General features: G+C 44.0%; 1 protein-coding gene across 2 annotated transcripts; it reads left to right on the top strand.

Moving 5' to 3' along the window:
* Positions 1–63,247: 63,247 nt before the first annotated feature.
* Positions 63,248–129,094, top strand: SCN8A (sodium voltage-gated channel alpha subunit 8). Of its 2 annotated transcripts, XM_088661346.1 has the most exons (26): positions 63,248–63,523; positions 72,260–72,378; positions 73,912–74,001; positions 74,573–74,701; positions 77,176–77,267; positions 83,511–83,732; positions 84,484–84,547; positions 86,847–86,988; positions 89,448–89,654; positions 89,949–90,236; positions 91,478–91,870; positions 94,335–94,470; positions 94,991–95,229; positions 96,206–96,379; positions 98,034–98,390; positions 99,042–99,512; positions 100,596–100,713; positions 101,746–101,900; positions 103,938–104,111; positions 113,141–113,263; positions 120,139–120,423; positions 121,804–121,857; positions 122,944–123,081; positions 123,710–123,814; positions 125,055–125,325; positions 127,116–129,094. In XM_088661346.1, exons 1-26 carry the CDS (start codon positions 63,248–63,250, stop codon positions 128,258–128,260), a joined length of 5,967 nt encoding a protein of 1,988 aa, XP_088517472.1. In that variant the 3' UTR covers positions 128,261–129,094. The 2 variants fall into 2 exon arrangements, with proteins under 2 accessions (XP_088517472.1, XP_060127996.2); XM_060272013.2 differs by lacking the exons at positions 63,248–63,523; positions 72,260–72,378; positions 73,912–74,001; positions 74,573–74,701 and having other exon boundaries at positions 77,157–77,267; positions 91,478–91,837.
* Positions 129,095–144,179: the final 15,085 nt, after the last annotated feature.

Below are 144,179 nucleotides of genomic sequence, written 5' to 3'. Positions count from 1 at the left end.
TAAAGCATTCCGTGTGATTCTGTTTCCATACTAGAAAAGACTGAACCTGTTGAATTTCTCCTTGGAATACCCAGTTGTAGCAAAAGAACCCTCCTTTTCCCACAAAGCCAGCCCTATACAAAATCCTGTACCCACCTGTCTGGGAGCAAGCCCCTTTAAACACAAATGAGGCAGACATGTGCTGTATACCATTGTACGGTAAGTTAACTATACAGTGAATTCTTTGCACATGCCTGATCTTTAGCTCCTGCAAAGTTTTCACCGTTTGCATTTGCCATTTGGGAGACTGGGGATTCATTAAGTTCCACCTGCACTTATTGTGTAGTAGCATTTGCAGAAAATAACTTCTAGGGAGTACCTGATCTCTGACAAACCCAGCACCAGAAAGATGCATCCTGGTTGCTAGGGGGGAAAGGAAGGTGAAGCCACGGGGATTCCCTGAACTAGAAAAGTGAGACAGAAGCAGGAAAGAAATGTCTGCTAAATAGGAGGGGAAAACAGCAGCTCTTTAGGAGCCCAGGGGTTCCTATATTCTGATTTCTTAACAACTCACTTGTCAGTCAGAGCTCTGACTCCCTGCTCAAAAAACACTGAAAGGTGGAAGCAGCCAGGTTAGTTCATCTCACATGCTTAGATGATACCAGAATATTTTGCTTCTTACCTCTTTTTCAAGGAGAGCTAGAAACTTCCTTTTGTTTTGAAAGACAATTCTGGCTGTGGGCACTGTACATCAGTACCTCCCAAACCTTCCTCTCGGCAACCCTCCCATCTGTGAACCGCCCTGAGACCTCCAGGTATAAGGCGGTGAAGAAGAAGAAGAAGAAGAAGAAGAAGAAGAAGAAGAAGAAGAAGAAGAAGAAGAAGAAGAAGAAGAAGAAGAAGAAGAAGAAGAAGAAGAAGAAGAAGAAGAAGAAGAAGAGGAGGAGGAGGAGGAGGAGTTTGGATTTGATATCCCGCTTTATCACTACCCAAAGGAGTCTCAAAGTGGCTAACAATCTCCTTTCCCCTCTTCCCCCACAACAAACACTCTGTGAGGTGGGTGGGGCTGAGAGACTTCAGAGAAGTGTGACTAGCCCAAGGTCACCCAGCAGCTGCATGTGGAGGAGCGGGGAAGCGAACCCGGTTCCCCAGATTATGAGTCTACCGCACTTAACCACTGCACCATACTGGCTCTCAATTCTAATAATAATAAGCCACACCAGTGACCATGCTGGCTAGCTGGCTAGATGATATGGCAGCTGTTCTCCAGCAACACCAGGAGGGTTAAAGGTTTCACAGAATAGCCTCTTCCTAATCTGAATTCAGATAACCAGAATTGTTCCGTGTGGGATTATAACTGTATGTAGACCAAAGTACCTAATCCTGCAAACTTACACAAAGCATCAGAGAACTCACATATGCCTGACTCCTTTATCCCAACATCAGATGCCTGGTGAACATATTCCTGGTGTCCGCTTCAGCTTTTTTTTTTCCTCACAAGGACTGAAGACCTCTTTTCTTCTCGGGCAAGAAGTCCTCTGCATCTTCTCTTCTTTTTCTCAATAGCTGGGAGAGATCATTACAAGGCAAAACTGTATCGATACAGAACGTAGCATTTTATGTTGAAATACAGGACAATCCTGTGTCATACAGGACAGGTGGCAAGACCTTAACAGTCGGCTGGCGGAGAGGGACGGGGACAGACCCTTTAGTGATGGTATTGTCCATTTCTTCACTTTATTTCAAAATGTGGCATGCATTTTGGGGGCCTCCTCATTCTGCCAAGTAGGACCAGGGCTGGATTTAGGTTTGATGAGGCCCTAAGCTACTGAAGGTAATGAGGCCCTTTAAATGTCCAGCTGTCCTTTGGCAACAACAAATTGTCACTGTTTTTTGTGTTGAATATATGCTATATGGTAATTTATGGACCAAATAGGTATCTGAAGCCATTTGCACACAACAGAATATGTATTTTATTAAAATAATTGCCGACAAAGGTCCGTATAGCTAAAGCTATAGTTTTCCCAGTAGTGATGTATGAAAGTGAGAGCTAGACCATAAAGAAGGCTGATTGCTGAAGAATTGATGCTTTTGAGTTATGGTGCTGGAGTAGACTCTTGTCTTGAGAGTCCCATGGACTGCAAGAAGATAAATCCTATCCATTCTTAAGGAAATCAGCCCTGAGTGCTCACTGGAAGGACAGATCCTGAAGCTGAGGCTCCAATACTTTGGCCACCTCATGAGAAGAGAAGACTCCCTGGAAAAGACCCTGGTGTTGGGAAAGGAGAAGGGGACAACAGAGGATGAGATGGTTGGACACTAGAAACTACCAACATAAGTCTGACCAAACTGCAGGAGGCAGTGGAAGACAGGAGTGCCTGGCGTGCTCTGGTCCATGGGGTCACAAAGTGTCGGACACGACTAAACGACTAAACAACAACAAATTGTTGAAAAGTCCATGAAGAATGCAAAGTCTATGCAGAATATAGGGACCCTATATATAGGAATGAGCAAACCAGTGATATTTTAGGGAGCAGGCCAGCAGGCGGGGCCCATTACTTACCTCATAGGAGCCTACACAACACAAAACAAAGTTGCTGTATGTAGGTTTCATTTTTTAAAAAATCTTTTGGAAATGTACATCCAGGTTTTTCTTCTTTAAATAATAAATAAATAAAAGTTATAGCTAGTTTAGCTTACAGTATGTGTAAATCCGGCACTGAGTAAGGCCCTGGCCTTCTTCCTTCAGAGGCCTGCCCTGACAGTACCTGTGGCCCAGCATTCAGTTTCCTGAGGGGGATCTGCTTGCTTGCTTGCTTTGTTTTGTTTTGTTTAAGCCATTTATACTTGCCCTGCGGCCTAGGATCCCCGGGTGAGTCATGAATAAAAGAACAAAGTCCTCACAGTTTAAAACATGTACCCTTGAGGAATAAAAAGCAAATTTAGCCATCAAATGACTGCTGCAAAGGGCGCCCAAAGGCCTGAACAAAAGAATGGGAAGATACAGAAGTCCCAGGAAAGGAAGAATGGATACAAAAACTTATGGAATATGCAGAAATGGCGAAACTTACCGGAGGAATAAGAAATCAAGATGACAATTTTTTTTAATAAAAGAATGGAAATGGTTCATTGAATATTTACAGATAAATGGTAAACAGATAAGAATATTGGCAGGATTATTGTAATACTGTATATTTAAAGATGAATAAATGAGCAAATCAATTTAATTTGGATATGCAGAAGATATTAAAAATAAATTTAAGGAACCGCAGAAAGAGGGGGAAGGAAGTCAAGTTTTGAAATGTTAAAACGATGGTAAAATTTGAGAAATGTATAAACCTAAAAATATTTATTTTAAAAAACAAGAACGCCTGAACAAAACAGCCAGGTTGTTGTTGTTTTTCAGCTGAAGGCCAGCGGTGTGGGTGTCCACTGAAATTTAGGCAGGAGGGCTTTCCAGAGCCAGGGATCCACCAAGCGTACAGTTCCCAACGGCAAGAATTCAGCGGAGATCTTCCTGGAAGATCTCCGCTGACAGGAAGGAATTGTGTACACACGCCATACCCTTAAAGCATATTTAAAGCGCAGGACTCCCCACCCTACCCCCCCAAAACCTTGGAAGTGTAATTTGCCGAGGGTGCTGGGAATTGTAGCTTTGAGGGATTTGGTGGAAGTCATCTGTTTAAAATGTATGGTGTGGACTCAGCCGCAGAGCAAGTCATTCTTCTCAGGTAGTTAGGTCTTTCTTTCTTCCCCTTTATGGCCTGGTAGGGATGCTCGGAAACATATGGGCAGCATATTTTCTCAGGTGCCAGACAGAATAAGATGTTGTGCATGGTTTCCACAGGAATGCCCTGTGCCAGAGTTGAGCCAAGAACCCCACTAGGATTGATAGCTGTCAGTCGAAAGGATAGAGGCGGACTTCCTGAGGGATGCTTTCAAAAGGACTGAACTCAGATGGGTTTGCTTACTAATCCATAACAACTCATTGGCCTGCTTCTACAGACAGATGAAGAATTACAGCAATTAATTTGCATTGTGAAAAATAATTCTATTAGCTGGAAACATCGGAGGGTTGTGTTTTATAGCAGCATGCAAGTGCATATTTTATGGACCATGTTCTTCATTAACCTGATGGATTGAGGGAGGCTAATGAGCTTCCATCTACGGTCTTTCCAGTTTCTACATATTGACATCATTATTATATATTTTTATGGCTTGTGCCAGATTTGTAATTTCTGACTCGGTTCTCTCACATGCCTGTCAAATGGCGATCATTGCAATTTGACTTGAGCCTACTTGTTAGCAGCGCTTCCTTCCCGTATGCAAAGCCTTTTGCTGTATGGTCCTGTTTCTGCTTTGCAGGAAGAATGACCCAAGTTCAATTCTTGCTATCTCCTGGTAGGTGCTGGGAAAGTCTCAGTGACTGATGCCACGGAGAAACATTGCCAGTCCGTGCTGAGGCTGAGCTAGTTGGACCAATGTTCTGATCAGGAACCAGGCAGCTTCCTATGTTCCTTTTGAAATCACCTGTATTTGTGTCCAACAGAAACAACCACAGTGACCCCTACAGAAAAAAATGATGGTTTCCCCCTCCCTCTTCAGGTGCTTCAAATCCATAAGAGGAAACAACACAGGGAAAAGAACAGACCCTCCAAGTGTCCCTTTTTTTCCAGGGACAGTCCCGGATTTACAGAAGCCATCCCAATTTCTTATTTGATTCCGGAATGTCCTGCTTTTCCTTAGAGAGCCAGTGTAGTGTAGTGGTTAAGAGAGGTAGATTCGTAATCTGGGCATAGCTGCCAAGTTATCCCTTTTTTAAAGGGATTTTCCATTATGCTGAATAGGCTTCCTCGCGAGAAAAGGGAAAACTTGGCAGCTATGAATCTGGGGAACCAGGTTCGCATCTCCACTCCTCCACATGCAGCTGCTGGGTGACCTTGGGCTAGTCACTCACACTTCTCTGAAGTCTCTCAGCCCCACTCACCTCACAGAGTGTTTGTTGTGGGGGAGGAAGGGAAAGGAGAATTCTAGCCACTTTGAGACACCTTCGGGTAGTGATAAAGCTACCTCTTCTTCTTCTTCTTCTTCTTCTTCTTCTTCTTCTTCTTCTTCTTCTTCTTCTTCTTCTTCTTCTTCTTCTAGGACGTCCCTATTTTCATTGGATAAATGTTGGAGGATATGGAGTTGAGCAACTCACAAGCCAACAAGGTAAGTAATTATACAACCTTTAGAAGACATCCGAAGGCGGCCCTGTATAGAGAAGTTATTTTTAATGTTTAATGTTTCATTATGGCTGGGGCAACCCAAGACTCGGCTTCACAGGTCAATTAAAAATGTGCTATGAAATGTGACACCAGGTGGCGCTGTAGAGCAGAAATGAAAGTCAATGGTAGATTGCCTTGGTAGCTTCCCCCCCCCCCACCTTAGCTTCTCCCAACCCTTGTCTGACCTGATCAGTCTCTTCCAGCTACTCTGACATGTCCTGTGCCCCCATCCCTGACAGCTCTGACCTCTCCTCTTGCCCTGGCTCCTGCCTCTGGGGTGGCACTGAAGCCCAAAATTTCTGGCTCTGGCTCTGGCTCTCGTCAGTCTCCAGCCCCCTTGCCTCCAGCACACATTTATCAGAGCCCTGCCAGTCCCTGACATCAAGTGAGTGGGCTGCCTTAAGGGAAAACTAGGGTGGGAACGGTTGCTAAGGCCATTGGTGGTTTCATCTGTGTGAATGTCTTACCTTGGTTTTTACCTAAGTGTTTTGTTAAATGGGAAAATCTTGGGGTGGGTTTTTTTTTTACATTCTAGATTTGCTTGTTTACTTTATGACAGAGTTGTCATTTCGTTGTTTCCTGGACCTGTTTATATGACATAGCTGCCAAGTTTTCCCTTTTCTCGCGAGGAAGCCTATTCAGCATAAGGGAAAATCCCTTAAAAAAGGGATAACTTGGCAGCTATGTTATATGATTTTGTCACTGTTTTATACTGTTCTTTTTTTCCTCTGCTTATTTTTTATTATTTTGTTCCCTGTTCTGAGATTGAAAATATTCAGTGAAGAGCAGGATAGAAATAATAATAATAATAATAATAATAATAATAATAATAATAATAATAATACAACATATAAAATACATATAAATAAATTAATAGTAATAGAAATAATAATACAAAAAATCAAACAAATAATTTCCTTGCCCACCAATTTTATCCTGCAATTCACACCTCCCATCAGAATTGGGGACAGTCACCTTATTCCACATTCCACATTCTGCAAACAAGAAACAGAAGGGAAGCTGTGGGGAGAAAATAATATTTCCCCAAAGCTCTGGAAATTCATGGGGCCTTTGTTAACAGTCTTGCATGGCACCTTAAGACTAAGCAACTCAAGCTGCAATCCTGTGTGCAACCTTATAAGGCAGCAATCCACATAGAATTCAGAGGGGCTTACTTCTTTGTAATGTATGGTGATTGTAGCATCAGCCCACACTATAAATTGTGACAGCAGGGACCACTCAAAGTGATGGAGAGGTGGTTAGTTTTGCCATGGAAATTCAAATACAGTACAGTATTTACTTGCCTACTCTCTCACACTATTGTGCAAAAAAACAACAACAACAACCAGTGATTGCCACTAGATGGCAATGTGTCTCAAGGAATAGAGAAACACAATACAGTAAAATTCAGAAAAGAGAGTAATTCAGAAAAAGCGTGCTCTGGGTTTGGTTCTAAACTGTGTTCTTTGAAATTATTAGTGTCCAGTGCTTTTTTCTGGGGGGACGCAGGGGTACGCATACCCCTAAACATTTTGTGAATCTAAGTTTGGCCTCATTAAGGGGCAGTATTTCAATATGAGTAGGAAAATGAGAGTACCCCTAAACATTTGTTTAGGGGGCAGGGAAGCACTGTTAGTGCCCCACATATGTTTGTGTTCCAGTTGCCCAGGAACATGATGAGCTTCTCTCTGAGGCACTTGCTATGTGTGTTAGTCAAACAAAACTTTATTGTGGAGGCAACCTGGAGGAGGGGAAAGGAGAATGTTAGCCGCTTTGAGACTCCTTCGGGTAGTGATAAAGCGGGATATCAAATCCAAACTCTTCTCCTCCTCCTCCTCCTCCTCCTCCTCCTCCTCCTCCTCCTCCTCCTTCTTCTTTGACAATTTAGAGCAGTAAAAGTGACCGTCAACCGAAACTGCCACTGTTACATTTCAAAGGGAAAATAAAAACAAATAAAACTTAACATTTACATAATCTGATGACGTTTTTTAAAAAATGAAAGGCACTACGTGATATGTATCTGCATCATAAAGAATAAAAAATGTGATGCCCAAATCACAGCAAATTATCTCCAAATTATCCTGTGTGTTGTACAGAAATTCCTAGCGGGTTTAATCTGCAAAACTTGCAAAAGAAGCTACTCTTCAAGTCACAGAGACAGACTTCCACTTAAAAGCAGTTGGATCTAATAGCAGAAGGCCACTGAGGAATATTTTAAAGAACTAGATCCAAAACCCAATTGTTATACATATTTTATACCAAAGATTCTCCTTAATGAGCACAGGATGTCTTCAGTAGAAATTACCAAATGTGTCCATTTTGGCTTCTTTCTCTTTTTCATTTTTCCAGTCTTCAGAGTTCCACATCACAACTCCTATGATCCCTAGCTAACAGGATCAGTGGAAGATGGGAATTGTAGTCCAAAACATCTGGAGGGCCGAAGTTTGGGGATGCCTGCCTTAAACAAACAAACACAAAAGTCCTTATGAAAATGTGAATTTACCCTAATATACGCATGTAGTATGCATTTTCCCTAATACACACAAGTCTGAGAAGCCATTTCCCCCAATATAATGCATGTTATTTTGACTAATACAGTGGTACCTCGGTTTACGAACACCTCGGGTTACGAACTTTTGGTTTACGAACCATCGAAACCCGGAAGTAAGTAACCCACGGAAGCGCTCCAATGCCTTCACGGAGGCAAACTGCGCAGAAAGGAGCCTTTCCCCGACGCAAGTGCCCTGCGCTGCGGCTGCGTCTCAGTCAAGGCGGCTGAGTAAAGCGCGGGAAACCGGGGGGGGGGGTTCCCTTTGGAAGCTCTTACCTCACACTTAGAAAAGGGCTCGCAGCAGCAGCAGCAGCAACAGCAGTGAGAGGCTTGGCGAGTCGTTTCGCTGCACGGCGGTGGCGGCGCTCGCAGCTCTCCTTCCCTCTTTCTCCGCGGTGCCAGCCGGGCGACCTTCCTCCTTTTCAGAGCAGCCGCCTCCACCACCAGACGCCAGGACTGGCCGGGGTGGCTCGCGGTGCGTCTGGCTCTGGTTGGAGCGGCGGCGGCGATGGCGGCTTCTCTAAACCCTGAGCCTCTCCACCCCGCAGGGGCGCAATGGTGAAGGCCGACCTCTTGCGCGCGCCTGCGACATCTCTCCACCTTCGCGCTCCTGCGGAGAGGCGTCGCAGGAGCACGAAGGCCCGCTTCTCTTCACCCCTCCGCGAGGCCGGGCCTTCACTGTCGCGCCCCTGCGACGGCCAGGATAGTGGCTCTCATATGGTTTCAGAAAGTATGGATTAGGCATAGGAGCCTAATGGTGTGCATGCACTACATCATGTGATCGATTATGCAGGGCGGGGCTTACCTGCCCCTGCCCCAATATTTTATTCAAGTTGGCACGCTTGGGATTAGGTAAGATTGCCTTTAAATAAATGAATAAAGCCTGAATGGAGTCCTCAGTCTCCTTATCCTTGTCAGTAGGAAGCTGCCTCGTATCAGGTTAAACTTTTTCATGTAACCCAGTATTGCTTAATTGTCAGCAGCTGTCAGGACCATGGCCCCCAGAGCTCAGGGGAAGAGTTAGACTCAGAAGTCGAACTAAGTGAACAAGGGACCGACTCTGCAGATGAGACCTGGCTGACAGAGTCAAAAAGGGGCAGTTCAACCCCCCTTCCCAGGGAAAACTCTGTTAGCTCTTATGAAGAGGAAGAGTTGGAAGGCAGTCAGAACATTGCTAGGCAATCAGCAGATAAGCAGAGTCTGTCGAGTGAAAGTGGGGAGGTCAGCCTCTCAGTCCCCGTTCTAGGCATCTGGATAAGATCAGATGGCAACGGAAGGGCAAGAGGGGAAAGGGAGGAGTTTGGCGTCCTTCCTGCTGTGGGAGGGGCAAAAATTCAGACTGACCAACTATTGTAAATGCGAGCAGGCGAGAAGCCATGCTCTGGATGTGTCTTTTTGTAAATAAATGTACATAAAACTGCTGGAGAGTCATTACGTCTTATCGGGCTTGCTTGCCTGCCAGAAATCATTACAGCAGCTATCCCTGGTTTCAGGCTCAGATCTTTCCCCTCACCTGATCCCTGATTCTTTGAACTGAAAATGCCAGGAAATTGGACCTAGGACCATTATTATGGACCATTTCACATTTTGCTAGTATGGGAATGCATTTCTTCCCAGGCTTTCTTTAAAAGAATCGTTTGCATGGGCTGTTGCATATTATATGCAAAATGCATATCTTATCTGTTTGTTCTTTGGGGAGCATAGGGTTAACCAGCTTGCAAATATCAAAGCACAAAACTTGGCAGTGTGGTAGTAAGAAAAGTCACAGCCCGTCTAGGATAGTCATTTCTTCCTGTGGCCTCCTGGGCGATGCTGATGATTGACATGGGACATTTATACCAACAGGTGGACATCCAGAATCTCATTCAGTTCAAGATTGTTTCCCTTTCTGCTTATCACGTCGAGCACAAAGAGCTGCAACTCAGGTGTAAGAATTTTCTGAGAGCCTGGTGAGTTAAGGGGCTGTTCAGTCCAGGGAAAGTGGATTGCATTTTAATTTGCTTTATTTTGCAGGAAAGCTTTTTCTTTATTTCGGCAGGCTTATGACTTGTATAATGATTGATTTATCTTTTAGTCTTTTCCTTCATTTTTTTAAAAAATTGTTATCCCTGCTGTGCTATTGTTATTGGTTTTCAAAAATTGCTATGCCTAACTCTTTTTTAGTTGTAAGCTACTTTGGGCTGCTTATACACACCGGTAAAGTGAGATATTAATGTGTTTTAAAGTTCAGATGGTAGAGTATGAGACTCTTAATCTCAGGGTCATGAGTTTGAGCCACACATTGGGCAAAAGATTCCTGCATTGTAAGGTCTTGATGGTCCCTTCAAACTCTACGATTCTAAAAATAAGTGCTCCACTTCATAGGAATCTCTGGGTGGATCTACACACGGGAGGGGGGAACACACGCACACTATAAATAAGTCAGAAATGGTTAAAACAAAAGAAAAAAACACTATGGAAAATCATGTCGAATTTCTTTTCATTCTCTGGTGCCATCTGGTGTTGCATGTTTATAACGCATTCAAAATGCAGTTTCCTTACTAATGTAGCTAAGTCCAGAGAAAGCTGCCATAACGAGTCAGTCGATTGTTCCATCTAGCTCCTTATTGTCACCACTGACTGGCAGTGGCTCTCCAGGATTTTAGATGGGAACCTTTCCCAGCTGTACTTGGAACCATCAGGGATTGAACCTTGGACCTTTGGTGTGAAAATACCATAGAGCCACAGCTATTTCCAAGGTATAGATATGTGGTAGGTATAGATGTGTTAGCTGTTGGCATTGCTCGGTTAATTCAGTCTTACTCATCTTCATGGCTCTTTCCCCTACCCCACCTTCCATTCTCTTAGGATGAAGAATGGGGGGGGGGAGTCACCAAACTGAGATCTAGTAACTTTAAATTTCAAATTCTGAGTAGATTGTAGATTTAGTTACAGATAGGTAGCCGTGTTGGTCTGAGTCGAAGCAAAATAAAAAAATTCCTTCAGTAGCACCTTAAAGACCAACTAAGTTTATATTTTGGTATGAGCTTTCGTGTGCATGCATGTGTGTATCTGAAGAAGTGTGCATGCACACGAAAGCTCATACCAAAATATAAACTTAGTTGGTCTTTAAGGTGCTACTGAAGGAATTTTTTTAGATTGTAGATTGTTTTCTTTTCTTTTCTTTTTTTCCTTTGGGTGGTTATGTTTGCATTTTTATGCTTATGCTTATGTTTATTTATTTAAATCATTGCTATGCTATACTTAAACTGTATCATGAATCATGCTGTGTGGGTGTGGGTGCCATGCAAAAATCACAACTGTGAAGCCAGCCAATGCTTCTCTCGATTCCTGCAGCCCCTGTGACTTCTGCCGGCTCATCTCTCCCCTGCCTCATGCAGGGGCAGCGAATCACAAGAGCAAGCGCCAGCAAAAATCACAAAGCAGGAAAAACCATGAAGCCAGCCAATGCCTCTAGTGTCGCACCTCTGCTTATGTATCCCTCTGGATACGTAAACTTTGGGTTATGAAAGCGGCAAACCCTGAAGCGCTCTGCGCGCCTCGCACATGCACAGAAGCGCTCTATGACGCCGCGTGCATGCACAGAACAGGCGCCTCTGGTTGCGGACACTTCAGGATGCGTCCGGAACTCCGGAACAGATCCCTTTCACAACTGGAGGTACCACTGTACATACCGGTAGTTCCATCCTTATTTCAGGCATCATGCTATATCGGTATATCGTGGTGTTTAGCTGGTGATATATTGCGATGTGGAAAACCAGATGGGATGGCTATTGTAGTTTTTAAATGTAGGTCTGTTCTTAGGAAAGTGGGGGAGAGGGTCACGTTTTTTTCTTAATGCAGCCCACTCCAGTGCATATTTATTCAGAAGCAGATCCTCTTGAGTTTGAGATTTATTCCCAAAAAATTGTAACCTTAATTCACATGTTCTAATCATCAGGATTTCGATGCGATGGGATTCAGGTTCGGGGCTTGTGTGTGCAGGCGTGCAAATGCACACTTGTCTGTCCTTCTCACCATTTTGCTGTGCCGCCGCCACAAACCCAGAGATGCATCAGCTAAAAGCAGCCTCTCCACCTGAAACACCTACTGGTAGCATCCTGGACAGTCTCCAGTGGCGACTGCCCACTTCCCATCAGAAAGAAAGCTGGCAGGAAAAAGAAAAGGTGTCTCAGCCTGATTTCTCATTAGAGGCAATAAATGCGAAACTCTGGAAGAGAAGAGGACTCCTTACCCCATAATGCACTTCCCTTTCCGCAGGAGCTCCACCTTAGGCGGATGCTGCACGTGTCTCTTTAGTATGTAGGTCTGTTTACATTTGTTTGGTGATTACTCAGAAGGCTCTCTGTGCTTTTGGTTCATTAGCACTTTCCCAGAATGCTGACTTCATCCTTTTGTGTTCCCAGAACCATAATGACTCTGGGTCCTCCTAGCAGCTGCGGATCGATTGTATTTCACCTTTTCCTTGGGCAGGCTAATGTGGCAGCTTTCTGCAGTAAGACTATAGCTTAACCCTCAAATAAGGAGTGGAAGATTTGATCTGAAGAGATCCATCCAGTTAAGCACCTAAGGATGGAATAATGGGCAATGCAAATGCTAAAACCAGTGCCATAAATAAAGAAACATTTGCATTTCAGTGCTGCCCCTTTCCGACAGTAGTTAATAGCAATGGGAAATAAAAAAAATCTATATTTTTAATTTTTTTTAAAAAAAACAACAACACACAGGGTATGGTTTGAGGAGCCATGAGGACCCACTTTGCTGAAGCAAGGCAGGGCTGGGGCTGGTCAGTGTCTGGATGGAATATTGCCTAGGAACCACACGCATGATGCCTTAGGTTCTCTGGTGGGGGGAAAGGCAGGAGATAAACGTAAGCTTTTTATTTTATTTTCACAAAACTGCAGCATATACAATAAAAAGAGAGGGCCAGTTAAATTGCAGTGATAAAAGGGGTACAGTGTGAGTTACAAGCAAATTTGGTGTCATTTCTACAGGAGAAAGGTTTTTACCTGTGTTCCTAACCTCTACTAGCCGTACAGAAGTCAATAAAGCAAAGTTTTGTCTTTGAAATGATAGCTTTAAAAAAGAAAAGTCAAATTGATTTCATAGAGATTGGAGTAAAATAAAAAAAATTCCTTCAGTAGCACCTTAAAGACCAACTAAGTTTTTATTTTGGTATGAGCTTTCGTCATAAGACTTTGCCACTAGATGGTGCTCAGTGCACAATTTTTGAGTTTGGAAGCTAGGTTTGGGTGCACAACAAGATTAGGGAAACTGTGGCCCTCCAGATGTTACCAGACTATGGCTCCCACCATCTCTGGTCATTGGCCATGCTCGCTGGGGCTGATGGGATTTGTAGTCCAACAGCACCTGAAGAACCATAGACCAAATCCCTGAAATAGAAGGAGAGGTGGTATTCCTGGATGGAGAGGATGAAGAATTACAGTTGATTGCCAGGGCAAAATGAGATTGATTGGTGATTCTACTTTCTGAGAGGGCAGGAATGCTTAGACCAGGGTTTTTAAAGAACCTGTCGCCTGGGCCTCCGTAAATCAAGGAAGCATTTCAGCCTCCCATGTGTACGTAGGCATACATCGCTCAACTTTTCTTCTCGGCCTTGGAACTGGGAGGGAGGGGGCAGGGGAAAATGCAGAAGACAACAGGTTTATTACAGTAATGAAATATCTACCTCTTCGTTTTGGTGGACTTGTTTGGGTTAAGCCTTGATTCTAAACCAGTGTCTTCAATTTCTTTGGTCACATTTGCTGTGTAATTTGTACCCCACCCCCTGAAAGCAGAGAATGCAACTTTAGCTCTTGTTCATTGGGATATTAGGAATGTCTAGACCAGGCATGTCAAACCTGCGGCCCTCCAGATGTTTTGGCCTACAACTCCCATGATCCCTAGCTAGCAGGACCAGTGGTTGGGGAAGATGGGAATTGTAGTCCAAAACATCTGGAGGGCCGCAGGTTTGACATGCCTGGTCTAGACTGTGCGTAGGCAACCTTGGCTCTCCAGATGTTTTGGAACTACAACTCCCATGATCCCTGACCACTGGCCCTGTTAGCTAGGGATCATGGGAGTTGTAGTTCCAAAACATCTGGAGAGCCAAGGTTGGCTATGCCTGGTCTAGACTATGATTCGAGACCTCAAGATGGGCACACATCAGGATCGGTGGCATCTCACTACCTCACACAATTGGTTTACCCTTGGATTTCGGTGATGTCTGAACCTTGGGCCATGTTCTCTTGCTCTATTTTTATGAAAGTGTAGATTGTACATTCACATATTGAGGAAAAAGGGGGTAGACTTCTCCACCTCCCATCACTTCTCTCTCATAACGCTAGAACCCAGGCTCATCCAATGATAGGCAGGGGAGCCCAGAGAACTGACAAAAGAAAGTGCTTTTGCACACAACAGATGACTAACTTATGGAACACAGCTACGAGATGTGGTGATGGTAACTGACGTAACATGAAGTGTTGCCAAAATCGCGGAGGAGAATTCTCTCAATGGCTACTAATCATGCTGGCCAGGAGTAGCATCTAGGACCGGAAGCTTTTCTTTTGGGAATTATAGGGACAGAACTATCTAAACGGTATAGAAACTTGTATACAGCGACAAGAATGTTACTTGCCCCAAAATGGAAAGAAGCAGAAGTCCCAGCAAAGGAAGAATGGGTACAAAAACTTATGGAATATGCAGAAATGGCAAAACTTACTGGGAAAATAAGAAATCAAGATGACAAAGTTTTTATAAAAGAATGGAAATAGTTTATTGAATATTTGCAGATAAATTGTTAACAGATAAGAACGCTGGCAGGATTATTGTAATAACCTGCAGTTCATAACAACATATATTTTAAAAAGATGAATAAATAGGCAAATTAAGTTAATTTGGATATGCAGAAGATATTAAAAATAAATTTAAGGACCTGCAGAAAGAGGGGGAAGTCAAGTTTTGAATTGTCAAATTGATTGTAAAATCAGTGAAATGTGTAAACATAAAAAGTATAAATAAAAATGTTTAATTTTTTTTAAAAAAAGTTGCATCTGAGTACCAGCTACTGAGGGAGTAACAGGGAAAGGTGTTGCCTTCCTTCCCTGCCGAGTAACATCCCAGAGACATATTGTCAGCCATTGTGGAAATTAAACTCTATTGTAATTCCCATTTGTGGAGTATGCGGAAGCCCTGGGTCATTTGACCCTTTAATTGATTCTCCTTTACCCTGCTATAAAAAACGATGCATGACAATTAAAAAAAAAAAGTTTTAAAGAGCATATAACTTTTACTTGGTGTATTTGCAGTTGTAGATTAAATATGCAATGCAGGTGGGTGTTTCCTAAATTGCTGAAACACCTTACACAGTTACAGACTAACGAACACAGCAGCATAATAGTTTATACCTGCCGCTCTAACTGTTAAGACTGTTCAACTGCCATAACTGTACCAACTGCCGTAACTGCCACAGGGTGTATGGTGTCACAGAGTCCTACAACTTTCACTTTCACTTTCACTTTCAATTTATATACCGCCTTTCTATCATACAATACTCAAAGCGGTTTACAAGCTGAAGAAACAGAATCTCATGAAATACAAAACAACCTTATAACTATCTAATGCAATACAAAAATATGATAATAAAACATAGCTTTAAAATAAGCAATCAAATAATGTAACGTTCAACAATCATTACAATGGTATAGAATAATATCAGCATATGAAAATTAAACAGAAACCCACTCTTAACGTTTACAATAAATAATTTCAAAACAATAATCAATAAAACAACAGCAAGCCACAGTGCATAAAACAATACAATACAAATTGAAAAATAGAGACTGGAGGGTGAGGCAAGGCAGGTGGAAGGAGGCCTTGCCTGATGGAGTCTCTCCCCTCACAGTTCTTCCTCCAGGCACAGCTTCCTTATGAGGAGTCCCAGGGCTGGACTCTTGCAATTAACCCTTTACCATATGCGTTTTGGATGCTAAAATCCCACAAAAGATGCTGGATTAGATGAAGGTTCTTCTTGCATTTCTTGTGGGTTGTGAAGAAAAGACGCTTCCAGGTGGCATCAATTAGGAGGTACAAAGTGTCCCTTTTTGCCTCTGAATCCCAGTTCAAAACATGCACACGCTGCAGATGAGTGCATCTGTGCAGTGGGATGATGCGGAGTAGCTTGAGCGAGGGCACATCAACTCACTATCTGGAGATGTGTTGAGAAACAACTGCATGGCAAAGTCAGCTCGCATTAGCTTCACCCTGCCATGAATGTGCAAAAAACCTCAGACTGCTCAGCTCCTGGTATAATTGTTTAGACAGCAAGAAATCCATACACCCAGAGTAACCCCCCGCCCCAAGCAAATAATTTAGTTCCATTGCAGTGGCTTTCAAACTGTGTTCCCAGGGACAATGGGGTTCCTCGTTGGCAGTGACAGGCAAGCTTCCCTGAAACAGCTTGTCCACTGCGACCGATCTTCCTTTTGCAATGTGCAACATCAGGAGAGTTTCTGTCACTTTCTAGGCCGGAGAGCGGGGAGGGACCCAGAGTGAACTGAGAAGTTGCCTTCGAATGCATCCCAGGATCCTTTGGAAAATGCAGGGATTCTCAGCATGGAAAAGGGGTTTCCTGAGAGCAAGGGATCTGATGCCTACTTTGTTATAAGATGGGTTCATTAAACATGACGTGATCTTCTAGGTACCAAAAAGACTCAGAGTGTAGTCCAGTGATGTATATTTGTTTAAATATAGGCACATGCTAATTTAAATGCAGATATGAAATTTTAGGACAGCTTCTGAAAAGTTAACTTCCTGCCAAGGATTTGCTTTGCTGCCCAGGCTCAAGTTTTTGGGGTGGGCTATCCCGTACTGTGGTTTTCAGCACATACAGCTGTGCTCCTTACATCTCGGGTGGCAAGAATAAAGACAGCAAGCAGGAAAATGTTGTTAATTTTCTTTTAATGGCTGCCAGAATTCTTGTGACTTCAACAGACGTAATTAAAGGGAGCTTTTCTGGGGGTCTGCTTTAGTCTGATTTCTGGAGTTTTAGGAAAAAATTGGCCCAAAAGGTGCAGATAAAAAAAGGACATATTCAATTCCACTTGGCAAGCTTTTATTAAACACACAGCAAAACAAGGTGCTATCCATGCAGTCTCAGGGTGTTTCCATCCTGCCGCTATTTTGGGGTGGGATTCAATCACATACCAAGAAATTCAGGTTGCACAATTACAATAGATGGGAAAGACTTGCACAGAGGTTTTGTGATAAGAGATGAGGAAATGTGCTAGAAAGTAACACTTGCCTTGATGCATCTAACATCCCTGCAAGCAAAATGGAATGAATATGCATTAAATAGCCATGTCAGCTAATCTCTCTGCAGAGAAATCGAGGTGAAAGCTCAATGAACAGGTCATCTGGAAGTTCCCCCCAGAAAGATGCTCTCCTATGGAGTGGTGGGGTCCTTCGTTGGTTATTTGTTGGCTATTTGTCTTTATAAAAAGAAGATTGATAATCTATACAAAATAAAGAGCTGTGGGGCTTGGTCTAAAATACCTGGGACTTGCCTTCCCCTCTCCCCACCTCTGCCAGGCCACCCACTAATAACATCCCTGCTAATTCGCTCAGTCAGCTCTGGCCAATTTCTTCTGGGGCATCTGGAGTAAACTACCTGAAATGACAACTCATTCACCTCAAGTTCAACCCACATAAAGACAGCCAGCAGATCCTTGCCTAGCACCATAAAACAAAGCCAATGAGATTTATGTATCAGCAACAAGGCAGGAATATAAACACATCCCTTGAAATGGGAGAGAAACTACTATAGGTGGATATCTGCTGGCACAGCCTCACGGCTGTGCACTCTTAAAAAAACATTGTGCCTCAGCCAGTTACCGCCAGATAAATAGTTACAGCTCTGCCTTGATTCTGAGCCTCCCTTAGAGATGAGGACTACTCGTATGCAGCTTTTGCTTAGAGGGAGGCATCCTTTGCAAAGAGGATGCTATTCTAGAGCTATTAAGAGCCGTTGCAGATTATCTTCTGCCTGTCTGTGCAATTACTTAGCAGTTATGTTACTTGTTTGCTCTGGGGGGATCCCAGCACCTTTATGCGAGGCATTGCTTCTGTGGCAAGCTTGTCGTATTCTCCCAGCACTCAAATCATGAATGTATTGGCGAGCAGGGCTGTGTGATTTTGCTTCTCTACCTAGCTAATGTGTCTGTCTGCAGTTAGGAATGCTGCATGGATTGTGGCTGCTTGAAGGATGGTCCCCTATTGGATGGTTCTCATCATGACATCACTGGCAGAGTGCTGTACTTTGAACTTGGAGACCAGGTTTCGATGTCCGGGTTGCTATTTTCAGCCTCAGTCTTCCCTTCTATAAAATGGGTGCAATAGCAGTGGCCTTGTAAGCATTTTCATAGGAGGGCATGGGAAAACATACACATATAGACCCTCTTTGTAGGCTAAATACAGCCTCAAGGCTCAGTTCCCAAAGCCATGCCAGTCCTGCTCGCATCTGCTTGTTTCCTGAGGTCATATGTAGGCACCCAAAGCTTTCCAGGGCATGATAAATGAGCCCTCAGGTGTAACATTCCCTCTGCCACAAAGTTGCCTGCTCAGCATTTGGCGCCTAGAATTCCTTAAAGCTGAGCTCAGAGGACGAGTCTTCAAAATCCCAAGAGACGGCGCTCAACCTACAAGATGTGCTATTATTTTTATGTAATATCATGACATTGCATTTTCCTGTCTCAGCTGAGACCCAGGATTCTCTGAGCAAGAGGTGGGGCTTGCTAGGGAAATATGGGGCACCTTCCTGGGAGGTACAGTAGATTGTTCTTCCCTAATGAGAGCTGGAATGTCAGTCAAGTACTGCCAATTGCCTGCTGTCAAACATTCTTTGAAGCCAATATCTCCGTTGCGTAAGCAGTAACCTTTTTATTCTATCATCTAGTAGTGGGCTTAGAAGTGCCTGGCCCACGTCAGACCTGCAGGAAGCAAGATATGAACATAACAATACACACTTCAATTAGGAGTGGGCATTTCTCTTCCGACCTGCTACGACTCTTGGCATTCCACATCATGTATAGCTGCAGGAGCAAACAAAACCAGTTGCCTAGGACAGTGCCATAGATGTGGGGCATGTGGGGGGGGGGGGACTAGCCAAGTTTTTTGCCCTGGGTGAAGCCTCCAGGGGGGCACCATTGATGCTCCCAGCCTGTGCTTGTGTGTGTACGCAAATGTGCATAGTGGGGGGTGCCAAACTGGATCTTTGACCTGGATGAATTAAAGCCTAGTTTTGCCCCTGCCCAAGGATACCTTCTGCTACATTCCTACCTGCTTAACAGTGGGCGGAAACTCAGGAGGGCAAAATTTGGAAATATATCTGGTCTTCAAAGCATCGGGATGAGAGGGACATAACAGCGGTCAAAAATAACTATGGTCGCCTCCAGACCATCAGTATTTTGCGAGAGGAATTCAAAGGCATGCTAAAAATTTAGCTTTCTGCAATTAAAGTAGATTAAGGGCACTCTGTCACTACAAATCCAACCCCCCTCCCCTTTTCTTTTCTAAAAAAGAAAAGCAGGGAAATTCACAGAAAAGTGTGGGATGAATGAATTACTAACAGGAAAATGTATAACCAGTGCTTTTCCCCCCTGGGGATATACTCAAGGGTACGCAGTTCCAGCACATTTCCCCCCACAATAAAATGTTAAAAGTGTGGCACTTACTGTAACAACTTCATGGTGAGTACCAGCCAATTTTTTTCCATGAAGGAAAAAAAAGCACTGTGTATAACCACCACATAAGCAAATTGGGATGAATTCAGGATGAACGCGCATTATTGTATAACCTCCCCGCAAACAAATCAGAATGAATCCTCAGTAAGGAATAGACATGGTCTAATCTTGGTGTAACCTTTGTGCAATAGGTGTAGAATAGGAATAGACATAGGCATTGAATTGTAGAGTTGGAAGGGACCACGTGGGTCATCTAGTCCAACCCCCTGCAATGCAGGTATCTTTTCCCCAGTGTTGGGCTCTAACCAGTACCGGATTTACGTGTAAGCTAAACAAGCTAAAGCTTAGGGCCCCACTCTCTTGGGGCCTCCCAAAAGAATTAACGGGGAGAACTGGATGTACATTTCCAAAATATAAGATAAAAAGCAAATAAAATAAAACCTACATACAGCAACAGTGTTTTGTGTTGTGTAAGCTCCTATTGTTATGTGCAAATGGCTTTAGATACCTATTAGGTCCATAAATTACCATATAGCATATATTCAACACAAAAAACAGCAACAATTTATTGTGGACAAAGACAGCTGGACATATAAAGGGCCCCATTACCTTCAGTAGCTTAGGGCCTCATCAAACCTAAATCCAGCCCTGGCTCTAACCCATGACCCTGAGATTAAGAGTCCTGCTGCTGCCTACCAGGGCCAACCTCTGACTCCTTTCTGTCTGAGTCTGCGCTCACACTGCAACTTTCAGCCTCTAACCCAGGCATCCCCAAACTGCGGCCCTCCAGATGTTTTGGCCTACAACTCCCATGATCCCTAGCTAACAGGACCAGTGGCCAGAGAAGATGGGAATTGTAGTCCAAAACATCTGGAGGGCCGAAGTTTGGAGATGCCTGCTCTAACCCATGGGTAGGCAAACTAAGGCCTGATGGCCGGATCCGGCCCAATCACCTTCTAAATCCGGCCTGTGGACGTTCCAGGAATCTGCGTGTTTTTACATGAGAAGAATGTGTGTATTTATTTAAAATGCTTCTCTGGGTTATTTGTGAGGCATAGGAATTCGTTCTCCTCCCCCACCCAAAAAATAGTTCTGAGGGACAGTGGACCGGTCCCCTGCTGAAAAAGTTTGCTGACCCCTAGAAGGCCCTCCTTCTGACCGGGCAGCCGTGGTCGCATACATAAATAGTCTTTTCTCAGAAAAGGTTTCTAGTTGTATTGGCAATTAAAAGGTATGGCAGTACACAAAGGGTGTTGAATCATATGTGGTCCCCTTGCCAGGGAAACTCTGCCTTTAAATGCAAATTGACAACGGGTGGCATTGCACATGTTTTTTTAACTGCGAAAAAAGGGAGACAGCTTCTGGTCCTAGGCCAATTATTTGTAAATGAAATTATGTAAAACTGAAAGAACTAGCATAGAGAAGTTCCTCAGAACCGAAGCATTTGGTTTCACGTGAAGTAGATAGGGTACATCATATGTCCCACCCGACCCAGTCCCCAAAATCAAGGGTGAACTCCCTGCTGCCCTTCTGGTGTTACTAAACTACAACTCCCATCAGCATGGCCAATGCTCAGGGATGATAGGAGTTACAGTTTAGCCACACCTGCAACGTAAAGCTCTCTGCTAACTTTCTGGACCTTACTTCTTAGCAAAGATGCTTAGGATGCAGCTGAACAGAGTTAAGTGATGCTCTTTACAACTGATGGAGATAAACTGTTGTGCTAGCATCACTACTGATCAAGCCTTAAGAGAGTTGCATAAATATTCCAAGCAAACAGCCCTTGTGGCTTTTGCTTTTTTAGCCAGAAACTCTCATTAGTCTCCCCCCTCCCCCCAAAAGGCATGTGTTTTAAACCTACTAAGTTGAATATATTTTTTGCAGATCATTTGTAGTTCACTTTTCTTGAGGAAACGAGGTTTTCAAACGTATAAAAGCTCCCCGAGGCTTTGCAGAATTCACTTTCTTTAATCTATTATTTATGTCTGCATGCAGCATGTGTTCTTTTCCACTGATTTAACCCCCTTTAATTTTTTTTAAAAAACCCTCCTTCTCCAGCTAGCTGGCCTTGTTCATGAGTGAGTGCGTCTGCGGGGGGGGGGACTTAAGAGAGTCAAATGATATTCCCCTCCCCAAGGGAAGTTCAGCAAATCAGCTTCATTTGGAAGAGAAGATGTTGGTGGCTTATGATTTCGTAAAATTCTTGGCAAATGTGCAGGTATGGGAGCAAAGCAGCAGGCTCACAGGCAGTGCTAATTCCAAGCTAGTGTTAGTGGAGGTTCCCCAGAAGGTCAAACTAAGACTCGGAGCATAAATCCTTCTCAGTTCTCTTTTTTAGGAAGCCAGCTGTTTTTACAGGTGAATCTGGACCAGGCATCCCCAAACTGCGGCCCTCCAGATGTTTTGGCCTACAACTCCCATGATCCCTAGCTAACAGGATCAGTGGTCAGGGATGATGGGGGATTGTAGTCCAAAACATCTGGAGGGCCGAAGTTTGGGGATGCCTGATCTGGACCTACAGGGCCAGCCCTACCATAAGGCAGAGTGAGGCAACTGCCTCAGACAGCAAATTCCAGGGACTGTTACTCCTGAGCCCCCCAGCCACTCCACTCTACAAGATCACAGAGCTGTATGTGCCACACGCAGTCTATCCGGGGGGAGGGGGGCTCTAGTGCAGTGGAGGATGCTATACCCTTTCCAGCGTTGAAGTAAGATTCGCCTGCCAGTCTTTTGTACATGGAATGAGGAGAAGGTGCCATCATCTACTTTGCCTCAGACAACAAAATATCGTGAACCAGCCTGTGAGCATGCCACAACCCTCCTGCCATAGGTTGGCCAGCCCTGACTAAGGGTGTTGTGACATCAAAAGGCTAACATACTTATTATATCTTCTTCTTCCTCCTCCTCCTCCTCCTATTATTATTATTATTATTATTATTATTATTATTATTATTAACCTTTATCCGTAGAACTCAGGGCACTTCACAGCATAAAATTACAATATAAAACACAAAAAATGCATAATAAAAATAAGAACAAAAACAAACCAAAAATCCCCCCTTCCGACAATGCATTTAAAAGTGCATTGGATGTTATAAGCACCCATGGACTAGAATCCACTTCATCAGATTATACATTAATAAATTTGTCAGTCCTTAATGTGCCACAAAGCTACCTCCACCCCAGGAAATCCTTTCTGTATGGAGTTTCCTCCTGTGAAAGTTCAAATGGCTAGATAGCTCAGTTGGTTAGACCGTGGTGCTGATAACGCCAAGGTCGCAGGTTCGATCCCCATATGGGACAACTGCATATTCCTGCATTGCAGGGGATTGGACTAGATAATCCTCAGGACCCCTTCCAATTTTACAATCCGATAATTCTATGACAGTAAGTACATCCGAGAAAAGTGTGTGCTTTAAATGTGCTTGGGGGGCTCAGAGAGGGCTACAACAACCATGGACCCAAGTACCATCATGAAGATGGTTGCTCCTACATACAGCTGCCCATATTGGGCAGGGGCAGCCAACATGACACTCTCCAGATATTGTTAAACTACAAGTCCCATCAGCCCCAGCTAGAATGGGCAGTGGTCAGGGATGGTCCAGAAGTTGTACTACTCCAAAACATCTGAAGGCCACCATGTCGCCTACCACAGCACCAGAGAGGGATGGAAGGGTAAGAACTCCATCTCTTGGACCAATGAAGATGCACACACAGAAACTGGGTCAAGAAGGAGCGTGCTATTCTCCCACACAACTGCCCACACCTCATTAGGGAAGCCTCTCTGAATATTTGAAACTCAAAAGCAAATACTTGGCATGGTATTCTTTTTTCCCCTCCCTCCATACTTATAAGAATTATTCAGCAATTCCAAGGGGAACGTCCTGCTTAAAGCAAGAGAAGACTTTATTCTTCTATTAATTAAGATGATTTGAGAGAGTCACATGTAAGAATGCATGAAATCTGGCATAGTTAGTCATCCAAAAGCAATCAACTTTTTTAAAAAATGAAAGTTTACTATTGGAAGAAGAATAGTAAACCTGATCAGTATGGTATGAGGGAGGATTGTTATGATTTGAGGGGAAATAATCATAATCCCTAAAGAAGCATGAGTGGATTTAGTTATTTGAAGTTGTGTGTGTGTGTGTGTGTGTGTGTGTGTGTACACAGCATCCCTAGCATTCCTTGCATTTTGATACTGGTTGTGTAGCAAAATTGCAGATTTCTGTGGAAGCTGTAGACCTGCCAAATGAATAGATGTGCTGTTTCAGCTCAGGTGAAGGGTTATGGCCATACAGTACAGGGCAATCTAATACATGTCTACTCAGAATAAACTCAATGGGACTTACCTCCAGGGATAGAAAGATGTAAGGATTGCATCCTTACTAGCTTAAACTGAGTCACACCATTGGCTTAGTATTGTCTACACCAGCCTTTGCTAACCTGCTGTCCTCCACCTGTTTTGGACTACAACCCCCATCCTTTTCTGTCATTGGCCATGCCAGCTAGGACCAATGAGAGTTGGATTCCAAGACATCTGGAGGTGCCAGGTTAGTATACAGAATATACCGGCTGGTAGTGGCTCTCCGGAGCTTCAGACAGGGGTCGTTCTCAGCCCTACTGGCGATTGAACCTGCAATGTTTTGCAAGCAAAGCATGCAGTTTCCCACTGAGCTAACCTGCCCTTTTGCCAGCTGAGCAAATTTATGTCCACCAATCTCTGATTTAGACTAACCTGGCAACGTCCCGTAAGCTCGAAGGTGAGCAGCCAGTCTGGGGTATCATTATTATTATTATTATTATTAAAGTATTTTCTGCCTGGAGTGACAATAGAATCTAGTGAAGAAATTTTGCTTTAAAGTCCTGTTCCCACCCACCCACCTCCCCCTCTCACAATCCAGCCTGCGTAGCTAGAAGTTGTTAAATTCCAGTTGGTGAGCAGATGTACTGACAGCTCCTTTGAGCATTCTTCATTTAGCAGTGCAGATTGCTGGGCTACAGACTGCAGTCCAGATGGTATCTGTGCTGTAGGTCCTACAAGCCGAAATCACCCTTCCGTCCGTCCACCACTCACAAGTTCTGCTCCTCACACTAACTGTGTGTGGCGAAACGTGACCATAACGCAAAGCGTGCCGGGCCTCTTAGTCAGCAGTTATGATGGATTACATAAACCCTAATGAGTATAGCAGTCAAGTAATACCCAGTGCCCAGGGTTGAGAAGGAATGACCCACCTATCAGTATGCTGATAGCTTCTTCTTCTTCCCTGCCCCCCAGCACACCTGCAGGAGTCAATATTGTGCCTCATTCGCTCAGCCCACCTCTCCTCCCTTATAAATCTTGCAGTAACCCAGTTTCCTAGCCTCAAAAGCTCCTGCCACCTGCCCCTTACCTGCACTGACTCAGCATATTGGCCAGACCACCTCATAAATTCACCTGGGCTGTCACACATCTCACTGTGTGCTCTCTTGGTCTCTCTCTCTCTCTCTCTCTCTCTCTCTCTCTCTCTCTCTCTCTCTCTCTCTCTCTCTCTCACACACACACACACACACACATACACACACACACACACACTTGCATTCTTTTTATAAGGTAAAAGCACTTAGCTTTTGCCCCTCCCCAATATTTTATTCAAGTTAGCACCCCTGTGGCTAAAATTCAAGCATCAACGCCAGCGATAAACAGCAATTCTCAATCGTATTGAAACAGCGGCTTTTTCCAGGTAGAATTCCCCCATAAAGTTTCCTCTCCCTCAAGCCGAGCATATGGCCAAATCCCCTTTACCTGGAAGCCACCGGTCCACTTAGATCATTGTGTCATTATATGGTTTCCAGTGCTTCTCAAAACCATCCTTCCATTTAGGAAAAAGACCGGCCATTTGGAAGAATTTGGCTGACACTAGGCAATCCCTGGTAAAAGTAGTGAGGCTATACATCAGGGGTTGGGAATTTGTGGCCTTCCAGATGTTGGTGGATTACAAACTCCCATCATCCCTTACCCACTGGCCATGCTGGCTGATGCAGATGTGAACTAGAATTCTACTACATCCCAGGGCCAGATTTAGGTTTGATGAGGCCCGAAGCTACTGAAGGTAATAGGGCCCTTTATATGTCCAGCTATCCTTTGTCAACAACAAGGTGTCGCTGTTTTGTGTTGAATATACAGTATCCTATATGGTAATTTATGGACCTAATATGTATTTAAAGCCATTTGCACATAACAAAATATGTATTTTATCAAAGTAATTGAATTATATTTTGGAAATGTACGTCCAGTTTTGTTTCCTTCACATTTTTGGAGGCCCCCCAAGAGAGTGGGGCCCTAAGCTATAGCTTGTTTAGCTTATACAGTACGTAAATCCGGCACTGCTACATCCGAAGGAGCACAGGTTTCCCACCCCTGCTGTACACAAGTATGCATCTCACTGGCCTTGATCGGGTGTTATCCTATACGAGGGGGTTCCGGTGGCTGTTCTTGTGCCTGACAAGTGCTAGGCATTTGCACGGAGAGTTCCACTCTTGCTCTGTCTTCTCTGACTCTCATTCCACCTTCCCAACTGCACATACATCTATTGCCGAAATTGGTTTTCATCCCACGCCGGGATGAAATCCTACACTTGCTCCATTTGTTGTGTAAGATGTGATTCTAATTTCTCAACCTTACATATGTACATCTCTGTGGCAGACTGCTCCTCCCCGCTCCCCATCCATGTATGAAACGATTTGGGATGGATTCAAATGACTTGATCCCCCCCCTACACACACACACCTTCTTTCAACATGGCAAACATCGCAGGCCTCAATGCCTGGGTTGTCTGAACAGGTTCCTCCTAAGACGGATGATACAAGCATTAAAACCATGTGATGTAAAATTCAATGCATACGCAGGCAAACAACTATGCAAACCTTTATATAAGGCTGTGATCGTAAACATACTTACCTGGAAATAAAATCCAGCAGAGCATTTATTAATGTTCTCATTTCCAAGTAAATGTGTGATAGAATCAAGCTTCTAGGATTCTGTTTGGAAGGTCAAAAACCGAGTCAATAATATATGTTAAAGGACCAAAATGCATATATTTAATGAATGTTTTAATTAAACTGAATGTGAACCTTATTTTACTTACAATATATGACGCCAAAACCTCTTAAATATCCACGTGAAAACAGGACTACATTTAAGTGCATTGTAAAGTATATAATCACAGTTGAGTTGATCCTATTGATTCCCATATTCATCAGCATTGGGGTGTGATGCATTTGGTGGGTAAAATACCAGTCCACACAAATGGAGGATTTGTGTTGTTATGGGGGGTGCATGTTCATGTATGCGTTTGCAGTGGAGGCTGATCCATTATGATGAATGGGGCACTGTCCCACCAACCTCAGTCTGTCCTCATTGCTCCCAACCTGCCTCCTTACTTGGAACTAGGGGGTGGTACTGCCTGTCAGCTTCCTACTCCTTAATCTTATGCCACATTCACAGCATACATTTAAAGCCCTTTTACAGTCGTGGCTTCTGCCAAAGAATTCTGGGAGCTGTAGTTTGCTACGAATGCTGAGAATTGTTAGGAGACCTGTATTCCCCCACACAGAGCTACAATTCCCAGAGTTCCCTGGGAAGAGGGAACATTAAACCACTCAGGGAACTGTAGGTCTTTGAAGAAACTCTTGATCTAAATTGCAGCAGAACAGGAGGAAAGAGAGAAACAAGAGTAATGAGAACAGCACATATAATACACAGAAATACATATAAATATTGCAGTACCAAAGCTGCAGTCATAAGCACACTTAATAGGGGATAAATCCCAATAAACTCAATGCAACTTCTGAGTTAAGATTGCACTGTTTGGCTTTGTTTCTCATGTGTTTGTGTACATACATGTATGTGTACATGCATGTGCTGTGATATCCATATAGGAACTGAATGATCCATATAGGATCCTTCCGTTTGAGGGGAAAGATGGAAACATTGCAAAAGCCCACACTATGAATCAAATTAACTAACCTAAAAGGTTGAGAATTAATTTAACAGATAACTAGGAGTTAGATCAACTCTCCTCCTCCCTTTTGCACAAGCTAATCTTCCTTAAAATAATGTCAATGTAAGATGACGCTTCTTCATTTGTCTGTGGACACATTTTGGAAACTGGGCCTCACTAGAAAGCCACATTTGTAAATAATGGATTGGATTGGTGTGGAGCTTGTTTGGAAGATGCACTGAATTATAGATAGCCAAATAAATTCCATAGCCTGCAAAAATGTGCTTTCCTTTGAATTGCCAGGCACATTGTGCTTTGCACTCAGTGGTTCATTTCCAAGAACGGAGATACAGGGGCTCAAGCATACCCAGACTCTGCATTATGTGCCTGCACCCTTTTCTCAGATGTGTCCATCCGTGGTAATTTTGAGTCAGTTCATATATGCATATTCACCACCTGGTGACTGTGCTATCCAGTGATGACTTAAATGTATGGCTGCACCATCTCAGAACTCACACCACAAATAGAACTTCCACATAATCTCAGATGCAATGCTATGCAGCAGAGCCAGTTCACACATACAGATGCCAGCATCAAGCATCCGGTAATCCAGTGCTGAGGGGTGGATTGTTACAAAAGCCTGGTGCCTGCCCATCTCTCTGCTAAGCAGTGGCAAGAGCGCATGGGGCCACAGGCACACACACACAGGGTCTGTGTCCCTTTGGAGAATGGATGACACGGCAGAGACTGTCGTGCTTTAAGAAATATGGTTTATTCACCTATTTACACCTTCAGTCTGCATGGAGGGGGTCCAGATCTTATGGCATAGTCATTCTAAGAGGCAGCAGCATAAGCTGCCTGCAGCCAGCACACTCCAAAGATAGATCTCAGCCTCACTTCCTACTTCTTTCTCCCAGAAAACCCTGCTTCCAAACTCCCTTTTCCTGTCCTCTCAAACATACACCCCATCACCTTGGTAACATCTCACCCCCTAGCCTAGGCTAAAGGATTCCTCTCCTCAATGGTCCATTGTTGTTCCCTTAATGGCCCTAGCTTGGCCAGGCTGGTTTGCATAAGCTAGCCCAGGAATTCCCTGAATTCCCTGTCTGGCACAGTTTTGCACTATAACCCATGTCCCAATTAATCAAAATCCTATTATTAATTTTACCTACACCTATAACACCATGCATGCATGAATCAGACCCAAGAGTAGCAAAAAGCGTAGAGTAACCCAGGCATTTACATACATGATTAGACTGAGAAGGAAGGAAAAATACATATAAAGTCTCTCTGACTGGTTACTATTTTGCACCTGCGGTTCAATTTTATATTGGCAAATTCAGGTTGCACAGTTAAAGTTGGTTTGATGCTCTTGTGCTCTTGCATATCAAACCTGCTTGCAAAAGAAAAAGAAAACCATGGCATTTTTTGTGGCAAGAAAAGCGATGGGACAGTACACCAGAATGTGTGAGATAAAAATGATGTTGAGCAATGTTCTATACTCTGTGCAAGCAAATCACAATGAATGTTCAGTGAACAATGACATAACCTCTGTGCAGGTTCCCTCCCTCTCTCTCTCCCTCTCCCTCCCTCCCTCCCTCTCTCATTTTATCACTGGTTGCTTCACATGTTCCAGGAATAAACAATAAGTCAACAAATCTTTTTTCAAGTGTATCTGAAGAAGTGTGCATGCACACGAAAGCTCATACCAAAATAAAAACTTAGTTGGTCTTTAAGGTGCTACTGAAGGAATTTTTTCATTTTACTTTGACTCAGACCAACACGGCTACCTACCTGTATCAACAAATCTAGTGATGTTGAGGGATCATTTAGCACAGGCAATTCTTGTCAAGTCTTAGCCTAGCCCAACAGTAGAAGCCCAGAGTTCATCTTAACGAAAATGTGTTTCTTCCTTGACAAGCATCAACAGTAGGGTGCTCCATAGCCCTCCATGCCCATTGCTCGTGGCACATGACAATCTGGATTTATTTTTAAGCCATCTTCTCTGCCTGGGCAAGGGTCACTCTGAATGTTCCTTCCCTGAAGCTTATGGCTGAGAACATGTATAATTCTTACATACCTTCCAGCCTTATGTTATTGGATGGCTGGTTGTGGGCAACGGTTCACAATTCCAATTGCATAATGATGCTGTCTAATTAAGTGCAATTTCAAAAAGAAAACACTTCCTCAGAGAGTTCGGCGTAGTTTGCTCAAGGTGATTTAAACAAAAAAACTTTGCCCACCAATATGCATTTTCAAAGCATGCTTAGATTATTGATTATTCCCTCTTCACTGTGGGCTGCATCTTCTTTTAGTGCTCATGCTGCAGAGAACCTCAAAGGACCACTTGCCGTGCACAGTGTGCCACATTTGTTTCTTTGAAATGTGGTAGGCATGACAGGAGACACAGTGAAAATAGTACCCAAATTCACTGACGGTGTTGTTACTCGGCATTATTGGCCGTATAGTTGTCACATTTGCATCCTAGATGTGGTTCACGCATGCATGCATAATGCTCAACAACTGCAGCATCTTTGAGGCACGACATGTGAGATTGGGAGAGGCTGTGGCTCAGTGGCAGAGCATGCATTTCTCATGAAAGCAATCCCTACCATCTCCAGATTTGGAAAATTTCTGATAGCCACGGGTTAGATAGACAAGAGATCCAGCTTAGCTTAAAGCAGTGTCATCTCTGCTGATTCCCAGCATGTACAAGAGAAGAAGGCTGGACCCCATGTAGTCAGTGGCATAGCATGGGATGCCAGTACCCGGGGCCACGCAGAGAGGGTGGGTGGGGAGGAAAGAAGCGGATGGAGTACGCATACGCATTCAACTGCCTAGCGGTGTCTGTGTCACCCAGGAGATTGGAGCCACAGAGATAAGACAAGAAGAGTCATTCCATTGTTGGAAGAGGTCACTTCCTAGTTTGCATGGAGAAGCCATACTGAGGCAGCACTGGGTGTGGAAATTTTGTGCCCCTAACAATTTTGCACCCAGGGCAACCACCCATGTGGCTCCCCCACACTTCACCAGCCCAGCCATGAAAAGGCTCGGTGCTTTACTTCATTTATTTATTGCATTTTATACTACCTTTTCCACTCAGGAACTCAAGGTCATGTAGATGGTTCTCCATGCCCATTGTGGCATAGGTGAGGTGGAGAAAAAGTGACTATCCTAGGGTCACCCAGTTAACTTCATGGCTGAGTGGGGAGCTGAACCCTGGTCTTCCAGATGCACACACGTTCACATGAATAAGTCACTAGAATATGAAGCTTGATAGATGCCATATTGTGCTTAGATGTTCGGGCTTAGTGAATAGTTTGAAGTATGAAAGGATACAGTGGATGGCTTTAGGCAAGTCACGTTCTCCTTGAAGGGTCCCCAGTGGGTGATGTCTAACGCAAGGCATCATCACAGAAATACACCTTATGAGCTGTGAACATAATGTGTGCCTTTATATGGCTGTATGCAGTGCTTTTTTCTATTAAAAAAATGTTTAGGGATACTCTCATTTTCCTACTCATATTGAAATACTGCCCCTCAAATGAGGCCAAACTTAGATTCACAAAATGTTTAAGGGTATGCATACCCCTGTGTGTTGTTGTTTAGTCGTTTAGTCGTGTCCGACTCTTCGTGACCCCATGGGTACTCCCAGAAAAAAAAGCACTGGCTGTATGTAATCATGGTTTGAGAATTCAGAAGGTTCAGATATAATATATGCAGATTTTGTGAGCATGTGAAAGTTTCAGTCAGTCTAATAGACACTCAGTCAGTGCTATAATGCTGCAAGCATGTTCCTGGGTTATGCTGAATGGCTTCATCGCTTGATGCACAGTAGGATCCAGACTAAGGGCCAAAGACTACTCTAGGCCCTGTTATTTGTGTCTCCCAGCTTGGATGAGGACCGAAAGAAGCACATCTTCAATCCAAATGTGGAAAAAGAAAAGATAATTAATATGGATTTGGAGGGATGCCAGAGTAAGTTGCCAAGAGGCTTCTGTTGTTTGTAAGATGTAGGGAGCTGAATGGATACTGATCAGGGGCCAGTGATGTGTGCATTCTTCCCATGTGCTCCACATATACATTTATAAACAAACAGCTATTACAAAAGGCACAAAAATATCCAGTACTGACCCTAGTCAGGCTGCTCTTGGAACAGGAATCAAAGTTAAAGCAATGCTTCAAAACAGGATTGCATAGATTACAATTAATATCGGGTCAAAAAACCCAAAAACTCTCCTGGGTGGAGAGTGAGACCTGAACTGAAGCAGTGGCAATGATTAGGCAATCAATCCAAACACTAGGAACTGTGCTGCAGCACAGTTTGAAGAAGAACAAAGTGAAGGGGGCAGCGGGAGCCGAGACCACTGGGAGGGGCTGCAAGACAGCTCACAGGAAGCAGGCTGAAGGTTGACTGCAGAAGGTTCAGCACTAAAGGTTCTTCTGACAGAAAATTTCTATAAGCCAATCAGAATGCCAGGCTGGGGACCAGTGAGAGCCTGAGAAATGCCTGCAGGGGTGTTGAAGGGCAAGGAGAGTCTGTTGCTTGCCAGATCTCCTGAAATGACTGAGAGGGTGAAGCATCTGCTCTTGGACCTTAAGGACCCAAATGCTGATCCCCTACATAACAAAAACCACCTGTTAGCTAAGAAGATAAATGTGTGGTTTACTACTGCTTTGCAACTTTAATTTAGCATCAGTGATGGTACTCAATGCACATTCCACAGAAATGACATGATCACAGCCTAAGAGACTGAGGGTACTGTACATGCTCATGTTTGCAAGACTGGGAGAAATCATAGCTGCCAAGTTATCCCTTTTTTTAAGGGATTTTCCCTTATGCTGAATAGGCTTCCTCGTGAGAAAAGGGAAAACTTGGCAGCTATGGGAGAAATCTCAGGTAGTGGGGCGGGTGGGAGGCTTAAAGGGTGATGAAGGGGCAATTAAGACCAGGCTAAGGTGGGCCAGAGTGAGCTTCATTGGCACAATGGGACTTGGAAGAGGAGTGGGAGGCATAGCTGTCAACTTTCGGATTTGAAAATAAGGGCTCAGCAGCCTCATCTGTCCCGGGGACAGTCTACGGTATATCTAACAATCCAGGATAGCAGCGGGAAACGGCACTGGAATAAGGGAATTTCCAGCAAAAGGGGGGGGGAGGTTGACAGTTACGGTGGGAGGCAGCTTGATGACCAGAGCAGGGTGGGAGGGGGGCTTTCCAAGTGCCATGAGCAGCAAGTCAGAAATTAGACGGAGGGGTTGATGGCAGAAGGTAGAGAGGAGACATGTTTAAAATTGAACCACTAAAAGCTTGATGTTGACATGAAATCATTGCAAAAAAAGAAGGCACATTACTCCATTTTAGGCTCACCTTAACGTTTGTATTCAGCTTAGGTTTGCAATGAAAAAACCCCTGTGATATGTATGAATTCAACACAAGTTTTTGGGCTCATGGGGCTCACCACCAACCCCCTTCTGGGGTTTCTTCCTGTCATAGCACACCAGAGGACTGAACTTCCATGGAATGGAACTTTATTGGGTTTTAAAACAAACCAGGAACTTCATTGGGTTTTAAAACAAACCAGGATAAAGGCGCTATGGAGATCATAAAGCAAATTCCTATTGGTAGCTCAGTGATGAATAAACAAATACTGTAAGTCCCACCAGAGATGGCTATATCTTTTTTTTTCAGAGGGGGTGGAATTATTTGGTGGAGGTGGGGAAGAGACTGGTGCTGAAACAATCCCTAGGACAGCAGAAATGGTAGAATAATGGTGTCTGTTAAGAGCTTCATACCATCATCACTTCTCCAGTTGTGCAGATTTTAACTACTACAGCGGGCCCCATTCATCTGTCTAACAGCAGGCAGTCAAAGGATGGAACTGAGCTAAAGGCAGGTGCAGTGTGGCCTTAAGTGGTTGGATATAACTAATCTTTGCAATTTCAAAATTACAGCCTGACCCTGTCTGATAATACAGATGCTGGAGTCATCCGCTAAAACTAAGGTTTTTGTTCTGTTTTCGAAAAGCACATTCTACGGAACTGAATTGCCACAGGATATTGTGTTAATACAAATGACCGTCCTAACTGCATTAATTCTGACACACCAAGTGAAACCTTCCTTTGCAGAAATTGCATATCTTGCACCATCACATGCCGGAGGTAAATGATACATCTTCCTAGCATGTGATACATCCATTCAGCTGACCCCATAAGGAGAAAGAATGCTGAGCAAAGACTGACTCACACATTGCCCACCCCCCAAAAAGCATATGTTGAATGTTCTCCTTTGTAGGCATTGGCATGAAACCCACACGCATATCATTTCTTGAACATTGAGAGGGGGTGATGATAGCATGCACAGGAAACAGTAGCCAGTCTCAGTTAATTTTCACATCCACATGCAGCTTGGAGAGTGGATGATCATCAGATGTGACAGGCGGCACATGTTAAATCCCACTAGGAAGTACCATCTGTGTCAGAATTTTGTAACTCTGAGAGGCAACATTTCATTTCGTTTCACAGTCTTCTGTGGCATTTCCTTGTTCTCTTTTCCTTTGGATCCGATTAGTGGTGAATTCTGTGTGTGCATATTTCATCTAAACAGGACCATGTTGCACAACTTGCTTGTCTGAGCTACCTGTCATTATTTGGGGGCATTCATTATCTGCCAGGCACCTCTGGCATCATAGCAAACTCATAGAATTATAAAGTTGGAAGGGACCATAAGGGCTATCTAGTCCAACCCCCTGCACAATGCAGAAATCTTTTGCCCAATGTGGGGCTTGAACCCACGAACCTGAGATTAAGGGTCTCATGATCTACCAACTCATACCACACCCTGCAAGTGGATGGTAAAGACTAATGCCTCAGATGTTTTGAGGAATATAGGCAATTTGGTCTTGGCAGACAATCGGGTCTGGAGTGCAGTAAATGTTACGTGTGTGTTAGAGGTATAGCAGGCAGGAGGGGGCCATGGCCCCACGAGCACATTTTTTAGGCACCCCAACAGGTAAGGAGCCCTGGCAGCTGAGTCATGGCAGCAGGCAGATTGGTCTAGTGGGCAGGTGGTTGGAAGCAGCAGGCGAGGAGCCTGTTGGAGGTGAACTCCATTCACCCTCTGTGCGCTACCCAAGCGTGCCCCCGTTGCGCATACCCCCACCCCAGCTGCCCAGTCCATCAGGGGGGTGCAACACTTGCCGTGCCCTGGGTGCTGGCTACCCATGCTACACCACTGGTGCCTGTAAGTCCCATTGAAATGAATGGAACTGAAGTAACCTCTTGATTTTTTTAAAAAAAAATCTGAACTGTAGCCTGTGTTTGATGTACTTTGAGGAAAGCATGATAAATATTGCTGAAGTGCTACACAAGCACTGCACACAATTTCTGCCCCTGCTTGTGACTGAAGGATGCACCCAAAAATCACATAAGGTTTAATGTGGATTAACTAGTTCATTTCCCTGCTCTATGACAGGATATCCTGTCCATAATGCCAGATAATTCCCACAAGTGGAGTCTGTCAAATCTATCTCTGGGGATTCCTTACCATCTTATGCCTTCCTATACTTTAAAATAATTGAGTCAATTCTGTCCTCAGTGGACAGGATGAGCAACTCTTACTCCTTGGTTTCCTCCAGACATTCTGCAAATATTTGAAAACCGTCGGCATATTCTAGCTAAACTATCTTCTCTCTAGATCCCTTTGTGTGTTCTTTATAACTAAATGTGGGAAACATAGGATTATTTTCCCTCCAGAGGACTAATTCTTGTTCAGTCAATTAAGATAGTCATGCTCAGATTATCCGTTGACTTTCATTCAGTTAATGATCTAGGATAAAACGGAATGAACTGTCCCAAACCAACCCAGTTCCTACATTTCCTTTTCTTAATTGCCATGTTCTCATTCCTACCTGAGAAACTATGTTGAGTGATTCAGCGGTGGCTGTTGTCTGCTGGAGCTGATGGGATGGAAGTCAGGGAGCTAAACCATAAGTGGAGACGAAACCACCAACAGGCAGAGCCAACTAATTCTCATTTTGTTCCCATCCTCTTCAGCAGGGAGTTGTAGAACTCCTTGCTGAGTTATACAAGGGCAGCAGTGAAATTAAGGAGGAGGAATCTGAATGGACCAGCCCCCACTGGTGTGATTCAGAAGCTTCCCACATTCCCAGTGGTACTTGCCTATCACAAGGTATCTTCTCTACCTTTTGGGATCTCATCAAATCTTAGGAGTTGGAGAGCACCTCAAAAGTCATCTAATCAAACCTCTGCTAATGCAGGAAACCCACCTGACAGGTAGCCATCCATCATCTTCTTTAATGTAATAATTATAATAATTATGATTTTGTATCCTGCTCATCTTGCTGAGTTTCCCCAGCCACTCTGGGTGGCTTACAACATATATAAAAACACAACAAAGCACCAAACATTTAAAAACAAAATATCCTATATGAGCAACAAACAAACCAATAAATCAATAGAAACCATTAATAACAACAATAATAAAGAGTTTACAGTTATACCCAAATTAAAATAACCACCAACCCCAACTAAACATTTAACTAACATCAACCCGACAAAAACAAAACAGAGGAACCAAAATTAGAACCACTTAAAACATTTTAAAACAGTTTAGCCAGTTGCCCCAACCCAAGAGTGCATGCATGAGAGTCAGAAGGTTGACAATTTGAATCCCCACAACAGTGAGCTCCCATTGCTCTGTTCCAGCTCCTGCCAACCTTGTAGTTCAAAAGTATGCCAGTGTAAGTAGATGAATAGGTACACCTGTGGCAGGAAGGTAAATGGAGTTTCTGTGTGCTCTGGTTTCTGTCACGGAGTCCCGTTGCGCCAGAAGCGGTTGTCATACTGGCCACATGACCCAGAAAGCTGTCTGTGGACAAACACTGACTCCTTCGGCCTGAAAGTGAGATGAACTCTGCAACCCCATAGTCACCTTTGACTGGACTTAACCATCCAGGGGTCCTTTACCTACCTTGCATGAGAAAGTAATGTGGGAGATTTCTAGATCTGAATAACGAATGACCTGACTGCAAGCTTTGATGAAGTTGCATCCTGATGGCACATGCTTTGGCGATCCTCTGATACATACCTGGTGCATATATCTTCCTCCCACTATGATATGCGCCTCTGATGTTATTTCCTTATTCTTTGATAACATTACAAGTAGCAACAGAACATATCAATGCTGGTTAATGCACAAACAATCATGTACTGCAGCAGAGGGGGGGAAGGGGGATTGGAACAGATGGCCTTTGGATCCCTTCTCATTTTGATGAATCTGTGATCCAGGGAGCCTTTGTAGAATCATAGACATGCTCTCCCTTTTTTTGGCATGAGCACAGCAACGAACCTTTTCATTAAAGCTCAGCCTTTCACTGTGAGAATCAGGAAGCAGAGGCTAGGTTATACCTCTAGCAGATAACCTATAGTTGAATAAACATGGTGGAACCAGAAGACCATGGGGCCCAGCTTCCTGGTGGCAGAGGTACACACAAGTTATTTGAACTGCTGCGTCTAGCACAGAGACCCTCCCTTCTTTTGCTATGTCATAATCACTTTGATAAATTTCAGGGTTCAGACTGGGTGACCCACCTGCTTGCATCGGAGATCTCTTGTGGTCATTCACACTGGAGTCAATCTTAAAAAGCGGGTCCCGCATGAATCAAAGAATATTTGAGGGAAACCGTAAGTTCATCCTTTTACATACATATATGTTATATAGTTCTGTAATCTTAATAATATTTTATGGTCATGTTGTTATTTTTGTTTTCCTCTGCCTTTTAAATGTTTTTTTTAAAATGTATTCATTCTCTCTCTCTCTCTCTCTCTCTCTCTCTCTTTACTTTAACTCTCTGTAACATTCTTAATGAAATAATTAACATTTTTTTTAAAAAAAGGTGGAAAGGGAAGTGTTGGCTCTTCCAGCATTTTGTCCATCTGAGAGGCAATAGGTGCTGTCCCTTGCTCCTCTCCTCCTTCGATATGACTTCAGCACCCCAAGCTGTGTGGGGAGCGTTCCAAACCAGGTGGACAAATTGTGATGGAAGCGTGCGCTTTTAAAACCAAAACCAAAACCAGGGCAGACTTTATCAACAGCTTCCCGCATCAGCTCTCTTGAATTTGTGCCGAACATATATACCTACGAATCCTCAGACACTGCTGCCCCAAGTGTACTTAGCACCGGGAAGAGATGGCAGGTCCTCCCTCCGCTGCACATGTGGGTGCCCCCACCCCCGGCTCCTTCGGCAATAGCTGACCTGCTTAGCAAGCGGAACTCACCGCCACCATCCGGCACATGGTGGGGCTTGCCCGAGTTTGGCCTGACATGGGCGAAGGGGGGAGATCCGGCCCACTCGCCCCCACCACCGTGCAGCTCGGCTTCCCCTGCCAGCGCGGACCCTGCCGCTGCGCCCTTCGTCGGTGCCGTCGGGCCTGCTGCTCTAACTCCCGATAACTTCTCCGAAGTGAGTGAGTTTCTCTTCTCGCAGCGGGGGGAGGGCGAGGGAGAGGTAGAGAGAGATAAGAGACGGGAAGAGAGACCCTTGCCTCCTTCCCGATGTCTCCCAACTTTTCTTCCCGCCAACTTTGCTTGGGGGCTGCGGCCCGGACCCTGGCTTAGGGAGCGGGGCTGCGTGGGAGGCGGGCAGGCGGGGGCGCGGAGTTTTGCCACGCTCCCTAAGCGTTCTGCTGAGAGTCATCAATTATGCAAGGGAACGGCGCGCTGCACTGGGGGGAAGGCAGGGGAGGCAGCGCACCAAGATGGCGACAACCGCAGTTTCTCCTGCAGCCTCCCCACCTCTGCAGTCCAGCAACGCCTTGCAGGAGTCGCGCTAGCGCCGAAGCCACAGTAAGTTGCACCGCCAGCCCGGGGGGGGGCACTCCAGCGTGATCGCAGGGACCGGGGGTGGGCGGTGGGGGGACGGGGACCCGCGGGAATCCCACTCCCAACAGATCTTCCTCCCCTTGGTTGGTATTTGAATTTAAAAAACAAACAAAAAACCCGAGCCTGCCTCTTCTCTCCCTCCCTCCCTCCTTCATTCACCCCACCTCACCCCACCCCGCCGCCCTCCACTTCCAGGCAGGGGCTTTGCCGCAGAGCGATTTCCCAGCCCCGGAATAGGGGCCGGTGCTTCTCTTCCAACCCCGCCTAAACAGACGCGCACACTTTCCCACCTCCCCACTCTTGGGGTAAGAAGTGTGGGGAAGGGGGGCTCATGGGCCCGAGCCTTGATGGCCCCAAGTCCAACAGTGGGAGATCGTTCTCTCTCTCTCTCTCTCTCTCCCTCCCTCCCTCCCTCCCCCCGCCCCAGCCTTTTCAAGCAATTCACCAGATCGCGGAGGTGGGGGAATGCTTCCTAGTGCTATTCCTTTTCCATCACCCCCTCCCCGCGCCATATAGCAGGCTTTTCCCCCGTTTTCTTGCTCCCCCACCCCGGATTTCAGAGCGGTGCTGCTCTTGCTCCCCACTTGGGAAGCCCTCCAAAGAGCGGGCTCCTCCTGGGTACTTGGAGGGTGGGTGGAGGGTCTGCTGCGCCCCCCTCGCCCTGCGCTCTCTTCTGCAGGGCTGCTGGGCAACTCCTACCTTTCCTGAGCCGAGGGAAGCCGATCCTTGCCTCCCCCCGCCTCCCCCATAGCCCAGCAGCAACCTCCCGAGCGTCTTTTTTTCTGCATTGGGAGAAGGAGCGCGGCGCCGACTTTCCGCTGCTGCAGGCAAGGCAAGGCAGGCCAGCATCTGGGGCGGGAGGCAGAGAGAGAGAGAGATAGGTGAAGGTGGCGGCGGCGGCGGCGGTGAGGGGGCTAGTGGAACTGGTGCATTTTCTCTTCCTCCGAATCTCCTTTCCTATCCTTTGCAGGCCACCTTTTTCTTGGCAAGGCTCCCTCATCCTTGAATCCGGGCCCTCTAGTCTGTATTGGCCTTCGCACGGGGCTCTTTTCAGCCCCAGATTTAAAAACAAATAACCCCAAACCTCTCCCTCCCTCCCAAATCCTCCGCAAAACTCCGGGTCTAGAGCCTCCTTCACCCCTCCCTCCCCCCATGCTCCCAGCCTCGATCTCTTCCCCCCTGATCTTTTTTCTTCTTCGTCCCAGGGAGGGGGAGAGGAACAGAGAACGAGGCTTCCTCCCATTAGGGGACTAACTTAGAGCTGTCATTATACACCCCCACACTTCTCTCTCCCCCCTCCCCCCGCATTCCCAGTGGAGGAAGTGAAAGGACGGCAAGTTTTATCCTGAGTTTGGAGGAGGAGGAACAGGGGGTTGTCTTATTTGGAAATCTCCTTGGCTGGAGCCGGGGTGGGGGAGGTGCTCTCTCTTCCCCCACCCTTACCCCCCCCCCCGCCGCCTCGCTGTGCCTCTTGTGTCCACTCAGCCGATGTGGGGAGGACATAGGGGGCGTGGAGGACTAGAGGAAGTTGGAAAGGCCGGTGGGGGAGAGAGAGGATCCACGTTGTTGGAGATCAAAGGTACATCGGTTTTGTTTTATTGTATTGTAAAGGGCTGGCTGGGCAGGGGGGTGATGAGAAGGAGCGCAGGCGGCGCAGCCCTTCTTGATGGAGGCAGAGACTGCAGGAGTCGGAGATCGCCCGCCTGCCTTCCCCATCTACATCTGCTCAGCGTGTTGCAAGAACCCATGGTGATGGGTACGGATACATCTGACTTTCTTAGGTGCGATAGGGAGGTGTGGGGCGGGGGGGTTGGGGGTGGACGGCCTGGAGATGGGGCCGTTTCGCGCTCTCGTCTCTTGCGCGCCGACTCCTAGGGAAGCGCTGCTTCCTCTTGTCACACTGCAGCGTTCTCCTCCGCCGTGCGAACTCATGACCCTGGCGTCCTGCGCTCCATCGGAGACACCTTACCGGGTGTGGGGATGGGAGGCGGAGAGGGAGGAGTTACAGCGGCTTCCCCAAAAGACTTTCCTTTTGAATGGGGTTGTGGGGGGGGGGAGGTGATTAGCTTTCGCTCTCTGCTGTCGCCGGCGTCTCCCCGTCATTGGAGGGGGGGAATGCTTGTCTACTGTGTTTTACAAGTGAAAGGGTTAAATCGAGGAGCGGTGGAAGAAAAGGAATGTTATTTAGGGTGTTTTATTTTTGAGATGTTCTCCCGGCCCCCATAAATTGGTCACCTCCCTCGGTATCCGCTTTTGGTTTAGGTTTTTATTCCCCCCCCCCCGTCTTTCTGCGGCGTTGGACTAAAGGGGAGAGCGGTTTAGGAATGTGGTGCTGAAACGGACAGCTCCCTAGACCCCGACGGGAAAGGGAAGAGATCTTCGTTAAAAAGCGCACAGATTTTTTTTTACAGGGCAGGTTTTCTTGCGGTGTGTGTGTGATAGTTTGGGTTGGGTTTTTTTTTTAATGGGCTGTGCGTTTTTTCTGTGTCGCTTGGGCCTATCCATTAGGACTTCACGCCAATCATCTAGGCTTTTGCTGATGGTGGTGAGGGAAGACGAGAAGCAATTCCCCTTAAGAAAGCCAGGCTTTATTTATTTATTTTGTAACGTGGTTGCGTGCAGTTGCTTTCGAAAAGCTTCCTCAAAGCGATCCCAGTGTCTTTATCAAATGAAAGAATTTCAAGGCTGTTTGATTCTAGCGTGGAGGTAGCAAAAGGAACCACCCGCATGTCCATAGGAATCTCCCCCTCCCCCCTTGTAAAAGACGGTTGCATGATTACATCACAGCAATGGGAAGAAGAAATATAATGAAGCCCAGTAAGCCCAGTAGAGATGAAAGGGGGGGGACTTGAAAAATGGTTTCAAAGGCCATGGGCCCATTGGGTGCCCTGCTGGAGCAGGTAACTCTCTCACTCTCTCTCTCTCTCTCTCTCTCTCTCTGCCTCAAGACTCCATCTGCAAAATGGAAATGATTCACTAACCCATTTCACAAAATTACTGTAAGGGCCAGTGAGATATGAAATCACATAGCAAAGCTAAAATTCCATATAAAGTATTAATAATAAATGGAAATTACAGATACCGTTGTTAGATGCACAATATACCTTGTGGGGACTCTTGAAGATGCCTCCAGGTAGCATTTACTTTGTATGGTGAGCTGTGCTATGTTTACTGGTTTGCCGCGTGGCTCAGGCCCCACTGTATAGTTTCTCTCCTTGTCGCTGCAAGTTGCCACCCCAGGAAATTGCAGTGCCAGCACAATTTCAGCCACAGTCAGGGCTGAATTATGTAGTGAGCAACCAGCATCACCTGGTTCTTAAAGTAAAAAATATGTACCACTTAAAGGTGTTTAGGCAAATACTCCTCAGTAATGAAATAAGGGGTAACTCTCTCACACACTCACTCTGACACATACGTATATTTTTTGCAACTTTGATTGTGCATTGATAAGACCTTCCTGAGTATAGTGGCTACTAAAGATTAATATGTAGTACACTGAAAGTTTTTGTTTGTTTTGTATCTCTGGGAATGACAAGGCTGCCCAGATCAAGAATAAGAACATAAGAGAACATCAGACCAGTGGTCTACCTAGTCCAGCATCCTGCTCTCACAGTGGCCCATTGGAAGCCTGTAAGCAGGACCTGACCACAATAGCGTTCTCACCTTCTGCAGTTTCCAGCAACTTATATTCAGAAGTACACTTTCTCTGACAATGGAGATAATATGCTGTAGAATCTGTGCTAAAATGAGGCTTTCATAGGGTAATGTTATCTTACATTTGTACCCTGTGGGATTCTAGTACCTTTCTCTAACCCAGTGGTTCCCAATTAGCTAATTACTGAGGACCCCCTATTTTTCAAAAGCCAAGCCAGGGACCCCCTACTTTTGAAAATGGTGATAACTCTATGGTAGTTACCTCTGCAAAGCAATTTTTTGAACAAAATGTGGGATAGCCCCTAATAAGCAAAGGATTTTATGTATACTGTACTATAAAAAAAACCACAGACCATAAAATTTGGGCTATTACCATGCAAAAATGACAAACAATAGTTGGGGGGGACCCGGGGGAGGACAAGGGATGGGGCTGTGAATCCCTGGGTGTGTTCTGTGGACCCCTAATTGGGAACCACTGGTCTAACCCTTACATCAGGCATCCCCAAACTTCGGCCCTCCAGATGTTTTGGACTACAATTCCCATCATCCCTGACCACTGGTCCTGTTAGCTAGGGATCATGGAAGTTGTAGGCCAAAACATCTGGAGGGCCGCAGTTTGGGGATGCCTGCCTTACATGATACCAGCGCCAGGGTCAAGAAACTCAGTTTGACGATCCAGTCTGGCATTCCTCATGGTTATGATTTTAAGGAAGCCAAGGGAAACTCATTTAGAGAGGAGATCATTTGTAAAGCAATTGGTATGTAGACCAGCCATCACCTGCTGCTGCCTCAATGGCCCTTTAGCAGAAAAACCTGTCCTGGGCCAGGACAGGAATGGGTAGAGGATGCAGGTGCTCATTCACAGCATTCTTCTCATCCAAATAATGTATCCAAACATACAAAATAAAGAAAAGTGCTAAGAATACGCAACATTGCCATAGCAGCTTAAGCAACACTCTGTTTAGCCCAGTATCCAGGAATAAAGAGCAACCGTTACCAAGTGTTTCAAAGGTTGTCTACAAGGAACAGGAGACAGTTTGGGCAACATCATATGTGCATAAAAGTATATTGTGGACTGTGTGCATTCACACGCCACAGTTCTCCAGAATCACAGCAAAAGTGTAGAATGTGAGACTGTGTTCAGAATCTAGCTTAATGACAGTGTCAGCTTTCACATCCTTAGGGTTTTGTTTTTGTTTTGTTTTGTTTTAAAAGATAGCCCTAACAGGTATCAAGATGTTGTGGGCAAAGCCTGGTAAAACCTCAGAAGCCAGAGGGAGGGCTGAATAATTTTCCTGATAAAACTCAATGCTCTGCACAGATCCTTGTCTCTGCCCTGTTGAACACTGGACCCAAACGAAAACAGTAATAATTTCAGAAAACTCTATGCAAAGTAAAAATAAATTATACGCATTTGCTCAAACTGCATAATATATAGAGGCTTTTTAAAGGTTGCCTTTAATAGGGATTTATGGATTGGTTGAGGAGGACATGCAGCCCTGGTAAAGAATAATTTCCCTGAGGAAGAATAATTATATTGGGCAATACCGGTAATATGCATTCATTCATTTTGAAAGAATTGTATGCCACTTTTCCTGCCATAATGGTATTCAAGGCTACCTAGCAAAGTTTCATAAAAAACATCACACACAAAAACTGCAACAAACGAGGGCATAGCAACAAATAAAAGCACCACCAAAAATTTACAAACTTTAGAAACCAATAGGTTGTGTCTGCAGTCCAGACTGAGCATGCAGCATGACTGAGACTAAAGCCAAACACCGCAGTAAATTAAGGATGCAGTTCTGTACCCACATATCTGGAAGTAAAGCCTTGTTGAGCTCAATAGGATTTGCTTTTGAATAAAGAAGGAGAGGATTCTGCTGTAAACTACCAAAATCAACCATCAGAAGCCCAAGTAAACGACAAGGTCTTATCCTGGTTCCTAACAGATAGTAAGAAAGGTGTGAGGTAGGTCTCTCTTGGGCAGAAAGTCAGGGTGCTGCAACAGAAAAGGGTCTCTACTTGATAGTGACCAAATGGTCCCATCATACCCAGTAAATATGTGGCAGAATTACCCAGCCCTAGCTGAGGTTGATTGGAATGAGGCCAGGCCAGGCCAGGCCAGTGACTCACCCAGAGATACAGTGAGCAGCCAAGGTGTTCTGAGGGCTCAGGAGCCTTGATTTAATTCATTTCTTTCTTACAGCATACAGTACTGTACTGGCATTTCTCTCAAGGCTCAACCCTGCACACCATTTCAGAATTGCTGCTTTAGGATGTGTATGTGCACGTTATAACTACTTCTACAGTGGCTATATTGATTTTACGGACAGCTGTGTACGCACAAAATGTGTCTGAGGGGACCAGTACAAATTCCAGGGTACGTTTGTGCCAGGTCTATTTCCTTCCCTGATTTGGCTTCAATTTAATTTATACTGGCTCGTGCTCTGAGCTACAGCTTTCGCCCCATTTGCCACCTTAATACTCATGTATGTGTCTGGACCTGTCCAAATATGTCTAGCCCAAATTAGTTTTAAAATACACAAACTCAACATCTCTCCCAATGAGAATCTCCCTCCCCACATTGCCCTCAATGAGGAGCTGCTGGTTGCTCGTGAGCAACTGGTGTGTTTTTTTCCATGTAGGAGCGGAAATAATTTGTTCTTCTTTTCATCATTTTTTTCAGCTTTGATACCCATTTGGGAGCAGATGAGCACCCTGGTGACATATGGAATTTGTGGGGGAGAAATCCAGAATAGCGCCCAGCACGTTAAAAGGCTTAAAGTGTGCTTTTTAAGCTGCTTGTTTGAAAGCCAGGTGCAGTGAACTCAATTGGGCTCCCTGCCAAAGTAAGAGAGCAAGATTCTAGATCTTATGGTTCTCATCACAGGCAACTTACAATGCATGAAAACAAATGGTGGCCTAGGACAGGGGATGTGCATTCCTTTAACCAAAGGTCAGGGGTGGCCTGGATGGCCAATACAGTACAATGCAGATGGGGAAACATGGGTCAGAAAGTTGCTTCTATATATGGATTTCCTTTGATAAGGGCAATTGTTTTTAAGATTGAGCTATTAGAAATGCTTTGCTTGCGGTTTTGTTGTTGAAGTGGTTGAATAGCCAACTGCTACAGGAGCTATTGCTAGATACCTCTCCAAGTATTCAGCTACTGTTGTTTTTCAGACTATGGGACATATTTTCATGATGTTCTTCCCTAAAAGTGAGATCTGTTTTTCCTTCTCGTGTTTGGGTCCCATTTTAGTACCGTATAACATACATACCATATTGGCCTAAATATAAACCACACCTGAATATAAGCTGCACCTTTAAAATTCAAGGGGGGGAGAGACAATACCCAAATATAAGCCCCTCCCTTAAAATTCCGCAGGTAATCACACCCATTCCGTTTTATCGTATGTCTGTTTCAGCAGCGATATCGTAAATGCCAGTTTTTGTAAGGTCGCAAATTTAAGCTGCTCTTTAACTTTTCATGGTCAGAATTTGGGAAAACGTGAGGCTTATATTCAGGCCAATACACTATATACAGTCCCCTGGGGGTTATGTCTTTTCAGGTTGCGTCCCGCGGCGACCTGGAAGTACCGGAAGGGGTTACTTCCGGGTTTCGCCACTAGCGCATGCGCAGTAGTGCTAAATCGTGCTTCGTGCATGCGCACAGGTGCCAGATCACGCCACGCACCTGTGCAGATACGGCGCTTCAGGTCGCGGGCTTTTCATGTTGCGAATGGGCCTCTGGAACAGATCCCGTTCGCAACCAGAGGTACCACTGTATACCCCAAGTTGGTGCAAGTAATAGGCCAAAAAGGTGATGCGCTCCCAACTTGTCTGAGTCACTGAGATATTCCGGGGGCAAATGCTATCCGGATTTTGGTTTCCTTTGGAACGAGAAATCACTGGAAACTTAGGCTGTTTTGTAGTATTTGGGTTATTTACAAATATACAAGCAGAGCATAGATGGAGGCAAGCAGCTTATTAAACACTCCTAGTAATGAGGCAACAGATCTGCTGCCTCACATCAAGCCCCCAGAGAGCGCGGGACACAGCACTACCACCCCCACCCCCAATCTGCTTTCACCTTCAACTTGCCCTTTCTCTGCCTCTGTTCCAAATGGCTTTCCCCTTCCCTTTACACATACATATCTTAAGTCAGCATACCCCCTCCCCCACTCCAGGAATAGAGAAGGATGAGTTGCCTTTCCCAGATAGCTGCCACATTTCACGTATTCCCTCTATGGCCTCCCATGAAAGAGACATCCTTGCACAACTTGGGCAATGCAATTTCCATCACAAAAGACATGAGGAAACATGCTAAAGGAGAGTTGGCTTAGCTTTTGCCAAGGAAAACTGGGCTTCACCAGTCTTTGCTGACAATTCCTTAGAATTCTCAATCTCATGGATAGTGGCAAGTTTGTGGTTTTTGATAGACAGACCTTTGCTGCATGGATTGTTGAAGAGCCTTTCAGAAAGAACCTCACCATCGGTCCCTAAGAACTGTAAACTGTTGTGGGACCTTATGTGGGACCATTGTCTGGCCAACAAAGATAGGAACCTAAAGGTAAGGGATAAGGCATTCCTAGCATGTACTTCTTATATATACCTGCTCACTGGCATGTTGCAGAAATACAGGGTTTCACACGGACTTTCCTCTCCTGTAGGACATACAAGAAGCCCAGTCTGGCAAGCATAGGGATGTTGAGGCAGTGGGAGGTGTCCTCTCACACTTCTCACTTGCCAGCTTCCATAGAATGCAGGGACTCAACAACACTAGTAAGTATGATGGGTTGGATCCAGGTTATTTAGAGTAGACTCACTGAAATAAGTGAGACCAAGACAATGACCTAATTCAGTTCTTTTGATTGCTAAGCCTTGATCCAACCCATTGATATTGTTTTCTATCTATAGAGAATGCATATATATATATATATATATATATATATATATATATATATACCTTTGAAGAACCATTGAGAACACATTCAGCTGCCTAAGACTAGGTCAGACCATCAGTTCATCTAGCCCAGGAATGTCCCACAGCTGCTCTTCAGATGGTCTTGGAAAGAGTTTTTGCTGATCTTCTCCTACGGTACCTGATTCTTTTGACTTGAGATACCAGATTTGCACACAGCACGTGTGTTGTAGATATGGCTCCTCCATGGAGATGCTGATAGGAGAAGATACATTTTACCAATGACTACTAAAGTCCAAGCACAACAGGTATGGAGCATCCTGGACAGAAGAAAGTTACACAAACCATTCTTTGTATAATGGAGCAGGCAGGGGAGTCTAGCGTAGTCAAGCAAGAGGAACAGATGTGATTCCTAGAAAATGCCTCTCCATGTGCTGTCCCCACCTCCCAAGTGTTCCTGATTAAACACCCCCATACATCCACCCCCATTCCTGGACACCAGTAGCTGCATCCACTTTTGTGAATGGAGGCCCATTGCCTCCCTTTCTCTTCCACAGGTGAGACTGTTTTCCCCCCCACCCAGCTTTGTACTGTCTGTTCTGAATGGCAGTAACACTCCAGGGGTATGAAGAACAGTTCTTTTGTGTCATCTGAGATCCTTTTAAGTGCAGACGAGAGGGAGTGAATCTGGAACATTCTGCATGTAAAGCAAGGGCTCTGCCACTGAGCCATGGCCCTCATTCTGCTTCCCCTAGCCAATTTGCATGGATTTGCTTAGGGAGAGAGCCCAGGACATCTCCCACCCAACATGAAAATAATTCTACTAGATTAGGGGTAGCCCTCCAGTTGTTTGGCTTCCCAACTCCACAGCCCTAGCCGACATTGCCAGTTGCTAGGAATGACAGGGACTGTAGCCTAATTGCACCCGCAGGGCCACCATTTCCCCCTGTTTGCATTTGGGGTGTGAAAGGCCCTGGGTTCACTTCCTAGACATGCTCACACAATTAGGGGAGAGAGTCTAAGCTCAGTGGGATTGGCAGAAGGTCCAAGCTTCACTCCCTCTCCTCCTCTCCATTTCAAGGGTAACAAGCCTGAGTTTGCAGAGTGCTTGTACCACACAAATTAGAGCTGGGCATAAACCCTCCCTGTAAACATCCATCCTGAAGGCACCAAGACCCTGATAATTGAGGCTTTGGGTATGTGTGTCCCCATTCAATCTAAAACCCAGTGCATGCATTCAGAGCACAGAAGCAAGTCTAGGTTTTAGTCACTCCTGTGCCTTGCAGTGCTCGAAATTAGCCAGGCGCCAGGCGCATTTTGCTCCTGGCTTTCAACCACTTACGACCAAATGAAGATGCCTGGGTTCCAGGCGCCTGCCACCTCCACCATCTGGGGATCATTGGATATGGACTGTTTTCACACACTAATGCCCCATCCTGTAGAATTCTATCTATTTTATGTGCACAATCAGGATGATTTTCTGGAACCAAATTGCTTTTTCTGTGCAGCCTGAGCAAGAGCAGACACCATTCAGAAAAAAGAGGTCGGAATAGGGCCATATATATGTGGACTGTCCCTGGATCAAGTGATGGTTCTTCTTTAAGTTCTCAAAGTTCTTAACCTAGCTCAAGGTTGTCGTCTGAACGAGCCAAACGTTTAACTGAGAATCCATCACAGTCAGTCCATCATTTGAAAAATAAGACTTGAGAGCTGCCTTGCCCCAAAATGGCAACTAGACATTCCGTTTTGGCAACTGCAACTTTGGTTTAAGGAGCCATGTGGCGCCTAGCTTATTTATCTGAGTTTCTAACATTGGCTGCCTTGTGTACCCCAAGATATGCCACTGCCTACTTCTGGGTGTGATGTCTCTGGGGAAGAGGAGAAGGTGGAAGGGAAAAAACCCCTCCCATTTTGCAAGAGTTCATTTTCTCATCCAACCAGCCCCTTCACTTGCCCTTGCTGCAGATGTTCTTTGAGGCACGGATGCAAGGCAGATCACAAAATCACTTGGCTAAGCAAGAATGTGTCCACTAATAGGCGATAACTGTGGGGGCGACATGAGGTGAACTTACGTGATAGGAAGCTGTGAGCACTGTGCTACTTCTAATTAGTGCATTAGGTATGCAGAGGCAGTATGCGAGGAATCACAGGTGGGGAGAGCGCTGTTGTGCTCATGTCTTGCTTGTGGGTTTCCAAGAGGCATCTGGTTGGCCACTGCGTGAACGGATACTGAGCTAGACGAGCCTTTGGTCTGAACCAACAGGGGTCATCTGTTCCTATGCAGGCGAGGACAAGAGGAGAACATTTGGGGTATCATATGCCTGCTTTTTCTAATGGGGGGAATACATGGCAGAAGGAGAGAAATAAGGAGGAAAAGAAAGTATAATTACATACTTGGAGGCTTAGGGTTGGAACAGGATCTAATTCCAGCATGTCTTTGTGGAATTCTCTGTCTTTGCATTGAAGAAATGTAATAAAATGGACTGCCCAACGCACAGAGAGGCTGCGAGAATGAATGAAATTGTCTGAGAATATGAATTGCTTTGCCCACTCAAAGGTGTCATAAAAACTACCTGTATTAATTTTGTTTAATGAGCATCTAATGTGACACACACACAAACACACAGCCAGCTTAGAGACATGAGTATTTGATCATTATTTATTCTGTGGTGAAATGTACATTACATATGTAAAATTCTCCCCAAGGGAGGATTGTAAAACACATACACAGACACTCACACGTGTGTCCTCACTGGAGCATGGGTCCGACCTCAAAATTTTCATCTGTTCATTTATTTCAAACAATGGACTTTTAATTATTGATGGTAATAACTTCATAATGCAGCACTAAATGGACTGTAGGGAACACTTGAAAAAATAATGTGATGTTGGTAATGGAAGGCCCTTGCTACTGTGCCTTTTGAAAATTAAATAATTGAAGCAGGCATATACGCAGATCTGTTCATGGATAGTGCTTTCCTGAACCCCACAATTCCATCATGGAGGCATCTAGGTAAGCTATCAAACCTCAATCAGTGGTTTTCTAATTCAGCTTCTTAACACATATCGGGTCCTCCCTAACAAGAGGGCACGTGTTGTAGTGGGACCTGGCAATCAGACCCTGTGTTGTGGGTGGGAATTTTGGAGCGGCCACAACACCCTATTGGTGGTCCCTTGAACCTGGGAGCAATTGGGCTAGCGGGACGCCAGTCAAAGCAGTTCGAGGGACCACTATATATCCAGATGCACGTGCCCTGAGCTTCCTCTTTCGGACTCTTTGCATCGGAACACCCACCCACCTCTCCCTATATTTAGGGCTTGCACTTGACCTTGCTATGCCATCGTGTGTCGTCTGTCATTGGGACAGGGGCACGGCACAAATTTTCCCCACTTGGCTGATTGGCTGGTGCCATTTGGGTTTTGCCTGCTGCGTAGCAAATCGTCACAACTTGTAAGGTTGCGGATAGGCTCTGGTTCAGGTGGATACCCTATGCTTTGGGTATTCCTTTAACAAGGAATCCACAGACTCATTGTTGGTCTTCCCTGTGAGGGGTTGTGCCCTGAGCCTGAGTCCAGGGGACATCTGGGTGGAGGCCTAGCAGGGCTCCTGCTTGCCACTGTCCCAAGTGTTCACCCAAGGCTGACTTATGGTTGGTGCCCAGGGTCAGCGCTGCCTGCAAGGGTGCAGGGAGCTAGTTGAACCAGAACCTATGCAACCACTCACTTGATTTGTAATCAATAAAGTTGTGGCCTAAATTCTGCCAAAAACCAAACCAAAATTTGAGTCTTGTCTGAATTTATTTATTTATTTACAACTCCTTTACTCCAGTCATACTGGGGTCCACGGCTTTCTACACTGGTTGTTGCCATAGACCCCAGAGGTGAGAAACCTGTGGCTCTGCAGTTCTTGCTGAACTCCAAATCCCATTAGCCTCAGCATGGCAAATGGTCATGGATGTTGGATCCTGTAGTCCAACAGCATGTGGTGGATCGCAGGTACCTCATCCCTGCCATAGACCTTTATACGGATTAGCCGCTAATAACTAAAAATCTGATTTCTCAAAATCAAATCAATAGGCCACATTTTAAAGCCAATAAGTTGTGGTCCTTGACAATACCCATATAGAAGTAAGTCTCTCTGAAATCAAGGGCACTTACTTCCCAGTATGCAGCTATAGGTACTCATACAGAATCCAAACTCTGGTACAAAGATTGCTGCAAATGGAACATTTTTACTAGCTTTGTCTGGGTTTAGGAACAGTCCTTTGGCAAATTCTGGATTGTGTATGGCGAGACTCAATTCTTGCTTAACATCCAGATTCTAAATTCATTTCAGTTGGATCCGAGTAACAGCTAATCTACTTACTTTATTTTTAAAAAAAATTGTTAGGGTTTATTGCAACTGTATCCTTGCAATCTGATCCCGTTTACTCAAAAGTAAACCCCACAGTCTTCAATGGGGGCATACTTGCAAGTAAATGTGCATAGGACTGCAGCTGGAAGCTCCTCTTGTCATAACGTCTTGGATCAGCTTCAGCCTGTAGTGCTTCGGTGTGGAGCCAGGATATTTGGAGACGTTCAGCCTCCCACATTCTTGCTCAGCACTTAAGGAGAGCCCTGCTGGATTAGACAAAAGCTCCATCAAATCCAGCATCCTGTTTTCCACAGTGGCCAACCAGATGCATCTGGGAAGACTTTAAGCAGGGCATGGAGGCAATAGCCTTCTTTTGCCATTGCTCCTCGAGCACTGAAAGGTATTGATGGACCTATCCTTTTCGGCCTTCTTGATTAATAACGTTCTGCAGATAAATAATGGCAATACCACTTTGACAAATGGCAGTGCCGTCTTTCCTAGAGGACACACAATTAGGCAAATAGGATAAACCTGTATGTGAAATGTGTCGCTCCTGATAAACCCAAGGAAGGCATCCGCCAGTTAAATACATGCAGCTACTGACACAATCAAAACCTAGAAACCATATGTCAAGCGTAACTGAGCTGTAGAAAAGACTTTACAACCTGGAAAAAGGACAATGCACATACTTTTGTAAACCATGAAACTCTTTAATAAAAATATATTTTTTAAAAAGTGTACAGTAGTTAGGAAGGTGAGGGCGGGCAGGTCTGCATTCTAACATAAACTCACCCAATTCACAGATCCTGGTTAAATGTATTTGAATGTGGTCTGCTTTGGAATCTGGTTGGAGAATTGTATTTTAGACTCTTCCACCCTGCCTCGGTTTTTTCAGGTCGTAGGCCGCTTGGAACAGCTGGAAAGGTGTTCTATGGGAGCAGACATCTTTTCCCCGCCTCGTACAGTTTACCTGGAAGGGATGACATGTCATCACAGGTATTTGGGGCCACGTTTTTACACATATATGACAGTTTCTGCACTTTCCAGCTAAAATGGGAAGGAGAGCGGGAAAGAGGCAGCCTCAGGCTAAAATGTTAGTATATTTTTTTCAAAGAATTTTGTGTGGATTTTATTTTTATTTTTATTTAGAGCTGCATGTGCAAGTGGTATATCAGTAGTGTGTGAAAATGTCATGGAGCGAATTTAGACCTGTCCTCGTCTAAGTTCAGAGGTCATTATTACAGGTATTTACCTGGTTGATCCTTAGATTAACTGGAATTATGTATGATCACTCTCACCCTTTTTCTCCCTTTGACACACACACACACTGCTTTTTATTTTATTTGGGTGAGGTTGTTGAGTATTCTTTGATGAATCTATAGTGTTGATATTTTAATGAGAGGGATTGTTACGTGTGCGCCTGTGTCTGCTTTTCTTGTAAGCTGTCCTGAATGCCCTTTTGGGGTTGAAAGGGAAAAGCAAACAGCACCTGCAGGTCTGACCCTACCATAGGGCAGAGTGGCGGATTTGCCTCAGGTGGCAGATGTCAGGGGAAATGGCAGAAGCCTCCTGCCTACAACCATTGCTGCTGAGCTTACCTGTATGTGCCACACAGCTTCTCATGCACCTCCTAAACTAGCCAGCTGACCCCAGTCCGCTACTGTATGTGGAATAGTGGAGGGGGATCTTACCCTTTGCCTTAGGCAGCAACATGTGTTGGGGACAGTCCTGAGCATTAATGTCACATGCTGCAGACACCCCTTTCCCGTCAGAGGGTGTGCGGTGGCACTTTTCACTAGGCACTTTTCACTTCTATATGGTTAACGGTGTTGGAAACTCAGATATAACATCTAGGCGCCACATGGCTCCTTAAGGCAAGGTTGCAGTTGCCAAAACGGAATCCTTAGTTGCCATTTTGGCGTAAGATGGCTCTCAAGTCTTATTTTTCAAATGATGGACTGACTGTGATGGGTTCTCAGTTAAATGTCTGGCTTGTTCAGATGACAACCTTGAACTAGGTTAGGAACTTTGAGAACTTAAAGAAGAAAAGTCCACACATATATATGGGGCTATTCCGACCTCTTTTTCTGAATGGTGACTGCTCGTGCTGCACAGTAAAAGCAATTTGGTTCCAGAAATTCATTGTGTGATTGTGCAGATAAAATATAACTGATAGAATTCTACAGGATGGGGCATTAGTGTTTGATAACAGTTCAGATCCAATGATCCACAGATGGTGGAGATGGCAGGTGCCATCCTGGCGCCCAGGCATCTTCATTTGGTCGTAAGTGGTTGAAAGTGGCTCCTGGCTGATTTCAAACACTGGATTAGAAGTTAACAACTAAAAAGGTCCCAAGGTATGAATGATAGTGGCAAATTCACAGGGCCGGACCAAGCCCCTTTGGTGCCTTAGGCAAGACGTGCCACCGACGCTTCTCCGCTGCCTCAGATCTAGGACCACACCCCGGTGGAGTGGGTGTAGCATGTCACTTGAGGTGGGTTAACTCAGGTCACCTTGGTGTGCCAGGCCAGCCATGCTAGTGCAGCAAGCTAGCTTAGGGCTGCAGGGCAGGCCCCATGGCACACCTTTCTAGCCCATGTTTGCTTCTCAGAATTTGCTGCCTGGGGCAGCTGCACACTCTGCCTCATGGGAGGGCTGGCCCTGCAAATCCGTGCTCACCAGGAGACATTGTAGTCGAGTGGGTGCTGGCCATTGGTAGTGTTTCGTTGATTTCAGCAATACCTGGGAAAGCCTGGCATTCTCAATATCATGTCGCAGAGTTGCTGCACTAGGGATGTATGCTGAAAACTGCTTTGTGTGCAGGAAGTCACAGGTCCAATCCCTGACATCCCCCAATCAGTGTAAGCAGCACTGAGACAGATGGACCGATGATCTGACTCACTATAAGGCAGCTTCCTATGATTCTTATAACTTTTCAAGTACAGCACAAAGGTATGCATCCAGATTGGAGTCGTATATAACTAGAAGGTTACGTGCTCTGTTGGTTTGTTGCACAAGGCCAGGTACAATCTGGCACAGAGATTAGGACCTCTAGAATCTTGGATGTCCAAGTTGCAAGTGCTTGTCATTGTAACTCCTCAAAGCATCCCCCCAAAAAAACCTGTCCCTTTTTATCTGCTTTCCCCCTGTTGACAGTTCCTGTGATATTTGAAAACCTGAATGATAGAAACAGATTATATTGTGAAGAACTGAGGAGATGTATGCAAATACCTTTAATCTGCATAATGTATCATGACCACACAGTACTGTGTATAACAAAAATGCAACAGGACAAAAGACAGATGGAAGGGAAGTCCTGAGCAATGATGCAGTAGATGAACATTTACTATTTTTGCCTAAGCGCTGTAACAGCCTCTGCTTTACTGGCCACAGCAAGGAATAAGGTAGCAGGAGTAAGAATAAAAGAACTGGATCAAGTTCTGAGAGAGACCATGCTCTGACAATCTTTTTGTTCAGATGCACTCTTTCAGACTCCTTTTTAATTTACCCAATGCTTTTCTGACCAATAATAATAATAATAGTCCACCAATCATTTTCTGTGACTGTTCTGTCATTTAAATACATTATTTCTGGTGCCTGTTGCATACAGTACTTATTTTTTGCTTTTTGTACATTGCTCAGATATTTTATAATGTGAGCAGTTTATAAATCTTCTGAAATAAATAAATAACATAAAGTGCCTTGTGGTACAGAGTCAAGGGGGGGGAAAGAGCACAAAAATGCTGATCCATTGGCAGGAACATCATAGTTCCACTTATAGGCATGCAAAGCTTTGCATAAGCACTCACACAATTAGAAGTGTGCACCATGATGTCCCTTGCACTAGCTGCTTGCACAAGGAGAATCACCCTTTGGGCAGTGAAATTTAAATGTCACATTCTACAATTCATAAATTGATTCGATAATCAATGCAAAATGAAACATTTGCCACAATCTGACTTTATCAACCAACGTTTCTTTGGCATTCCAGATATTATGTTTTCTGAGAAGTGTTTTTATTGGAATTTGCAGGGGACAGGGAGAAATCTTAAGGCATGAAGCAAATGATGTTGGTACTGATATCAGCAGGCAATTTCTCATGTGTGTGAGGAATGTAAAAAAAAAATCCAGGGAGCAAGGGATGAGAGGCTTCATCCTTGAGACCAAGGGGCAGGTGGTCACCAGAAAAAACGTTTTAGGATCACCACTGATGACCTGGCACCCATGCTGGTGGATGTTAGTGGATGTGTGAGTTTGGGTGGCCAGCTTTGCAGAAGGAAGCCCTCAGTTTGGAGGGCTTATCAGGGAACAGCCCTCTATGTGCTGCCTTTGAAAGGCTGCTTAGTTTGAGTCCAGTTTTAAGATAAAGAGCAATAGGAAGGGAGAGCAGGGAGGGCCTTAAATTTGCCCATCAACAGCCCCTGAACAGACAGCAGATTGAAGAGCCACACGGGGTGCCTGGTCAGGCTTCCGCACCATAGGAAGATGCATTGGATTTCTATTTTATACTAATTTTATGCAAATACACATACATACACATTCTCTTTTTGGGGTGATGTGTAAACAAGCACTAGTTAACTATCGAAGCTGTGCAGTGTGGTGGCCACTAGTTAAGACTGTTTGAAAAAAGAACAAAGACAAATTCATTGAATATAAAGCTAGCTGTGGCTACTACCGGTACCACACAACAATAGGAGAGGACCACCACCTTTGAGTCTTGCTGCTGGGCTTCCTGGAGGCAACTGGTTGATTACACTGCTGTTCAGCTCAGTTCCTGCTTTCAGGCATCCCATAGACATACTGCCTCTGACCGTGGAGTTAGAATATAGCCATTGAGTCTGATAGCTTTATCGTCCATGAATTGGTCTAATCTTTTAAAGGTCCCATGAGTCATTGAAACGTGTGCTTTTAGCCCAGATGTGAACCCCAGGGAATGGGGTTCCACATTCTTGTTCCATTGCTGGATAGCATTGCTGGCAAATTTCCTTTCCTCATTTCTTCTTAAAGCCCATCTTAAGCCTTTTTGAATCCATTGTTTTCTCTCTTTGGGAATAGTGAACAACTTGCTTTCCTCCTTCTTTCTGACATCCCTTGAAATATTTATGTATCGTCAGCATATGTCCTTCTTTCTGCCATTTTATTTTTGCAAGACTGAAACCTTAGATTCCCAGTTCCTTTAAGGTTGCTGTCACAGAACCTGCCTTCCAGACCTTGCCTCATAGCTCCCTCTCTTCTAGCCTTCCTGAAGTGCCCAGATGTTTGCTTTTTAATTAGATTCCCAGAGGTTTAAGCAGATTTTGCAGTCTTTGTTCATGGTGCGGACTCCTTCCTCTGGTCCCCCATTATCTGATTATTCAGTTTGTTTTATTTCCTTTCTAGGTGAACAGTTTGGTTGTTGGGGTAGTGACCAGGAGGAGATATGCAACACCTTACCATCGACTCAGGGCAAAGACAGCTGCGAGATAAATTAAAATGTGAGCAGCACATTTCAAAGCTGCTGTTTGGGTAGCAGGACCAGGAATGACACAGTTAGGAAAAGTTGCTAACCCGGGCATACACCATTGCTATGGGCCACTTCCCTATTTGGCTAGCATTCATCACCACCACCCAAATGGCTACATTTTACTTGGAATTAAGAAATGCTGTTCAAATGTCATTGGGACTGGACCAATAGGGGTAACGGGTCTTTATTTTAACATAGTAATGCAGGGGGTCCCAAACTGTGCCCCATAGACTGCCAGGGGCCTGCAAGCTTCCTTTATGCTATGTCTGTAAAAACTGAATTAAAGATCACACAGCACATTACAGTTGCTACAACAGGCAGAAAAATCTTTACGTGATCTGCCAAGTCCCTCAGCAATTTTCAAGTGGTCCATGGTGTTGGGAAGTTTTGGAAACCCTGAAGTTGGTGGGTTTATTTTCCTTGTGTCAAACCCCTTTGTTTTCCTTATGTCCAATGGATTGTTTGATCAGTTTACTCCAAGGAAAACTTGTAACCATGCATGCGGCCATAAACGATCCTCGCTGTGGGTTGAGCAGTGGTGTAACCCCCATTCCCCGCAACTTCCACTCATGATGAATGAACCAGATGCCCCATCTGAAAGGACGAGTCACCACAATCACACAAAGAACACTGTCATATAAGAGGCTTTCCCCCTTGCTTCACAGCAACCAAGAGACATTGTGGTTCAAGTATTTATAGCTCCTCCTTGTGTAGGTTCCACACTTAGGTAGCATGAGGGGTCTCCCCCTCCCCATCAAAGGCTACAGCAAGAATCTCTGTGTGTACTTGCGGTGGATCTTTGACCCATGGTTTAGGAATATTCCAGCTCTCCATTGAAGAAATGTTGTGGGTGTGCCCAAGGAGTTCCCCATGACCCTCGTGATTCTTCTCCGGTATTTACTTTATGCCTTTACTTGGTGTTTTCGTGAGTGAATCCCAAGAATTCCATCATCACTCCCCATTTCCTTTGTGCCAGTCAAAATAACCGTGGAGTAGATTGAAGACTCCTGCAGCTATAAGGCTCATAAAGTGGCCCTATGCAGTGCCATAATATCACACAAGATTTATTTTATGTTCTATACCATACTTCATCCATAGATCTCAGGGGCAGTTCACAACATAAAAATACAAGATAAAAACTTTGGTCAATGACTGGGACTGGGTTTTTTTTGCAGGGGGGTGTATTTAGATTACAGCAAGGGCAAAGGCCTCTTTAAACCTGTCCTTCCCCAGTGTCAAAAACAATCCACTGACTGGGAGTAAATAGGGACAGCAGATTTTGAGGGTGTGAGTAAGTCTCCATAGAATTTGATGGTTAGGCTACAATTGTTTTATTGGTTTGTGGTTGTTCTTAATTTTATTATTTAGTTTGTGGTTTTTATATTGCGATTTTATGTTGTGAATTGTCCTGAAAATCTATTGATGAAGGGTGATATTAAAATGGCTTGTCCCATTCATTTCCTTGCATTGTGTATCTGTGTAGTGTTGGAAATTGATTATAGGATTAAACCTCCCTATCTCCTGGGAGACATTGAGAATCTCAGGTGGCGGAATGGTCCTGCAGGGCATAGTTGACCTGATTAGAGTTCTGCTAGTGTGGCCTTGGGCAAAATCACTCTGCCTTTCTCAATAATTGCTTGCTCTGTTGGCTTTATAAGGTGGAAGGTGAGGTTTATCGGTGATGCTATAATTGCAGATGAACGTGCTTCAACTGACTGGTATTGCATGCTTGCTCTGGATAAACTGCAGAAGTAAATATTTCACTGTCTCATGCTTAGCACTATCAGCCAATTAAAGAAGTTTTGGTTGATTAATCATATGATGTTTAACTTATTGATCAATTAATAAGTCAGATTGAAACACATGGGCATATTACCAAAACCTCGTTATAGATGCCTTTTTAAATATGCCAAAGGAAGTAATGGAAAAAAGAAGAAAGCTGCCATTCTTTGTTGGACGGGACTGGTCATCTTTCCTTTTTTTTTTGTTATCTGTTAGTGTAACAAACCAGAGCTAAAATATCCTTAAAGCAAACAGGTAATGCCTTTGTAGCCTTATGAAATAAAATTACTCCCTCTGATGAATCAAGAAAAACTTTAGCCAGCTGATCTGCCAGTTAAAGGCTGCAGCCTTACTCGTTTTACAGTTGTGTGTCCTCAGACAGTCCAATATGCAGCACCTCTTCACACAACCATTTGATTATGGGGGTGTTGTATTGTTTCCACCCTTCCTCAGTGTGGTATCTCCTCACAACAACCCTGTGAGGTAGGTAAGGCTAGAACAGGCATTCCTAAACTTCGGCCCTCCAGATGTTTTGGACTACAATTCCCATCTTCTCCGGCCACTGGTCCTGTTAGCTAGGGATCATGGGAGTTGTAGGCCAAAACATCTGGAGGGCCGCAGTTTGGGGATGCCTGGGCTAGAAGATGGTGACTTGCCCAAGGTCATCAAGTGAGCTTCATGGCTGAGTGGTGATTTAAGCCTAGGTTTTCTCAGCAGTCTAGTCACTACACCACAGTAATAAACTCCCGTTAAGGTGGAGCTAAGAGATAGCTGCATCGTAATGATTTGGCCCCGTAGGGGATCGTCAGCTTCAAGGAATATGTTGAGTCATCATTCCTTATTCAAGGGGTCCTTGCTAGTCAGTTGTTTTCTGCTGTAAGAATTGTATGTGAAAAAGCATTTTGTGTTTGCATGTGCCTTTCTCTTATTTGCTGAATATATCTGTATCGTCTCTGTTTCTACAAGTTAGTCCCTCTGTGTCTGGTGCACGAAGCAACGGGATTATTTCTGCACCTTAAAAAACCCTCTGCCCATCCAGCAGTTAGACGGCTCCCTTAAGTGCCAAAGCTCGTGTGCTCTGTTGTATTTCAGTCTGCAGTGCTGCAGTGCCGTTGCATCAGTGCACAGCTTCTAGAATTCCACTCCCCTTCCTTCGGAGCGAAAAGCTCTGAATCGTCAGTCCTGAATCACGGTTTCATTCTCCTTCCTGTTTCTCCGGGAAAGGTGTCAAACTACAAAGAAAGGGGGGGGCTCTGCTTGTGCATTTCTGTGTGTTTGTTCTACATAGGAGCACCAGATGCAGACAAACTCTTGTTTTTCTGACTCACACTTACTGTTCGGTCTGACAGCACGTCATACCTGGTTGGTGGCCTCTTTGCTGGGGACACTGTGCAGTCCCTGCAGAATGCAAACTTATTTCTCTAGACTCATCCTTCAAATGAGTCTTTGTTTGCTTTTCATGATGCCTGCCAAAAAGAAAAAAATTTCTTAGTAGCATCTCTGTTTCTAAAATCTTACGTCTTTTCTTTACTGGCAATGGAATTTGGTCAGCTTGTGGGGGCGAGGAGGAGAAGGTTTGCATTAAATTCAGTTTGATTTTAAAAAGACATGCAATTTTGGCTTTGTATGCATAGGTCCCTATTGAGATCAGACACAGGGTTGCCAACTGATCAGTAAAAATCCTGAACTGCTCTTGTCCTTGGAGCAGAAGCCTTATCTGCAGAAATCGGCAGTAGATGAAGTTTTTTGCTGCATGAAGATAAGGGTTATCATCTTCTGCTCATGTCTGCAAGATCAGCCTGCTGTTAAGGCATAGAAACAAGCATTCTTTTTTAATGGCAACCCTAGAAAAGGTATTCAGCTAGCCACTTCCCCCACCCCATCCCCAGCAAATACTTGCATGTAATACATAATACAGGAGGTTTCACCCATGCAGGAGGTTGTTGCATTCATGTTTTGCCTCTTTCTGTATGGATGCTGAATAGTGAGTATTATTTGCCATCTATCTTTTTTGGCATGGCCCTTCTTTCCCTGATTTCCAAGGCTTGTAAACTCAGGATCCCTCTTGCACCCAAAGCAAGATGCAGGTCCCTAGACTAGAGCTGGGGAACCTGTGGCCTCTAGATGTTGTTGGACATTCTGGCCATTGGCAATGCTGGATGCAGTTGGTGGGAGTTGGACCCTTTAATGATGTTTGGAGGACCACAGTTTCCCCATGCCTGCCCTAGCCAACAAACTAAACCCATAACATTTTTAAAGGTTAAAAATCCAAGCATTACTGGTCCAAATTTTACCTGGGACACATGGTTTCTTTTACCTGTATAATCTGATCTTAACTCCAATACTTGTGGCTTCCAATAGCGTGAGTAATATGAAGAGATTGTGTGGCTTGATCCTGTATTGTACTGTTCAAGGGAGAAGTGAAAAAGAAGGCGCTGCGTTAGGATATAATCTGCTGGTTTAAAATGCTAGCTGAATCTGTGGATGGCAGAGATTGATTTCTTGCTTAGCGCCCTATAGGATTTCAGGCAGGCAGCTTGACGGAAAGGGAAGAGGAGAAATATACTAGAGCAAATCAGCCAACATTTGAAGATATTTCATATAGATATGGGCTCCTCCTCAGTCCCTATCTCCATCAAACTCACTAATCCCTGAAATGCATTTTAACATTGGCATTCAGAAAAGCTCCATGCATGCAGATGTTAGCATGTGGTGCATGTGCATTTGTGTCAGGGCCAATAAATGTACCGGTATTCTTCTGCCATTATTTCAACATAAAAGTAATAAGAATAATGTTTAAACCATTGACTCACATACGTTTGTGCCAAAATTATAGTGTTGGGGTGTTATTGTTGTAATGTTGTATTGACGATGTTCAAACATCATGGTAAGCTGTAAACCATGGTTTACCGTGTATGAGTTGATCCCACCCTGGTTTTTGCTGCCTGCTAGCACTGGAGGGAATCAAACCAAGGTCTTCGACTTAGAGTTACCTTTGAAAGAGGGATTGTGGTTTGTTTCATTTTCAGCAAACCATGATCTGAAGCCAAGGCTTGTTTTGGCTTACCGATTGTGCTTTGTTGGAGTGAAGCAAACCATGGTCATTGGTTTGAACATAACACTAAGCCATGGTTTGTTTCATCTGCGTACTAGCAGGGAGAAGCAAAACAACCCCTATAGGAGCATTCATATTGAATCATTAACTGTGGTTTACAGTGATGGGCCACTGGTGTTGTTGCTGAACTGTTGCATGGAAAGCTGAAGATGTCTACCTTAATATACTTTAAAAAGAGATGGGTTCATGTGTGGAGCTTTGGTCAAATCTGGCACAGTGGTCTCAGTCTTTCTGCTTTCAGGGAAGTATTTCCAAATCGACTTATCTGCCAAGGACCACACAGGCATTTGCCATGCAACTCCTGTGCATTGTGGTGAATTCTGGGGCATGCTTGATTCATGTGGGACTCTGGTTAAGCTTATTGGACCTCTGGAGGTCCTATGTAACTGGGACAACACAGAACATTACTAATACTACCCTGTAGCTAGACACTGTCCTGGAAAATCAGGGTAACTTGTCCATCATTAGGCATCTTCTTATTAAGGAACCTGCTCTTGCAGACTTTGCCATGTTTCTCTTCAGGCGGTTTTTAGAGAAACACCAGTGAACTTTTGGCATCACAAAATGAAGCTGCTCAGAAGGAAAATAGTAATAGGAGGACCATCGGATTTACAAGTTCTGGAGTGGTTGGCCAGCCTTAATATTAAAAAGCTGTCTCCAGAAGAGGTAGACTTGTCAGGGCAGTACTAAGTATCATAAAATACAGCAAGTAGTAGAGAGTTCATCCACATTACCTGCCATTTTACATGAGTTCTATAATGGACCAATGAACTTGACAACCTTAAGTAGTTTAAAACAGGGATGGGGAACCTGTGGCCCTCAGGATGGTCTTGAACTACAGCTCTTATAATCTCTGAGCATTAACCATGATCTCTGAACCATTAATCTCTGAGCATTAGCCATGGTGGCTGGGGCTGATGGGAGTTGGAGTCCCAGGACCGCACTAGGCCCCATGCCAGTCCCAGCAGTCACCTGGCCTTGTGTGACCTTCCAGGGGCAGCTTAGCCTCCCCTCGTGAGCAGGAGGGGAGGGAGGGAGGGAGGGAGGGGGAAGCAGGTGGGCAAGGATGGAGTTAGTGGGTGGGTGAGTGAAGGAGATGCAGGATGGTGGGGAAGGTACCCCGATGGTGGGGTGTCTGGGTTTTTGGTCTCCGAAATATGGCAACCCTAGACAACATCCAGAGGGTACCATGTTGGCTAGCTCTGCTTTAAGCGAGAGGCTAGGGGTGTGTGTTGAGCTCATTGTCTCAGGCAGCTTTGTTTAACGCTCCCCTCGAGAAGATGCAAATGGTGAATGGTAAAACCAATGCAACAGTTGGTGGTATCTCAGTGGGGATGTGGCTCAACACGACTCATTCATTCTTCCCTCCAAAAATGCTCAATTCACCCACCAGTATGTTGAGGATTTGACTTGTGACCGTCTGTTCTGTTCTCTCCTCTACAGAGCTGACCTATCCCGGGCGCATCATAACTAAATAAGTTTCTGCAGGATGAAAAAATGGCAGGGCGGCTGCTTGCACCACCAGGCCCTGATAGTTTTCGACCTTTCACTCCGGAATCTCTGGCTAACATCGAGAAGCGCATCGCAGAAGATAAGAAGAAGAAGCGCCCTAAGCAAGACAGCAGTCACAGAGATGATGACGAAGAGAGCAAACCAAAACCAAACAGTGACCTGGAGGCAGGGAAGAATTTGCCTTTCATCTATGGGGATATCCCAAAAGGCCTGGTTGCGGTGCCACTGGAGGACTTTGACCCTTTCTATTTGACGCAGAAAGTGAGTCACCAAGACCCAGCCTATTAAAAACTCAAGTCTTTTTTGTCCCCAGGAGGAATTACAGGTTTGGGGTGGCAAGATTCTCTTGCTGCATATGAAAGGGGACCTTTTTTTGTGGGCTTTTCAAATATAAATATTTTCTTCATTTTTTTCAGGGTTGGGGAAGAAATGTATCTGATCGTTTGTTGGGGTAGCTGATAGCTCTGCAAAATCTGCATACAGCTCAATGCATAGCTTAAGCAATTATGGAAGTCTAGTAGGGAGGAGGCAGTTAAATATGATGGGGAAGTGGCAACAGAGGCTGAGAAAAGGAGTGACAGTCCATCTCAGTCATGAAGGAGAAACACCATTGTATTTTAGGTCCAGTGTCTCCCAAGCCAATTTGCACCATTTGAAGACTTGTCTTCTATCCATAGTGACTTTTAAAAATTCATCTTGGACAGAGATGAAATGTATCTAGACCTGACAAAGAGATAGGTGTGGTGTGCCACCATATAATCCAGAACCTGACTTACTTAATTGCGTCAAATGCTCCCTAAAGGTTATTGGATCTGGGTTTGTGGTAGTGATGGGACATTTCCTCCATCCTTTCACTGCCTCAATGTACCATTTAGACTAATAAAAGACAATCACCACCATCACATATTGAGCATATGCCTCAAAGTGGTTGTGGGACTTGGCAGCCCTATTCCCTCTAAAGTGGAAGGGGGTGGGTCTTAAAACTTTGCCATAATGCTTTGCGTGGAAAATTAATGTTGCACATTGAAAGCCCTTCCATTTTACTTTATCTAATACACTCTTAACAGTTTTGTTATGCTCTCAGTCAATATAGCTAAAGAGCCCGTTTCACAACCAGCTCCTATGTTGTGCTTCCTTTAACTATACAGTATGTGCAACTTGGTACCATAAATGGAGGTGGTTGTGTGATAACCAATGGCCTGCTCAAAAGCATGAGTCTACTGCATTTTATCAAGCCCCTGCCAATGAACATAAGAAGAACTCTGCTAGGTCAGGCCAGGAGTCCATCTAGTCCCTCTTGACCTCTCATGGAGGGGGCACATGAAGAAGGGTCTCAGATGATTATTGCAGGCCAGGGAGCCAAGTGGGCTCCATGAAGCAGGAGAGGGCATTCAGATGATCACGTCAGCGGCCCAAGCCATCCAGGTGTTCCACAAGTTGGCCAGGGCTTCAACAGGAGCACAGTCATATCAGCAGGGAAATCCTCCAAGGTTGTCTGAAAAACAATTGGAGCCATCAGCTTCTGAGGGTAGACCATCCTCATAGGTCCCCTCCCTCTGCAAAGGGAGAAGGATGCTGAGAGCCTAAATGTCAACAGGAAGTGATCTGACCATGACAAGGGACTGATGCCAATAACCCGCACTTTCAGATCACCCTCTTCCTGCCCAGGTGAGAAAACAAGGTCCACATGTGTTGGGCCGATGACATGTTGGGACAGCCCCATGGTCATCATGGCAGCCGTGAAGTCCTTAGCCACGCCAGAGCTAATGGCTTTAGCATGGATGTTGAAGTCCCCCAACACCAGCAGTCCGGGAGTCCTCAACACTCCCTCCAAGACCAGCTCTGTCAGCTCAGGCAGGGAGACTCAGCCAGCAGAATCCCTAATATGTCCCAATTACCCAACACCAGGAACAAACTCTCTGGATCCCCACCCAACTGGCTAGAAAGTCTGGAGACAGAGATGGAGACAGCAACTCCTCATCCCCGACCCTCAAGTCTGCCCTGGAGCTGTACCAAGGAGCCAGCACCAGCTCCACCCTGCTTACCCATCCAGGTCTCAGTAATACAGACCAGATCAGCCTCCTTATGCACAATCACATCATGGGTGAGGCAGGACCAACCTGACATTGAACAGCCGCAGAGCCCAGCGCTGGCTGATAGGACAGCCACAATTCCCCAAGTTGAAGGGAGGTCTGGCACATGGCACAGTCACCAACTGCCTGTGCCACATGTCCTTTACCAGTCCTGTCCCACCCACTTTCCCAGAACCTCCCCCTTGCCCAGAACCACTGCAATTGGGGTGCCAACTGCTTTCCCCAGTTGCTCTCTTCCCAGGCCCATTTTACCTCCTTTATTTTGAAAACTCCAAATTAAAAACGTACAAGTTAAAAAGCACTTAAAACAATTCAGGGCAAGGCAATCTCCATAGAAGATGATGTTCTGGGGGTGGGCCTTGTCCTTGCTCCCCCCCCAAAGCTACTCCTCAAAAAGGGGGTGACCCTCTGCTGGCCAAAGGTGCAAAAAGGGCAATTCCAGCAGCTGTGAAGGGGAGCCAGGTGAACAGCTCACCTCCTCCACTGATGGTCTCTAGCTGCTACCTCTGAGAGTGAAGCATCCGTTCTCCCGGAACTGGAGGTAGTGCAGGAGGTATTGTGCAGACTTTAATTAGGTTATATTAGGCTGGGTGCAAAATAAATTTCATCGCGCACCAGCGGATTCTGGGACTCAGAAACGCCGTGGCCGTTCTCCCTTTGAAAATATGATTTATTTGGATCTGCCTTCGGCGGTAAGCAGAATGCCCAGGCCGCTGGCAAGGAAGAGAGCTTTTAAGACAGGCATCCCCAAACTTGGCCCTCCAGCTGTTTTGGGACTACAACTCCCATCATCCCTGACCTCTGGTCCTGTTAGCTAGGGATGGGTGGGAGTTGTAGTCCGAAAACGGCTGGAGGGCCGAGTTTGGGAATGCCTGTTTTAAGATGATGAGGCACCTTGTGTGGTAGCTAGCTGAGGACTGAGGTGAATTTGCAGGGTCCAGTCAGTGTAGAGGGGGGGAAGGAAGGAGAGGATCTTTTGCTGTGAGGATCTTTTGAGCGCCAATGTCTGGATTTGGTAGGCCGCTGTGACAAAAGGGTGCAAATAGATAGAGATGGGTTGTGGGTCTGTTGCAACGGGGCTCTTCTGATGCTTGTATGAGCTGGGTAAACAGTTTTTAGCCAGCCTTCTCTACCCACCAAGGGAGGTATTTCCAAACCTTCCAAGTGCCCCTGTTTTCCAGGGACAGTCCCGGATTTACAGAAGCCATCCCAGTTTCTGATTCAATCCAGAATGCCCCATTTTTCCTTAGGACGTCCCTATTTTCATTGGAGAAATGTTGGAGGGTATGGAGTTATCCAATCCCCCAGCCATCTAAAGGCAGCCCTGTATGGGGAAGGGTTTTTTTTATGTTTTATTGTGTTTTCATATATGTGGGGAGCTTCTCAGAGTGGCTGGGGCAACCCAGTCGGATTCATGGGTTTTAAACAGTAAAATAAGAATAAGAGTAATAAAGAATAGGACGTTCCTATTTTCATCGGAGAAATGTTGGAGGGCATGCATTTCCTTTTGCCCGCATGACAGTTTTACTGCACACAGCACAGCCACAACTTAGTACCACACCCTCTTGATGGTGGCTTTGATAGAAACCTTGGAGGCTGTTTCGGCAGGTGTGTGGGGGGGTCAACTGAGCTAAGAGGTGCTGTTTGCAAAGCCAAACACATACAAGGAAATGCAGGAAAAAAATTGTGTACAGCACTGGGCACCTTTAGGTGCCCCAGTGTGTGAAAGGCTGTACTGAAGAAAGCCCTTTATGTTTCCCAGAGAAGGCTTCCCATTTAGAAATATGTGGGAGGCCTCTGGCAGCGCATCTTGTGTGCTGTGCAGAGAACAACATGACTGCATAGAAGGTTTGGTCTTTTTCTTTTTCTTTTTAGAAATAGTGAGCTACAGACATCACTGGAAATGTTTTTGATGAACAGTTTCTCCCCCAGCTTCCTGTTCTGTATAGCGAGGCCTTGTGCATTCTCCCACAAACCCTGGAATGGCACATTTCCCGATTCCATTGTGTTTTACCAGAAAGGATGTGCATTACTTCTCCAAATAACCCGTGGTTCAAGATCATCCCACAAATCCATTACACACACACACACACACACACACACACACACACGTCTCTCTGAATCATCAAAAGCAGCAGTTCTGCTTGAACAACTGGGATGTTGCCATGTTTTCTTTATAATGTCAGATTCTAGCGTATGAAAACCAGTCCTGGCTCTTTCTTTTTAATGCCAGTCAGAGAGCTAAGTGCAGAGGCGTGGCCTGGCTGGCACCAGAATTGGAGGATGGCACCTGTCTCTACCTTATCCCCCAATACTTAGGGAAGATGGCAATTTTTCTATATTCCAATGAACCTTATCACAACTCTAAGACACAGTGTCATCAACTGAAGGCCAAAAGCTTAGTGGGAGACCTTCTTTATGAAAGCCCCAGGTTCAATCCCAAGCATTTCTAGATTATTATTATTATTATTATTATTATTATTATTATTATTAGTTATTGAATTTATATACCACCCTGTACTGGGAGGTCTCAGGGTGGTTCACAGAACAAAATCAAAATATAAAACCACTAAACATACCATAAAAATAAAAACAACAACCCAATAACACCCCCAATAGGCCTAAGAAAGCTCTCTTGCTGAAACCAGCCAGCTATCTTAGCCAGCAGTGCAGACTTTTCATCTAGATAGACCAATTGTCCTGACTTAGTATAATGCAGATCTGCATATTGGAGTGTTTCCCTACTGATGCAAAAAAACCCCACACAGCTACAACATCCTTGTTAGGTGGTCCCCCAGCTTTTGTTTAAAGGGGGGGGGAGTCCACTACCTTCCAAGGAATCCTGTTCCTCCCACCGCCTCCAGCCTTTTCCCTTTTCCTTTTGCTATGACTTCCATTTTACAGGTTGGGTAAGTGAGTTTAATTGGCATCTTGGTAAACCCAGGGGTTTTGCTTGGGCTGTTGCCCTATATGTTATTGGCATCCCCATTGGGAGCTCCTCAGCCCCTGGCCAAATACTTAATTAGAACTCACTGCATCAGTCTCTGCGCCTGCCAAGCAAATGCCCCCGATATGGACCACTGGCAGAGAAACTCACTACATGACAGCCCCAGCTCTAGACAGTGATCTGTACTAATTCAATATAACGTGGAACAGAGACACTTGCCGTGGAGATGTGAGTCTTAAATATAGACCAGCTCTTTGAGAACATTTACCCAGGTGTCCCCAGTCCAAGTTTCAATTTTTCTCTGGGGGGGGGGGTGATACTTGATTTTCAGATTGTCATTCTTTCCCTCAGTCTTGTTCAGAATAGTTCATCTAGTCAGCTTCCTTCCTGTTCTCACAGTAGTCAACCAGGTGCTTATGCGAAGCCCACAAACAGGAGCTGAGCACAACAGCCCTCTCTCCACTTGTGTGCAGCAACTGGAGCTTGAGCATAACCATCAACGCTTACCCAACTAGGAGAGAACTTAGAAACACCTTGCACCCTGCGCCAAGAGTAAATGGAATGGAAGCCAGTAAACTTGTTTTGTTTCAGAAATAAGCTAGCAAGGGGCCTGAGAATTTGAACAAAATGGCGGACGTTATTCTGGTGTTCCCTGTCGCTATTCTGAATGAGCATGAACAGTACGGAGTACAGTCTTCCTTGGATTGTATCATTTCACATCCCAAGTACTGAATTGCATATTTGAATGTTACCCCCATATAGCTAGCATTATATAGCCACGGAAAGTTAAGAGGTATTATAGGTGGGTGAGCTCAGTTTTGAAAATGGACTGAACTGTGTGCTTTAAACTTGTTTCGTCTTCATACTTTGAAGTCTCTTAAACGTTGTAGAAGAGATTCACAGTGCAATCCTATGCATGTTTATTTAGAAGTCAAGCTGCAATCCTATGTGTTGGTACTCCTATGTGTTTTGTTTGTTGGTTCTGTGGTCATGCAGCATCCCATGCTGCCCATGCCTGGTTGGTCTCAGAAGTATTATTATTATTATTATTATTATTATTATTATTATTTACACCCTACCCATCTGGCTGGGTTCCCCCAGCCTCTCTGGGCGGCTCCCAACAGAGTATTAAAAACACGATAAAACATAAAACATTAAAAACTTCCCTAAACAAGGCTACCTTCAGATGCATACCTGCCAAGTTCCTTCTTGAAAAATAAGGGACAGGACCGGAAGTAGCAGACCGGAAGTAGCGCTGCTGTCATTTTGGAACTGGGCGGAGCATGCTCAGAAGTGACTTTTGATGCTGCTTTGCCCTGTTCCAAAATTGCCGCCGCACCAGAAGTAACGCTGCAGCCATTTTGGAACTGGGCAGAGCAGCATCAAAAGTCGCTTCTGAGCATGCTCCGCCCAGTTCCAAAATGGCCGCTGCGCCAGAATAAACCGGGGGAAAACAAAAAAATCTGTTTTTTTCGGCTGCGGACAGCTGGAAAAACGGGGGTTTCCCGGGGAATACGGGAGACTTGGCAGCTATGCCTTCAGGTGTCATCTAAAAGTCAGGTAGTTGTTTATTTCCTCGACATCTGATGGGACGGCATTCCACAGGGCAGGTGCCACCACCGAGAAGGCCCTCCGCCTGGTTCCCTGTAACTTGGCTTCTCGCAGTGAGGGAACCACCAGAAGGTCCTCAGCACTGGACCTCAGTGTCTGGGCTGAAAGATGGGGGTGGAGACACTCATTCAGGTACACTGGGCTGAGGCTGTTTAGAGCTTTAAACATCAGCACCAACACTTTGGTTAACCTGTGGGCCCATCTAAGGAGCCTCTCTTCCTAGCACAGTAGTCTCCTCACTGGGATGGTAACTAGGAGGACCAGGGCCCTTTGAAGATTGCTGACTTTTTCTGGAATTCTCTCGATCTGGAAACCTTTTAGGCCCACTATCTGTTAGCTCTTAGGAGCCCATTTAAGACTTTTGCTTTTTCAATAGATGTTTTTAACAGCCGGTGGGAGTGCTTGCTACGCGCCATGTCTTTTGTTGGGTTTAGGTGTTTGATTTTATTGTGGAAGTTATTTTTTTTAATGTTCAGGACTTTCAGATGATCATTTAAATAAGTACAGATATCCGACAACTGGTCAAAATTAAAAATGAACCAACAAATGAGGGGAATGGAAGCACTGCGGCACCAGTCAACAACCCACATGGAAATTCCAAGAAGTTTCAAAATCTGGTTTCTTCCACTACATTCCTGCCTTCCTTATTTTACTGCAGGAGTTCAGGAAATGGGCGAGGGTTGGTGCCTGACCTGTTTTCCTTCCGAGGTTTCTATCTAAGCAGGCATTTGACATTATTCTAGTAATTGTTAATACAAACTATACTTGTTTTACAGTTGCCTGTTTTGAAATTGCTGAAATGAGTTGCCTTGATTTTATTTCCATCTTTATGCTGTTATGTACTTTGAGTTTCCTTTGGGAAAGAAAGGTAGTGGTCTATATAAAAAAGTGATGGATAGGGGAGGAGCCTGGAGTCACTGGTAGAACATGTGGTTTACATGCAGAAGGTCCCAGATGCAAATTACATCATTTCCCGATAGGGCTGGGGAAAGGCTCCTGTCTAAACTTATGGAGAATCACTTTCTTGTCAATGTAAACAGTTCTGGACTAATGGCCAGATGTGGTAAAAGACAGCTTCTTAGGTTTGTATGCTACATTTCATTGAGACATAAGCAAAAAGGCCTTTGCCAGGTGGTGCTGATTGCCACTAACATGTGTCCATCTTCCAGAGTTAGCATCATATTCATATTTTTAAATGGGGCTTTATCTGTTGAACATATTGTTGTTGTGTCACACATTTTTTCATGAAAGTCAAGTAGCACCACTTTGGACAACTCCTTAACGAAGGCTTGGGTTTTCATTCTTTCTTTCTTGACTTCATAAAAAGTCAAAACAGCATGAAAACACAACCCTTTATTAAGAAGTTTTCTCTTTGTTGATTTGATAAATATTTGGCTTTTATGTTAGGGGTGTGTGTGTGTGTAGTGTTTCAATGCTAGAAACAATAAATGACATGGTAATGTACGAAAAAGTTTTAAATAAGTTCTTTGGGTTGTGTACAATTTTGTCTACAAATTTAGATTTACTGTTTATACTTTATTTCCATTACTTACAATGATTTGTCACTTCTTTCTACCAGCTGATAATCAGGAACAATATCCCTCAATTCATCTAAGTGAAATATAGACATAAAATTAGACTTTAAATCTTCATCTTGATAAAGATTTTCCATCCAAATTTTATTCCTTTTTAGAACATTTTAAACCCACTCTTCAGCTGCAAGAGCCGCATACAATCAACTGAAATGAGACAAATATGAAAATAATTTAAAAGCAAAACTAGTGAAATGTGTCAAGCAACTTGCCTGCTTTTTTCCCCGCTGTTGTTTAAGACTTTTCCTTGTAAGGCATGTTGAATTGGAGCTTGCTGTATATAAACACACACAAAAATTATTGATGTGTGTTTGTGTGTGTGTGTGTGTGTGTGTGTGTGTGTGTGTTTGTATAAAAACATGGCTATAAAACCAAAACCAGTACAATTCTCTGCACATCTACTCAGAAGTAAGTCCCACTGAAATCAATGGGCCTGACTTCCAGGTAAGTGTGTACATGATTGCAAACTTCATTTATGTATTTATTCTTAAAGTACTAATAACTTTCTGTACTGTATTTATTTATCTGCCACATTTCAGCTCTAAAAGGGCCCACAAAGCTGCTTATGACAAACAATGAAACGCAACGATAGGAACATCAGACATATGAATGCAGTCTTAAAGCTAACCCAAAATACTGGATTCAAGTTATGGTTAGATTGTATATATATGTGTGTGTATGTGTGTGTGCGCGCGTTTTTCTACTGAGGTATATGTGCATAACTTTTTCTTTCTCTCTCTCTCTTTCTCTGCAGACCTTTGTAGTACTAAACAGAGGCAAAACACTCTTCCGATTTAGTGCCACGCCTGCCTTGTACATTTTAAGTCCTTTTAATCTGTTTAGGAGAATAGCTATTAAAATTTTGATACATTCATATCCTTTTTTATGGTAATATCGGTTGCCCATTCTGTAGTCACGTTTCCTGGTGTGTAGGGTTGCTGTGCTGACTAAAAATATATGGATTGGGTTTATGGCCCATGACACATCAATGTGGGGTTTTTTAAAAAACCCAAACAGTCAGGGGACACCCAAAAAATGTCTGGATACCTGGAAGATCAACTAAAGAAGGACACTTTATTTGGAATTACATTGTTACAGAATTAAATGGGGTGGCATATAAATGCATTTGTGACACAATAAGTTTGGGTTGCTAAGGGTTGTTTATTGTGTGCCAGGAGTTATGTGCCCACAGAGGTGTTTGCTGGCACCCAGAGGATTCCTGCCTTGCACTGAAATTAGCACATTTAGCTGATTCCCCACCCCTATTTCAACAAACCAATGCACTTTTTAGTGCCCCTGCCTTCACTTCCTTGGGATATTGGCCTGAAAGGTTGACTATAAAATATTAGGAAATATAAACCTAAAGGGCTCTTATTTATGCATCAGCTTTTCTCTGCTTGCATTACAGTTTTACAGCCTTGACATTAGGTGCTAAGTAGTGATGTGTGTCTAATGTTCAAAGGTGAAAGGGGATGTTTTCGTTTTAATGCTTTAATAGTAGATTCAGGCTGTATTCTCATGTGAAATTTAAATCAGCTTGGAATGTGAATGTGAAACCAAAATGGGCCAAAATTAAGTTCAATATCCCTCACATCTACATTCAATCATGCATTCACATTCAATAGAGACTCAAAATTATTTATTATTCCTCATGTATGCAAGCATTTTAAACGTATGCATATGTTTTACAATAAGCACACAGAGACTTGAATTACCGTATATTCCGGCGTATAAGATGACCCCCAACTATTCCAGTTAAAATGTAGAGTTTGGGATATACTCGCCGTATAAGAAATATGACCCAGCGTATAAGACGGCCCCCGACTTTTGAGAAGATTTTCCTGGGTTAAAAAGTAGTCTTATACGCAGGAATATACTTTCAGATCTTCTTTGCTGTAATCACTATTAATTAATATCAATTTCCTGTAACCACTGTGAGACTTTATGATTCAACACTTGAGAGTCTATAATATGCACCCAGTATTTGGAATGGGGTGGCTCTTGACTAGAGTTAGACCCAGTTCAGGAGCAACATCCAAGAAGAACGAGTTATATGCCAACTTTCTCCTTCCTCCCCTCTCTGCTTCCCTCTTTACCTCACATGCACAGCTTCAGCAAATCTCTTGTTTTCTTAAACCACAGTTTCCCATTATGTCCTAATTGAGAAACTGTGGTTTAAGAACTTCCTCCAAATCAGGATATGAAACCAGGTATATATACCGCTCATATTTAGATAAACAGTAGGACAGCCCACTGCAGCCGCAAGCACCTGCTGATAAACTGTTGCAGTAGTAATTGCTGATGATATTGTTTTCCGATTTAATTCAGTAAGGTTCAGCAGGAGTTTAATGGGATGAAATGAATATGTGATTTCTTACGTTTCATGCTTCCTTGACTTTATTCTACAGTATTTAGCATGATCATTATGTGCACTATTTTGACGAACTGTGTGTTCATGACTTTTAGTAACCCACCAGAGTGGTCGAAACAGGTGGAGTAAGTAGCAATTCATTTGTTTGTTTTGTGGGTGGTGGTATAAATCTTGCTTAATTCTTTAAAGTGATGGCAGCCTCTCTCTCTTTTGAAAGTATGCTATGCAGCAAATTCACAGTATGCTATAATTTGTTGCAAGTTGGCACCTCAGGTTTTTCCTTAAAAATTGAACTTGGGTAAATCAGACATTGAAATGTCTGTCAAAACCTGTGAAAACATTATGAAATAGAATGTTTAGAAATCATAATCTAATAGTCTATTCGAAAACCTATTTGCAGTCTGTGGTTGGCCAGAATATCTGTGACTGCATTTCCATATCACAGTAACTATAGTTTTAATGGTTTACTGTTTTGTTTCACTCCATGTAAGCCATGATGTGAGGCCACCAGCTATTAACTATGCATGACAATGAATTGTGTACTGAGCCACTGTGAGCAGAAATCCCACCAACTCTTAAATAAATCTGAATCCAATATTTTAATGTGCAACATTGGCCATCTCTCTTAATGAAGACATTGCTGCGCATTCTAAACTGTATTCTATTTTCCTCCACTGCTTTTCCTTGTTCTGATAGGTACACATTCACTGGTATATATACATTTGAATCACTTGTGAAAATTTTTGCAAGAGGCTTCTGCATAGATGGCTTCACTTTTCTCCGTGACCCATGGAACTGGCTAGACTTCAGTGTCATCATGATGGCGTAAGTTACATATTGTGTTCCTTTTATTGTCTAGAAACTGTATATGTTAGTGGAAGGAGGAACAAGCTGTAAAAGAAGTCCAGGAAGGTGACAAAGCTACTGTGCCCTTTGATAATTCCTGACTAATCACTGGTAAAACTCGTACATTGGATATGAAATTATTCAGGACCGAAAACCTTTCCTGCAAAACGGCTAAACGTTTTTGGCCTGATCTCCATTGATAATCATTTTTAATTGCTCTAAATTAGTCTTGAGCTGAAGGTTTCGGCACAAAATTGAAAGCTAGGAATATCCTTAGGAACTTGAATCCTGGCTCTGCCTCAGGGCACTGTTTTCCAACTGATCAGCAAGGAGGAATGAATGAGCAGGCTTGTCTACACAAGGCAGTTTGTTTGATCCCTCTTGTTCAGCCTATATTCACATCTTTCGACTGGGACAGTTTGCCTTTTCAGATCTGATAAACTATGAACAGTCCAGCTAGAGAGAGAATTCAGATATGCCTTTTCAATGTATAGATCACATTTGGCTGGTATATCTATTGTTTTTTCAAATGTTTTACTTAACCCAGTAGAAACATCCCCCCCCGGGGGGGGGGCAAAAAAAGCCCCACAGAAACCCTGGGCACGGTGCACTTATCAAAGTTACATCCATGATATTGGCTCAAAAAATTGAAAAGGAACTGGAGAGACAGATTTTGCAATATGTCCAGAGTGCCTAATTTCAGTAGTGATAGTCTACCCTTCTAAAACTCTGGCTGAATTCTTGGACATTGGGCATCACTTAAGTCTGAGATTTAATTCTTTCTTGGGCAATCTCCCCACCCCACACCCCACCCAGTGCTCCATGCTATTTACCAAAGGACAGCTCCCACAGCCAATCTGTTTATGGTCTGGCACAACTTTTCCCAGGTAGCCATAAACTCAAGCCACCATTCTGGCCATTGTTACAAGCCTTCCAGGTGTGGGTTGAGCAACATTCCAGCCTCTGCTGTGGCAAGTGTTTCAGACAATGTGTTTGCCTATAGTATGAAGCAGAAAGGAAAGGTAGCCATTCACAAGTAGATTGATTATGTGCACTTGTACAGGCAAACGGAGCAACAAATTGGGTTGTTCTGCAAATGATCTTTTGGTATACAAATATCATTTTTATACTAAATCTGTTGGAGCCCTGAAAATTCCAGTCATTTTCAGTCCTTGCACAGCCTGGGGATGAATTAACCAAGATGGCAAATGTCAACCTTGAAATTATGGCCAGGTCCTTTTTAACAATTTCAGCATTAAAACACTGTGAACTAACTTCTAATGTATCCTTTTCTGACTCTAGGAGGAAACAAGAAAGTAGAGGTTTGGGTTAGGCAACCTGTTTAGGATTAAGGGTCACATTGTTTTGTAGGGGAAGTGGGGGGCACATGTCAGTGGTGGCTGATAGAGCCAAAGTTCTGTAGAGGGAAATGGAGGGGGTTGCATGGGGCAGAGGGGACTGCATGGAGCCCACAGACCGCAGGTTGCTCACCTGTGTTAAAGGTAAATCACAGAGCTTAGCAGTACTTTTCCAGCAGACAGAGATGGCCTTCTTTGGCGATCACTCGTAGCCGAGTAAGATTATCTTCCATGAACATGGTCTTAACTGTGAGTCTGTAAGTGACTGTGGAGGCCAATTCTGGATCCACACATCTTTCACAGTGGGGACATAGATTTCCGGATGGGAGTTGATCATGGGGAGGGTTTGCCAAATGTGCCTTCCTCTTAGCATGTTTCTCCCTTTCGTCTTGAGTTCGAGTGTCTTCAAACTACATGACACCTTTGATAAAGGCTGTTTGCCAATTGGAGTGCTCACAGGCCAGTGTTTGGCCTAGGACATGTTGGTACTATTGAAACAGAAAGCTCAAGTGCCATCTCCCCCCAGTTGACAGTTTCCTGCCCTTTAATGGAACTCTAAAATGTGCCACTCTCAGGAAACCTCATCCCCCTTACCCTTGTTTTGCCACAAGAAAAATCACAAATGGGAACCATAGCTGAAGAAGAAGCCCTGTGATAATGGAGACGTCTAAAACTGTTTCATTTGGAATCTTAGATTTGTTTTTGTTTTTTCCGTTTTTTCATGCCACTTCCAAAGCAGTTTACATTGTGAATGCTGTTCCCCGCCCCCAACTGAACGTTACACTTTTATTTTATTTTTATTTTTGAAAGCTAGGTAACCCCAATCGGTGCCATTAACTCTGGTTTAATTCTGCAGGTATATAACAGAGTTTGTAAACCTAGGCAATGTTTCAGCTCTGCGCACCTTCAGGGTACTGAGAGCTTTGAAAACTATTTCTGTAATTCCAGGTAAGGCCGTTGGTGTTAGGTGTTGGGTCGCAGCTCCCTGTGAGTGATGTATTGCTGTCTGTAGTTGTTGTTTTATTTCCCCCATTCCTGTTTTTCGTGTGTGTTATTGTCATTGTGTCTCTTTGTGTGTGACCTCCCTCGTTGCAGATATGTCACAGAGTTTGTGGACCTTGGGAATGTGTCAGCCTTGAGAACTTTCAGAGTTCTCCGAGCTTTGAAAACTATCTCTGTCATTCCAGGTGAGAAATGCTTCTAAACCCGCGTTTTGCATTTCCCCTCCCTTGTCTTCCTGGTCACTTGCCTTTTCAAAAATGGCCCTGGCACGTTTTTGATAAGCCTTGCATTCTGCATGAAGTGTAGTGTTTACAACAGTGTAAACAGACAGACCAAATATACAGCGATAATGCACCTCAGTCAGTTCTCCTAAGTACTATAACTGGTGCAAAACAAAGAACTTAAATTTCTTTTTCAGAACTCCTATACATTGTAGTTTCAACTTTTAAGAACTTGGACATAGCCATTGAAATCTCAAACCCAGACCAGTTGAGGACTCTGCAACAATATTTCCCAACATCACCCACGCTGTGCAAATTGCATGATTATACTTATTTTTTTAAAAAAAAATAATAGAAGGGAAGTTTGTCTGTATACAATGAAAGTATCAGTTGTTGCCAGTTATGACACTAGGTGACATTGCAAAACTGCTCGTGTTTTTAGATACTGTATGTAAATTTGAAGTGTGGGAGCTTATCATGACAGCTCTCATAAGACGGTCCCAAGAAGAATCCTAAAAAATGCAGCTGTGTTGATCCATTTTACACATGCACACACACATAGCAGCAGTAGACAGCATAACCCAGTTTATTAGGATCAGTGTGACTATGGTTAGTTTCCTGGAAGTGAGCTCCACTAAACTCAGTGGTGCTTTACCTCTGACTGCATAGCTTCAAATTCTTAAAACTCATGCTTTTTTGTGTTTTCATTTTCAAAGCAAAAGAGCTTCAGTCAGCTGAAGGGCAACTTTTAATTACAAGTGCAAACAATCTTGCAAAGAAATGTTACCATTTAAACCAGGGGTAGGCAACCTAAGGCCCGGGGGCCGGATCCGGCCCAATCGCCTTCTAAATCCGGCCAATTTTATTTAAAATGCATCTCTGGGTTATTTGTGGGGCATAGGAATTTGTTTATTTATTTTTTCAAAATATAGCCCGCCCGCCCCACATGGTCTGAGGGACGGTGAACTGGCCCCCTTCCTGAAAAAGGTTGCTGACCCCTGATTTAAACCGTTAGTGTGAAGTTGGAACCCATTAAAAAATGAAATATCCAGCATCTTAGGCATTTTCTGACTTCCGCTAATCCAGAGGTCAGCAAACCTTTTCAGGAAGGGGGTCGGTCCAACCTTTCATGAAGATGATTGCCACAATGACTAGGATGTCTGCTTGGGATAGGATTGTTCCTTTCAGATGGCTGCTTTGCCCCAGATATTTTATGTGATTGTGGACTGTGTCACATGTTACATTGCGCCCCCCCCCAAAAAAAAGGCTTGTGCAACTCATCAATCAATGGGAACTCTGCAGATAACCCGCTGAACAGGCTAAAACCCTGCCTAACCCATTCTTTGCAGCAGCGGCTTCTGTGGTCCAAAACGCATTTTCGTGGATTAATGGAAATGGAAAGGCAGCCCAATGTAACATATGAAGCAGCTCTTTTCCTTTGTTTAAAAGTAATGAGCTTAATCCCTCTGCCTCATGTTTTACATAGTTTTGGGTAGGTAGGTGTATGCAGAAATATGTTAAATGCACTGTAACTTAATGTCTTGCTGAAATGGGTTAACCGAGGTCTAGAGCATGCAAACAAACCAGCAAAAGTGGGCCTTTCTGGTTATGTAATCATGATGTTCGCTTGAGGAAATGTTTGAAAACATTTGGGATAGAAGCATATGTGCTTTGCTTAGCCTTGGAATATGAATCCTGTGCATGATGTAACATTTCCAGCCTTTGCTTGGCCCTGGCTCACATAATCTAGCTTGCTTCACGTTGTCTAATGCCTGCTGAATACTTGTAAGATCAACCTTTCCCATTTCCCAGAAGTGAGTGTTTCATTCACAGTGAATAGTTCTATGATCACTTCACTGGAAAAAAAGCTTTTAGAAAGGTTATGTTCTCCTCTGTTCCAATGACGGTATTTATATTAGTCATATACTGCTGCTATAATCCAAGATAATTGTCCTCTAAGTTGTAGATTGCATTCAAAGCCAGTCCACATCGATTGACCTCTCCTAAAGGGACACAGTATAGATTTGGTTCTTTCAAAATGCCAGTGTAGAGTTTTGTGTGTCCTAAAATCCATAGTGATAACATGCAACATGTTCCCTGAAACCTAGGAATTGATAAGACAATGCTTTCTAAAGATGCGCCACACACAAGCCAAAAGGTTGCCATCGGGTATGTTTTTTCAGAACCAGGGTATATCCTCTGGAATGATTCTTCTGGCCAGGCATTACACTCTGGGGTTGTCAAACTCTTGGTGTGCTTCTAGCCCTTGTGGCAAACCTCCCCATGACATCTTCACAAATTCTTTTCCCCCATTTCTCTAGGTATCCCTAATGATATTCTCCCCCATACCACCAATGGTAGCAACTGGAGGGGCAGCCGTCTCTATTGGGATGCCTTGCTTATGGAATACTTTCCCCCAAGGAGGCTTGCCTGGCACTAACTTTGATGTATTGGATGCCAGACAAAGATAGGTTTTGAACTGGTTTAGTTTAGTTTAATTGTTGCTTTTCATCCAGCTGCTTACGCCTCCTCGTTATATATCAGCCTACCCCTAACCTGCTGCTGCCCTCCGAGTGCTGCTGCGCTCCAAATACCCTCAGCTAGCGTGGTCAGAGAGTGAATGGTCTGAGAGGGATTTTGGACCTGATTGATACCTAGGTCGTGGCTCACAAGGAGCTTTTTGCAAGCTGCTCTGAGCCGTCCAAAAAAATAGCATCCCATACATAGATTGCAATAAAATAAAGTATGGTGATCTTTGGGAATGATGACAGCTGGAGGGCCAAGTTAGATACCTCGTGTGTATTACAAGTGACAGGAATAGTGCATCAAGCACTTGACATAAATGTGCATCCATCACAGAACTGGAGTATTAAAACAGTGTGCTTGTAAAATACACTGCAACAAAAGCTATTTATTTGTATACCTTAATCCCACTGGATAGATCAGATGGTGCTCTTTATTGTCACTTGTGGGAATGCCTGAGGGTGGGGCGAGTCATGAGCTTGGAACAAAATGAACGAATGAGCACCCCTTCCAAAGCTTTATAAACTGGAGCCCTTTGGGAACGCTTGAAAGCAGCAGCGAGGGGAATGTTAATATCAATTACAGCTGCATGAAAGCACCAAGGGGCTGGAGAGGGGGAAAGACTCAGGGCTCTGAGTCAGGAAATGGATGAAATTTAAGAACTGGGAGTAATAAAATTGTCTGGAAATGCTTGGATCAAGTGGTAGATTGAAGGGAGCAAGAAATTAATAAGTCAGAACATTTAATGGCTCATTAGATGCCACTAATGGGCATAAATTAAAGGAAAGGAGAGTGAGTTAAAGGGGTTGGTGTATTAGCTGGGGAGAAAACAGTGCAGCTGGTTACTTTCATTAGAAGGTTCCTGGCTGTATCGCATTTTAGGGTTACTTTAAAAATCAGTGTTGTACAACCATTGAGTTAAGATTGGGGGGTGTTCATTGATGATGTTGACTAGGAGTAATGGATTGATTGAAAACATATAGAAGCATTTGAAACAAAATAAACTGAGAAGTCTGAGGGAGCGCAAGAATGCATTTGGACAAAAAAAATTATTCCTATGCTAACTTTTGATTCTACAGACAGTGTTTGCTTATGAGGATGCAAAAGTCCAGCCAAGCATCACACTTATTGCTTGATGTTGGAAAGGTACTTTCAGAACATATTTAGGTATTTGGCTCAGGAGTGCAGTCTGGGGTTGTGCCAAGTTTATCCCTCTTGCAACATGGTGGCAAGGTCTTTGCACAACACACTCTCTGATTCCTCTTGCTTCTCGCCCATTCATATTCCTTTATCTTCTGCAGCATTTGAAATAAACTGTTCTGTGTTTGGAAATACATCAAATTGAGAAATAAACCAGCATGAAAGGGCAAAGCATGCCTGTGGAACCTTTGGTTCTCCAGATGTTGCTGGTGTTCATTTTGCTGGTTTCCATCCCCCCCCCAAAAAAAATCCAGCTTTTTCTTCCCCTGGAGAGGGGAGGGGGGAAACCTGCTTTCCCCCATGGTTTCAGAATTTCCAGAAATTTTACATCTCTTCCAGGAACCACTGCTGATGGAATCCACCATGCATTACCGTAGATTAATTCAGGGGAATTTGTGTAAGCCTGGCCACAACAAAAAATAATGTGCATTCTTTGTATGAATTCATCCTTCTAGTACTATTACCAAATCACTCAGAAAGGTTATAGCAGGTATGTTGTTCCATGTGCTCTTCAGTGCTGTTTTTGGTCTAGTAGTTCATCCATTGGTAATTTATGGGGACTCCAAACATACAGGCACATGCCGGTGTCAGCACTTGTAATATACAACACTAAGTAGTTGTCTCATCAGCACAATGATTTTCACCTGAGCAACTGGACTCCCCCTTCTCTCTTCTCTCTGTGCACCGCTTAAATCTGTTCTGAGGGGTTCCCCCAAAGCTCTGGATGCTGTTGGGAAATCATGGAACAAAGCCTCATAATCTGAATTTCTGCGCATCCAAGCCAAGAAGGCTTTATTAACAGGATAAGTTACGAAACTATTGCCACATACTTTAGGAGAATGGCTGATCCCCCCCCCCCAGTACCTGAGATTGTGGAGTCATGTTATGTTGTTCTTTGAAACTTCCTCCTCATACTTCCGATGCTTGTTTGCTGCTATGGTATCTTTTGTGATACTTTCATCATTTAATCCTATTGGTATCCCCACGTTGAAAACATCAAAGTACCAAGCCTATTTGGGTAAATTCATGAACAATACAAAGCTTGCTTTCATCATAACTTGTGACCCACAATAGAAGACGCTCTACTTTTGAGTTATAATCTTCGAAGCTCTCATAGTAGATGATACATTTGGCGTGCTTTGCTGTATCTTGCAAAGATGTTGCTTGAAGCTTCACATAGATGAGGCAGAGCACGGAGTGTATTTCAAAGATTTTCCTTGTTCGTTATCATAAACTGATTTTATCTTTATGGAAGAATATGCTTTCCCCCCCCTTAATGGTTCACAGCAATGTTTGCTGGAAATAGAGCAGTGATAATGAATAAGTGAGAACTAGTTTGGTGTAGTGGTTAGAATGTTGGACTGGGACTTAAGAGACCAGGGTTCAAATCCCTGCTCAGCCATGAAGCTCACTGGGTGAATCCAATTTATCCTCCCCACAGCATTGTGTGATAGGTTACCCTGAGAGGCAGTGACTATCCCAAAGTCTTCCAGTGAACTTTGGTGGCCAAGTAAAGATTTGAATCAGGAGTCCAGGGTTAGGACTGGGAACAGCTGATTTTTATTTTTTTCTAAGATCTACCCTCCCTGTTTTTTAAGACACACACACACAAAATCAAAATGCCCCACCAGAGAATAGTTTAAAAGTTTCCACAACTGCAAAAAAGTATATGGTTTGTGTTGTTTTTAATTTCTCCACAGTGGTGGGGGGGGAGAAAGATTTTGAATCGGCTGTTCTTATCTGTACAGTGGTACCTCTGGTTACTAACTTAATTCGTTCCGGAGGTCCGTTCTTAACCTGAAACCATTCTTAACCTGAGGAACCACTTTAGGTAATGGGGCCTCCCGCTGCCGCCACAATTTCTGTTCTCATCCTGAGGTAAAGTTCTTAACCCGAGGTACTATTTCCGAGTTAGCAGAGTCTGTAACACGAAGTGTTTGTAACCTGAGGTGTTTGTAACCCGAGGTACCACTCTATATAATATTAGGAAAAGTCTGCAAGAAAGGGGGCACAGCAATGCAGGCTGAGTGTACGCAGCTCTACATTTTTTAAAAACTTAATTTCCCTTTCATGTGAGGGTACCATATGAAATCATTGAGTTGCACAAACTCTAGCTGCCTTCACTAGATGTTTGTGTTCAGGGACAGTGAATTAATTGTGGGCTATCCCCTTAACATAACCCAACCTTCAGCCTCACCTTAACCTAGGAACTTCCCCACAGACCAGGGAACTGCACATGTCCTTGCTTAATGAACCACTTACGTTCCTGATGCCTGTATATTGAGGAGTATGAATCTGGTAAATAAGGTTCAGAAGGCAAAACGCTGGGCTTGTTGTGGAATGGGTGGACAGAGGACCATAGCTATAGAGCAAAATAGACTTCCCTGTTGTCAAGAAAATTTAATAGGTGGCCCATGTTGCTCTGCCTAGGCTGCTTTTCCTAAGATTCCACAGGAATTCCACAACTGCTTTCCCTTTCCTCAGGCCTGAAGACCATCGTGGGAGCCCTGATCCAGTCTGTGAAGAAGCTGTCAGATGTGATGATTTTGACAGTGTTCTGCCTCAGCGTATTTGCTTTAATTGGGCTACAGCTGTTCATGGGGAATCTAAGGAACAAGTGTGTCGTCTGGCCCATTGATCTCAATGAGACCTACCTGGAAAATGGCACCAAGGGCTTTGACTGGGAAGAATACACCAACAATGTTTGTAAGTGTGTGTGTGTGTGTTTTGGTTTTTTCCTGGCACAATTCTCTCTAAATAATTATGGCTGTGAGATTCGCTGGGTTAATAATCATGACTTAAAACATTACTAAATCCAGAAATGATTCTTCTCTGGAGGAAAGGTGTTTTTTTTTACCAGTATTTCTCTTATGCACTGTATGTTTCCCTCTTTTCCTTTCATAGAAAAGCCCCTGTGCTTTTGCCACAGTCCTTAAAAACTGGTTCTGTGTAGAGTCCTTTTTTATAATCTGTTCAAAATCCTGCCCAGCGGACTGCTCCCCAATATTTATTATGAATTGGGCCTCATATTTATAATCTTCTGTTCAGTTTAGCAAAGTGTGATTGTTTGTTTGTTTAAAAAAATTAAAGTCTCAATAATGACTTTACAAAGTATTGGTCTGGGGGGGGGGGGGGATACTTAGGAATTCCATTAACCTGTAAATGAATAAATATGCCTCATGTAGCAATTGACATAAGAGGTTGTCATCGGGCTAGCATACAGAGTGTCAGAATTATACTCTGCATAGTGGGAGGATAATTCAATCATATGACAATTGCCCTCCCTACCCAAACACCTGCTCTGTGAAATGGTAAAGTCCCAAATGACCTTGCACTCATTGTACTGTGGTTGTGAAATGCTAATATCCCAGCTTGTGGATCACATTAAGTGACTGTGCTCTTATTTCTCCTCCTTCTTCTTGTCCTTCTCCTTCTCCCTCCCCTGTACCTTCTGTAGCCAATTTTTACACATTACCTGGGTTTCTTGATCCTTTGTTGTGCGGTAACAGCACTGACGCAGGGTAAGTTCTCAATTCAGATTATCTCTGTCTCTCTCAATTTGACAAACTACTTTTGAAAGAGAAAAAAGTCAATAGGCATGGATTACACTCCAAAAGTACTTAAACAAATTCATTTGAAAAGCAATTGGATTACCTGGTACCTTGTACAACCTTAAGTCTTCCTGAATATTTAACTTTTTTTAAATGGAGACGCCTACTGTATCTTACTTAAAGCATACATTAAGCAGAAATGCAGATGTGCACAGAGCCTATACATGATACAGGACTGGGACCCTACCTTCTTTTTTCACCCAAAGTCCAGTTAAGACCCACACATTGGACTTCAGTGTTTGGAACAGGGAACGACACGTGTTAGGCCCGATCCAAATTGTTTTAACCGCCCCAACTCAGGCAAAATGGTATAATTATTCCTACATATATTGATTTTAAAATGTGAGGATGTATTACAAGCTTGACGGAGGGGGTGTCTACAGTCCTAATTTCCCACCATGTGAGCATATCTGCATTGATAGATCAATGCTGATACCAGGAGTGGCTCAACCTGTAGGGCAGAGCTGCAGCAATAACCAACAGAAAGGAAGATGCACCGGCAGAGCCAGTCCTGACTGATGTATACATTCCTGTGCATCTTAAGCTGCAATATTCCACATATGAACCACACTGGTTGAATGCCTTGCTGTATGGTTGTTTGCTGGAGAATATACAGGTTAACACTTGCAGAACAATTATGCAGTATTTATGCAGAGGCACGTGCAATAATAACTGCTTCTATTGTGAACTCTTGATTTTTGCTGTGGAAGCTGCCAGTTCAATTCAAGTTCATGTTTTGTTTTAGCATTCCAGAAATTCACATTTGTGTGCTACATTAGTGTACTTGCCTATTAATTGCACAGACGGGACTGTATATGGGTGAATGAATCACTCTTGTAATAAAATTATCCCATGGATGTAAAGAAAATCCATGAAGTCATACAGAAAGTCTACTCTTCCATCACACATTTGTTTTACTTAATACAGTAGTACCTCTACTTACAAATAACTCTACTTACGAATTTTTCTACTTACAAATGGAGCTCCGTCTGCCATCTTGGATGCAGTTTAGATAGGATTTTTTCTACTTACAAATTTTTAGATAGGGTTGCTTTGACTTACGAATTTTTTCTCCCAATGCATTCCTATGGGATTCGACCTACAAATTTTTTCAACTTAGAAATGTGTGTTCGGAACGCATTAAATTCGTACGTAGAGGTACCACTGTATGGGATTTCTGAAATGCCCTTCACTGTAAGGTTTCCAGTGCAAGTTCCAACTACAATATACATTTAACGTCAGGTAAAAGAGTTTAAAATTAGCGCTAATACGCCCAGGAACCTCACCAAAATGCTGGAGAGGGTCACCTCCACAGGCACATACCTCCACATGTGGTGGGAATGCCCCCAAATCCAACTATTCTGGACAACAGCCATACGAGAAATATGTAAAATAACTCAGCAAGTATTAGAAATCACCCCAGAATTGGCCCTACTAAACATCTTCCAAGACAATAATGTCCACTCACATCACAAAGAACTCATAACCCACCTACTCTCAGCAGCCAGAAACATCACAACCAGACACTGGAGAGACCTGTCAGGAGTAAGCAGGGACCAATGTTACCAAATAGTATGGGAAACAGCCTTACTAGAAAAATTAACCAATAAACTGAAACTGACACTGGGACAAATACCTTCACCCCGGTATGGCTCCCCTTTATCACACAGCCGAACAAGATGACAAGAATCCACCAACAGTATATGAATCATTACAGCTAACCTGACTCAAAAACACCCGTCCACCCCACTCACACTTGAAAACAAAGTTCACCACAGCCAATCACAAACAAGCAAACACACCCTAGGCCAACCCCAACTTCTCTCGCCACTAAAGGGACACAAGCGAATAGCGACGCTGACACAAAACCCCACACATGTAACCCTAATGTCTCAACAAATGAAACTGGCCTGCAGAAAATGTAACTTGAAAATAGAGACACTGCACATACTTTTCTAAACCAAGAAATCTTTAATAACACACACACACACACACATCCCCCCAAAAAAGATGGAAGGTAAAAGAGTTTAAATGAGAAACTTTTACAATTCAAGTAAGGAACCAACACAATACAGTAGTAACATCAGGCTTGCTGAAAGCAGACTGTTGAATTGGGGGCAGCGAAAGCATTCACGGTGAGTCTTCCTCTTTCTGGTCTAATAGCTCCTACCATGCCAACTAGCTTAAATTTCTTCCATCTTGTCTGCAGCCAATGCCCCGAGGGCTTTACATGCATGAAAGCAGGGAGGAATCCAAACTATGGCTACACCAGCTTTGATACCTTCAGTTGGGCTTTCCTGGCCTTATTTCGCCTCATGACTCAGGATTTCTGGGAAAACTTGTATCAGTTAGTAAGTATGACATCTCCTATCCTTTACCTATGTGTGATGAGTCTCCTTCAGCCTGCACCAGGGGCCACCTAGCGGTCTGCAAAAATAACGAAAGGCGCAGTTGTATGTAATTATGCTTGTGAAAAATGACAAACATTTTCTGGCATCAAATGAATTCGCATCAAAACAGCAGCTGTGATTCAGCTGAGTACAAACCATTCATTGCACTGGCTCAGCTTGAATGTAACACTGAGCCAAACTATGGCTCAACACAAGTATGCAGGCCTCCCAGAGAGGAGACTGCTGCAGCTCTGCTTCTCCAGTCCCGCTGCTGGGAGCTAAACCATGGCTTGCATGTCATCCGAATCTGGGTTTGTGGTTTGTCACCTTCGTACAAACCACAAGCTGTAAGCCAAGAACAAATCTTGGTTACAGCTTGTGGGGTGTCTGGAGCCAGGCAAACCACGAGCCTAGGTTCAGATGACACACTGAGCCAAACATGGCAGTAGCAGAACAGAAGGAGCAGCAAAGCAACCGTGTTCTCTTCTTCAGGAGACTGCAAGTTTGTGTGTGCCATGACTAAACAAAGAATACCAACACACATAGGGAATGCAGAATCATCTACACCAGCCCAACCCAATTGTCAGGATGCTGTCAGCAGTTCCCAGCTAGTTGCCCAGGAAAGTATAAAGACAAGGAAATTTTCTTACCATCCTTTTTTATTTCAATCTTTACTGAGATTGGCTATAGATCCCAGCCTCTTGGATAATGGCATCGTCCCAAGTGAATCTCCACCCCCCCCCCATCTCTCCCACTTCCTCATTCGTTACTTCTAGGGGTGCTGCAACAGGCCCTCTGTATTTCAGCTCTTTGCTGAAAGGCTCACTGGGTTCTGGGAGATGGAGGGTCTGGGATGCTTTTTAATGACAACGTGTCAGCCAGGTGTTGTTCTGGTTCTGCCTCCTCCTCTCCCATTATTTCCCAACTTTCCCCTTCATCTGCCTCTGAGCTGCAACCTCCCTCAACCCCCCTGTTGTAAATCTATTCTGTCTTCCTCTTCCTCCTCCCTAGAAGGGTCAGGTTGGGGAGGCAGTCTCCAGCATTCCTCCTCTGCCCAGTCCCTGACACCAATATGCTATAGCAGGGGCATCCAACCAGTAGATCCCCAGCTGATCCTGGTAGATCACGGGATACTTATTGTGTACAAAAAGTTATGGGGGGAAAGCTAAAAAACTCTGTGCAATCCTCCTCAAAAATGCTCAACAACTCTGGGCAATCCACCCACCCCATGCATGTTCCTTCTCCCTCCAGTGACAATGGGTAGAGCACTGCCAGTTTTTTTATGCTGGGAGTATCACAGTCTCTTGGGAGTTGGATATGCCTGCGCTATAGCTTTGTATATTCCCTTTGTCCCATGCTGATGGATAGAAAACATATGCATGGTCCCCACCCCCACCCAGCCCACAAAAGGGCAAATAAGTGGAAGGGGAGGGACTGTAGGTATAGCAGCAGGGTTTTCAGGGAAGGGATGCAGTGTTGAAATAGCCGATCTTAGAATTTTTTGCACCCAAAGCTAAAATGGTTAAAATAATACCTTCCTGTTGTTGGAACATGTGGGTTATTGTTGTTGTTGTTTTTTAAAAAAATGACACACAGATGGAGAAAGGAGGCAGGAAACTGATATTCCCTCTGTACACAGGGGCTGCTTTGCATTGCTTTGTTGTAAGTTTGGAATCATAAACCAGCCACCCCATATTTTGCAGGGCTTTTGGGGGGGTAATTTTTACATTTTCAGAGAGTGGCGGGGCAGGGGGGAAGGCTTACCATTTTGAGAAGATGCAGCAGAGGTTTCCAGTGATTTCCCTTTAACTGGCCAAAGGGAACAGCCATCTTTCCTCCCCTTCCCTCAGGCCCGTGGGAATAATGCTACGTCGTAAGGTAAAGAGTCAGCATAGTTTAGTGGTTAGAGCGTTGGACTAGGAGTTGGAACACCAGGGTCGGCGGTTCGAATCCCCGTGACAGAGTGAGCTCCCGTTGCTCTGTCCCAGCTTCTGCTAACCTAGCAGTTTGAAATCACACCAATGCAAGTAGATAAATAGCTACCACTATGGCAGGAAGGTAAACTGCATTTCGGTGTGCTCTGGTTTCGACGTGCTTTCGAACTGCTAGGTGCGCAGGAGCAGGGACCGAACAACGGGAGCTCACCCCGTCACGGGGATTCGAACCGCTGACCTTCTGATCGGCAAGCCCTAGGCTCTGTGGTTTAACCCACAGCGCCACCCATGTACTTTAATTCAAATCACCCTTTGCTTGGTAAAAGGTTCTCTCAACACCCCCTGGGTATCCGCTTGCCTTATGGAGTTCCCAGAAATGGGTTCCCAGCACCTCAGGTGGTCTTCTAATAACTAACATGCCACAAACAAATCTTAGGTTCAGCGACCAAAATAGGAAACCTCACAATGACCTCTTTTTCTTCACAGACTTTGCGAGCAGCGGGAAAAACCTACATGATCTTTTTCGTCCTGGTTATTTTCGTTGGGTCGTTCTACCTGGTAAACTTGATTTTGGCTGTGGTGGCCATGGCCTATGAAGAACAAAACCAGGCGACACTGGAAGAGGCAGAGCAGAAGGAGGCAGAATTCAAGGCCATGTTGGAACAGCTGAAAAAGCAACAGGAGGAAGCTCAGGTTATTCCCTAACGTGCCCCACCATACACACACACACACACTATATATAAAAATAAAAATGCACTAGCATTACTTGTGCGTTCTCATTTTATAGAGAGCACAGGCTAATTTAATCCTAATAATAAACACAACATCCAATCTGTGTTCCATTACCTTGGAAATTGGAGAGTTTGCTGTTCTCTCCATAGCTAGAGTCTAATTAATTACAGTGTTTAGAGGCTGGAAGGAATTCATGCAAGGTGCTACAATTTGGTTATCTTGGCTCTTCCTACTACTCCCCCACCCCCACTGCAGGCTGCAGCCATGGCCACTTCAGCAGGGACAGTCTCAGAAGATGCTGTGGAAGAGGATGGCGGAGGAAGGATGTCCCAGAGCTCTTCCGAGATCTCCAAGTTCAGCTCTAAGAGCGCCAAGGAGAGGCGGAACAGGAGGAAGAAGCGGAAGCAAAAGGAGCTGTCGGAAGGAGAAGAGAAGGGAGATGTTGAGAAGGTGTTTAAGTCAGAGTCGGAAGATGGCATGAGGAGGAAGGTCTTCCGCTTGCCAGACAACAGGTTGGGGCGGAAACTTTCCATCATGAACCAGGTAAAGTGTGCAGGCCCTGCAAGTGAAAACTTTGTGTTGGGTGGAATGTGTCAGAGGAATGGCTGGACTGGAGTCTTTTCCCACCTTCCCTGATAGCACTATTTTCCTTCTTTTAGTTTTTCCTCATGCTATATTGTGGCCATATATATACATTAGCATTTGGCACAATATCTCCTAGCTGTCTCTGCGCCATAAAGATGCCCACCAGCCTTCATGCCTACCCCTCACTAAGGGGGTGCAGTTGGAATGATGTAATTCAAAATGCCAGGAAGACAGGTTTTTTGATAAAGTGGAATGGAAGCAATGCCATATTCCACATCATTTGTACTGCCTCTGCTTAAACTGAGCACCAGTCCCTCCAAAATACAGAAATCACTGGGTTATATCCAGCTTTAGTCATACTCAGAGTAGACCCACTGAAATGGGTCATGGACATGGCTAATTTTGTTTGCATCTGTCTGTCTTGGGAGACAATGGAGGAGTGCACCTTTAAGCATAAGGTCAAACATTGCTCTGCTAATTCTAATGGGTTTACTCTGAGCAAAACTCAGTTGGCTATTGCCCATTACCTTCCATTGAAAAGACTTTGATTGCAAACTATCAAATTCATTCCAGATCAATTTTGGTACAATCAGTTGCCTGACTGACCACGTCATTGCATCTCTTTGTGGACATTCTCTTTGTTTTCATGCTGTTGCTAAAAAGCAAATTGTGTTCTGGAGAGGTGTTCAGTTACTTTGTCTTGAGAAAGTAGTCAGTGCTCTAGAGAGTCCCTATTGCTCTATAAACAATCCATGAAGACCCCAAAGGGGACATGTTCAGAGCAGTTAGCTCCTATGGTGAGACTGAAAACTTGTTGAAAAGAGTTGGTTTAATGGAGGAGAGACACGCATAGGTCAAATCAAAACCATAGACATTTTCCACCAAAGAGTTTTATCTATCTAAATATGTACAGATACATATATGGCAGTTTGGGTTTCTCTTGGCGATCCAAGGGGTAAATGAGAACCACGAAGCAGTAGAGGATGACATGTGCTATTAAATTCATATATTAATTTAAACTAATCAGCTGATTCCTTGGCTACCAGCCTCTAGCGTTTTCATGATGGAGAATTTGCCACCCCCCTTTTTTCCCCTTCGTCCAATTGTGCGGTAAATTCTATGTTTTCGCCTGTTGCTGGTGCTTTATAGCTTCCTGTCCACGTTTCTCTTCCATCTTCCTGCTTGCTCTCTCCTTCCAGTCGCTGCTCAGCATCCCAGGATCCCCCTACCTCTCCCGGCACAACAGCAAAAGCAGCATCTTCAGCTTCAAGAGAGGTTTCCGTGACCCGGGTTCAGAAAATGAATTTGCTGATGACGAGCACAGCACAGTGGAGGAGAGCGAGGGCCGGAGGGATTCCCTCTTCATACCCATCCGGGGCCACGAGAGGAAAAGCAGCTACAGCGGTTACAGCGGCTACAGCCAGGGGAGCAGATCGTCCCGCATCTTTCCCAGCATCCGCCGGAACATGAAGCGGAACAGCACCGTGGACTGCAATGGCGTGGTCTCCCTGATTGGTGGCCCAACCTCCAACATACCCAGCGGACGGCTTCTGCCTGAGGTGAAAATAGATAAGGCAGCTACTGATGACAGCGTAAGGAAGTCAATGAGTAGATAGTCTAGGCATGGAGGCCCACCCTTCTCTCTGCTTTCCTGTATGCCGCCAAAATGGATCCTTGACGGAATGAAACTTGGTTTGTCTAGCCAACAGATGTTATAGTCTGAACCCTTATCCCAGGCTCCTCTGCTTCTTAATCTTCACTTTCTTCACTTTCCCTTCTTTCCCAGATTAACCTACTCACATATTTCCTTCTCTTTTCTCTTCTGGCTTCTAAGAAAAAATGGCTTGGAAAAAATTATGTATCTTCTTGAGGAATGAGAAGTGATCAAGTACCCTGTTTGTTAAATCAAATCCCTCAGAAGTTTCAAAATGTGCAGGAACATCTGGGCGTGAATGGGCTAGATCAGAAATTTTTTAATCCCACTCATACAATTAGGATTACTTTTGTATAAATCTTGCTCGGTGTATTAATATCCTATCAGTTTACTTCCTTTTTATTTTGGACATCTCAGTCCGTATTTTAGAAACGAGATGATGAAGGCAAGTTCTAGTGTAAAAAGAAGTTACAAAAAAAAACACAACCCAAATCATTTAGGAATTCCTAGGGCAGTGAGAAACAAGACTTTCTCCACGCAGTCAGAGACCTGTGACTGAGCTGCACCATTTCAGAGACTTCAGATCACTGAATACTCCTTAACTACCAAAAAACAAACCATAGATGTCAAAGAGACTGTAGTTTTCTCCATGGGGCATAGTTGTTTGTGTGGAGTGACAGGCCTTGAGGTGAATTTCCCCATATATGAATAGCTGGAACAGGAGCTGGGGCGAGGCTTGGTTTTTCCTACAGGACCAATCAAAATCCTCCTGCACCCCCATCTTGCACCCTCCCCATTTTTAATCTGAACTGATACAGCCCAGGTTCAGGTTTACTCGATCAGTTAGAACTATGCCAGAGAATGAAGGCAAACGAAAGGTACAGGGTCACCTGTAAGCCAAAACCATTGCCACCAATTCTAAACAAACTTGCTCCCATTATGGCCAAAGAAAGTTGCTCCAGAGTGAGTGTTATTTATGAATAGCATCACCATCTTTGGCCAAAGTGCACATGGGAAGCCTTATTCCTGTGTCCTTAAATTCCAAGCTTTTTTTTCCTTTAAAAAACAAAACACCTCTTTGTCTAGGTTCTTGCAAACTAAATGAAACTACTCCTTCCCAGTCCTTTTCCCCCTCCTTAAGAATGTTTGAAACCCTCCCTAGTTACTTTCAGCTTCAATTACTACCACTTTCTCTAGTTAGCATGCTAGTCTACTGTGCTCTTTCCAAACTTGGTTCTCTAACAGCATGGAAATGTTACAGATTGTTAACTTTAGCATGACGCATGCATGGAAGGGCACCTAAGATACATGTCTGTATTGTGTGATGCCTGTCATCAAATAGTTCTTTGGGACAGTGGCTATAATGTGTTGTTAAACAATAGAAACACCTAATCTTCATCATCACATCTGAGAGACCACATGAGCCATGCAGGCTTTTCAAAGAGTAAATATTTTATTTCAAAACAAAATTTTAAAAATCCTTCCTGTAGCACCTTAGAGACTAAGTTTGTCATAGGTGTGAGCTTTCTGAAGAAGTGTGCATGCACACGAAAGCTCATACCTATGACAAACTTAGTTGGTCTCTAAGGTGCTACTGGAAGGATTTTTTTATTTTGTTTTGACTACGTCAAACCAACACGGCTACCTACCTGTAACTATTTTATTTCAAACCTCTATATGCAGCAAATGCTGAGTTAGTTGTGCTTGATTGAAGCAAACAGCATTTGTCGTTCCATAGATCTGTGCCTGCTCCCATTTACAAAGAAGCATAGAAGGGAGTAGATTCTCAGTTATTTATGTTTACTAGTCATGATTAAATAGCCAATTGGAAAGTCAGCTTTAGACAAACCATTTTAAAGGATTAGCTAGTGCTGTTTTTGGACAATCAAGGTAGGCACAGAATACATGTTCTTCAAACTTTTTCATTTAATGTGATTTCCAGGGACTCCAGATTTAACTGGAATAGCAGCAGAACTTGAAGAATTCAGAGAGTAGATGAACATATCCAATAAAGAGCTTATAAAATATTATGCAGGGTGTCTCTATCCAGTGCACTAATGTGAAATCAGCTTTCTGCAGCTAGTTTCATCTAAGTTCCTTTTACACCAGAATTCCACCCACTGCAATAGTTTTTGAAATGCACTTCAGAATATCCCTGACTTTAAAAAGTTTGGGGTTAAGTAGAATAGATCTCATTTTTATAACAGCAAAACCTTTCTTCACCTTAAGAAGGGGAGGCCAGTGAGGTTATTATTAGCTGGCAAAACCACCATCTTCCACATATATAAAGATTTGACAGAGGCTTGGAAAACAAATTCTGCCTTTGCAGCTGAGAGCCCATCACATTTCCCTGCGCAGACATGAAAGAGGCTGTACTAATGGGATGTTAATGGATTTTGCAGGGAACCACTGAGGTGGAGATTAAAAAGAAAGCTACTGGGTCACTCTTGGTATCAATGGACCAGCTGAATGCATCCTTTGGAAGGAAGGACCGAACCAACAGTATTATGACAGTAATCACAAATACCCTTGTAGAAGGTATGTGTGTTAGAAAGTTGTGGTCCTGTGCCCACTAGCTCAAGGGATTACCCACTTCAGAAGTTAGTATTCATATTTCGTTTTCCCATGCTTTATTTTTAAAAACCACCTTACATTTTTGTTGTTGTTCTTAAGATTGCATAAACCCTACTTTTCAAACTCTGCATGCTGCCCTGAGCTCCTTGGAGGAAGGGCAGGATTAAAATGTAACATACTCTTGATTTAAGATACAGAATTTTTTCTTTATTCCACTCCACCCCCAAATATTAATTTTCCACTCCACCCCCAAATATTAATTTTATGGATTCTTAGATTAATTTTTCACGCATAGCTTGTTTTCCTGTCTCATTGCAGATGTCCTGATTCCTTTTGTTTGTGAAATGTGACCACCTCTTAAACCTAAAACGTAGCAGCCTAGCAAGGCCCAACAAATCGAGAATGACTTAAACCTTGCATAAAATTTCATTGGGCGTGTCTTCATTAATCTGTTAAACTTGCCCACCTTCTTGTTTTGTTGTAGAACTAGAAGAATCCCAAAGAAAATGCCCTCCCTGCTGGTACAAATTTGCCAACATCTTCCTTATTTGGGAGTGCCACCCATACTGGATGAAGCTGAAAGAAATTGTCAACTTGATTGTCTTCGACCCCTTTGTGGATTTAGCCATTACGATCTGTATTGTTTTGAATACTCTGTTCATGGCAATGGAACACCATCCCATGACCCCAGCGTTTGAGCATGTCTTGGCTGTAGGGAACCTGGTAAGCGTGAAAATGTTCCCAATGCGTATCAAAATAGTATGGGAAACAGCCTTATTAGAAAAGCTAGTCAATGAACTGAAACGGACACGGGGACAAATAGTAGAAGAAGCCTTCATCCCGATATGGTTCCCTTTTATCACATACACAGCCCAACAAAACAACAACAAGAATCCCCCGACAGCATACGAATCAATCTGGCTAACCTGATTCAAAAATACACACACTCACACACAAAACCAAATCTCACTACAGCCAACCAAAGACAACCAACCACACCCTAGGCCACCCTTAACCTCACTCACCACCGAGGAAATACAATGAGCAAATAGTAAGAGAACCCACACAAGTGACACTGACACAAAACCCCACATATGCACTAAGTAGAAGAATAGAAGCATTGCCCCCAACCCCACCCCACTCACCGTTCCCCCTCTCTTTTCTTCCTAACCTAACACTGTATGTAACACTAATGTCTCACAACAAATGAAACTGATCTGTAGAAAACACAACTTGAAAAAAGAGACAACACACCTTGGCTAACTGATTACTCTAGTCAAACAGGGACTTGAATTATTGCCAGCTACTTTTGAATATCAGGATAGACTTAGAAAGGCCTACTTATAAATATTTAAATAAATAAAATAAGGCAACTGTTGCTGCCCACAAGTATCTAGAGTTTTGGGGCTCTAGCTGGTGCCACTGCCAGTTTGGGAATTGAGATAATTCAGTGAAATGCTAAGAAAAAGTTGCAGTGGGGCAAAAATTCTGAAAGAAGAAGAAGAAGAAGAAGAAGAAGAAGAAGAAGAAGAAGAAGAAGAAGAAGAAGAAGAAGAAGAAGAAGACTGTCTCTTCATCCAAATTGTTGGTATACTGTGGTCTGTTTATTCATTAATACACTTTTTTTAAGGCAAAAAGTATTGTCAAGTTCAGGTCAGGGAGAGCTTTGAACATTCTGATCCTTTTTTCCCTTTTATAGGTTTTCACTGGAATTTTCACAGCTGAGATGTTCCTAAAGCTCATAGCAATGGACCCCTACTATTATTTCCAAGAAGGGTGGAACATTTTTGATGGATTTATTGTCTCTCTCAGTTTGCTGGAACTGATGCTGGCAGATGTGGAAGGGCTTTCGGTGTTGCGATCTTTCCGATTGGTACTATTTGCTTATTTTACTCCACTTTTTACAGTTTCCTGTCTTTCAACTCATTTCACCCGATATAACTTTAAAAATAAGGTTATATATCAGAACCCACAGTAAAGTTCCATGGGAGGAATAATTTCCAAATCCTTACTGGCCAGTATTACAAATGAAGACTTGTTCCGTGTCCAAGAGTTGGTTTCTATCCCCTTTCAATTGCCACTTATTCTGCCTAAAATTGCCTCTAAATAGCTAGAATTTGAAGGCTAGTTGCTGCAAGCAATGACTGCAGAGGTTACATGCAGACCTTAGCAACAAAGCAATACAAAAAGGAAGCAGTTGATATCCCAAATACACTCTCAGCATATGGTTTTCTTAAAAAATGGCAGTGAGGATTAGCAGTAGGATCCTATTGGGTTGGAGTGTGGAAGTGATTGTGGCAGGTGAACTGCCCAATGCAGAGCACAATCGGGCTTGCACATCTTATGTAGTCACTTCCAAGAACACGCAGGGTTCTTGCCACTGTTTCTGCCTTGATCAGGAGGACATGAAGGGACTGTCTGTTTGAAAAGTGGGCATTGGGTAGTAGAGTAGTAGAGCTTGTGCTCTGCATGCAAAAGATCTCCAGTTCAATGTCCCTGGCTTCTCCCGGCAGGGCTGGGATGCATCCCTGCCCCCTGAAACGTTTGGAAAGCTGCTGCTAGTCACTATAGACAATATTGTACAAGGATGCTCTAAGTCAGCTAGTGGCAATCTGCCGATCCTGACTTCCCAGCTAATATCTATAGATTGACAGCTCTGCCTCTAGAAATCTCCCATTCAGTGTTTAGTTCATGATCAGTGTTTCTTTTATTTTATATATAATTAATTTTTATTAAATTTCAGAAATTTTAACAAATTAACTTCAACTTCAATACATATTTCCCTTGATGGTTTGACTTCCCACCCTTACCTCCATGATGTTTTTATTCCCTCCCTTTTTTTCTGCTGCATTATATAGCATATGTATCTCTCATACTTATTTCCTCTATTACAACTGTTGTCGTCTCCCTTCTGCTGCTTAAATTTTGAATCCTGATCACGACTTCATTTGGCTATAATACTTCCTCAAATAATCCCAATGGGGTTTCCACTCCTCAATAAAAGTTTGTCACTTTGATCTCTTACTCTTGCTATGCATTTTGCCATTTCCACATATTCCATTAGTTTTAAGAGCCACTCTTCCTTGACTGGAACTTTTCCTTCCTTCCTTCCTTCCTTCCTTCCTTCCTTCCTTCCTTCCTTTCTTCCTTCCTTCCTTCCTTCCTTCCTTCCTTCCTTCCTTCCTTCCTTCCTTCCTTCCATTTCTTGCATAGAGGATTCTGGCTGCTGCTGTTATATACATAAATAGTTTAATCATCTTCTTTGGGATGTCCATCCCTATTATCCCTAGATGGAAAGCTTCAGGTTTTTGAGGAGTAACCACTTTTAACATTTTCTTCATTTCATTATGCATCATTACCCAAAAACCCTGAGCTTTTTTGCAGTTCCACCACATATGCAAAATAACCCTTCAGTATGTTGTGATCAATATCTCTTTTTAAATCTGGGTTCCCATTGGCAGGACTGTTGCTTTATTAATCATAAATCTATTTTATCTATATTTCCCTTTCTTTTTTACATCTTCAAGTTGAGGGTCTTCAAGCTGGCAAAATCCTGGCCAACCCTGAACATGTTGATTAAAATCATTGGCAACTCGGTGGGTGCCTTAGGAAACCTGACCTTGGTGCTGGCCATCATTGTTTTCATCTTCGCCGTGGTGGGGATGCAGCTTTTCGGCAAGAGCTACAAGGAATGTGTCTGCAAGATCAACCCCGACTGTGAGCTTCCACGATGGCACATGCACGACTTCTTCCACTCTTTCCTTATCGTCTTCCGTGTGCTGTGTGGGGAGTGGATTGAAACCATGTGGGACTGTATGGAAGTGGCAGGACAGGGCATGTGCCTTATTGTCTTCATGATGGTGATGGTCATTGGAAATCTGGTGGTCAGTAAATATCTATCTGTGGTTGCTTTTGAGTGGGAAGTGGATGGCTGTCTTGTAATGGGCTGGGACAAGAACTCACTGTTTCTATTCTGTGGCAGGCTCTGCAGCTAATATTCCCTATTTGCTTACCGTAGATGTTTTAAAGACCAATGCTAAGAGTTACCGCACATTCAGGAAACATTCAGGATTAAGAATAATGACTGCAGCACAAATGCAGCATTATTATTATTATTATTATTATTATTATTATTATTATTATTATTATCCACTCCATATGCTCTGCAATTTCAAATAATGGCATGCAATCTAACAGAGATGACACAAAAGGGAAAAGGAAGATAATAAGCAAATTGTTGTACTGATTATTACATAATGATTGTAATTGTTTATAATGCAAATTGCTTGGAGGTTTTTACAATTAAGTGGTATACACATTCCATAAATAAATAGCTAAACAGGTGGCATTAATGGCTGTGGAGGGAAATGGTTCTGGGATGGGAGGAGCCAACTGGGATGGGAGGAGCCAACAGAGCAAGGCCCACTGCCACCGCCTCTTCCTCTGCTGGTACCAAGTAGAATGATGCACTTTGAGGAAGATATTGCCAATTCACTGGCTAGAAGGAGTCTTGTCTTATTTATCTGCTTCTGCAGGTGTTGAACCTGTTCTTGGCCTTGTTGCTGAGCTCTTTCAGTGCAGACAACCTTGCAGCGACAGATGATGACGGCGAGATGAACAATTTGCAGATCTCTGTCATCCGGATCAAGAAAGGCATTGCCTGGGCCAAGATCAGAATGCACGAGTTTGTGCAGACCCACTTCAAGCAGCCGGAGGCGGATGAAGTGAAGCCACTGGATGAGCTGTATGACAAGAAGATGAACTGCATCGCCAACCACACTGGTGCTGACATCAACCGGGAGATCGATTACCAGAAGAACGGCAATGGCACCACCAGTGGCATTGGCAGCAGCGTGGAAAAGTACATAATTGATGAAGACCACATGTCTTTCATCAACAACCCTAACCTCACTGTCCGTGTCCCCATAGCTGTGGGTGAGTCTGACTTTGAGAACCTGAACACAGAAGATTTCAGCAGTGACACCGATCCCGATGGTAGCAAAGAGGTATGGAGCCATGCTTACTCATAGGCCGCACCCTCATGCCTTTGTTTTGGGTGGCCCATTGCATTGCAAGAGAGAAGCAAATTTGGCCTTCTGGCCAGAGCACAAGGCTTTGCAGCCAGCAAATTTCTCGGTCCAAATAAAGTAGGTCCTCTTTACTTCATTTGGCAAGATGAAAACAAAGGTGGCACAGACTTTTCATGGGCCATATGTATGACTAAGTAATTCATAATAAGAGCATACAAAGAACCCTTTTGTATCAGCCCAAAGGTTCATCATGTGTCATGCAATGGAGAACCAGATTGGATAGGGATAAATCTCTTTCTTTCTAGTTCTGTATCACTTCCTCATGTGTTCATAGGCTTTCTACATAGGAGCAGAATGCTAGGCCCTCTGTGTTGTGTGCTTGGCTTAACACCACAATAGGTCTGCCTAAGTTTCTCCACTTTTAAAAAGGGGGAAATATCTTCCTGGGCAGTGCCAGATTTACGTGTAAGCTAAACAAGCTATAGCTTAGGGCCCCACTCTCTTGGGGCCCCCCAAAAAAATTAAAGAAAAAAAACCTGGATGTATATTTCCAAAATATAAGATAAAAAACAAATAAAATAAAACCTACATACAGCAACAGTGTTCTGTGTTGTGTAGGCTCCTATGATGTACATATTTTGTTATGTGCAAATGGCTTTGGATACCTATTAGGTCCACAAATTACCATATAGCATATATTCAACACAAAATACAGTGACAGTTTATTGTTGACAAAGGACAGCTGGACATATAAAGGGCCCCATTACCTTCAGTAGCTTAGGGCCTCATCAAACCTAAATCCGGCCCTGTTCCTGGGAGATATTTGCTGCTTCCAATTGTTTCCTTCTTTACGTCTATTTCAAAATTCTTAAAGGATGTACCATATTAAGATGGGCCGATATTCAGCAGGGGTTAGACAGGGAAAGAGTTTTGTTCTTATTTTATTTCTTTCCTGTGTGCATGTTGGAATGAAGTTAGCGTTGTTTTTGTAAAATGGAGGTCTTCATTTGTCACGGCTCATAATATATGTGTTTGTTATGTTCTTTCCCATTGTTCAAGAAACTGGATGATACGAGTTCGTCGGAGGGCAGTACCATTGATATAAAGCCAGAGGCAGAAGAGGTCCCTGTGGAAGTACCAGAAGAATACCTGGATCCTGACGCATGTTTCACAGAAGGTGATTTTGAACACAGTGGGGCAGAATGGACCTTTTAACAATATGGCGTCCACTCAGGGCATGTTACCTCAAGACACGTCTGCAGAGGAGCCTCCCTTGGTAGGGCTGGCTTAAGGTTTGAGGGGGCCTTCAGCAAAGTGCCCTCTAAGACCTCTGCTGTTTAGTCAGCCACTGTGAAATATGCTCTTAATTGCTCAGTGCCCTTATTTGGCATCACTCTGGGACATTCTGGGAAATATAAATGGCAACTCACAGATCCAGCAGAGTTAAGAAGCTTCTAGGATTAAGCAGAGCCCCTGTGCCTAATTACACTTTTTTTTACATTCAAAAACAAGTTAAACATTTCCTGAAGTTAATAATAATAATAATAATAATAATAATAATAATAATAATAATAATAATAAGTTTATTATTTATACCCCGTCCATTTGCTGGGTTTCCAGAATATTAAAAACACAATACAGCATCAAACATTAAAAACTTCCCTAAGCAGGGCTGCCTTCAGATAGTTGTTTATTTCCTTGACATTGGATGGGAGGGCCTTCCACAGGGCGGGCGCCACCACTGAGAAGGCCCTCTGCCTGGTTCCCTGGGAACCGCCAGAAGGCCTTCAGAGCTGGACCTCAGTGTCTTAAGGAATTATAATGAAAATAACCATTATTAGATTTTCCAGCCAATCTCTTAAAAGTCTTGTTAAGAAATTTGAAGGGTACTGTTGGACCAGTTGATATGGAGTGGCCGATGCACGTTCTGACTGCAGCAAATTTCGCTGCAACCCTTTATTAGAGAATTAAATCTTCTGCAGGGTCTTAGGCTCTTAGTAGCTATGAAAAATTTAAGATATTATGCACATCTCAATTTAAAAATATTTTGTAGAGCAATGTCATTGATGATTATGACAGTGCTGGGGAAATAATCTATTCTGACCTTTTATTTTTTTGTAATGAAGCCAAATTAATTAATTATTTTTAATAAAAGAAATAAGCAAATGTTACGGCTCTCGGAAAACCTGTACTAATTTTACATTTGCAGGCTGTGTTCAGCGGTTCAAGTGCTGTGACGTCAGCATTGAAGAAGGGTGGGGCAAGTCTTGGTGGAACTTAAGAAAGACATGCTTTCTTATTGTGGAGCATAACTGGTTTGAGACGTTCATTATCTTCATGATCTTGCTAAGCAGTGGAGCCCTGGTGAGCAGAGTCATATTATATTGGGTCTTCTCTACATAATGCTCTTAGTGTCACTTGGGGGGTCAAACTAGAAAATATACAAAATGTGTAAAAAGCATTTCAAACAGCTGAGTGTGTGTTTGTTTTCAAAGTTAAAGAGCAGCTGTCAGGAGTGGGAAGGGATAGGGACCATTGAGGTTATCCCTGTGTCTTCATGCTGGGGAAGATTACCCGTCCCCAAAGCTGCTGCTCACCCAAGGATGGAAGTTTCTATTGCTGCATTTGCTCAATTTACAAACTCAGGAAATTCAGATGTTGCTCTTACAGTCACTTGGGCAGCACAATAGTTGAGATTGTCTACCATCCATAGGGACGTGGGTGGCGTTGTGGTCTAAACCACTGAGCCTCTTGGGCTTGCCGATCAGAAGGTTGGCAGTTTGAATCCTTGCAACGGAGTGAGCTCTTGTTGCTCTGTCTCGGCTCCTGCCAACCTAGCAGTTTGAAAGCACGCCAGTGCAAGTAGATAAATAGGTACCGCTGCGGCGGGAAGGTAAACAGTGTTTCCTTGCTCTCTGGTTTCTGTCACGGTGTTCCGTTGTGCCAGAAGCAGTTTAGTCCTGCTGGCCACATTACCCGGAAAGCTGTCTGTGGACAAACTCCGGCTCCCTCGGCCTAAAAGCAAGATGAGCGCCACAACCCCATAGTCGCCTTTGACTGGACTTAACCATCCAGGGGGCCTTTACCTTTACCTTTTACCTTACCATCCAGTGCTTCCCCCTCTTCTTCTATTGGGGGGGGGCTTAGTGTTCATGAAGGGACCTATGGACTTTACCTTTGTGGTACCAGTGACAATCATGTTTTTGTAGCGGTCATGGTGTTGTTTTTTTCCACCACAATGTTCTCAAAGTAAACACAGCTACTAGAACTTAAAATGGTGACCACCCGGAGCTGGTATGGGTGTTTGCTTTTAACAGGGTGAAAATCAAGTGTAAGTATTGGGTGTTGGGTCTCCCTAAAGCTGCCTGAGAATGTTTTGTGCTGACGTCAGCTCTGGAGTCACTTACTGTGAGGGACAAGGGATACAGGGAAGTCCCTCCCATCTTAAGTTCCAGCCCATCCCCAAGCGCTGGAGAGAGTAAGGAGAGCTCTGCCTCCAGCGGAGAGTCAGGAAGTGGTGTCCGAGGCTCAGGCAAGGTTGTGGAGCCCATGCCTCAGGTGGGACAGGAAGTTGGACGCACGGGGGGAGGCCAATCCCCCCAACTCCCGAATTGCGACGCAAACGTAGGGGGAAGAGGTTGGGTCTGCCAAAGCTTTGGTGCTGGAAGAAAACGCGCCAATCGCCATTCGGAGGTTCTGACACCTCACCTTAAGGATGCATTTTTACCGCTCTGAACACTGTAAATAATCAGCACTTAATAAAAGCCTTAAAAGACCATGCTGGAGTCGTTACTCTAGAGTAGCCATATCAGGCCCTCTGACACTTACTATATTACTTGTGAAAACACCATAGGTGTCTTTGACAAGCACAGTGAGCGAGTGACTCCAGCAGATCTTTCGTTTATTTGGCATTGCCTCGGATACAATACTTAAAAAACACAAAGGAAATACTAACAACAACCAGTTTCTACACAACCAGAAAAGCATTGGAACCACTTCTGCATGGCCAGATCATACAGGGTAATATCTACTCGAAGGGCCAATGAAGTCCCAGCGAATTACCTGCACCTTTCCAATGCCGATATTGCTCCTCCCCAAGGATTGGGCAACACTTGCATGCGAAGAAAAAACCCTCCGTATAATCCAGCTGGTGTCCTTCCTAGAGATAGACAGAGATAGACTGGAAATGGCATTCCACCCACATGGAAGCAGCTTCTGTGCCTCTCCAACAATGCTTCAAGCGTTGGGAGATGTGTGATATCTGTAGACATGTGTGAACTGTACGTTCCATGAGAAGTCTGTGTGTCTCCCCCAAGTATTTGGACCCAGTTTTTTTATTTCTAGCTCACTCTGCTTCCAGGAAAAGAGTGTGATAATCCTTGTTGCCTTGTTACTCCTTAGGCCTTTGAGGACATTTACATAGAACAGAGAAAGACCATACGGACTGTCTTGGAGTATGCCGACAAAGTCTTCACTTACATCTTTATCCTCGAAATGTTGTTGAAGTGGTGTGCCTATGGATTCGTGAAGTTCTTCACTAATGCCTGGTGCTGGCTAGATTTCCTCATTGTAGCAGTAGGTATCATTTTGCTTCTTCCAATCCATGCATTAGTTGTTGCTGTTGTTTTTAGCAGGACTGGGGCATTCCTTTGCACAGATAAATGAGGCCCGGCAATACCGTTCCTGTAGCTTTCTAAATCTGGGCTCCAATAACGACGGGATGGAGGACCTATGCCCCCACCCACCCATTGTTGTTGGACTCCAGTTACCATCAGCCCCTGCCAGTTTGGCCCATGGTCAGGGATGATGGGAGTTGTAATCCAGCAAAAACTTAAGGGCCACAGTTTCTCCACTCCTGAACCAAGTGTTGAGAGTTCACCGATATGTGTATACATGTGTGAACAGGACCAATCCATCAAAATAGAATTGTTCTATGCTCTCTACTCCAGCGATTCAAATTGCACGGTTCCATACTTTCACTTTCAGGCCTGCTTTTTCATTGGAATTGGAATGTTGACTGAAACTGAGAAAAGGGCACAGAAACAGCAGACAAACAAAAATAGTTTTGCAAGAAAATCTGGCTGCTGGCGGCGGCGGCGGCTGTCCAAGAGATAATTGAATAACCTGTCAGAAAGATCCAACAATCGAAGTATTGGTGAATGGTGCAGTTGACAGAATATTTTGGGATCATCAGTACCCAGTAATGCTTCATTATTCGGGGGGGGGGGGGGATAAAATGCAGAAAATTGAAATCTAACCGATCTGATCAGTTTAACAAACCAAAGACCCAGAACAGGGAATATTGTTGTGCTTCACCCCAGAATACCCAATTTGAGCTTGGCGTTCCAATACTGATCAAGAATGAACCACATAATTGCACGTCTTCAATATTCCACCTTCCTCCAAAGCAAGGATTCTCTTTCAGTGTTACCGGAGGAGGTGTGAGTACATGCTAGATAAGCTCCCCCTGCGCCAAAGCTTCTCCATCTCTCCACCCACCTGCCTCAAGTATTGTAAGATGCTCAACTATGTGCCTCCCTCCATATTTTAATTGTACTGTGGGGGCAGGGAGGCAGTGGAGGAATGGTATCCTTTCTGCAGGGAATATTTCTTTCCCTCCCTTGTAAGAAGTGTCAAGCAACCCAAGTTTGCTTGACCTGCCCAGTCCACATTGAATGAGGCTGAGGGACAGAGCTTTCGTTAGGCTTACTTGGCGGGACAGCACCAAAAACTACCGTAGCAATTAATCTCTAAGTGTTCCATTAAGTTTGCAAATACCCACTGTATGAGTTGAGTGGGGAGTGCACCAGTCTTCAATTGCCCTGGGCCATGTCATTGTCTCCTTATCACAGCAGGTGGCACTGTGGTCTAAACCACAGAGCCTAGGGCTTGCCGATCAGAAGGTCGGCGGTTTGAATCCCCACAACAGGGTGAGCTGCTGTTGTTCAATCCCAGCTCCTGCCCACCTAGCAGTTCGAAAGCAAGTCAAAGTGTAAGTAGATAAATAGGTACCGCTCTGGCAGGAAGGTAAACAGCGTTTCTGTGCGCTGCTCTGGTTCACCAGAAGTGACTTAGTCATGCTGGCCACATGACCCGGAAGCTGTCTGCAGACAAACGCCAGCTCCTTCAGCCTATAGAGCAAGATTATTATTATTATTATTATTATTATTATTATTATTATTATTATTATTATTTATTTCTACCCTGCCCATGACTCCTGGGTGGCTTCCAACAAAACAGTAAAATACAATAATCTATTAAACATTAAAAGCTTCCCTAAACAGGGCTGACTTCAGATGTCTCCTATAAGTCGGTAGTTGTTGTTCTCTTTGACATCTGGTGGGAGGGCGTTCCACAGGGTGGGTGCCACTACTGAGAAGGTCCTCTGCCTGGTTCCCTGTAACTTGGCTTCTCGCAGCGAGGGAACTGCCAGAAGGCCCTCAGCGCTGGACCTCAGTGTCTGGGCAGAATGATGGGGGTGGAGACGCTCCTTCAGGTATACTGGACCAAGGCCATTTAGGGTGCCGCAAGATGAGCACCACAACCCCAGAGTCATCCGTGACTGGACCTAATGGTCAGGGGTACCTTTACCTTTACCTTTATGTCCTTGTCTCCTTTCCTCTGTCACAGTGTAAGCTTTGAGGAAGCTTAGTATCAAACGACAAGTTTAAATTAAATGTGCACCTGCATTAGTATGTCTGTGTCACATCACAATGCCTGATTTGGGTAGCAGCCGTGAAGTAGGGGCAGGGGTCCAGATTGGGACCAAAGCATCGGTGGAAGGCTTTTAAGCCCTTTCCCCCTTTTCCACAACCCCCCTCCTTCTCACTGCTATTTCTCTGGAAGGGAAGCTGTGATTGGCATCAATTGCAACTTCCCTCCTAGGAAAACAGCAGCTACCAGGGATGATTTTCCCCTCAGGGTTGCAGGGCTGCAGTACAAGGAAAACTGTTAACCCGCAGGACAGCACCATTCAACAACACAAAGACACAAGCAACTGCCCATATGTATTTAATATAACAATTAGTTTGGCTCTGTTTGTTGCTTGCAATGGATCGCAGGGGTCTCTGTGACCATACCCGGCAACCTCCATGGGCCAAGATTGCAAAATGTTCTTGTGAACTCATTCCCTCTCTTCATGGAAAAGAAGATCTGAAAGTGAGGTGATTTTTAAAAAAACAGCATATACCTTTTTCATGGACGCTACTGTTACGTGATTAGGAAGAAAGAAAATAAAACTTTTGGAGACAGCTACTGGTGTGCTCTGATCCATGGAGTCACGAAGAGTCGGACACGACTAAACGATTAAACAACAACAACTAAAATATTTTGATGATATTTGGCTAAAATGAAGTGAAGAGCCTTTTGGTCCTCCAGATGTTGCAGAACTACAACTCTCAACCTCCCTGGCCATTGGCAATGCTTTCAGAGACTGGTGGGAGTTATAGTTCAGAACAATCTGGTGAGCCAGAGGTCCCCCACTTTTGCTAATAGTATTATATTAAGATCTCTAAAATGGCTGCATTATTTCAAACCATGTGCAAATGGTATTTCTGAGGTTTGGAAAAAAGTTCTTCCATGAGTTCTTTTCTGATTCCTGAAGTTGTGGGATATATTTGTGCGTCTCTTTTTCTGAGCAATGATACGTTCTGTTCCTACTGTTCTGTTTTGTTTCGTTTGGAAAAATGTGATAACTTTTCAGTTCCATATCAGAATCCCAACCATTATGCATTTTTTCCTGAAATTATTATTCTGAATATTAACATTATAAGCCAATGTAAATGATCTGTTTGTTTTCTTGTTAGTTTACTGCTAGCATTCAAAATTTTAGAAGGAACTGTCTTGGATTTATTTAGTGCTATTTGTCTTTTCTTCTCCCAAAGTGTTTCCCCCCCCCCAGTAATAAATGTTGACTGTCTGTTTTTATGTTGGGGAAAGTTTATATCTATAGCATGACTGCACTTCCCCCTTGCCATTCTTTGACTCAAAAGACAAGTGGAAAACTAAAATTCCTGTTAAAAGTCAAGCAGAGATTCTTTCCTTTAAACTAATTTCTCATTAAGAGAGTAAGTGTCCAGTACGTAGGGACAATTACTGTACTGTAAATCACTTGAGATGCCTCATAGGAAGCAATTCATCAATGTAATTATTAATAATAATAATTGCAATAATAATTTAATAAATGAAATCTGTATATACTAGTGCTGGAGGGGTTCTGGTTTTCTACCAGTATCTATTCAGGACTGGCTAAAACACGTTTTTTCAATAATTACAAAAATTATCCATTTCTAAAGCACTTTTACTTCTCATTTGTTTCAGCTAGAGAGAGTTAAACATATGTTTTCTTCACTCATTGAACTCCATGGAACTTAAAAGAGCTTAATTTTGGCTTGGTCGTGCCCTATATGAACACACCTTTTGGGGGGATTTTAAATGTGGCTGACTATTAATATATTGTGCTTCAATCGTTTTTTCAAAGACATTGCAAAAACATTGCTGAAATATAATTCTGGGAAGCCTACTATTTTAACAGTAGAGCTTCTTTCATAATTTCATGGGGAATTTTTTTAAGCAGGAGTGGCTAACTCATAGCCCTCCATATTTTGTTTTTGTTTTGATTTTTGCTTGACTATAAGTCCTTGACCGTTGATCATGGTTTCTGGGGCTGATGGGAGTTGGAGTCCAACAACATTTAAAGGGACACAGGTCAGCCAACTCCTGGCTTACAAATACTATTTTTGTCTGTATCACATATACATGTTGAACTGCCTGCTCCTAATTTAATTTGCATTAAACTGTTTATGCAAGCTTAAGACCCACCGGCTTGTATTGATTCAGATATGTAACACACTTTTCAACCATTAGGTCTTCAAAACAGCTTTAACGTCTACTAAATCCTTCCTTTATTCCCAGTACTTTAGCCTTCGCTATATAGTACAGTTCTACAGTAACTCATCCCCACTCAAAACACTGTATAGCCCATTCCTCCTTTCCTCAATTGGTTAAATAAAGCCCATATTATTCTTATTCTCTCAGTTCCAAAGCACTCTTACCCAAACTTAGTTACTTGTCCTCAATGAGCTGGTGCCTTTAGGCATAACCCTTTGGCAGCCATCTGAAGACTGTTGTCTCCCCAGAGCCACAGGTCTATTTTAATATATCAAGAGACAAAACAGAAAGAAAACCAAGGCCTCCTTCCTTCTTCTACCAGTTAATGAATAAATATTAATGAATCATTAGGTGGAATTTTAAAATATCTCCCTAATAAAGCATACCTTGCCTACTGAATTATAAATCCCCAAACTAGGAGAAAAATGTAGGAGGCAGTAAGCAAAAATAATATTTCCCGTAGAGATGCTTCATATAAAATTTGTGTATATATCACCTGTATAAAATCATAAAATTAGTGTGTATACCACCTGTGTAAAATTAGCTTGTATATACCACCTGTATAAAATGGTAACATTAGTGTGTTTACCACCTGTATAAAGTAATAAAATTAGTGTGTAAATGACCTGTACCTTGCAGCATCACCATAACATATGAAAGGGAAACATAGAATCATAGAGTTGGAAGAGACCACAAGGGCCATCCAATCCAACCCCCTGCCAAGCAGGAAACACCATCAAAGCATTCTTGACATATGCCTGTCAAGCCTCTGCTTAAGACCTCCATAAAAAACATCTATAACCAGGATTTAGTAAATCAACCTTTCTCCATTCTAAATGCACTTACATTAAAACAACAACAACACCCTTATTCTCATACCTGTTGTCAAGGCAGGAGTCAGGATCTGGTCATCAATAAGTCACAAGGTGTCAATGAAGTTAACTCTTTATTCAAAGAAACAAAAGAGCTGAGACCTACCTAGTATGCGCACAGCAGCTCTTCCCAGCAGGTCTTGCTCCAGTTGTGAGGACTGAAGGTCTGTGCCTTCCCACAACTCCCTGGGTCTGTCCCAAGCAACCTAAGACTTCTTTGCCTTGTCTGTTCCACCCTCATTATACCTCCACAGGTTCTGGGGAGACCGGGATGGGGAGTGGGAGCTGGTCACATCAGGAGGGGGAGACCCCCCTGACTTCATCATCAGCCCACCTGATCTCTGCCTCTATGTCCACCTTTCTCTCCAACCTCTGATTCTGCCTCTGAGTTTGAACTGCTCTCTGCCACAGCCTCTTCCTGTTCACTAAACCCTGTTGCCTCTTTGGCTTCTGACATCTCCTCCTCCCACTCTGCTCCCTCTTCTCCTTCTGACCATTCATCAGTGTTCCATCACCAGTCCCCAGGCACTGAGCCTTCTTCCCCTGGGGGTTCTCTTGGGGGGGGGTCCTCAGCTGGTGTATACAGCCAGTCCCTGACACCTGTTATTTACAGAAATAAAACATCCAATTAACCTCTTCAAAGATGTGTCCAACAAGCTTCAACCACTCCAGTCCCATAGGGCATAGACGACATATAGATGTATGGTAGTCACTCTATCAGCATGATCAGGTCCTATACTTGTTAATATCTATATGCAAAAACCTCATGGGACAGGTGAACCACCCGATTACACTCATACACAGCAACCATGGTTGCAGCTGAATCCTGACAATGCTAAGACGGGAAGTAGCCCCATCGTGTGTCCAGCCCTCATGGTTCCTGTATTTAGACTGCACCACAGCAGTGTAGGAATGAACACTGTGGGTAGCGCTGTGGTATAAATCACTGAGCCTCCTGGGCTTGCCAATCGGAAGGTCAGCAGTTCGAATCCCCGCGTCAGGGGTGAGCTCCCATTGCTCTGTCCCAGCTCCTGCCAACCAGCAGTTCAAAAGCACACCAGCGCAAGTAGATAAATAGGTATCACTGCAGCGGGAAGGTAAACGGCGTTTCCATGCACTCTGATTTCCATCTCGGTGTTCCATTGCACCAGAAGTGGATTAGTCGTGCTGGGCACATGACCTGGAAAGCTGTCTGTGGACAAACGCCGGCTCCCTTGGCCTGAAAGCAAGATGAGCGCTACAACCCCATAGTTGCCTTTGACTGGACGTAACCATATGCTTAAAATTCTACAAGGCAGGATTAAGCAGTATGTGGACCGAGAACTCCCAGAAATGCAAGCTGGATTTCGAAGGGGCAGAGGAACCAGAGACCAAATTGCAGACATGCGCTGGATTATGGAGAAAGCTAGACAGTTCCAGAAAAACGTCTACTTCTGCTTCATTGACTACGCAAAAGCATTTGCCTGTGCTGACCATAGCAAACTATGGCAAGTTCTTAAAGAAATGGGAGTGCCTGATCACCTCATCTGTCTCCTGAGAAATCTCTATGTGGGACAAGAAGCTACAGTTAGAACTGGATATGGAATAACTGATTGGTTCAAAATTAGGAATGGGGTACGACAAGGCTGTATATTGTCTCCCTGCTTATTTAACTTATATGCAGAATTCATCATGCAAAAGGCTGGACTGGATGAATCCCAAGCCGGAATCAAGATTGCTGGAAGAAATATCAACAACCTCAGATATGCTGGTGACACAACCTTGATGGCAGAAAGTGAGGGGGAATTAAAGAACCTTTTAATGAGGGTGAAAGAGGAGAGCGCAAAATATGGTCTGAAGCTCAACATCAAAAAAACCAAGATCATGGCCACTGGTCCCGTCACCTCCTGGCAAATAGAAGGGGAAGAAATGGAGGCAGTGAAAGATTTTACTTGCTTGGGTTCCATGATCACTGCAGATGGAGACAGCAGTCACGAAATTAAAAGACGCCTGCTTCTTGGGAGAAAAGCAATGACAAACCTAGACAGCATCTTCAAAAGCAGAGACATCACCTTGCCGACAAAAGTCCATATAGTTAAAGCTATGGTTTTCTCAGTAGTGATGTATGGAAGTGAGAGCTGGACCATAAAGAAGGCTGATCACCGAAGAATTGATGCTTTTGAATTATGGTGCTGGAGGAGACTCTTGAGAGTCCTGTGGACTGCAAGAAGATCAAACCTATCCATTCTGAAGGAAATCAGCCCTGAGTGCTCACTGGAAGGACAGATCCTGAAGCTGAGACTCCAATACTTTGGCCACCTCATGAAAAGAGAAGACTCCCTGGAAAAGACCCTGATGTTGGGGAAGATTGAGGGCACTAGGAGAAGGGGACGACAGAGGACGAGATGGTTGGACAGTGTTCTCGAAGCTACGAACATGAGTTTGACCAAACTGCGGGAGGCAGTGGAAGACAGGAGCGCCTGGCGTGCTCTGGTCCATGGGGTCACGAAGAGTTGGACACGACTAAACAACAACAACAACCGTCCAGGGGTCCTTTCCCTTTTTTACCTTTTAGGAATGAACCACACAGAAGCAACAGCCACACTGCAAGTGGTGATCTACACACTGGCCCCCAACTGGCATGCACACTGTTGCGAAGTACTGTATTATATGTTACTTTATTGATTGATTGAATCAACACAATTTATATACCATTTGACTGCAAAAAACAACAACCCCTCTCTAGGCGGTTTAATAAAGTATAAAATAAAACACTAAAATGCTCCATTAAAAATGAAACAGTTTAAAACAGGTATTTTAAAACTTTCAAAAGATGATGAAAACAAACAATAGCTTATAGGAGATTAAAACACATCCAACTACTACATTTCTGGATAGGCTTGCCTAATCGAAATGGTTATAAGCAGGCACCAAAAACAATCCTCTGATAATGTTTGAGGATATAGCAGGGATACGTGGGCTTTGCCTACCGATTCCAAAATGCATAAAGGTTTGGTCCGTCCCAAGCATTTTAGCAGTGGGTTTGGGGGCGCAAGGAAATACGTCTCTCTAATTGTACACCACCATTCTTATTCACCATAATGTATAGCACTTTACTGGGAGGACTGGTCCCCCTAGATGAATTGCAATCCAGCATCTCAATAAAGAGCTTAAAATGATTTACCCCCGCCCCTTAACTGCTGCACACTGGTCAGTGTGCTTCACTTTTGGCTGTTTTCTTTTTCTTTTTCCAAAGGAGGAGAGAACTTAGACACTTCCCCTTCTCACCTCAATTCTCTTCCGTGTCACTCCAGTGGAAATGAGCAAGGCAAGCCCTCTATCTGCCCTGTCTGAATGAAAGAACTAAGGCGGCTTGTGCAGTGTGTGTATTTATCTGTATTCTTTCTCATAGGTACCTTTAAAAATTTGTCTGGCTTAATTTAATGGGCGCTGCTGGGATCCTGCAGACTGTTAAGAGGGCGAGGGTAAGGTTCTTGTCATCCGTTTGGGCTCCTAACCTTCCGACAGACCCCGTTTCCGTCTGTGTGTCTCTGCCTCTCTCTTTCTCTATCTCACACATTTTTCCCCCCTTTTGTTTTATTCTTATGCCTCTCTCAACCGCATTATTTCCTTCCAGGTCGTTTTCAGTGAAGTGAAGTAGGCAGCTGGTGTGGTCATGTCTTCGCTATCAATCTAAATGGGGGTGGACTTTGGGCCTGCCTGCAGTCCACTTTGGGGGATGGATTTAAAAAAAAAAAAAGAAACCTTCAGTGCTAGGGGATTTATTCTAACAGTCTGGAACCTCTTTTTTTTTTCTTCCTTTTTTCCTTTTTTTTCTCTTTCTTTTTTCTGTTTTCTGTGTAGGTCTCTTTAGTCAGCCTTGTAGCTAATGCCCTTGGCTACTCGGAACTAGGTGCCATTAAATCCCTTAGGACACTCAGAGCTTTGAGGCCTTTAAGAGCGTTGTCCCGATTTGAGGGGATGAGGGTAAGATGCCATTAGCGAGCTGATCCTTCTGCATGCCTGTGGATTACCGGGGGTTTTTATTTTAAAAGCATGCTAGAACTGATCAAACTGGTAGAAAGACATACAACAAACAGAATCATGACGCAGCTGCTGACTTGATCACCTCCCTCTGTTTATGATTCACCTTCACCCCTGCTGCACACTTCTCCCTTTTTTTAAAATTGTTTATTGGAAGGGAAAGGGGGAAAAGGGAGATATATCAAGCTGCCTCATTATTGGCCCAAACCACATGTCATTTGTAGATTCTCTGTTGGCACTTGGCTGCTCTTATTTAGCCTGGCTTCTGATACCTCTAGCATCTGAGGGGGGCATTTTCTGGCTGTAAGTTTTGAAACAGGGAGAATCACTAGGTGCAAAGAAGCAGAATTTGAACCGCCCCTTGTTTTTTCTTCTCCCCTTCCCCATAAAAAAAAAGGCTATGGCCAAAGGTATCAATCAAAAGAGGTCGAAAACCCGTATATCTCTTGTGTGGGGTTATTCATGGCGGTAGGAAAGCACTGGTGGTTGGTGAAGGAGCTTAGCCATCCCAAAAGAAAAGAGTACTGGTTTAATTCCTCTCGTTTGCACCTCGTTGTTCTCAGTCCAGTCGTCAGTGACTGGCAGCCTTGACTGGTAGTTCAGCTTCTCCCCCCCCCCTATTCTCCTTTCCCCTTTTACCATGCTTTATGGTCCCCTTGTCCTGTCACAGCGATGTTAGCAACAAATCACAAGTAAACGCACAGAACCTGAATTTTCCTGAAATTGTTAGAAGATTCGACTGCCAAGTGTATCTGGTAATTTCCAGGCTTTAATGGGAAATGGCCATTTTGATGTTGCTGTATTAAAACAAAATGTTTGTGTGTGAAATAATCTCATGCAAAACCAGCCCAAGGTTACCTATTTTGGTCTGTATGCAAAGGAAATAATGCAACAGTTTCAAACCTAAACATACATACTAAGGAATAGGCTCCATTGAACACCACGAGACTTACTTCTGAGTAAACATGCATTGAATTATGCTGCACCCTGCGAGGGCGGGGGCGCCAGAGCGATCTCCGCCCCTCAGCGCCAGGGCGCGCGACCTGCTCGAGACTGCCCTGGAGCTATTCACACATCCCAAAATGGGGTTAGAAAGATGCAATGTTTAGCATGATCCTCAGCATGTTTAAGGCGTCAATCTTTACCATGACTGCTCAGGAGTACTATTTTCATTCAGTGGGCCTTATTCCCAGGTAAGTGGAGTTAGGGTCCTGCTGATTTCAATCATATTTGCTCTCCCAAGTAAGTGTTTATAGGATTGCAGCCTCAAAGAGTATAGGTAACTTCTATCAGAAAAAAAGTCATTAACAGGTATCTCAGGCCGTTCAGAGAAAGCACAGAGATTCTCTATTTGAATTTTTCATTCTAAATATTATGTACTATGACCCCCACATAAAACATTTTTTGGGTGGAAGCTGGCCCCACTGAAACCAGTAAACAGGACCTAGGAACTGCATCCTATTCTCACAGTGGCCAACCAGAAGGCTATGGGAAGCCTGCAAGCAGGACATTTCTAAGGCTACATAATTTCTGTCTTTAGCTCTGTTCATGTTTGAATTCCCCCACACTTACGCATCAGAACTTTCTTGTCTGCGGAAACCCAACAACAAGGAGAGGGTTCTAGCTTCCTTTTCTTCCCTGCTGAGGGACAAATGCAGGGAGTGTTATTGTTGTTTTTTATCCACCACAGTGTGATACAGTAATGCAGTTCCAGAAACTATGTACTATGTTGTTTATTTCCTAGTATAGATTGTTATTGCGTCTGCATAATTCAGCAGAGGGTTAATCATGCCTAAGCCCCATTGATTTGGATGAGATCTGTGCATGTAACTATGCACTGAATTGTGCATCTAAGAAAGTTATGGTTGCATAAATGCCATTAATTTCAATACGGCTTAAAACTTCTCCATAATATAACCAATTGTGTTTAGGCTTTGAGTCCCCCATGCCCGTTTAGACATGAAGTTGAACTAGATTTACAGCGCAATCTTTCACATGTTTACCCAGAAATAAGTCCTGCTGTTTTGAATAGGGCTTACTCCCTAGTAAGTACACATTTAGGATTGCAGTACCATTTACTAGGGAGTAAGTCCCCTTAGTGGGACTTACCTCAGATGTTTCAAGGCAGGACCAGATGTCTCTAGTGGAGAACCTATCTTTGGCACAAATGTAGCCCCATGTCTGAAGGGACGTAAAATCTGAGAAATTTCAGGGAGCCCAGGACACCTTCAGTTTACTGTCACCTTTCAACTGCTGGATAGTTGACATTTTTGGAGAAAGGTTAATAAACTAGATGAATCACAGATCTGATGAAGGCTGGTTTTTCATTTTCTGCCGGATAATCTGAAGATAGCAATAAAAGATTTACACCCATATAGAGTTGGAAATGTGTTCTTTTCTTAGTTTAGCAAATCAAAATTTGCTTACTGGGCTATTTTGCAGCATTTCCCCATTCTTGTTATTAGCACTGATTCAATCTTATACCCCTCAAACAATAAAAAAGAACAATCTGAGCCAATATGAAAGAAAATAAGAACTGAAATGATCTTGCTAAGAAGCACTACATGTAGGTCTTTTGCTTTCCTCTATGATCTAATAACTTACATTTCAAAGAATATACTCAGCTGTATTTTTCTCGGGGAGGGAGGTTGATAGTATTGCTATGAAACATGCATGTACTTTTTGAAAATTTCTAATACACAGTCACACGAAAAAAGCCATGTTCCCTCTCATAATACTTGATGATGATTTTTTACCATTTGTTTAGGTAAAGCATGTATACAGTATATATATTGGTTACATATATTTAAGTGAATGAGTAGAAGAGCGAGAAAACTTGGGTCCTATTTTATGATTAATAAGGCAACCCCAAATGCCAAAGCATTTTAAAGTCACAATGCCTGGCCAATAATTGCACTGCTTTACATTTTCACTAGTTGCCCTGTTCCAGATAAATTGTGGCTATAGAAGGGACAAATTCTGAAGCTCATATCAGGATCTGAGATTTAGACTGAAGGTTCTGAATTTAAGCGTATGTATTATTATTATTATTACTTTGCAAGTATATGCAGAGAAATCAATTGACTATTGGGTGTAATGATTTTTTTAAACGCATTCTGCCTTACACATGACGCATTTTTCTGCACAGTGCTGCACATACATAGATTGTGGTACGTGACACTGCAAGCGGTTGCCTTTTCCATAAGGGTATGTAAAGCAACAGTGGCACCTGCTGGCAAGGAAACAAGTGTTTGTGCAATGTCAGTGCTATCCAGTTAATCCTAACTCTCTGCGGAAAGAAGCCTCAGAGACTGCTACCGTGTTTCTCATATTATAAGTCATGTCTTATATTAATTTTTTCTTCAAAAAAACACGACATGGCTTATTTTTGAGGGATGTCTTATTTTTTAATAAAGTGCACGCGGGCGCTGTTTGCCGGGCTTGTCAAGCCCAGCAAACAGCGCCCGCCGATCTTCGGTGACAGGCGGGGGTGGGCGGAGAGCGGAGAACGATCTCCGCTTCCCCCCCACCCCCGCCTGTCACACAGCACAGGTCGGCGGGCGCTGTTTGCCGGGCTTGTCAAGCCCAGCTAGGAGCGCCCGCCGATCTTCGGTGACAGGCGGGGATGGGGGGAGAGCGGAGAACGATCTCCGCTTCCCCCCACCCCCGCCTGTCACACAGCAAAGGTCGGCGGGCGCTGTTTGCCGGGCTTGTCAAGCCCAGCTAGGAGCGCCCGCCGATCTTCGGTGACAGGCGGGGATGGGGGGAGAGCGGAGAACGATCTCCGCTTCTCCCCCACCCCCGCCTGTCACACAGCACAGGGCCGAAGATCGGCGGGCGCTGTTTGCCGGGCTTGTCAAGCCCAGCAAGGAGCGCCCGCCGATCTTTGGTGACAGGCGGGGGTGGGGGGAGAGCGGAGAACGATCTCCGCTTCTCCCCCACCCCCGCCTGTCACACAGCACAGGGCCGAAGATCGGCGGGCGCTGTTTGCCGGGCTTGTCAAGCCCAGCAAACAGCGCCCGCCGATCTTTGGTGACAGGCGGGGGTGGGGGGAGAGCGGAGCACGATCTCCGCTTCCCCCCCACCCCCGCCTGTCACACAGCACAGGTCGGCGGGCGCTGTTTGCCGGGCTTGTCAAGCCCAGCAAACAGCGCCCGCCGATCTTCGGTGACAGGCGGGGATGGGGGGAGAGCGGAGAACGATCTCCGCTTCCCCCCCCCACCCCCGCCTGTCACACAGGACAGGTCGGAAGATCGGCGGGCGCTGTTTGCCGGGCTTGTCAAGCCCAGCAAGGAGCGCCCGCCGATCTTCGGTGACAGGCGGGGGTGGGGGGAGAGCGGAGAACGATCTCCGCTTCCCCCCCACCCCCGCCTGTCACACAGCACAGGTCGGCGGGCGCTGTTTGCCGGGCTTGTCAAGCCCAGCAAGGAGCGCCCGCCGATCTTTGGTGACAGGCGGGGGTGGGGGAGAGCGGAGCACGATCTCCGCTTCCCCCCACCCCCGCCCGTCATACAGCACAGGGCCGAAGATCGGCGGGCGCTGTTTGCCGGGCTTGTCAAGCCCAGCAAACAGCGCCCGCCAATCTTCGGTGACAGGCGGGGGTGGGGGGAGAGCGGAGAACGATCTCCGCTTCCCCACCCACCCCCGCCTGTCACACAGGACAGGTCCGAAGATCGGCGGGCGCTGTTTGCCGGGCTTGTCAAGCCCAGCAAGGAGCGCCCGCCGATCTTTGGTGACAGGCGGGGGTGGGGGGAGAGCGGAGAACGATCTCCGCTTCCCCCCCCGCCTGTCACACAGGACAGGTCCGAAGATCGGCGGGCGCTGTTTGCCGGGCTTGTCAAGCCCAGCAAACAGCGCCCGCCGATCTTTGGTGACAGGCGGGGGTGGGGGGAGAGCGGAGAACGATCTCCGCTTCCCCCCACCCCCGCCTGTCACACAGGACAGGTCCGAAGATCGGCGGGCGCTGTTTGCCGGGCTTGTCAAGCCCAGCAAACAGCGCCCGCCGATCTTCGGTGACAGGCGGGGGTGGGGGGAGAGCGGAGCATGATCTCCGCTTCCCCCCCCACCCCCGCCTGTCACACAGGACAGGTCCGAAGATCGGCGGGCGCTGTTTCCCGGGCTTGTCAAGCCCAGCAAGGAGCGCCCGCCGATCTTCGGCTCTGTCCCCCGATGCGCGACGGCTCGGGGAAGCAGGCAGGGAGCTCCTGCTGGGTCCCGCGCCTTCGCCTCTCGCTCGGTCGGGGCTACACGACATGGCTTATTTTCGGGGTATGTCTTATTTTTCACTAACCCTTAGAAATCCTGTCATGGCTTATTTTTTGGGGATGCCTTAAAATATGAGAAACACGGTAGTTGAGGTGTGAATGGCTTTAGAAGAAACTGTAATTGCTTGGTAATGGGGACTTGATAGCTATTGCACAGAAACTGTAAAACTGAAAGGAAGCAAGAGGCCCAGTGCCATCCCCTTTGCAAGCAATAATGGTGTGTTATGTACTCTGCAAACGGGAGAGGTTGTAGTTACTTTTAAAAAATTGCTTTGGTCCCCAAATGAGCATTTAATAGCTCCCCGTCCTGTGAAATTATAGATTCAGAATGGCACGCTTTTCTGTGTGTCAAACATTGTAGAGTGGACATGCGTTTTTGTAATCCTCCGTTTAAGACGCTGGGAGGAGCGATATATACATCTTAATCAAAGGATAAGAGCCTTGAGTCCAAAGTACCCAGAAAACTGACTGAAGACAGTTTTGAAAGAAAAATGGAAAGGGAGGAAGTAGATCAGTGGTAGAGGACACGGTTTCTCTGCATGCCCCAGATGTAATCCCTGGCAATGCCGTGTAGAACTGAGAAAGACTTCTTCTCTGACTCTGAAACCCAAAAGAGTCACTGCCAGTCAACAGTAGGCAGTTCTGAACTATATGGACCAACTGTCTGACTTAATGTAAGGCAGCTTTCTAAGTTTTTCTAAGTGCGATCAGTTCAATGAGGTTTTCTCCCAGTATAGCATTGCAGCCTAAACTTTTCATTCATTCCCAACATAGGAAATCCTAATAAAAATAAATAAATGACAACTCACCTGGCTCTGTTAAAGATGGCTTAACTTTTCTCCATTAGACTTTCTTCGTATTTTCACAAATATCATCTGTAGTGGCAGGGACAAAAAAAAGTGGGAGGGAAGCCCTGTTGAAAAAGTATTGGTTTCATTTGCTTTGTTTCAGGGGAGGGAATATGGCTTTTCTTTTTGAGCTTGCAAACATGCATGCTCAGCTCTTCCGATATGATTGGCCTTGCTTATCAGACAATAGATACAGCCTTGATTGTTTTTACACTAAGCCACTGCTAAGCCTTAGAGCAACCTTGATACCCATTCCTACTCCCATTTGAAATAAATGGCTCAAAACCCCTCACTTTTCTACATGGGAGTAGGATATACCTTGCCCATGAATTCCATAAGTCTGGTTTTAAAGGGGGAAATTTTTGCTGGCAAAAATTCTTTAAGCCTATTCAATTCCACATTCTCTGACTTAGCTGATGGAGTCAGCCAGCGGTCTTGTTGTTATCAAGATAAGGTATAATCTCTTTCTTCATCCACCACATATTTTACTGAATGGCAAAACCAAAAGAATAAGTTGCCAAACAATCTCTTGAAATATAAAGGCTTCCTTTAAAAAAATGACAATGGACAAAGAGGGTATCTTTTTTATTGCAACTAGCCCTGCTTTGGATTCCCCCCATTAAAACTACGCATGTCTAAGTTTTGCTTCTAAATCATCCTCTCTTCGTACTGAAACTCTGCTCCTTCCTCCCCACTTCTAATACAGGTGGTTGTGAATGCCTTGGTGGGAGCTATACCATCCATTATGAATGTGTTGTTGGTCTGCCTTATCTTCTGGCTGATTTTCAGCATCATGGGGGTTAATCTTTTTGCTGGGAAGTATCATTACTGCTTTAATGAGACGTCTGAGTATCGATTCGAGATAGAAGAAGTCAACAACAAGACAGACTGCGAGAGGCTCATGAATCCCAACGAAACGGAGATCCGGTGGAAGAACGTAAAGATTAACTTTGACAACGTTGGTGCAGGGTACCTGGCCCTTCTGCAAATTGTAAGTTCTGCCTTTGTCACTTGACTTCTCCTGGAAAGTAATCGGATATCTCTGTTCAGTGTTTGATGGTTGCAAATATTGGCTTCCCCATGTGAAGTCCCATGCAAATTCATCAAGCAAATAGTATCTTCTCGCCTGTGGAGAGAAAACAAGACCCCATTTTAATCTTTAGGCTAGTTAGGTTTCAAAGAGAGAAGAAAAGCTTAACTATTACCACCTTTCTCCCATTTACCAGTCAGGATTCAAGAGGTTGGGTTGTTCTTTACAGTACTTGTAGGGGTTGCCAGTGGCAGATTATCGTCTCCTGAGCAGGGTGAAGTCTGAGCTAGGTGATTGGGAAACTTTGTGAAAAGAGAAATGTGGCAGCAAGGAAATGGGAGAATAGTTGGTTGAGAATTTCCCCCAACCATTTTAGATGTACTGTTCCAGATATTTTGCTTTGCTGTTTGCAGAGAAGGCTCTTGTTGTAAAGAACTGAGTTTGGTGGCTGCCAGGGGACCACCAGGGGTCAGCAGAGAGTCCAGGAAGTTGGGACCAGGGCTCTCCAAGTGAGAAGCAGCGTCTCGCAACATCATTTGGAAGATGGTGCTGAGGCTTGGGAGGCGGTGCAGAGCCAGGGGGATGCTGAGAGTGCAAGGTTCCCAGAGAGAAGGCTTGAAGGGTCGGACCAGAGCGTGCAGGAGGGGGAGGCTCCAGAGGAGACAGGACTGGCTCCTCAGCTGAGCAGCTCAGGTGAAGAGGGCGCTCCACCAGCCCCATCACCCCAACAGCGGAGGGGGGGGGGAAAGAGGCGCAAGCAGAGGAGGAGATTCAAGGCGCCAAGGGTGTTCTGTTGGCGGAAGTCCCGACGGGTGGTGCTTCCAGTTTCTGATTCGGACTAGGACAGTCGTGGACTTTGATGCTCTGTCTTGTACATATGTATATAATAAAACTCTGTAAAAACCAGCCACAGAGTTTGGAGCCGCTTACTCATGAGGAAGCAACCAGCATCATTACAGTGGCCAAGAGAATTTGCACATGAAATCAGTTGTTTCCGAGCACATTAGTAAATTCCCCCCGAAGGAGAAAAGAAACTTGACCACAATCTGAGTGACATGGATTCATAAGAAATGGCATAACCAATTGAAGGAACCATCAGCCGACAGGAGGGTCCATGTTATTCAGTTTGCCTTCACCCAAACCGTAGGTGGAAAAGGAAATATGACCTTGTGCCAGTCACTATCCCGCAGACTATATCGAAACAAATTGTTGAATATTTTATGTGCCAAATGACCTACAAAGAGATGCTCTTTTATATAATCCTCCTGTACAGGTGTTTTCTTTTGTTTTTAAATGAGAAAAATCATTTCCCTCTAAAATAATGTGTGTTTCCCTCTATAGGCAACCTTTAAAGGCTGGATGGACATAATGTATGCAGCAGTAGATTCTAGAAAGGTAAAGTACATCCACTTCTGTCACTGTTATCATAGAGCTGGTATTTGAAACAATGTTTTTTCATGCCATTCTCTATGTACAAAGAATGCCACCTTGCAAGGTCATAGCTGCAAAAAAAATTGCCCCATTATCCTGATCTAGCTGTCCCTAAGACCCCAAGGACTGCCACTGTATATGCAGAATATGTGATGCAGAATCCTGCAACACTGAAGTGGGTGGAGTAAACCCAACCCTGCCAGAGCTTTATGTTCACTCTGGCTTACTATGGAACTTTGGGTCAGGGGACGAGCATCAGATTTTAGGATGGTGTGGGAGTGGCCAGAGGAGGAATGGTGGAGAAGGCCTTCCCAGTCCGACCCTTCTAGAGAAGAGGAAGACAGTTTAGATTTACAACAGGGGTTTGAGGGAGGTCACAGCTCAGGCTCAGATGAGGGGAAAAGTTGGGAAATAATGGGAGAGGAGGAGGAGGAAGAAGAGGAATCACGGGGTGGGGTGGGGGGGACAGCTGGCAGACAGAGTCTTTAGAAAACATTCCAGACACTCCATCTCCCAGAACCCAACAAACCTTGAAAGTAGGAAAGCAAAGAGCTCGAAGGCAGAGGGCCCATAGTAGCACCCATAGGTGAGACAATGAGCTAGATGAATGAGGAAGTGGGAGAGACCCGGGTGGTGGAGATTCACTCGGGACAACGCCATTATCCAAGAGGCTGGGTTCTATAGGCTCTCTCTGTAAAGAATGAAATAAAATAGGACGGTCAGAACATTCCTTGTCTTTGTATGTTCCTGGGCAACCAGCCGGGAGTTGCTGGCAGCAGTCTGACAAGGGCGTAGAGCTGACGGGCACAAAATTGAGAAGATCTATGATTTAAAAATATCCATTTTGGGGGGCCCAAGTTTGGCCTCACTCATATTACAAAAGGTTACCAAAGTTATTGTACCCTTAGGGGGACAATAACTTCAGAGACCATATTTGATGATAAAAAATGAATGAATGAATGAATGGCAAAGATTTTCAAGTCTTTGTTAAATCCCTCTTACAGATTGCAGCTTCTGAAATATGTATATTGTTTTCTCTTCTGCACACAGCAAGATCAGCAGCCCAAGTATGAGGACAACATCTATATGTACATCTACTTTGTCATCTTCATCATCTTCGGATCCTTCTTCACCTTGAACCTCTTTATCGGTGTCATCATTGACAATTTCAATCAGCAAAAGAAAAAGATAGGTCAACATTTCATACTGACTAGCATACAGGACCCTCAACCCCCCCCCCTTTTTTTTTTAAGATGAAGAGAGTGCACACAAATCCCTGATACTCTCTGAGTTAACTTCCAATAAATAACCCATGGAATTCCCTGAAACTTGCAGCTTATGAAAGAACTGATTCACACATGCAAGTTGCCACTACAGTTGCCACATGGTGGCATGGTTGTGCGAATGTGTCTTCTTCACAGAGAGGACTTTTTTGTCCCCTGAAATGAATGTTTCTGTTTCAGTGATTTTTCACCATACTGAAACAAAGCATTCACACCAGTCTCACACAAAGGACTTGCTACTTGGAGCTGCCATCATACAGTTCCATTTCAAGCAATTATTGTACCACACTTTGAACTTAGATCCAATAGCTTCTTCAAAACTACTAAATATATTCTAAGTTCTGAACTACCAAGGACTAGCATATCTTCTCTCATTGTCTGCCAGTGACAATGTGATTCCCCCCCCCCATTTTTTATTTTATTTTTTACCTCATAGAGTAAGGAGAAATGGCTACCCCACTTCAGTTGTACCTTCATCTTTAAGCAACGGTGAACAGATTGTAACCAGCTTTATTTCCTTTTCCTTCCTTTACTTTGGAGGTCAGGATATCTTCATGACAGAGGAGCAGAAGAAATACTACAACGCCATGAAAAAACTGGGCTCCAAGAAACCTCAGAAGCCAATTCCAAGGCCTCTGGTGAGTTTTCGGGATTATTCTCAATATGCTGCTCCTTGTACACTCAAATAAAGTCTTCACACTTTTCCAGCATCCAGCTCTTGCTCTTTGAGATTTGATCCCTTCTTATTTTGAGCTGGCGTGGTGTCATGGCTGAGGCACAAAGCTACCTCAGGAAGCCCCTGCTTCAAATCTCACCTACCAGCAGATAGCCTTGGGCCAGCTGCAATCTCTTAGCCTCAGCTCCCCATCCCCAAGCTGGTGGGAATAACAACATGCATCTATCTTGCATGGTTGTAATGCCCATAATCATGTGCATGAAACACCCAGAGCTGGAACCAGGTTATAGGCCCCACCGCTTCTTCAAAGTGCCCCGTTCCAACTGTCCCACCGCACCTTGTCACGTGGTTATGAGCTTCAAGCCACCCATCATTTTAATTTCCCTGCGGTATTCCAGAGTGGATACAAAAATCAAGAACATCATGGCACTGTGGAAAAATCAAAATGGTGGATAATTTCCCTGGCACTGTTACATAATCAAGGGGCCGGGAGCAGGCAGGAGGGTCAAATGGCAGCACCAAACAGCCTTTCTAGGGCTCTTGGACCATGGCACATTGCCTAAGACTCACTGCCAGCCCTGAATACTCAGTATTATTATGTTTATGTTACATTTAAGTGATCTCCTGAAGCAGCATAACGGGGCTGCGACTATTCTTCAAAGGTGGTTTAATCATTTGGGTTCTTAGGAAGAAGGTTCTTGCACTCTGGCACACGTCACGGTGTTCCGTTGCGCCAGAAGCGGTTTAGTCATGCTGGCCACATGACCTGGAAAGCTGTCTGTGGACAAACGCCAGCTCCCTTGGCCCAAAAGCGAGATGAGCGCCACACCCCATAGCTGCCTTTGACTGGACTTAACCGTCCAAGGGTCCTTTCCACACGTACCTGGTGATGAACAGGATTGTGCGGTGTGTTTCACCCTTTGCTACAACGATTGTGAGGCCAGATATGTTTATTATTATTTATCATTTATTAAATTTGCACACCGGCCTGTACCCGCATGTCTCGGAGCGGTTACAACATAAAGACACGATATAAAAACATGCAATATAAAAACAACTCAACAAACCACCACCACCCCCATCCACACATGAGGTAAACACACGAACCAGCTGCAATAGAGTGAATTTATTGCAGTGAATTTCCCAGTACTACAAATACATGCATCCTCCTAACTCTGCGTTCTTCCTGTCCGGTGTAACAGAATAGAGTCCAAGGAGCTGTTTTCGACTTTGTCACCCAACAAGCCTTTGACATACTGATCATGCTGCTCATCTGCCTCAACATGGTGACTATGATGGTTGAGACGGACACGCAGAGCAAACAGATGGAAGAGATCCTCTACTGGATCAACCTGGTCTTTGTTATCTTTTTCACGTGCGAGTGTGTGCTGAAAATGTTCGCCTTGCGTCACTACTACTTCACTATTGGCTGGAACATTTTTGATTTTGTGGTTGTCATTCTCTCCATTGTGGGTGAGTATATTGGCATTTTTCTGCAGGGCGCATGCAGCGCAAAGGCCTGCACTTGCGAGAAGAGAAAATGAGTAGACATGCATCGGATTCCGAGTAAACTTGCATAGGATTGTGCAATTAATACAGTGGCACCTCGGTTTTTTAATGTCTCTGTTGACAAACGTTTCAGTTTTCAAACGCCGTAAACCCAGAAGTAAATGCTTCGGTTTTTGAACGCGCCTCAGAAGTCGAACAGGAAACGCGGCTTCCATATTGAGTTTTCCATATTGCGGCTTCCGTATTGATTTTTTGGTTTTCGAACGTTTCAGAACTCGAACGGTCTTCCAGAACGGATTATGTTCGGAAACCGAGGAACTACTGTGCTGCACATTGACTTATTGCTGCTTCCCTGCTTGTAAAATCAGAGCAGGTCAGGTTTCTGTGGGGAAATAGTTTGGGAAGGAAGTTTTGAGTGAGGAAATAGCTGCTCCCCCCAAAAAAACCCGTTCTTCTGCTTAAACTCTGCAACTTTCTAAGGCTGCTTTCATTTGACTAATTGCATTTGTACCTATAAACTACCCTTCTCCAAATGGTCCTATGCTGGATCACAAAATATGACGATTAAAAACAAATGCAAATTAACAGAAGCCAGCCTTTCTCAACCTTGGGTCCCCAGATGTTATTGGACTACAACTCCCATCATCCCTGACCACTGGTCCTGCTAGGCTGGGGATGGGAGATGTAGTCTAACAACATCTGGGGACCCATAAGCATAATAAAACAAAACCACAAAACAGTAACAAACTAGCAGCACACAGCAATGCAGGAGGAAGACAGCCGCCAAACCAAAGGCCTTGGTAATGATTTTTATTAACTGGAAAGTGTTATCAGGAGCATATTGCACCAATTAATCATACTTCGTGCCATTAGTTCCTGGGCCCAATTTAAAGTGCTGGTGTTGACTTTACAGTCCAGAATGATCTTTGTTCTTGAAGGACAACCTTCTCTCATATGGGCCCACCTTCATATTAAGAGCTCCCTTAGAGGCCCCATGCTGTGTGATGGCTCTATTTTTAATGCAGTGCGCATTTATGCAAGGTAGGGCATTGTCGGTGCTGGAACCAAAGGTGTGAAAATCTCTTTCTAGGGATTGCCTTGCTTCTTCCTTGCTCTCTTTTAGACAATTGGCCAGTAGTTCTGTTGAGCATTTGGGGTTCTCTGGATGACCTAGTTTTGTTCTATATATTCTGCTGCTGTTCGCATTTTCCAAAAGCGCCGATGCCTACTTTGAACATGCAATTTGGATTGTTGCCGTTTTTAACATTTTGTTTTTTGTCTTAGCGATTGGTACCCATTTAGAGGATTGTTGAATAGAAAAACAAGGTATAAAAGTTGTTGTTACACGGGGGGAAATTTACCACACACACACACACACACACACACACCGGGATGTTACATCTAGCCTGATCCTAAACAACAGAGCAAAGTAAACAGAAAGGAAGAGAGATCATACTATTTTATGATTCATGGGATATAACGAGGCAACAAGCATTGCCTATCATTTTATAATGGTCATAATAAAAAGATGAGGTGCCCTTGTAAAAGGAAATTTGCTGATATGGCTCATGAGCATTTTGCAAAGACTCAAATACTAAGGATATTGAGATAGGAAGACTGCCAGACTCAACGAACCTAGTATGGCGTTTTTCTCCCAAATATGGCCAGGACTACCTGCTTCTGGGGAAATGGTATGTGATTACTTGAAAGAATTGTAACACTATTTTTTCTCCTTTCCCCCAATCTCATTTAAGGTATGTTCTTGGCTGAAATCATAGAGAAATACTTTGTGTCACCTACTCTCTTCAGAGTCATCCGTCTGGCCCGTATTGGCCGCATCCTGCGCCTGATCAAAGGAGCCAAAGGGATCCGCACCCTGCTTTTTGCCTTAATGATGTCTTTGCCTGCCTTGTTCAACATTGGTCTCCTGCTCTTCCTAGTTATGTTCATCTTTTCCATCTTTGGGATGTCCAACTTTGCCTACGTCAAACATGAGGCTGGCATCGATGACATGTTCAACTTTGAGACTTTTGGCAACAGTATGATTTGCTTGTTCCAGATCACTACCTCAGCTGGGTGGGATGGTTTGCTTTTGCCCATCCTCAACAGGCCACCGGACTGTGATTTGACTAAGGAACACCCCGGGAGTGCTTTCAAAGGCGACTGTGGGAATCCCTCGGTGGGGATCTTCTTCTTTGTTAGCTACATCATCATCTCCTTTCTGATTGTGGTGAATATGTACATTGCCATCATTCTGGAGAACTTCAGCGTAGCTACGGAGGAGAGCGCCGATCCGCTGAGCGAAGACGACTTTGAGACGTTCTACGAGATCTGGGAGAAGTTTGACCCCGACGCCACGCAATTCATTGAGTACTGCAAGCTGGCAGACTTTGCCGACGCTTTGGAACACCCTCTCCGCGTCCCTAAGCCCAACACTATTGAACTCATTGCCATGGACTTGCCGATGGTGAGCGGGGATAGAATCCACTGCTTGGACATCCTGTTTGCCTTTACCAAACGGGTGCTGGGCGATAGTGGCGAACTGGACATCCTGAGGCAGCAGATGGAGGAGAGGTTTGTGGCTTCCAATCCATCCAAAGTGTCTTACGAGCCTATCACGACCACACTGCGGCGCAAGCAGGAAGAGGTCTCTGCATTGGTCATCCAGAGGGCATACCGGGCTCGCTTAGTAAGGAGGGGCTTTATTTACCGAAAGAACATCTCCAATAAGATGGAAAACGGAGGGACAAACAGGGAGAAAAAAGAAGGTACCCCATCCACAGCGTCCCTCCCATCCTATGACAGTGTGACTAAGCCCGAAAAGGAGAAACAGCGAGCTGAGGAAGGGAGACGGGAAAGAGTGAAAAGGCAAAGAGACACCAGGGAACCCAAATATTGAGATGATCCGTAACATTAATAACTCTAGGGGAAAAAAGTATGAGCGTAAAAGATTGTTTACAAACTTCCCGATAAAATATATATCAATAGTGAACAGCTGTGGAGACACTTTACCTGAAGATCCTATACCAAACATAGTCTGCTTACTGTGTGACCATGTTGCATCTCAAAGCAGTGATCTACCACCTGTTTAACGGACCCATCTAGGCAAATATATTTAAAAAAAACAGGAAACAATGCAAAGGCGGGGTAAAAAAAAAAGGATTTTATACTGTTTGGGCAGGTGGATACTGCATGTTCCACATCAGTCAATGCAACTTAGGACAAACAAGCAAAATAACACACACACACACACACACACACACACACACACACACTCTTAAGGAAAAACAAACAAACCTGCTGCTTTAGGATTCGTATATATTTTTTCCGAAGCAGCCAAAATGGATTTTATTTTTCTCATTTTATTGAAAGGAAACCCAGAACAAAAACAAAAAAACCATCACTTTGAAGGATTGGGTTGCTCATGCAAAACTAGATTTTCATACTTGACATTTAGTTTAAGCACCAAAAAAAAAGAAGAAGAAGAAGAAGAAGAAAGAATAAGGGGGGAACAAATTGAGCAACGAAAAAAGCTGAAACGAAACGACACATATTTAGCCCATGTCATTTAATCATCATAGTTCCTTTGGTATTTATTATCTGCATACTTCTTTATTATATGGGCTTCACCATGGTTTGGGAGATGGGGATAATCAGGTGTTTTCAGCCTGCCAAAACTCGCTCAGGCTGATTCCAAAAATAAAATTAAATAAAATTGTGCTCGTTTCAATGCATAGAAATGATTTGCATGATGGCATGCTGTGATCAGGAATCATGCATGAGGAATCATAAAATCACAAGACACTCAATATGCTGTCCAGGCCTTGCGTTAAGCCATATGTTCGAGGCACTCCACTGACTACAGCACACTGTATTGGGAGAGTTACTCTTAGCTATATCTATGCCCTTCCGCCAAGTTACCAATCCTTAGATCTTTCCATGCACCTCCTCTAGGAAGAACAAAAATGTGAAACCAACCGACGGAGACCTGTTTATGTGTATGTTTATTAACCATGCAGCCATATATTTTTCGTACTTTTTAAAAGAAACACAGCAAAAACAGAAAATGCTGCTCTTAAAAGCCTTCTGATGGAGAAAGACCATGCAGCAATGGTTTCTTAATACAATGTCGCTGTCAAAGAGTGCTTTAGGGTTCAAGAAAACCCACCCGGTACTTTTGTTTCCTGCAATACTCACAATTACTCTTTAGTCTCCATTCCGCAGCATAGCTAAGTTTTTCCCCCCTCCCCTGTTAGAGATGAAAAAGTGCTATCGGAAACAGCACGTTATCTTTCACAGGTGCAATTTTCAGCAGATCTATAAAGCAATTTTATCGAGGAGGGTAGGGTTACGATAGGGAAGTTTACAGCACTGTGTGCCGTATTGACATGCCGGCGGTTGCATCCTTTGGGATCGTTCTGATGCAAGGAACTCAACAATGGGGCACGAGCTGATTCCCAGAAAAGTGGCCTCTACTTAGCGTTCTTCCATTGACAGACTTCCTGCAGCTTGCAGTCTTGACATTGCACGGTTTTCTTTGCTTTTTACATTTGTTTCTTTATTATTATTTTTACAGAAAAAGCAAACCAAAATGCTAGCAACAATAACCATAATGTTAAAAACCTACGTTTAGTAGAACATCTCACGTTTGATGAGCAAAGTAGCCATGTGACAAGGGTGCAGCGCTGAGAGAGAAAGTGTCCTATATGTCATGTGCCTTCACCAACTTTGCATTTCATCCCACATTGTTGTCATAATTTTAATCAGTCCTGCAAAATTCAGGTAGGGATGAAAGAGCTACCTCTCAAATTGTCTTAACTCTAAATTGATGGGAGTCTCACCCCGGGGGGGGGGTTGAGGGGGGAAACTAAATTTTGTGTTTCTAGTTAGTACCTGGGCATCTCAATATTTTGAAATGTTTCATTGTGTCACCTTCGACGAGTCGATCATACTGAGAATTCAATTGTGTGGGTTTTTCTTTGTTTTTTAAGGGCACAGCAATAGTTCTCGCTGATGGGCCCAAGGTTGTATTGAACTATAACCAACTCTGTTCCATCATGCAGCTTAAAAGAGAAGGCATAGGCTGCTATGAATCCTTTAGAATGCCTGGTTGCAAAAAGGGAGGTGTACTGAACTTTTTATAGGGCGTGATGAAAGAAAACAAGCTGTTTGAATGTGGACCAAATAAATTGTATCTATAAAAGGGCAAAAACACACAGACAAAATAATTACTCAAAATATTCCAAAAGCAAAACAAACAAATAGCAATGCCTTTTAGATAGCTGGCAGAGGCTTGGCCTATAGAATCTCGCAGCCTAGATGCCCACAACAAGGGCCATGTAGAAAGCAAGCCATTTGATAGACATCTGTGCCAAGTTGGACTTTTTAAATGCATAGTCTAGCTATCATGAAATCAGTGGAAGAATTCTGCTGTACCAGATACCACAAGGAACAAAACATTTCTATCCTGTTAAACTTACCCCACTTACTCCTACAATGTGTATAATAAAATAAAATAAAATAATACATGCATATGTACAGGCAACATTGTAAACAGCACAACAACAACAAAAGCTGGAAAATGTGGTTGAACTTTTTAAAAGAATATTATAAATACTGTAATATATCATTTTATTTTATTGGCATGCCTTTTTGTAAATAACAAAGGACTACAAAAAATTAAATAGAATGGCTTCTGGCATATGCCACTGTCCATGTTTAATTTTATATCTATATATAATACATTTTTTCTCTTTCTTTTTTCCACTTTTGAGACAATGTCAACTTATGTACATCCCCACAGGGAGAGGAGATAAAGCCTCCCAAACAGACACAGAGCAAAGCTTTATTGCAAAGTTACCTTTACAACAATGGAAATATTTAGACTATATTTTGGTTCTGAGGTGCAATATATTTTGACCACTTCTATGCAAGATTTGGCTAAATGTCATAATTGTTCTTTAGCTGGACTATTGTTCCATATGGAAAGCTCGGTACATGTAGTGTTTGTGCTGTCAAATTTTACTAAGCAATTTTTAGTAAAAATGCCCTGCAATCTATATTTACATTGGGTCATTATTTAGCGATACTTGAACTTTCTTATGTTACACTAGCTTTACTAACAAATAAAAGTTATTAACAAACAGCTTCAGAGCTGAGGGCTATGTCCTACTAAAGTGAATACTTCTGCTTTTTCTAGTTGCTACACTACATTTTTTTGGGGGGGGGACAATTGTTTAAACAAACAATCAGCCAAACTTCACAGATATTGTGGAACTTGCTCCGTATTTTTATATGCATCGTAATTTAAGCAAAGCATAGAATATTAGGGAAATCTTACTCAAAAATCAACAATCACAAAAAGGTAGTTTGATACGTACAGACAGCATATAAAGATATATAGAATCAAATAATTTGGCAATAAAGAAAGGAGCCTATTAGTTTAACAGGCATGGGCAATGCTTTTTTGAAAAAGCATTAGAAAATTAGAAATCGGAGATATCTCAAAATCATTGAGGACAGTTAGAAAATGTACATTTAATTTTGATAGTGCTAATTTTTAAGCTCAACATTTTGTACTCCTCATCACCACCAGAAAAGGTGCTGTATAGAATTTTGTTGAAATGTTGTTTTTCTGAGAATATTTAAATTAGTTTTTGCTTTTATGTTCTTTTTTCCTTTTTTGGAGTGGTAGAATTAGTAAGAAAAGGCAATCTGGTTTTCTGGGCTGTCTTATTAAATGGGCAGTGGAGATTTATAATCAGCCAACAATGAATGGCAGGTGCTTTGTGAAATTGACATGGAAGATCTTCAATCAAATCGCAACCAGGGGGAAAAACACTCATACATCAAGTCATTTGGCATAAATACTATGGCTGGCTGGGCTTGCAACTTCTCACAAACTCATGCTACTCCAACCATCCTCTCCCTCACAAAAAACAAAACCAGAACTTGAGGGTATTATTGTTAATACAATTTAATGGTATAAATGGCAATAGGCCTTGGAAGCAAACATAATTTCAAGACTGCATTTATATATATTTTTTGGACACATATAATTCTGACAATATTCTTTAGAACAGTGGTCAGGTTGTGACAAGTTCCTATATTGAAAATGCTGGATATTTTAAAATAATATGACCGACTTCCTTTGTTTTCTTTCTTCAACTACTTGGATTGTTTTTATGAAGACTCCAAGAATTCAAGTTTTCCTTAACCAACAGACAACTTTATGATGCAGAAATGCTTAGTAAAACTATGTAATTGAGAAGATAATCAAAACTGACTTGTGCATGAAGGGGGAAATCTAGAATTCAAAGTACCAATGTTACAGGAAGTAACGTTCTGATCAATGTTGTCACTTTTATCTGTGGAATTTTTCTGGAGGGTAATGAAAGGAAATCCTGCTTCTTTTATTCTCGACACATTTTATTATTGAGGGTTTAGAATAAATATTACTCCTAACTTCAAATATTCTAACAGTGCAAAAATGTGCAATCCTATCTCTAGATTATTGTTTCACTAGGAGGAATGAGGAGCTTTTCATGAAGTTAGAAAGCAGAAAATGTTTTGCTCTTCAGGTGGGAAGTTGCATATGTATATCCCTGTTTTTGTCTCTCTATTTTGTAAAGACATAGGACAAAAATGATATTGCCCCAGTTTCACCCTACACCCAGTCCTCCCATTTAAACTTTTAAGATAAAGGGAAAATGCTGAGGAATCTTAAACTCAATCTGAGTTTTCATAGACCCGTTAGGATTTGATATCTGCCATAATCCCTCTTGCAAGTGCAGATTGCCAGTAGTGAATTATCCTTGGGGAGAAGCCATTATTCAGTGGTAAAGTACTTTATTTTCCTACAGAAGGTTACAAGTTCAGTCCTAGACATCTCCACATAAAAGGATCAGGTAAGATGTGATGTAAAATACCCTCTGCCTAAAGTCTTGGGGAGCTGCTCCCAGCCCACTGGGCTAAATGAGCAAATAGTCTGACCTCATATACGGTAAATTGGCTGCTCCTTATTAGATAGTTTGGTAGCTCATTGTGGTCATTATACGAAAACACACTTTAATGATCTATGTTGCTGCCACTGCTAGCCAAAAAACATGAAATGAACATTCCCAGTTCGACTGCACATGGGAAAGTTGGTTTGATGTGTGTGTTCTGCATTTCAGCGGTTAAAAAAAAAGTTTATGTAGCAATCATGTTAACTCTTAAGAATGTAAGGGAACTGGGCCTGCTAGGTTGAGAATTAGCATGTAGTTATTCTCAAATGGATAGTTGTGGCAATTATCAAAAAAGCAGGGTCTGGCCATCCAGAAATCGTCAATTATGGTTTACATTTGTTTCTTGCACTGATAGACTGCGTGAAAACCTTTGGTGGGCATCTGAGAGTGATCTTGCCAATAATTTTTAGTTAAGACGCCAGCCTGAGCATTGAAAAATAGAGATTCAGTTTTATTTTTTTACTCTGCTACAGAATCTCTTGTCATACAGGGTACATTCAGGTACAATGAACAGGTCCAAATTTGGCCCAGTGAGAATGTTTCCTTGGGCCGAGAGTCTGATGCTTGAAACTGGTTGCCTTGTGGCAACCAATACAAGGCAACAGTGTGATCTGATATTCGTTGTTGATAAACTGAAAGGTGGCTTCCTGTACAGGACAGAGGGGCCGCTTCATATTTCATGTTGTAAAGTATTTTCAGTATGAACGTAGCCATGTTTGACAACGAGGCATATGTGACCTCTTACGTGTTTGCTGGCACACATGCAAGGTTGCGGTGCCGGTGTGGCTCTGAAGCATTGCTCAGTCTCCTAAGCACCAGCTGGTTCGAAAAAGCCTGTCTAAACATATGAAAGTTCACGTGCACCTCTGGGGGGATGAATGGAGAAAATAACCCTGAACTGGCTCTTATGAACTGGAGAGTGACATGAAAGTGAAGGGCTCAAATATCATGGTGATGAAGACTGTAGATAGATGGTAGTTTGAAACCCTCTGGGCTCCATCACCATGTTGAGGACTTCAGTTTCATGACTACGCACCAGCATGCAAAGGCCCTTACCTGGGGATTGCAGGTAAGCACTCTCAATCATGTCCCGTCTGCAACCTTGGCCGCCTTCTGCTACGTATGTTATTACTCCTTCCAAGCCAGAAGGTCCTCAGGTTGATACTGCACTTGCCTTGGTTCAGGAAATGGGTAGCTCTGTGGTCCTGTGGTGTTCCATGTCCTCTCCTCCTCCTTTTGCCATCTCTTGCATACCCCTAACGGTCTCTCTATAAACAGTATGTGCTAGGGCTTTAGCCGCACATAGGTCTGTGGAAAGACACTCCTTTCAGCAGTTTTGAATCCATCCACCAGATGAAAATAATATGCCTACGCTTTGCACTTTAAATTATTTGTTCCAATCAGCTGCTTTTACATTTCTCTCTCCCTGCCCCCACTTTTAAATCTTTCCATTTAAAGGGCTGAGATGCAACACATTTCCTTCATCCGCTAGCTATGACTCCCCGATTACCAGGTGGCAAAACAATTTTGTATTATTATTGTGTTTCTACAAGCTCACAGATTATTAGGGGAATCACACCCACACACCAGTCTCCTTGTCTGTTGTATGAGGCTTTGTTTTGTTTTGTTTTTATTTTTTAAAAAGTGAGGTAGAACTGGGGCATTGAAATTTGCTCAGAAAGTGGCTCATTTGCTGTGGTTGTGGATAGTTCTGCATGCCGCAGGTTCATTTTTTCTATTTTTGTGGTTTGGGTTACATATTTACCCCAGTTTTCCTCCCACAGTTCAGGATACATGGGATCAGGCAAACTTGCAGGCAGAGAAATTCACTGCACTAATGAATAGCAAAATAAACATTTTGCATTTCAAAAGTTACAGTGATCACCTCCATGTGAGGGTGATGGAGGCTACCCTGAGTGAAGAAGCTATAGGAGGTGAATGGATCATCATTCATTAGAAGAGATCCCACACCCTAATTTAAAAAAAAAAGATAAAACATTTATCCAAAAATTGTGAGTCTCCCTTTAGTGGTGAAAGAGATACTCTACTATTAAACAAGTTTGGACTTTAGTGATGTAGGGCGCTTCCAGACAGGTTCTTATTATGGGATGAGTGCTCCTTATGCTGACATTTTTTTCACAGTGCAATACTAGCCCATGACCCATTTTCATTGTGGTGTATCCTTTCCAAGGAAAATGTGATAAGTTAAAAAAAAACAAATATGTTGCCAACATCCCATCTGCAATAGTAAGTCCCTATCTGGAAGCACATAGAGTACTTCAAGAAAAATTGCAAAAAAAATCTCCAAAGCGGCTGAAATTGGCTTGGAATTATGTGTTGTCACAGATACATATATATCCAAATTTTACCGTAGGTTGATGCATGTTGCATTTGTATATAGAAGGGTTTGAGTGTATCTAGAAAGTGCATTTTGTAGAGGAGAGGATAGAAACTGCTTTTCAGGTGTTATGGGCTGAATATTGAAAAACAGAACTTTATTATGATTACCGGTACTGTTTTCAGCTCCATGGCTGATCTGGTGTGCGTGTGTGTGTGTCCCCAAACTTGGGAGAGTCACCTAACCTCTCTATGTGCCTCAGTTTTACCCATCTGTAAAACGGGTAATTACCTACCTCACAGGGGTGTTGTGAGGCTTAATTTAATTCACGTCTGTTCAAATGCTTTTCTGAGATTCACAACTGCAAGTGCTGTTTAAGTGTGCATAGGGCAGAGCATGGACAAAGGGGAAAGCATAGTGAGGTGGTGCCATTAATGCTGCTAATTAAGAAAGTCACTGCTATCGCTTCTTCCCTCCCCCTCCCCCCCCAACAGATATCAGGGCAAATATTTTCTTGCTGCACTTTGCTTGTTCCCCACCCTACCCCTCAATAATGTCTTTATTTACAGCCCCTTTAGACCCTTACCCAGTAGATTTTATTCTGCTTTTAGACACACACAAACAAAATAAAGCAAAGGAGGAGTTTTGGGGAGGGGAGAAAGAGCATGTGTGTGGTTTTTTTTATATAAAAAATACCTACTTCAACAAAATAGCTGGGACGAAAGATGAATACCGTCTGACTTACAGTATTTGATTTCCTTTGTACTGTACATCTTTTTACTTTGGAATTTGCAATAAAAAGGTATGTCCATCTTGTTTTAACCTCTTCTCTTGGATGAAATGTCATCTGTACCTCTTACTTAGCGGTCAGCGCCATTCCTTGCTGTCATCCTAGCTATCCTTCCCATCCCTGTTCATGGTCATCCCCAAGGCTGCAAGCAATTCTGAAGGGTTGGCTCTGGGCTCCATTAGTTCAACTTCAGTGCCACACTATCAATGGGAGCCTGAAATTGGGACCGAGTTTTCACAATGGGTTCAACGGGACTTGACTGCATTTATCTGAGCCTGGATCCAAAAACCAACCCCGTCCACCATCCCCCCCAAAATCAGCAGATTCCAATAAATTCACTAGTCTCAAACAAAGCAGCCTGATGACTAGAAGATGGGACTGGGTGACTAGAGAAAGTGGCTTCTTTACTCTTCTGAGTTTCTGGTTGGGGGGGGGTGTTAAATCAAAATATCCCCAGCCTTAGTCTCCAGGATTCTAATCCCAACATCATGCTGGCCCTCAATTAGTAATAGTTTGAAATTCCAGAGAGCTGCAAATTCACGGTGTCCAACAAAGCTTTTTGCTTTTAAGAGCATCCCGTCCGATTTATACAATAGAACCTGCTTCCACATGCATTGCATGCTGCCTTTTACATTCAGGAGAGCTTCAACATTTGTGGGCAGTGCAGCACTGCAACGGAAATGCTGCTAATGGGCACATGCAAGTCAGCCTGAGCCCTGGTCCCTTCTGCATTGCGCAATGATGACGCAATTCTTTACTCTCCGTGGATTGCCACATCAGTTAGGGGCACATTTTCTTCTGATGGTGCTGCCCACATACGGCGCACGAGCAAAAAAGGAGAGGCCCAGTGACATCACCGGACACACCAGTCTGTTAACATGGATTGATTTAATTGCCAGTAATTGGTAAAACAGTACCGAGCAGAGCTCAGACAGTTTGACTGGAAAGAACTCGGATGGTGACACTGCCTCCTGTTGCTTTGCATGGAAGCTGCACACAACATTAGTGCATGCTGCTCAGAAATGACTCCTTCCTGCTTTTCTCTTCCTTTGCTTGTGCATTATTTCCATCCATAGCATGGGCACACTTTGAAGGAATCTACAGAAATTGCTGCAAACATAAAAGTTATTTAGAGAAGGGTCTTTAGACAAAAACATGCTATGGATCAGGTCTTTGGCCCTTCACATTGCTGAGCTTCAACTCCGCATCACCCCTTGTCACCTGGCTATGCTTGCTGGGGCTGATGGGAGTTGTAGTTTAGCAACACCTGGAAGGTTAAAAAAAAAGGCACAACAACAGTTGCACCCATCATAGTCTGCTGCAATGTTCCAAGAAACCCAACAGACCAATCAAGTGACGGTAGGAAAAGAACCAAACAGATTAGCCTAGTGGCCATAAGAAAAGAAGCAGAGCAGATCCAGGTGCCCTTGGAAGAAACTGATTTTCTAGATCCATTTCAATCGGGGTTTAGACCCGGTTTTGGCACAGAAACTGCTTTGGTTGCCCTGTATGATTACTCTCAGTGGCTTTTGATACTCATAGCTGCCAAGTTTTCCCTTTTCTCACGAGGAAGCCTATTCAGCATAAGGGAATTTCCCTTAAAAAAAGGGATAACTTGGCAGCTATGGATACCATCAACCATGGTATCTTTCTGGAGTGGCTGTCTGAATTAGGGACAGATGGCACCGCTTTATGGTGATTCCGGCCCTACTTAAATGGGTGTTCCCAGAGGGTGCTGTTTTGGGAGATCTTTTCGACCCTGTGGAGCCTTCAATGCAGGGTTCCACAGGGCTCAATCCTATATCCCCTATGCTGTTCAAAATCTGCATGAAACTGCAAAGTTGGGTTATCTGGTGGTTTGGAGTATATTGTCAGCAATAGGCTGATGACACAGCTCTACTTCTCCTTTACATGTGTAGGTGAGGCCGTGGAAGTGTTGGACCAGTGTCTTGCCTCAGTAATGGACTGGATGAGAGCTAGCAGACTGAAGCTCAATCCAGATAAGACTGAGGCACTGTGAGTGGGTGGTTCCCTAGACCAGATAGGTGGGAGATCGCCTGCTCTTGATGGGGTCGCACTTCCTCTGAAGGAGCAGGTTCGTAGCTTGGGGGTTGTAGCTTGGATCCTTTGCTGTCGCTTGAGGTTCAGGTGGCCTCAGTGCCCAAAGTGCCTTCCATCAGCTTCAGCTGGTGGTCCCTATCTGGACAGGGATAGCCTAACTACTGCTGTCTATGCTCTCGTAACCTCAAGGTTAAATTATTGCAATGCCTTAGGGCTGTCTCTGAAGATACCATAGTTTGGAAACTTCCGCTTGTTGCTCACCAGAGCAAGACAGTTTGAGTCCGACTGCACTGGCTACCAACTAGTTTCCGGGCCCAATTCAAAGTGCTGGTTTTAACCTATAAAGCCTTAAATGGGTCAGGACTGCAAGACCCCAGGGACCATCTCTCCATATTAACCTACCTGGACCCTGAAATCATCTTCTGAGGCCCTCCTTCATGTGCCTCCTCCTCGAGAAGTCCAGAGGGTGGTGACATGAGAAACGGGCCTTCTCTGCAGTGGCTCCCCATCTGTGGAATGTTCCCCCCAGAGAAGTTCGCCTAAGCGCCAGGCAAAAACATTCCTTTTTAACCAGGCCTTTGGTTGATTTGACTGACATCCTATGCCCTTTTAAAACGATGTTTTTTTGGGGGGGGGGATTGGGTTGTTGTTTTTATTTTGATTATATATATATTGTGGTTTTATATTTTGATTTTGTTCTGTGAACCACCCTGAGACCTCCAGGTATAGGGTGGTGTGTGTGTTTGTTTGTGTGTATGTGTGTGTGTGTGTGTCACACAAGCCTTTGGGAGGTACAGAGGGCATCAGAGGAGGGAAAGAAGGAAAGAGGGACAGAGTCAAATAGTCATACCTTGGGTTATGGCCGCTTCAGGTTGTGCGTTTTCGGGTGAAAAAGCTGAACCCAGAAGTCCCGGACGGCCTGCATGTGCGCAGATGCAGCGCTGCGGGTTGCGAACGTGCCTCCTGTACGGATCATGTTCGCAACCCGAGCGTCCACTGTATTGCATGCAGTACCCCTATCATTCAAGGCACCCCAGGGTGCCACAGCACTCTGGTTGAAAACCACTGTCTTAAACCATTATTCTACCCACCGGGCTGCCAGACTATCACCTGCAGCGACCCCAACCCCAACTTTGAGAGGTATGTTCCCGAAGAGCGTCACCTGGTTGCAGTTTTGCGAAAAGATTAGACTGTAACCTTATTGCTTTGCAATAAACATAATGGACTCCTAACTCCTCTTGTCTCTGAGTTTTTTATTGGCTAACTCAGAAGATAAGCCATTTTTTGGCTTACAACATTTTGAGGGTGTCATCGTCACCCCTGTAGAGGATCTGTGCGCCATTCCCAGTTGACTTGGTCGTGCGCACGGTGGCCCTATGCTTGGTGACCAATGTCGCGACCAGAGCCGTCACATTAAATAAAATATTTGAGCCCCACCCCCCAAGTTGATGGACGTTGCCATTCAAACGGTGTGTGCGCATAGCGATGAGAAGACATCAGCAAAGGGAGGAAACTCATGCAGAAAGAAGCTAAGGGAGCTTTCAGGTGGTAGCTATTTTTCAGATGGGATCCAGCCCCGCCCCTTCCGGGAGCGACCGTTGCTCTCTCTCGCGCGCGCGCTTGATTTGAACGTGAAGCGACGGTTGGCCGTCGAGGGGGCGCGTTGCTCACGGCCCTTGGTCGGCGGCTGAGCAGGGCCTTGCTCCGGCCCCTTCCTCCGAGATGGTCAGAGAGGTCGTGGTCAACTTCTCTCGCCCGTCGGGTCCTTCCCGGCTCTTCCGTGGCTCGAAGGCAGAAGGGTAGAGGCGAGGGCTTCCACCGCGGCCTCTGCCGCCTCCGCCTTCCTGAGGGGACACACAGCCGTCGGGGGAACCGCTTCGTACATCGCAGTGGCGCCTCCAAGCGCTCCCCCAGCTTCCCCTCGTTTCCTTCGCCGCTGGGCAAGGGAAAGGCTGGCCGTTTCCAACGCCTCCTGGAAACGGTGAGGTTTGGGCGTCAAATGTACGAATTCACCATCCGGATATGCGCGTCAAGTTACCGACGCGTTAACACGTTGTGTTCCGTTTACTTTTTAAAAAATATATATATATTAAGGGTCAATGTATGTTCCAGCAGATTTCTAAAACGGCCCCAAGAAGCGGCCCCAAGAAAAAGCTCCTAATAGCAGAGCAAGTGCAGATGCCATGCAAGGAATTCTGATCGGATCTCCCATCCTTGTTCATAAAGTAGCCACAGAGGGATGTCTGGATGTCTTCATTTTGATTATATATATTGCTATTTTTAAGGTTGATCTCTTCTGTGAACCGCCCTGAGACCTCCGGGTATAGAGTGCTATATCAGTTCAATTAATAATAATAATTGCACTTTGGCCAATTCAGGTTGTGCAACAGCACCTGTTTGCACAGCTCTTATCTTACACAACAAACCTGCTTCCCCCCAAAGGTCAGACTTGTGCACTATCATGCACCGGGAACTGTGGAATGACGCAACATTTTATATTCCTCCTGCAAACAAATTGGGTTGCATGCTTGAGGGGGAAGGGATGACCTGGTGATCTGGAAATAACCCAAGACACAGGACGCTAAGTCTAAAAGGGAGGTCCAGCTTGGGGAGAAGAGGCATAAACCTAGTGCTTTCCTGTAAATTTTTATGCTTAACAATCCAGTCACCAGCTCTTCCCTGTTTTGCAAAACCTGTGGCAATTGCAGACCAGGCTTAAACTTGAAGCTGATACGTAGGTGCTTGTGGGCAGTTTCCTCCTAAGGCAAATGGCCTTAGGAGCCATTTTCATCAGGATCACAACAAGGGAAGGAAACTTGCCCCCCCCCCAAAAAAAAACCCTAATGCAGCCCTGCTGTTATGAGCTCCCCATGATGACCAGTCCAATGAAGCTGATGTTGATGAATCATTTCAACACTGGTGATCTTTGCTTCTAACAGCTGTGTTGGCAGTAGAGGGAGCAGTTAGCTAATGTTTTAATTCTTTTCACAAACTTAATAATAACAGCTATTAAAGGGATTTTGATTTTGTTCCACTGGCTTCCTTATTTTATTTACAGTGGTACCTCGGTTTATGAACACAATTGGTTCCGGAAGTCTGTTCATAAACTGAAGCGTTCATAAACTGAAGCGAACTTTCCCATTGAAAGTAATGGAAAGTGGATTAATCCGTTCCAGACGGGTCCGCGAAGTACTTAAACTGAAGTGTTCATAAACTGAAACATGGGTGTAATTGGTTCCGGAAGTCTGTTCATAAACTGAAGCGTTCATAAACTGAAGTGAACTTTCCCATTAAAAGTAATGGAAAGTGAATTAATCCGTTCCAGATGGGTCCGCGGTGTTCATAAACTGAAAATTCATAAACCGAGGTTCCACTGTATTTTTAAAATTAAATTTCTATACCACTCTCCAAGGATAACAGGGCAGTTTACAATATAAAGACACAAAAATACATATCATAGTTGTTGTTGTTTAGTCTTTTAGTCGTGTCCGACTCTTTTAGTCGTGTCCGACCCCATGCACCAGAGCACGCCAGGCACTCCTGTCTTCCACTGCCTCCTGCAGTTTGGTCAGACTCATAGTGGCTTCGAGAACACTGTCCAACCATCTGGTCCTCTGTTGTCACCTTCTCCTTGTGCCCTCCATCTTTCCCAACATCAGGGTCTTTTCCAGGGAGTCTTCTCTTTTCATGAGGTGGCCATAGTATTGGAGCCTCAGCTTCAGGATCTGTCCTTCCAGTGAGCACTCAGGGCTGATTTCCTTCAGAATGAATAGGTTTGATCTTGCAGTCCATGAGACTCTCAAGAGTCTCCCCCAGCACCATATCATAGTAACAACATATAGTAACAACAACAAAAATCACACAGTTTATATTTTTTAAAAATAAATTTTATTAGAGTTTATAAAGAGAGATACAGCATGGTACCTAATACCAAGAAAACTAGTGCTAATACGCCCGGAAACCTCACCAAAATTCTGGAGAGGGTGCACCTTAACAGGCATATATTTCCACACGTGGGAGTGCCCCAAAATCCAACTATTCTGGACAACAACCATACGAGAAATAAGCAAAATAACCAAACAAACATTAGAACTTACCCCAGAACTGGCCTTACTAAACATCTTCCAAGACAATAATGCCCAATTGCACCACAAAGAACTCATAACCCACTTAACTCTCAGCAACCAGAAGCACCATACCCCGACACTGGAAAGACCTGTCAGGAGTAAGCATAGACCAATGGTACCAAATAGTATGGGAAACAGCCGTTCTAGAAAAATTAACCAATAAGCTGAAACTGACACAGGGACAAATAGAAGAAGACGGCTTCACCCCGGTATGGTTCCCGTTTATCACATACATAGCCCAACAAGACAATGACAAAAACCCACCAACAGCATACAAATCAATATGGCTAACGCTAACCTGATCCAAAACACACACACACCCCACTCACACACAAAACAAAAGACCACCACAGCCAACCACAAATGAACAACCATACCCCTAGGCCAACCCCAGCATCTCTCACCACCAAAGGAACACAAGCGAACGACAGAGAACCTGCACAAGCGACACTGACAAAAAAAACCCACATATATTAAGTAAAATAGAAACATCGTCGCCCAACCCAGCCCCCACCCATCTCTCCCCCATCCACCTCTCCCCCTTTCTTCCCAATGTCTCAACAAATGAAACTGATTTGTAAAAATGTTATGAGAGACATTGCATAACAGTATATCTTTGTAAATCAAGAAAATCTTTAATAACAAAATTAAATAGAGATACAGAACTTAATACCAAATATCTTTTTTTTAATCAGACGCTAGTCTAAATAATGTATCCTTACGAGATGCCTGTGCCACAAGATGAACATACTGTACTAGGAGGAATAAAGAACCATTGGTTTATTTCATGAAATAAAAGAGGAAAAGTATAAAGGGACTGATTCAAACAGCAACATTACAGATGTGCAGGCAGCTGTCCATACAGTAAATTATAAGTGCAAGACTACCTGAGCCTGAAGTGTGAGAATTCGCCACAGTACCAAAGGTAAGGTGGTGGTTGGTAGACCTGATCTAGAAGCAAGCAGAGTGCAAAGTCAGGTATAGTGTTACTGTACAGTGGAACCTCGGTTTATGAACACCTCGGTTTATGAATTTTCGGTTTATGAACGCCATGGACCCATCTGGAACGGATTAATTCACTTTCCATTACTTTTAATGGGAAAGTTCGCTTCAGTTTATGAACGCTTCAGTTTATGAACAGACTTCCGGAACCAATTACACCCATGTTTCAGTTTATGAACGCTTCGGTTTAAGTACTTCGCGGACCCGTCTGGAACGGATTAATCCACTTTCCATTACTTTCAATGGAAAAGTTCGCTTCAGTTTATGAACGGTTACTCCGCGGACCGTCTGGAACGGATTAATCCACTTTCCATTACTTTCAATGGGAAAGTTCGCTTCAGTTTATGAACACTTCAGTTTATGAACAGACTTCCGGAACCAATTGTGTTCATAAACCGAGGTACCACTGTATAAGAGTTCTAAGGTCTCAAATATAGAATAAATATTCATAAATGCTCACATATCTAAATATATAAACCATGTGTCTGAAATAG

Source organism: Zootoca vivipara, chromosome 2 (genome assembly GCF_965207765.1).
Source record: "Zootoca vivipara chromosome 2, rZooViv2.hap1.1, whole genome shotgun sequence".
Classification (NCBI taxonomy): domain Eukaryota; kingdom Metazoa; phylum Chordata; class Lepidosauria; order Squamata; family Lacertidae; genus Zootoca; species Zootoca vivipara.
This window is presented reverse-complemented; position numbering and strand designations above follow the sequence as displayed.

Excerpts from the sequence above, each read along its gene's own strand:
- SCN8A (XM_088661346.1), top strand. The coding sequence starts at position 63,248 with ATGGCAGGGCGGCTGCTTGCACCACCAGGCCCTGATAGTTTTCGACCT. Across the intron at positions 120,424-121,803 it reads ACCTGGCCCTTCTGCAAATT|GCAACCTTTAAAGGCTGGAT; the intron begins GTAAGTTCTGCC and ends TTCCCTCTATAG. Across the intron at positions 125,326-127,115 it reads TGTCATTCTCTCCATTGTGG|GTATGTTCTTGGCTGAAATC; the intron begins GTGAGTATATTG and ends ATCTCATTTAAG.